This window comes from Tenrec ecaudatus, chromosome 14 (assembly GCF_050624435.1).
Source record: "Tenrec ecaudatus isolate mTenEca1 chromosome 14, mTenEca1.hap1, whole genome shotgun sequence".
In the NCBI taxonomy this organism is placed as follows: domain Eukaryota; kingdom Metazoa; phylum Chordata; class Mammalia; order Afrosoricida; family Tenrecidae; genus Tenrec; species Tenrec ecaudatus.
Genome location: NC_134543.1, coordinates 97,593,071 through 97,733,704, shown reverse-complemented (window position 1 = coordinate 97,733,704; position 140,634 = coordinate 97,593,071). Strand labels below are relative to the sequence as shown.

General features: G+C 51.6%; 5 protein-coding genes and 1 pseudogene across 5 annotated transcripts in view; all 6 read right to left on the bottom strand.

The window, feature by feature from the left end:
- The window catches only part of LOC142425475 (isovaleryl-CoA dehydrogenase, mitochondrial), a 15,361-nt gene extending 941 nt beyond the window's left edge, over positions 1-14,420 (bottom strand). The window contains exons 1-11 of the mRNA XM_075530728.1: positions 14,230-14,420; positions 11,239-11,328; positions 10,977-11,028; positions 7,256-7,425; positions 3,943-4,036; positions 3,478-3,614; positions 2,845-2,941; positions 1,409-1,502; positions 906-987; positions 171-275; positions 5-77 (exon numbers count right to left, since the gene is read on the bottom strand). Of these exons, the coding sequence (XP_075386843.1) occupies positions 5-77; positions 171-275; positions 906-987; positions 1,409-1,502; positions 2,845-2,941; positions 3,478-3,614; positions 3,943-4,036; positions 7,256-7,425; positions 10,977-11,028; positions 11,239-11,328; positions 14,230-14,382 (1,147 nt within the window). The 5' untranslated portion in view covers positions 14,383-14,420. The remainder of the gene's footprint in view (positions 1-4; positions 78-170; positions 276-905; positions 988-1,408; positions 1,503-2,844; positions 2,942-3,477; positions 3,615-3,942; positions 4,037-7,255; positions 7,426-10,976; positions 11,029-11,238; positions 11,329-14,229) is intronic.
- A 15,975-nt stretch (positions 14,421-30,395) lies between these two features.
- LOC142425815 (bromo adjacent homology domain-containing 1 protein-like) lies at positions 30,396-44,608 on the bottom strand. The gene has a single exon (XM_075531216.1). The coding sequence runs from the start codon at positions 35,790-35,792 to the stop codon at positions 34,308-34,310; it is 1,485 nt and encodes a 494-aa protein (XP_075387331.1). The 5' UTR covers positions 35,793-44,608; the 3' UTR covers positions 30,396-34,307.
- A 2,534-nt stretch (positions 44,609-47,142) lies between these two features.
- IVD (isovaleryl-CoA dehydrogenase) lies at positions 47,143-62,951 on the bottom strand. Its single transcript, XM_075531134.1, has 12 exons — positions 62,759-62,951; positions 59,775-59,864; positions 59,514-59,565; positions 55,783-55,952; positions 52,079-52,172; positions 51,614-51,750; positions 50,982-51,078; positions 49,541-49,634; positions 49,039-49,120; positions 48,303-48,407; positions 48,137-48,209; positions 47,143-47,857 (listed from the first exon to the last, which is right to left on the bottom strand). The coding sequence occupies exons 1-12, from the start codon at positions 62,909-62,911 to the stop codon at positions 47,724-47,726; spliced, it is 1,281 nt and encodes a 426-aa protein (XP_075387249.1). The 5' UTR covers positions 62,912-62,951; the 3' UTR covers positions 47,143-47,723.
- Positions 62,952-75,570: 12,619 nt separating this feature from the next.
- Positions 75,571-75,781, bottom strand: LOC142426721 (small ribosomal subunit protein eS28-like; annotated as a pseudogene).
- A 6,851-nt stretch (positions 75,782-82,632) lies between these two features.
- On the bottom strand, positions 82,633-92,486 carry KNSTRN (kinetochore localized astrin (SPAG5) binding protein). The gene is made up of 9 exons (XM_075531418.1): positions 92,278-92,486; positions 91,939-92,033; positions 88,718-88,850; positions 88,051-88,098; positions 87,219-87,324; positions 86,906-86,999; positions 84,966-85,021; positions 84,206-84,280; positions 82,633-83,268 (listed from the first exon to the last, which is right to left on the bottom strand). Exons 1-9 carry the CDS (start codon positions 92,484-92,486, stop codon positions 83,137-83,139), a joined length of 948 nt encoding a protein of 315 aa, XP_075387533.1. The 3' UTR covers positions 82,633-83,136.
- A 25,715-nt stretch (positions 92,487-118,201) lies between these two features.
- DISP2 (dispatched RND transporter family member 2) lies at positions 118,202-130,687 on the bottom strand. The gene is made up of 8 exons (XM_075530903.1): positions 130,578-130,687; positions 124,676-124,996; positions 124,356-124,385; positions 124,079-124,202; positions 123,720-123,835; positions 123,418-123,545; positions 123,026-123,123; positions 118,202-121,471 (listed from the first exon to the last, which is right to left on the bottom strand). The coding sequence occupies exons 1-8, from the start codon at positions 130,685-130,687 to the stop codon at positions 118,202-118,204; spliced, it is 4,197 nt and encodes a 1,398-aa protein (XP_075387018.1).
- Positions 130,688-140,634: the final 9,947 nt, after the last annotated feature.

Below are 140,634 nucleotides of genomic sequence, written 5' to 3'. Positions count from 1 at the left end.
TCACCGAAACACTGAATGCCATCCAGGGCCACCTGCGTGGCGCACTCGGCGGAGTAAAGGATCACGGCTGCGCAGTCCTAGGGTGGGGGTAGGGAAGTAGGCTGGAGGTCAGCAGCCCCGCCTGGACTGGGCAGTCGGCCAGCCGTGCCCTCTCTGCCCTCTGCCCTTACCTTGGGGGTGCAGTGACCCTCGTCGCAGGCCTTGGCAACATTGTAGACATACTGCCGACAGGCCATGAGCCGGGTGTACATGTCAGCCATCTTCGCCTGCATCAACTGGGCACAGGGAGGTGGGAGGGGTGTTATCGTGTCAATATACTGCAGCTGTTTAACTCTCTGAGCACACCACACCGCCTCATTAGAGCCACAGCCAGCTTCAGCGACCCACCACCCACCGTGGCTGGGGGTGGGACCTTTGTAGGCTGAGGTGGCAGGTGGCCCGGCTGGCAGCTAGGCCAGAGGGCTGCTGTTTCATGGTGGACTCTGAAGTGGTCCTCGCTGTCGCTGCAGAGCACTGTCCTGCGGGACCGCCCACCACAATCCTCATTTCCTGCCACGCTGCTCCCCCCAACTCTGCCTCACCTGGGCAGCACAAGCCCTTATACTAACGGAACCCCTAGTTACTCATCCCACCGAAAGGCGCCTCAGAAAAGAGGCCTGGCGACCCACTCCCAATGAGTCAGTGGAGGGGAGGAGGGCAGTTCAATGAGTCACTGAGTCCCCCCGCCAACCTTACAGGGTCTGCGAGTGCCATTAGTCCTGGTCCTTAACGAGTCTGAAGCCGGAGAGTAGCCCACCAGGGACGGGCAGCACACGCCCAGGACTTGGCCTGCATCCCCATCCATCGGCTGAGAGACTCTCAGCCCCATCGTGAGTGCAAGCCAACCCCAACAACACCCCTCTCACCTGGAAGTGGCCAATCTTCTGGCCAAAGGCTTCCCTCACGTGAAGGTAGGGGATCGTGTGGTCGAGGACGGCCTGCATGAGCCTGTCGGAGGAGACAGGCATGGGAAGGAGCCAGCTGACAGCAAAAGGCTGGTGCGGGAGGTCTGGGGGGGCGTCAGCTAGCTGAGGAATCAGAGCCCCGGGGAGGACACGCAACTAAGAGTGTAAGAAACTCGTCCTCCACTGCCCACTAGGGTCCCAACTGCCTGCCCTGTCCTCTTCCCCTGCCTCTTGAGACTGGGCGTGGGGTCGCAGGGCCTGTGCGGGGTGGGGGTGCAGCACTTAGACTAACGCAGGCACTGCACAGTGTTGCTCCCTAGGGCGCAGCTCCAGCACCGAGGGGGATTCTCTTCTGGGTGAAGAATGAAGGATGGAGCACCAGGCTGGGTGGTGGCTGCCTTGGGCCCCACGAGGTGGGGGAGGGGAGGGGAAGACTGCTGCTGCTCGGGCTGGCGCCCACTCACCCGATGGGCCCACCGGACAGCACCAGCCGCTCTAGGTCCAGTCCGCTCATCAGCACGTACACACCCTTACTCAGGTGGCCCAGGATGTTGAGCGCTGCGGGGCAAGGGCAGGTCAGGGGCTAGGGCTGTCCACACCCTCCGCCCCTTCATAAAAGGTCCCCGGCTTGGTACTGAAACACTGTGAACCTGACTTTCAACTAGGGTTCTGGGGATAGGAGATGATCAAATTGACCTCGTGTCAGGTCAGACACGTATCCTCCCACCAGAGGCCAGACCGGCCAACCGAGTGGTTCCATCTTCCCCTCCCCCTCCTGCACTGCGGGGAGGGGACACAGATGAAGCTGGTGTGGTCTGGAAGACACCATACCCCTCCTTAGTTCATTGCTCGTTTTCTTGTTAAACGTCGCCAGTGAACCATTGCTGTAATTGAGACACTCACTCTCTCACATCCTGCTCCTTCTGTGAGCTCCCGGGACACACATACACACACACACACACACACACACACGTCAGCCCTGCCCCGCCCAGCAGCCATGAGAGGTTCAGACTGAGCATCTGGGAGACATTTCTGTCTTGGGGCACATTTCCCATGAGCCAGTGCTGGCAGCCACCAGCTTGAGAAATTTGCTCCCCATGTCCATATAGCCATCACCTCTGTTCAGTGACCCAACATGTCAGCTGCCACCCTTCAAAGAACCCAGTGACCCGGCAGCTGGAGTGCTCTGGACGCAGATGGCCAGGGAAGTCGTCATGTAACCTCTGACAGCCATAAAACCGAACCAAACACACTGCCATCGAGTCAGGGTGAACCCTGGGGGTTTCTGAGACTTTAACTATTTATGAGAATAGAAAGCCCAGTCTTTCTCCCTCTGAGCTGCTGATGGCTTCAAACTGCCAACCACGTGGATCGCAGTCCAGCACGTAACTACTGCACCAGCAGGATCACAGTAATCAACTTGGATGGCGACAGCTAAGGCTCAGGTCAGAGACCTCCCTGTGGCCGGGATGCACTGGTCAGCGCATACACAGCAGGGGGTGAGGGGGGCACTTTAGCTCTTTGCATATATGTACACACAGAGTAAGCACGGGTTGTCCCACCAGGCTCAGGCTGTTCAGAGCCAATGTGATCTCCCCCAGGGCGAGTCTGTTCAGGACACAGGCCATTTGGTGCTGATGAGAAGCTGTCAGCCAGGACAAGGGGAGCTATGGGCAATCACGTAAGGACACAAAACTGCCCAGAATCCAACAGCCACCGAGCGCCCCCCCCCCCCCGACCTCCCTGCAGGTAAGGCATATTTCTGGGGATTGCAGACCAAGGGGGTGTCTCGCGGCCCATGTCGGAGGCCCGGAGCAGGCTTCAGCGGGTGGCGCCTTGGGTCTCAGTCCTCAGTGAAGGTGTGAGGTCAGCCCTGAGGCCCACTCTCAGACACACTCACCGGGAATCTTGCAGTTCTCAAAGACCAGCTCACAGGTGTTGGAGCCCCGCATCCCCAGCTTGTCCAGCTTCTGGGAGGTGCTGAAGCCAGGCATGCCCTTCACAGGAGACAAAAGGTGGTCCTGCTGACAGACGAGCCCTCCCAAGAGGGCCACGGAAGGAGAAGGCGCTAAAGGTGTCCGCCTTCCCATCAGGCCCCCGCTTGGCCGGCCTTCCCTGGACTCCGATTCCAGAACCTCTAGGCCCAGGAGCCCAGGCCAATCCCAATCCCACCACAGACCTTGACGACATTCGTTCAAATCTACCGGCCAGCGCCAGACTCGCGGCCTCCTACCTCTGTCACCTGCCTCAACACCCGCCACCCCTCACTATTGTGTCCTGTCTCCCTTTCCAGATTTCTTCTTCCACCCAGAAAACGGCCGCAGCCGCCCGTGATCTGAAAACCCAGCCTAAACCCCGAACACTTAAGTGTCCGTTCCTGTTCGCACTCCCTCTTACCAGGCTCTGGGGGTGGCCCCCGTCTTCTGTGGAGTCCTTAGACTCTGCCTTTGGCACCGCCCCTCCCTCAGGAAGCCTGGGGGGACACTCTGGGGACACCCCCACACACACAGTCTCAGGCACACAGCACACTCACCTTCTCCACGATGAAGGCGGTGATGCCGCGGGAAGCTGGCACGGCAGCCGGATCGGTCTTGGCGTACACGATCAGGACATCTGCGTCGGGGCCATTGGTGATCCAGAACTTGTTGCCATTCAGGATGTAATGATCCCCTGCAGGAGGCCGGGCAGGCTGCGGTTGGCTCAAGTGGGGCAGTCGGCCCTCCACTCCCAAGTGCTGCCCCTCTCATTGCCTCGGAGTCCACTCGGACGCAAGGGGGCTCAGAGGGCAGGGCAAGCTGCCCCTTGGACCCCCCCAGGCTGTAACCCTTAGAGAAGCAAAGTGCCAGGGCTCGCTCCCTCCGAGCGGCTGGGGGCTCCACAGCGCTGCCCTCTTGGGTAGCAGCTGGTGCTTCACCAAAATGGCACCAGAGCTATGTTGCTCTCAGGCCCGAGAAAGGCTGCCTGCACTTCAGCCCTTTCAGCGCCCGAGTGGCCTCACCTTTCTTTTCCGCTTTCAGCTTCATGGAGACGACGTCGGAGCCTGCATTGGGCTCACTCATGGCCAGCGCGCCGATGTACTCCCCACTTATCAGCTGTGGGAAAACCCCCAGAATCTTGTTAGGGCTTCAGGGTCCCCTAGGGCTCCTTGTCTCTCTGACCTGGGCATGGATTTAGTCCTAGATGTCGTCCTAGGAGAGGAGTTCCGCATCTACGGGCTGAAAATGACACTCCTTTGCAAGAGAAGTTACTCTTCCTTTCTCGTTTCTTAAAAATGCTTCCTGTAAGTGTAAGACCTAAAACTATAGAGCCCATCGAGGGAGGGATGGGCGCAGAGATCTCACCACCAGAGCAAAAAGATAACCCGTACACTATGCGGGTGGGTGTGTGGCATTGGCTCTGACATGGAGACTAGGACAAGGGCTTCATTTCTGAAATCTATGGAAACTTCACTACCTCGTCAATAAAAAGATTTCAATTAGAAATGGGCAAAAAACAGGAAGAGACACTGAGATGAGGAGGACATTCAGGTGGCCAACAAACAGGTGAAGAAATGCGTTTGTCTATCAGTTCATTGAGAAATGCAAACCAAACAGCAAAACATTATCTCATCCCAGCAGTCTTGGCAAAACTTCCAACAAGAGCAGGCCAGGGTGTGGAGAGACTAGAATTTATATGTGTATATATGTCTACATATGGTGGGGGGGGGGCTGGAAACTAGTACAACTGTACAACTGTGGTGCGTCCTTAAAAATTAGAAATGCCACATGACGCAACAATCCCACTCACCTGAGAGGGCTTCAACTCTGTGGCAGATGAACTGCCTGCCAACTTTTTTAAGTCCCCTCGTATGGCCCAGAGAACCGAGCCATGAGCAACGCTACTTACAAGAGCAAAATGATAGAAAGCACCTGAACGTCATCACGAGAAGAACAGAAAAGGAAGGTACACGCGTGCACTCCACCACGATAGAGGTTAGCAATGAATCCGTGACACCCCTCCGGGCCTGGCTAACGCTGGAGCACACGCTGCTGAGTGACATGTCATCACCAGGAGACAAACATTGCGAGAATACTAATGGAAGAAGGTGTATACACACACACAGACACACACAGCCACACACTCACACACACACACTCACACACACACTCACACACACTCACACTCACTCACTCAAATTCTTCCAGTATTGAGACCTGAAAGGCTACCATATACTTGCTGTTTTCATACTTTTTCAGATAGGTCTCAGTCCTGCTGACATAGTTCTGTCTTAGAGAATGTACTTTTGTCTTGTGATTAACCCTTATTGCTTTCTGAAGCAATGTTCAGTGACTTAAGTTTTCAACCTGGGGGAGTGACCATATCTTTTAGTCAAGAGCTTTCCTATAAATGTAGATTTTAATTTTCTCAATGGTGCTTTAAATTCTATTATCACTGACTAGATTCGCAATCATTATGATTGCCAAATGTCTCAAGGAGGGCGCTTAAATCATCTCTCAACCAGCTGCCGCTGCCTTCAAGTGAGCCAGGAGCATACGTACACTTCAGATAGTCAAAAGGATTTTGAACTTGCACTTCGCTCTAACTCCTAACCTAAGAATGATTAGTTCTTACAATGTGGCCTTGCTCAATACTTAAACCCTCACGAAGTGATCCCTGAAGATATGGGTGCCCCAGTGAAGGGTGGTGGAGAAGTCAGATGGTGCCAGGCTGGGGAGAGGGAACACTAGAACTGATAGTGATTTTACAACTCAGTTTAAAGGTGATATCACCATGGTGGGGGTGGGGTGGGTGCTTAGGCATAGAGGTGGTTGGTTATACATCACCAAATGCTCAATTGTATGATATGTGGATTATGTGCCTATAAAACTGCTGGAAAAATTTTAAAGATGGTGCCTGGCCACCAGAATGCATAGTGTCTGGGGTCTTAAAGCGTGGCTTAAAACAGGCAGCCATCTAAGTGAGGTGCTCCCTAAGACCACATGGAAGGAGCATACAAGCCTGTGAGAGCCAAGGACTATAAGTAATAAAATCCAGGAGCAGAAGAGGCAATTGTGTTAGAGCTTTAAATTTTGAGCACCTAGTTTGTAGAAGGCTATGAATTACAGTTCAAGGGGGGAAAAGGCCAAAGTCCATTTGCAGAGTCCCCGTGAGGATTAAGCCCCTACTGAATTCCCCTGGATCACTGAGGAGGGATGTGAATAGTCTTGCCTCAGATACAGTGCATTGGAAAGTTGATCACAGATAAGAGGTGAACATTTAACATGTTATCCCTTGTTTTTCCTCTTGACCCATTTTTAAGTGGCTCTGGATTCCAGTATCTGCTGGCTTCACTTGGATCGAGGTTCTGTGCTTCGTGTTGTGTGGTTCTCTGTATGCAATCCAGGGTGCGCAAATCTATAGACAGGAACTGACTCAGCTCCTTGCGGGGATGGCAGGGGAGGTTGCGGGGTAATGGGAGCTAGTAATGGTTAGAAGAGTGAAGGAAAGTCCTAAAGTCAATTGTGGGTGACTGTCCACCCCTCTGAAATATGTCTCTAACCCAGTCCATTGTATGACAAGTGAACGACATGCCCATCAGACTGCTGATAAACAGAGAGAAGCATTCTTGCATGGTTTCCCGGGCAGTTGGGGGGGGGGGCGTAAGTCTCTAACTGAAGGACAGACTACCTTGAGTGCAGGGGAAGGCAGTGTGAGGGGCTCCAAAGGTTCATGGGAAAATGGAATAAAAAGATAATGAATTTTTTCTGTGTACTTTTTGAAGCCTCTTCATATATTTGTACATAACCAAAGAGAAAGAGAGAGAGAGAAGGGCAAAGGAAGCTGGGGGTGTGGGTGGAATGTAAATTCTTCAAATGTTGTCCAGTGACCCCTGTGCCAGGGGTTTGGGTCGTAGTTTGAATTTTTTTTTTTAGTTTTAAGTCAAACTTGTTCATTTTGTAATTTTGAAGACCCATATTTATGAAATTTCTGTGATTTAATTAAATTATGGAGCCCCTAGATTTCTAAATTTGTTTCAAGAGAAGTAATACTTTAGCATCTCTTGGGTAAAAGTTTACCCAGTGTCAGGCTCCCATCTGGCCACTGTCCTTTAGCTCCATCTCCCTGTTTTGCCAATGTTTTCTCCGATTTTGAGCTGGTTGCTGGGGGTTCGTTTTCTATTTATTTATTTTTAACTGAACCCTTTCTCATCGTCGTTGGCTCTGGGCAGCAGGCTTCGGCCAGCCAGTCGGCTTGGCTCTCCCCCCAGGGAGGGTTCCCAGAGGCTGGCGGGCCGCCGTGGAGGAGCACGCAGTGCTCCCTCTGCTCCTCACCTTGGGGAGGTACTTCTCCTTCTGGGCTTCATTCCCATTGCGCACGAGTTGGTTGATGCAGAGGTTGGAGTGGGCACCGTAGCTGAGCCCCACTGCTGCCGATGCTCGGGATATCTCTTCCATCACCAGCACATGCTCCAGGTACCCCAGCCCAGAGCCGCCGTACTGAGCTGGGGTAGCGGGGGTGCAGCGGGGAGGAAAGAGCCGCAGAGATTAATTAAGAACCGAATCTTAGCAGAAAACAAATATCCACGCGACACCTATTCCAGAGTACTTTTAGCCAGGCCGGCAGCCAGGCGGAGATGACATGAACGCGGCTTACAAGACCGCAGAACAGGGTCCTAAACACCAGGGAGAGTTGTTGCGACCCGTCTTTATCCAGGACACAGCTCTGCACGCAGCAAGGTGCCCCTACTGTTCAGAAAGCTCTCAGCGCACAGTGGCAGGGGAGGAAGAGAAGGGGACCTGGGGCTTAACAGAGAAACACCACTAGGAGGAACCCCAAAGACTAGAACGGATGCAAAACAAAGGCCGGGTGTGAGCAAGGCAGAGAGGAGAGCTTTTCATAGCCTGAGCCTGGACTCAGAAACGCAGGCCTGCAGAAAGGGATAGGGGAGCCACATCCCAAGAGAACATCTCGGGGTGCGCTGTGCAGAGGCAGAAAGGAGTTTCAGGATTCCCCATAAACAGGTAAGCTTGTTCCTTGGCAGCTGGTCTGAAGGTTAATTGGCAATGGGACCCTGTACCTAACCCTTCATCCTCACAATCTGTATGGGTGGACCTGGCAAAGGCTCATGCTTACTGAGATGGGTGCCCGCCCTAGGCTCCAGGAAAGGTGGTCGGATGCCACACCTCCTGGGATGAAAGCCCATTCATAAACCCCAACACACACTGGCATCAGTTCCGTTCTGACGCACAGAAAGACCCTATAGGACAGAGCAGACCTGCCCCTGTGGGCTGGCATGCTTTATGGGTTCGTGGAGCAGAAACCCTCTTGGGCTGGTGGGTTTGAATTGCTGATCTTGTTTGTGGTTGTCAGCCCGGAACCTGACCCATGAAGCCACCAGGGCACTTTGAAAAGCACTCCCTGCCAAGGAGCCTGTCCTGACTCATGGCGGCCCTACAGGATGGAGTACAGCTGTCCCTGCCGGTTTCCAAGACAGCAAGCCCGCCCAGGAAGAGAAAGCTTCACCTTTCTCCCGGGAGCAGCTGTGGTTTCAAACTGTTGCCTCGTTGGCTAGCAGCCCGGTAGGTAACCCACTAGGCCACCAGGACACCCACAGGGGCTCAGAGCAGAAGCACCAGTTCTGCAAAACTGACGCTCAGCTACCTGTCTTTCCAAGTGGGCCCTGGAGAGGGTTTTCTGATTTCTAACCGTTTCCTCCTTACATTAACAACTGCCACCTGACCAGTGTGCTTTTCACAAGTTCCCTGCTAAGTTCAAGCACTGAACGCCTGGTAAAGGTACGGAAAACAGTCAGGTTAGTGAGGGCGGTCCAACCACAAGAGCCATGTGCTAAACGCCACTCAACTAAACTTCTGGTTCCCGAGCCACGGTGCATGGCGGGGGCGGGGGCGGGACCCGACCTGGCTGGGCCCCACGTTCGGATGAGCTCAGTTAATTGTGATCATGCACACAAGTTTCCAATTACCCACTCAACTCATGTGTGTGTCGCAAAGCTTTGAAAGGCTCGTGAGAAAGACAGCCGTTTGAGTTCCTTCAGTGTATATTACCCTTAGCAAGAACGGGCTCGAGCCCGAGAACCGCGAGGGCGCGTGTTGTTCCGTCCTCCAGTGGAACCACCACAGCGTCCCGAGCAAGGTGTAGGGTGAAGTGCTAACAGCACGCAACGTGCTCATGTTCACTGTTCTCAGCTGTTTACCTCTAGATTTCAATGTGATGACTTCTGGTCATGAAAGGCAATCAGAATGAAACTTGGGGTGGGGGTGGGGGAGAGGTCATGGACTTAGGTCACACCCGACTTAGCCAAGGAAAGCCTACTCTCACGACATACCTTTCTCAGACCAATTACAATCTTAGAAGCAATCTGCCATCCAAGTGGAGTCTCTGGGCGGTGTGAACAGTTCACATCCTCCAGCCGCTGACCCAAAGGTTGGAGGTTCGAGTCCATGTGGAGGCTCCTCAAAAGAAAGGCCTGGAGATCTACGTCTGAGCCTCTGCCATGAACACTCTGAGCACAGCTGGACGTTGGCGAACAGGGGCTGAAGGGCGTCGGGCTCCACCGACAGCTCCAGGTGATGAGGGTGTGAGGGGAGGCACATAAGTGTCCCCTCGCTCTGGTGCCCAGAGTGAACTTGGGCATCCAGTCCTGGGCTGGGAGGCCCGGCTTTCTCTCCTGACTGGGTACCTGGAGGCCAGGCCTGCAGTGGGTGTCTGCTTCAGATCAACCTCTAAACCGAGGCCCCCAGCGCCCTGCCTTTGCCCTTTTGGAAACACGGACTTAAGACCCACAGGGGGCTGACTTCCCCAACCCACCTCCGCCACTGCTGCCTAATGAGCTGCAGGTCCAAGCTGCAGGCCAAGGAAGGCCACAGCCTCATCTGAGTGGCCCTGTCCAGGAGCTGTGGAGGAGACAGAGCTCATGGAAGACAGTGACACTGGGTTGCTAGGACACGCCCTTCAGGCAAAGTTTTCCAGCCTCTCCAACAAATCCAACAGGCAGTATTCAGCAGCCGTGCATCTGGTTTGCTGTGATCCAAGTGAAGGATATAGATATAGGACATTTATCTGGCCCGCCGGGTGTTTTTGCCCCATTTGTTTTTTTACTTCAAAATAAGGTATGTGCAGTGTGCATAGGAATTTGTTAACAATTAAAAAAAACCAAAACTACAGTCTGGCCCTCCAACGGGTCTGAGGGACAGTGAACTGGCCCGTTTAAAAAGGTTGAGGACCCCTGCCTTATATGTCCTTGGGGCATGCAAGCCCCTTTAGTTACAAGGAACCACAAAGTGGGCTGTACCTTTATCCCTCGAGGCCCCTAAGTTCATTGGAGGAATCAGCTAACACCAGTGCTGGGGGCACGTGAGGGGGGCAGTGAGAACAACAGCAACGTGTCTGCCCCTAGAGATCTGCTGGCCAGAGAAATCAGCCATGTGCTTTTAAGAGGTAACTTTAAGGTTAGCACTATTATGGGAGGAATATTGTGGGGATTATTTTAGTTATGAGAATGTGATTGGGAGTCATCACTCACTCACAGGTGCAAAGGCCTCCCTCCACCCAGAATCCTGGCCTGCAGGCTTCCTAGAACATGAGATTAAAGAATTCATCGCATACACGCTCCTCCCGTGCCTCTGTTTCCCACAGGTCACTGTGAGATGGCACCAGCTTGGCGGCTGTGGGATTCTGAGTTTACTCTTCGGTGGTCTGACTGACAGTCAACGAGGGGGACACTGGGTTTCTGGGAGCCTGAGCTTCACTTCTCTTCCCTTCCCTGCTGCTTCTGGAAACCAGGCCCTCCCCTACAGAACTCTGCTTCTTCAGCCACTCTGGAGAATTTGTTCTGTCACCCTAGATACAATGTATCGAATTCTATCCTTTCGTAAGGTCCCCAGCCTCCATGAATCCAGACTTCTTGTTCAGCTGAGGGGTTCTGGGGCAAGAATGCAAATTCTCAGCCTCACGCAGCACCAGAACAGACCAATCAGCAGCCAGAGGGCCCCGCAGCAAAGTTCTCCACCTTAACTAAAGAACCATACTCACCAGGGGCTGTGATGCCCAAGACGCCCAGGTCCCCCAGCTGCTTCCAAAACTCCTGTTGACAGAGGTGAGATGTTAGAGGGCACCTGGCCGTGGCCTGGCCTACTTGGAGCAAAATGACTTAGCTGCTTCAGGGACAAGGGTTCTGTTCTCAGGAAGGGCTCCCCTTCCAAAGATTCAGCCCCTCAGGCCGCAAAGCCGTTCTTCAACAGTCAAGTGCCCACACACTGCCTCGCTGCTCCCAGACCTGGGCCTCGTGACTCACTCGAAGGTTCTTGAACTCGTTGTTCTGATCAATCTCCTGGGCTTTGGGGGCCAAGTGCTCCTGAAGGAACTTAACCATGGTTTGGCGAAGCTAGAAAGAAAGGGGTTGGTCAATGGCGCTAAAACCAGTACATTCTTGCCACGGAAACCTGCCCACCACCACCAGTGCCCACTAGGGGAAAGAGGTGGACTTCCTCTCTCCCCTTACAAAAAACAATTCAGCTTCTTCCCCTTGAAGGCATAAGAAAACAAGCTAAGCCTCTGGCCAGGCCCAGGAGACCCTGCATGAGCCCAGCCCTGGTGGCCTTCCAGCCTTGCCAGTACCTTTCGCACCTCCCCCTCTGCAGTCCAGCCTCTGCCTTTCATTGCTGGCAGTCGGATTCTTCTGCCCCAGAGCTGTTTGGATAAGGAGTCACCAAAGCCAAAGGAGACAATCCACAGCCAGGGCCCAGTTGTCAGCCTCGGTGCTCATTTGTTGGCCAGGAGCAGAGAGTGACTTACTGCTGTCGAGTGGTTCTGACCCAGGAAAGGCGCTGCCCTTTGCAAACATCTCTCCGGAGTTCGTTGCTTTAAGCGCTGGCCTTGCAAGTTACAGACCCATACTCACCCAACTGTGCCGCCAAGGGTGGCAGAAAGCAAAAGGATATAAAAGAGCACATAAGCTTTTTATAACGGGGTATTTAAAAAATGCTGTGAGGGAAATGTCACCATCTTTTCATTTCACTTTAAAGAGAAAAATCACTTTAGTGGGGGCTCATACAAGTCATCACAATCCATCCATCCATCCATCCATCGTGTCAAGCACATTTGCACATTTGTTGCCCTCATCATTCTCAAAATATTTGCTTTCTACTTGAGCCCTTGTAATCGGCTCATTTCCCCCCTCCATCACCGAACCCTTGATAATTTATAAACTGTTATTTTTTTGTCATGTCTTAACACTGCCTGACGTCTGTCTCCCTTACATCACTTTTCTGTTGTCTGTCCCCCAGGGAGAGGGTTATGTGTGTAGATCCTTGGGATCAATTTTCCCCTTCCACCCCACTTTTCTTCCACCTTCCTGGTATCACTACTCTCATTATTGACCCTGAGAGGTTTATGTGTTCCAGATTCCCTGTTTCTAGTTCTTCTATGTACCAGTGTACATCCTCTGATCTAGCTGGATTTGTAAGGTAGAATTGGGATCATGATGGTGTAGGGGTGAGGAAACATTACAGAATTGGAAGAAAGTTGTATGTTTCATCGTTGCTACACTGCACCCTGACTGGCTCGCTGCTCCCCAAGACCTTTGTGCAACGGGGTGTCCAGTTGCCTACAGATGGTCTTTGGGTCTCCACTCCGCACTCCCCCTTATTCACAATGATAGGATTTTTTGTTCTTTGATGCTTCATATCTGACCCATCGACACCTTGAGATCACGCAGGCTGGTGTGCTTCTTCTATGTGGGCTTTGTTGCTTCTGAACTAGGTGGCCTCTTGTTTACCTTCAAGCCTTTAAGACAGCAGACACTGTATCTATTGTTAACCAGGCACCATCAGCTTTCTTCGCCACATTTGGTTATGCAGCCATTTGTCTTCAATGATTGTGCCAGGAAGGTGAGCATCATGGATTCATTCCACTTCTTAAAACCGGCTCAGGTATGTACGCATTTTCCTGTTAGCTGGTGTGGACTTTAATCCCCTGATCAAAGGTGGACTAATGCAGGAGGCCTGGGTGGCTGAGAGGTGCAGAATTGGGCTGATAACTGCAAGGTCAACAGTTCGAAACCATGGCTGTCAGGTGGGAGAATGATGAGGCTTTCTACTCGGGTAATGAGTTACAGTATTGGAAACACAAAGGGGCAGTACCATCTTGACTTGCAGGGTTGCGGTGAGCAGCATCGACTCCATGGCAGTACCTTCGCAAAAGAGTTCCAGCCTCGGACACGCACGGTTGCAGTTCTACCCTGTCCTACAGGGTGGCTATGAGTCGGCATCGATTCCATGGCAGTGTTGTGGCCTTTTGAGTTAATTGAGGTGCAAGAAGGCCTGGTGGTACAATGATTAAAGTACTCTGTCGCAAGGTCTACAATTTGAATCTGCCAGCTGCTTGTCCATAGAAAGATAGGGCAGTCTGCTTGAGTAAAGAATCTAGCCTGGGAAACCCTATGGAGCAATTCTATTCTGTCCTGGGGGCCGCTGTGAGTTGGAATCGACTCAGCGACAGAGGTTTGGTTTTGGTCAAAAGCTCATGAAAGGCTCACATAACTAACGACTTAGGAATTCTTGGGCTGCCTACCCACTCTCCTGTGGGAGCAGAGCTCCCGCTTCAGGAAAGCCCCGGGACCAGTGAGTGCCATGAGCAAACACACATTTCATTGCCATTTCTTGTCACGCTCTGTGCTTCCATACAGTGGGCTAATGATAAACAGCAGGTCTTGGGTGCGTTTTGGAACCTTACCAGGGGTGTGAGCCAAAAGGGTTCCCTGGTGATCATGGTCAACCAGGTTTAGGAAACTGAACCGTAGCCAGTGAGTGTTCAGGTAGAAGGGGCTTTCATGCTGCTTAAAGACCCTTCTGCCACCTTCAGGAGTCCCTAGGTGGCCCAAATGGTTAAGTGCTCAATTACGAACTAATTCATCAAGCCCACTCCAAACGTGCCTCAGGAGAAAGCCCTGAGCGATCTGCCCCTGAAAGGTCACGCCCTTAAAGCCCTACGAAGCTGTTGTACGCTTCACACGCGGCCCTAACCTGAGTGGGTCCAGGCCAGACTGGCTGGGGTTGCCAGCGCCCGCGGCTACTGCCAGTCGGGTCCTCCGGGCACCACCCGTTCCCAGCAGCTTTCTTCGCTTATCTCGGCCCCACCCCGGCACCCACCAAGTCATGCTCCACACAGGCGGTTGAAGCCAGCGAGTGAGTCCCCGGGACGCCCGTCACGGCTGAGCCAAGCGAGGTCAGCCAGGCCGGAGTGGCCTAGGCAGGAGGCCTTCGGGGAGGAGGGTCCATCTCCCTACCTGCTTCTGTTCCTCGTTTAGCCCATTGATCGCATCGTCGACGGGCAGCACCGAGAGGGCCCGCTGGGAAGCGAGACGCGCGAGCGGAGCCACCAGGGGCCTGAGCCTCCACTTGGTGACCGAGGAGCCCAGACGCCAAGCCGCAGTCGCCATCTCCGCCCGGCAGCCAGAGCTGGAGCTACTCGCGAACCGCGACGGCACCAATCACTGGCTGCGCCGCGCGGGCCAACCCGGGAGGGGGGTGGGTCTCGAGCAGCCAATCAGCGCTCGCTGCTCGCGGAAGGCCGCCCTGCCATTGGCCGCCGCCCAAACCAATCGGGGGTCCGGGGGATCACCCCCTCCCCCGCCAGGGCCCCCGCAGCCCCCTGCCCTGCGGTGGGCGGTGTGTCCGGGAGCGGGCTCCGCGCGCCGCCTTCCGCGACTGGGTGCTCTCAGGGTAGAAAAGCAAGAGAAGTGCGTTTTCCTTTCGAATTCGAAATCTACTTTCCCTGCGTGGAGATAGCAGACAGAATCGACTCGATGGCAGCTTAGTCAGTCACCTGCTTGTCAACTTCAGAAGTCCATCTTCCAGAGGGGACAAAGCTTTAAGACCGAGCTCACTAAACCCAACCCCCTTCCCTTAAGGGGGATTCCCGAAACGACCCAGTGGAACTGCGCCCTAAGGTGGCCACGCTTGGGTTTTCAGGAAGCAAGCTGCCATGTCTTTCTTCCGCGGAGCAACCCGTCTGCAAACCCGCAAAGTGTCCTCACCGACCCCCAGCCCAGCGGAGCGCTTAACCCCGCGCCACTCCAAATCCAAGCTATCGAGTGGATCCCCACTCACAGCGACCCTGTGGGTCAGTGGGACAGTGAAACTTGCCCTATAGGGTTTGCGAGACCATAAACCTTTCTTTTAAAATCATTTTATTGCCCCAATAAAATGATTTAAAAAAAAAGAAAGAAAATGATTAGGGCATAGAATGTACGGATGTTCTTTATACAATTGATGTATGTATATGTATATGTATGGATTGTGATAAGAGTTGTATGAGCCCCTAATGTAAAAAAATAAATAAAATTTTAAAAAATCATTTTATTGCGGGATCGTACAACTAATCACCATCCATCATCCATTGTGTCAAGCACATTTGCACATTTGTTGCTGTCATCATTCTCAAAACATTTGCTTTCTTTTTTTTTTTCAACAAACAAACAGGAATAAACTGTTAATCTGTGAGCGGCAAGGAGCATGAGACACTTTCTTCAAAGGAGAAATCTTAGCAGACAAAGAGTCTCCCCGCAGAGACGTCTCAAGGGGTGACCGGGTGGGGAGGGCTCATGGGGTTGAGAGAAACATTCGGGGCCTACTGTCTGTTTCTTCCAGCGACCAGCACTGTGACCCGCGGCCAGTTAGTGTGCCTCTGTGTCCATATGTGTAATAAGGAAATCTCTAACACACACCCAGTGTTTGGCACCTCCCGATACCAGACACCCTCCGTTTGGCCTCGTTCATGTCTCGGCTGAAGATGGGCTTCACTGAGGCGCCGGCCGCCGCAGCGACCAGGCCTACACTGCTGGCCGCCATCTTGCTGAAGGCAAAACATTTGCTTTCTACTTGAGCCCTTGGCATCAGCTCCTCATCTTTCCCATCCCTCCTCGTTCCCCCTCCCTCATGAACCCTTGATAATTTATAAATTATTATTTTGTCATCTCTTACACTGTCTGACGTCTCCCTTCACCCACTTTTCTGTTGTGGGTCCCCCAGGGAGGAGATGACTTGTAGATACCTGTAATAGGTTCCTCCTTGCCACCCCGCCCTCTTTCGACTCTCCCGGTATTGCCACTCTCACCACTGTTCCTGAAGGGATCATCCCCCCTGGATTCCCTGTGTTTCCACTTCCTCTCTGTCCCAGTGTGCATGCTCTGGAGACTGTAGATCTTTCCGGAAGCAGACTGCCCCAGCGTTCTCCCCTGAGCTGCTGGTGGGTTTGATTTCAGACCTGGGGTTAGTGGCCTAGCCCTTTTACCCTGGGCTGCCTAAACGCCCCGTTTGGAAAGAAATGATCAAGTTCTGGGATAGCTAGGATTGGGAAAGTAGTGCTGATGCTAGTGTGCATGCTGACTGCAAATTAGCTAAATTAACTTTCTTATATAATGTGACCTGTGGATGCAGATTCTTTTTTTATGAAAAAAAGCTAGTTTAAGAATTGCTGTTTTTCTTAAAAAAAAAAAAAAAAAAGCTGGCTGCCTGGGTGGATTAGTTTGTTAGGTGCCCAAGGGAGGCGTGGCCTTGGGCAAATAGACCTGGTGTTTTCAAGTACTATAATTTGTTTAACCGTCTCCTTACATAGACACCTGAAATGCCAGCATGGCTGCATTGAAACTGCCTGGAATCGGCTTGCTGGGTGATTTATAATTCTGATATCGATAAATCTCCCTCCATATGAATGTATTAGTTTGCATTGGCACGGGCAATGTGAAGAGAGTGCTTGTTTTTCAGGAGCTTCACTAAATGGTTCCGATGCAGGTGTGTGGGTTTGTGCATTCCAGTAAGGAAGACTGGCATCTCGATGCAGCCGTAACTTCCATTTCTCCTCTAATAAGCTGGAGCTTCTTTTCATACATGTAAAAGCCTTTAATCACTTCTTTCCTGTGGCCAGATCATGTTCTACCCCCGTCCCCCCCGCCGCCTTTTTTCTATATGCTTGTTGGTCCTTTCTATCTACACCCAAATCTGCAGTAAAGGTATGGCTGTTTTGGAGTGGAACTGCATCGTCAAAGGACTGGGTCAGACAGCTAAGGGAGACCTTGAGCTTGTCTTGGAAAACAAAGAACACCCACAAGCTCACGCCATCAAACTGGTTCTGACTCCCAGGACGCTGTGGGACAGGCTAGAGCTGCCCCTGCGGGTTTCCAAGACGGTCAGTCTTGCCAGGAGTAGAAACTTGCATCTTTCTTGGAGTGGCTGGTAACTTCAAACTGCTGACCTTGTGGTTAGCTGTGGCAGTAGCCAGCCCCCACAACTAATCACGGGATCGGTAGGCACAATTGTATGGTTAGGAAATATAAACACTATAGAAAGCCATAGGGAAATGGAAAGATGGCAGAGAGAGAGTAAAATAAAGAAGTCAGACACATTTCATGGAAGCATGCTGGCCTCAGCTCCTCCTGGTGGTACATGTGGAGGTGGGGAAGATAAAGGCAGGAGAGAGCTCTCGTGAGGTTTCATTTCTAACCAAAGCTCATATATCTTTGGGGCCATGCAAGCCCTCTGATTACAGATAACAATGTATGTCATGAGAAGGGGTTGTAACATAGGCAATAAAAGCAATAGGAGGGGATGGCCTGTGGGTGTACAAACAGTTCAGGGAGGGAATAGGCGTACATATGTGGCAAGATGGGTGGACTCTAGACTCAATGTAGTGGCCTAACCTGTCATCCTTGAGTGGTCCCCGGCTTGCCTTCAGGCACTCCTTCAAGGGAACAATATCAGAAGGGAGTGGGCCCTACTTAGAGTGAGTCAGACTATACAGAGAATAAGCACTTACCTTTCGTTGACCTCCTAGTGTGCAGTCATTTACCATGTGTAACAAGCAGTGTCTTGGGTTTGGCATATATTGCGGGGAAACAACCTGGGAGAAATCTTGCTGTTTCCTACAATTCCCCCTTTTGCTTTATGTATCACATTCAAAAGAGCTACAGTGGCTACACAGTTATTCTTTATGCATTGAAAGCTGTCAAGGAGGGATCAGCCATCAAGCATCTAAGAACAAAAATCCTATCATTGAAAATGTGGGTGAGTGCAGAGTGGAGACGTAAAGCCCATTGGCAGTCAACTGGACACCCCTTATTGAAGGGCTGTATGGAGGAGATGAACCAATCAGGGTACAGGGAAGCAACGATGAAACATATAACTTTCCTCTAGTTCTTAAATGTTTCCTCCCCTCACTATCATGATCCCAATTCTACCTTGCAAATCTGGCTAGACCAGAGGATGTACACTGGTACAGAGAGCAATTGGAAATAGGGAATCCAGGACAGATGACTCCTTCAGGACCAGTGGTGAGACGGCGATGCCTGGATGGTGTAGAAAATGTGGGGTAGAAAGGGGAAACTGATTACAAGAATCTATGTGTGGCCTCCTTCCTGGGGGACAGCAGAGAAAAAGGCGGGGGGAGGTGTCTGACGGTGTAATTTATGACAAAATAATAATTCATGAATGATGAAGGGTTCATGAGTTAGGGGGCAGTGAGGAGGGAGGGGGAAATGAGCAGCAGATATTAAGGGCTCAAGGGCAAGGCAAATGTTTTGAGAATGATGATGGCAACAAATGTACATACGTTCGTGGCACAATGGATCAATGTATAGATTGTTATAAGAACTGTACGACTCCCCATGAAATGATTTTTAAAAAAAGAAACCTGTCAAGGCAAGTTTAATGACCAAAATAATGTAGCTAAGCCAAAAATTCAGGCTCATGGCAAATATTTGAATCCAGGCAATGGGAGATTGCCGCAGTCCAGCTGCAGCTAGGTCCAGGTGTCCCTCAAGGTGGGTCACGGCCTCGGCAAGTGGGAGACAGAAACCACAGGACTCAAAGGTTGCAGGTGAGTCTTCCAATTTTATTCATGCACAGCTTCAACTTATATGAACTCTTTCTTGGCTTAAAGCTTATGGCCTGAGGTCATACATCAAGAAATTCTTATTTCAGAAAACCATAACAAGTTACATAATCATATATCTTTACTCTTGATTAGATACACATCATGCTTCTTGGTTAAAAATTAGTACATCTTGAAACTAAAACTGTCTCAAGCACAAGGGTGATGGACGTAAACCTTTAACAATAACTGAGCACACTTTATCCAACTGGGGCGCATTGTCTAACTACGAAATCAATAAAGCATCGACGCATTTCAGACACAAAGATTACTTTCTGTCCCTTCTTAAGCTGTTCCTCTAGGGTTTTCATTTCTTGTTCTTTCTTTTCCACTAAGTTCTCATAAATTAAACTCCCAACAGTCTTTCTGTATCAAGGCATGAGTTGCCTCACAATAGGTAGCTTTGCTTCAGTGGACTTCAAACATCACGGAGGCCCTCCTCTTGCTAACCTTTCCATAAAACTTAACTACTAAAAAGAACTTGTACACCTTCTTTGTTAATCATTCTTATGCCACTTTAATTACAAGCCCCTGTGTAAGATAAATCAGGGCCAGCAATTCTATTTCTCTTTGGGTTATTTCCTGGAGGGGAAGCCATACTCTGCCCCGTATGCAGTAACCAATATAAGGAGGGGAAAACCGTGGGAAGAGGATTTTAAACTTATTTAGGGTCTTGCACAGAAGCTTCCACAGGAGCCTATGGGATTTCCGTGGGTTCCGTTGCAATACTCAGCCTGCTCAAGATCTACCATGAATTCCTTAAGGGGGGTTTCTGGCTTCCAGTTTCTAGTTTTATCATACAATAAACTTTGCACGCAATCAGGACATGGATCTTTCAAAGTCATAGGAAGGGGAGTAACGTCAACTTCTGGGGAATATTCCTCAGTTGACATCAGTTGTTTCCCAAAAGGGGAAGTGATCAAAATGATCAAGAACCAGAGAGCAGCTACAATGATCAACAATGATATCAGGCCAATAATTCCAAAGGGCTCACGGAAGGGACCTTCCTTGGTGGAGCCTTCTTTGAATGCTCTTCCTCCATGCGCTGACTTTGTCAAGGCCCGTGGTTGGCAGCGGTCTCGGCAGGGGATAAAATCCCTCCATGCCCATCTACTACCGGGGGAAGGTAGGAGAGGGATTGGATGCCGGCAGGAAGAGATAGACCAAATAGGAATGTTTGCTTCTATAGGGAGATAGAATCAACCACGTGCTCATTTTAAGGCAGCAAAGCTTTTAGGGGAGAATCTGTGGAAATGATAGACTACCGTAGGAAAATGTACTTGGACTCTATCTCCAACTACCGGAGTAGCAGGCTACCTACTGTAGATTCCCTCTGTACCAGGTAGGGAATAATCCCAGTCTTATTTCCCTCAGTGTTAGTATCCCGCATTTCTCTTTTTGTATTATGTTTAAGATTCAGTAGTGCCACAGAGGCAACATGGTCTCTTTTCACATCTCTCAGCTTCCTGTCGAAGCGACCCGAGACTGCGAGCATCAAAATCATGATGAACAACACAGTCCGACTGGAACTTAAGCTATGAGAAATGCTTTGAGCCCAAGCTCGGGGTCCAACCCTGCCATGCCATTCACCACTTAATCTTATCAAAGCCAGGAGGCGCCTCAAGTCGGTCTTGGAATGTACAGAAAATAACCTTCTTAAGCTGATCAACATCTCATGAAATGTTTCCCTTAAACTCTTGCAAATGTTTCCTAATCAAATCCCAATCATGCAATGTCTTATTATATGGGTAAGGGGTTATACAGAAGTCAGTTATATTCCAATCACATTTTAACCTTAATTGATGCTGTAAGTCCATGGTTTGATCTCCCAACCACTGGACAGTTTGCTGCAGCTCCGCTACTCCCCCTCCCCTCTAGTTCATCGTCCACCTTTGCCTGAGTGGCCCAGAGCTGATGCGAGTCCACTTGGCTCTTCTGCACGAAATGTTCCCTTTTGATGGACTCGTGCAGCGCTCCCCCAGCGACGGCAGCAGTGGTGGTCATGGCTAGAAGTCCGATTACAACTGCGATTACATTCCCACAAATCGGCGAGGCCTTTTCAGTATCTCGGACATTACTTGCATCATGAAGGATGATTCGGGACTGCTCTCCCACCTGCACTTCGTCTCCACCGGGATCCACACCCCATCCTGCTCTTTCGGATGAGGATGCTGTCTTTAAGAGAGGTTTACAGGCAGAGCATGGTTAATGCAAGTGAGCAATTTACAATTGTGTCTCCCTTCACCCACTTTTCTGTTGCCCATCCCTCAGGGAGAAGGTTATATGTAGATCCTTGTAATCAGTTCCTCCTTTCCACCCCACCCTCCTGGTATTGCCACTCTCACCACTGGTCCTGAAGGGATCATTCCCCCTTGGATCCCGTTTCCAGTTCCTATCTGTACCAGTGTACATCCGCTGGTCTAGCCGGATTTGTAAGTTGGAATTGGGGTAATGATAGTGGGGAGTGAAAGTATTTAGGGACTAGAGGATAGTGGTATTTTTCATAATGTTCCATGCTACTGGATTTTGTGGAGAATAACCTCTGACCTGCTTGCGTTGACCTCCTAGTGTGCAGTCATTTACCACATCCAGCAAGCAGTATCTTGGGTTTGGCATACGTTTTGGGGAGACAACTGAGGAGAAGTATTTCTGTTTCCCACAGATGGCCGCCGAACACATAGCCCACACCACCACTAGGGCACCTTTTCTGACATATAGAATTACATGGTGACAGACAACCCCTTCTTTTAAGTTTTAATGTTTTTGTCTTTTTTTTTAGGTTTTACACTTAAAAAAAATCATTTTATTGGAGACTCTTACAGCTCTTATAACAATCCACATATCAATTGTATCAATCACATTTGTGCATGTTGCCATCATCATTTTCAAAGCATTTTCTTTCTACTTAAGCCCTTGGAATCAGCTTCTCTTTTTTCCCTCCCTCCCTCGTGAACCTTTAATAAATTATAAATTATTATTTTCACATCTTATACCATCCATTGTCTCCCTTCACCTACGTTTCTGTTGTCCATGGTTATATGTTGAATCTTGCGATGGGTGTCCCCTCTCACCCTACCTTCCTCCTCTATCCTTATGGAATCACTCCTCCCATTACTATTCCAGAGGGTTTTATCCGTCCTGGATTATGTGTGTCGAGAGTTCTTATCTGTACCAGTGTACATGCTCTGGTCTAGCCGGATTTGTAAGGTAGAACTGGGGTCATGATAGTGGGGGTGGGGGTGGGGGGTGGAGGATAGAGTGAGGGGAGCATTAAAGAACTAGAGGAATGGTATGTGTTTCCTAGGTGCTATACCCTGGCTGATTTGTTCCTTCCTTGTGACCCTTCTGTGAAGGGCATGTCCAATTATCTACAGATAGGCTATGGAAAAAACTCAAGTGTATGAATGGGTTTTTTTAATTTTACAAAAAGGTGAAATGTTTATTGATGACAAACCTCATTCTGGACATCCGTCATCTTCTCGAACAGATGAAAATGTCAACTTGTAGTGCATTTGGAGTTCATTCCCCCATGTCACCCTGTTAATCAAGCTATTTAGCAATTTGATGACATAAAAGAGGTGAAGAAAAAAACAAGGCGTGTGCTGTCAACTATCCAACCAGATGAGTTTGAAAAATGTTTCCAAGAATGGAATCATAGCTTTGGAAAATGTACTGTCATGGAGAGTACTTTGAAGGTGATAAGGTTGTTTTGTAAGAAAATTTAAATACATAGCTGTGTTAGTCTAGGCAGACTAGAGAAACAAAATTCAAAAACATTCATATTTTTAAAACATTTTATTAGGGACTCGAACAACTCATCACAATCCATACATACAATTGTATAAAGCACATCTGTACATTATTTGCCCTTATCATTTTCAAAGCATTTGCTCTCCACCTAAGCACTTTGCATTAGGTCCTCTTTTTCCCCCTCCCTCATTGGCCCTTGATAATTTATAAATTATTATTTTGTCATATTTTTCCCTGTCTGACATCTCCCTTCACCCCCTTTTCTGTTGTCCATCCCCCAGGGAAGAGGTACATGTAGATCCTTGTAATTGGTTCCCTCTTTTAAACCCACTCTCCCAGTATCGCCACTCACATCCCTGGTCCTGAAGGTATCATCCACCCTGGATTCCCTGTGCCTCCAGCTCCTAACGGCACAAGTGTACATCCTCTGCTCTATCCAGACTTGCAAGGTAGAATTCAGATCATGATAGTTGGGGGGAGGGGTGGGGAGGGGAGGAAGCATTTAGGAACTGGAGGAAAGCTGTATTCTTCATCGGTGCTACATCGTCCCGACTGACTGATCTCCTCCCAAAGGCCCCTCGGCAAGGGGGATCTCCAGGGGCCGACAAAGGGGCTTTGGGTCTCCACTGTGCACTTCCCCCTTCATTCACTATGGTAAGATTTTTTTTTTTTCTGATGATGCCTGCTACCTGATCCCTTCAACACCTCGTGATCACACAGGCTGGTGTGCTTCTTCCATGTGGTCTTTGCTGCTTCAGAGCTAGATGGCCGCTTGTTTATCTTCAAGCCTTTAAGACCCCAGAGTATCTATTTTGATAGTCGGGCACCATCAGCGTTCTTCGTCACATTTACTTATGCACCCGTTTGTCCTCAGCAATCGTATCCTGGAGGTGTGTACCCAATGATATGATCTTTTGTTCTTTGATGCCTGATAACTGATCCCTTCGGAACCATGTGATCACACAGGCTGGTGTGTTCTTCCATGTGGGTTTTGTTGCTTCTGAGCTAGATGGCTGCTTATCTTCAAGCCTTTAAGACCCCAGACGATATCTCTTTTGATAGCTATCTTTGATAGCTTTCTTCACCACATTTGCTTGTTCACCTGCTTTGTCTTCAGTGGATGTGTCGGGAGGGTGAGCATCACAGAATGCCAATTTAATAGAAAAAAGTATTCTTGCATTGAGGGAGTACTTGAGTAGAGGCCCAATGTCCTTCCGCCACCTTAACACTAAACCTATAAATATAGGCACATAGAACAATTTCCCATCCTCACATATATTTGCATATGTACATGTCTTTGTCTAGACCTCTATAAATGCCCTTTGCCTCCTAGCTCTTTCCTCTATTTCCCTTGACTTTCCTCCTGTCCCGCTATCATGCTCTGTCCCCACTTGTTTCTGCTATACTTCATTACATTACCCTTGATCATTCCCTACCAGGCCTGCCACACCCACCACACCACCAATTTGGATCACTTGCTGTTCCCTTGTCCCTGGGTTTGTTAACACCATTTCCTTATCCCCTACCTCCCCCTATCCCATGTCCCCACGGAAATGTTGGTCCTGTTGTTTTTCCTCTAGATAGTTCATCCCGCTTATCTTATTTAGACAGACCTGCGGAGATAACATGCACAAAAACAAGACAGAGCAAAACCAAACAACAATATACAACAAAACAACATCAACAAACCACTGGCAAAGAACAAAACAAAACACAACAAAAAAGAAAAGCTTGTAGTTCGTTCAAGAATCATTTATAGGGCTTTAGGAGTGTTTTCCAGTCCAGGCTGTTGGGGTACCACGCCCTGGCCCAAAGTCCACCTTCAGCATTCCCTGGGGACCTTGCCGCTCCATTCCCTCGTTGTTCCGCTGCACTCCCCCAGTGCTATGCTTTGGTGTGGTGGGATCAGGTTGGGCGCAATACCCACACTGTTTCCGGTGCTGTTCCTTGCAGGGCCATGGGTCAGTGAGGGATGTCATATCTCACAGTGGGGCTGGCCATGTGGACCTCTCTGTGGACTGAGTGCTCTAATTGGGGTCATCGTCCTCAGGCCCTGGAGGGCCAGGATGTGATCCACTCTCTCCTACTTCCCCTTCATCTGCTCCTGTGTGCACTGATCAGATATGTCCCTCTCCCGCAGCTGCAGATTCAATGTCATGCTTTGAAATAAATTCTTCTGGGGGGAAGGGCAGGCATCCACTTAATATTTGGTACTGGGGCCAGCCTCCTAGACTGTAATGTTGCATTCACACCTTGAGGCACTGGGTTGAAGTCTGGTCCCTTTTTCCCTGTCGAGATATAAACAATACCTTCTCCTTCGGTGGGTTAGGGCTCCATGTCTCCGCTCCCCTTTTCTTCCTTATTCTCATCCTTCCATCCCCCCACTCCTCCCCAGTTGTCTACCATGTGCATCCCTGGATTTGATCTGGTCCCTGCCATACTACACGGTCCTCACCCCAAGAATGTTTGTATACAGCTTTTTCCCTATGCCCCTTTTGCATTTTAAAAAAATACCTCAACGGGCTCATGTTGTACTTGTCCTTTTGTGCCTGACTTACTTCACTTAGCATGATTTCCTCCAGTTCTTCCCATGCCGCTAGGTGCTTCATTTGTTCATCAGTGCTTTTTAGCGATGCATAGTACTCCATTGTGTGTATATATCACCGTTTTTTAATCCAATTATCAGTTAATGGAAATTTGGGTTGCTTCCAACTCCTTGCAATTGTGAACTGTGCCGCAACGAACATTGGAGTGCAGATGTCTGGCCTTGGTTTGTTTCTTGCCTATTCTGGGTATATGCCCAGTAGGGGTCTCGTCAGATTGATTTCCCTAGTGGCTATACATACTTCCAGGTCCAACAGCAGTGGATGAGAGTTCCTGTCTCCCCACAGCCCCTCCAACACTTGTTGCTTTCTGATTTTTTTAACTGGGCTACCTTTGAGGGTGTCAGGTGGTACCTCATTGTTGTTTAAATTTGCATTTCTCTTATGGCTAAATATCAGGAACATTTCCTCTTATATTTATTGACCATTTGGATTTCTGCCCCTGTGAAACTTGTTTAAGTCCTTTGCCCACCTCTCAAGTGGGCAATTAGTTTTTTTCTTTTTTGAAGCTAGCAGAATATTATAGATTTTAGTAATAAGGCCTTTGTCTGATGTGTCATTGCTAAAGATGTTTTCCCAGTCTGTGGACTCTCTTATGACTCTCTTGGTGAATTATTTTGATGTACACAGGTGTTTTATCTTCAGTATATCCCATTTGTCAATTTGTGCCTCCTCTGTTTGTGTCCTTCCCTGTTTCTGATAGCCTATGTATTCCCTGCACCAAAGTTCTCAAGTTGGTTCCAATTCCCTCATTGATGGCCCTAATAGTTTGGGGTTTAACCTGAAAGTCTGTGATACCTTGAGTTTATTCTTGTGTATGGAGTGAGATAAGGGTCTTGCTTCATTTTTCTGCAGGTAAATATCCATTTCTTCCAGCACACCCTGTTAAAGAGGGCATCTGCTTCCTATTTGATATTTTTTGGGCCCTTATCAAAGATCAGTTGTCTGTACGCTGATGTTTTTACTTCTGTGTTTTCAGTTCTTTTCCATTGGTCTGAGTATCTGTCATTATATCAATACCATGCGGTTTTGACAACTGTGGCTATATAGTATATGCTAAAGTCAGATAAAGCAAGCCCTCCTACTGTGTCCTTCTTGAGTAGTTCTCTGCTAATGCTGGGCTTCTTCCCTCTCCACTTAAGTTGGTAAGCAGTTTTTCCATTTCTTTGAAGAAATGTGAGGGTAATTGTATCGGGATTGCATTAAACTTATATAGTGCTTTTGGCAGAACTGACATCTTAACTATATTGAGACTTCCAATCTACGAGCATGGAATATTCTTCCATTTGTTGAGGTTGCTCTTGGTTTCTTGTAATAGTGTTCTATAGTTTGCCCTGTATAGATCTTTACTTTTTTTCAGTCAGGTATATCCCAGGATATTTCAATTTGTATTTGGCTATTGTGAAGGGTACCACCTTTTTATCTCTTCTTCTGTGGTCTTATCCAATGTGTATAACAGTACAATGGACTTCTGTTTGTTGATCTTGTATCCTGCCACTCTGCCAAATTCCTCTATTGCTTCCAGTACTCCCCTTGTGGAACTTTTGGGATTTTCCATATATAAAATCATATCATCTGCAAATAATGATAATTTCAAATCTTCCTTCCCCAGACGAATACCTTTGATGTCTCTTCTTTGCCTTATGCTGTTAGCTTAAACCTCCAGCACGATATTAAATAAGGGTGGAGACAAGGGGCATCCATGTCTGGTCCCCTTTTTCAGTGGGATTGTGTTAGTCTTTTCTCCATTAACTACCACGTTGGCTGTTGGTTTTTCATATGTAGCTTGTACTGTCTTGAGGAACTTTCCTTCCATTCCTATCTTCTCAAGTGTCTTAAACAGGAATTGGTGTTGGATGTTGTCAAATGCTTTTTCTGCATCTATCGATATTATCATGTGGTTCTTACAGTTTTTCATGTTAATGTAACAAATAATGCTAATGGTCTTTCGTATGTTGAACCATCCCTGCATCCCTGGTATGAATCCTACTTGGTCAGGGTGAATTATTTGTTTTATATACTTTTGTATTCTGTTGGCTAGTATTTTGTTAAGGATTTTTGCATCAATGTTCATTAGGGATATTGGTCTGTAGTTCTCGATTCTTGTGGGATCCTTGCCCGGTTTGGGTATCAGAGTTATACTAGCTTCATAGAAGGAGTTGTGTGGGATTGGTGTTAGTTCTTCCCTGAATGTTTGGTAGAATTCTCCAGTGAAGCCATCTGGTCCAGGGGATTATTTTGTTGTTAATCCCTTGATAACCTTTTCTATTTCTTCTATTGCTATGGGTCTGTTGAGATTCTTGACGTCCACCGAGGATAGTCTAAGGAGGGATTGTTTTTCCAAGAATTTGGCCATGTCTTCCAAATTGTTGAATTCATTGGAGTACAATCCTTCATAGTACTCCATAGTACATGAAATCCTTTTGATTTCATGATGGTCTGTTGTAATGACCCCTCTTTCATCCCGTATTCTTGCTATTGAAATTTGTTCCCTCCTTTCTTTAGTTAGGTTTGCCAGTGGTCTATCGATTCTGTTTATCCTTTCAAAGAACTAACGTTTAGCAGTATTAATTTTTCCCATAGTTTTCTTATTTTCCCTCTCCTGGATCTCAGCCCTGATTTTTATAATTTTTCTTTTGCTATTAGGAGGATTGTCCTGCTGACTCTGCTCTAGTTGTTGTAAATTTTGTGTCAGCATATCAATCAAGAGTCTCTTGAGTGTGCATTTATTGCTATGAAACATCCTCTGATGACTGCCTTTGCTGTGTCCCATAAGTTTTGGTATGTTGTGTGCTCATTTTCGTTGGTTTCTGGAATATTCCTAATTTCATCTCTGATCTGCGCCAGTACGCACTCCTTTTGCAGTAGAGAGAGTTATTCATCCTCCAATTGTTTGCTCTTGTTTTCTTTGTCTTCCTTTTGTTGATTTCCAGCCTTATGGCACAGTGGTCAGAGAAAAAGGTCTGAATTATTTCAATGTGCTTAAATTTATGTAGATTTTCCTTATGCCCCAGCATGTGGACTTGAAAAGAATGTGAAATTTTTTTTATTTGGATGAAAAGCTCTGTAAATATCAGGTCAAATTGTCTAATTGTGGTGTTTAGCTCTCTAGTCTCCTTGTTGACTTTCTTTCCGTGATCTATCTTTCTCAGAGTGGTGTGTTGAAGTCCCCCACTATAATTGTCTGTGATTTCTTTTTAAACAATTTATTGGGGCTCATACAATTCTTTTTTAAAAAATTTATTCATTTATTTATTTTTAACATTTTATTAGGGGCTCATAAAACTCTTATCACAGTCCATACATATACATACATCAATTTTATAAAGCACATCTGTACATTCTTTGCCCTAATCATTTTCCTTTTTTTTTTTAACAATTTATTGGGGCTCATACAATTCTTATCACAGTTCATACATATACATACATCAATTGTATAAAGCACATCCGTACAGTCTTTGCCCTAATCATTTTTTTCTCCTCTTTTCTTCTTTTACATTTTATTAGGGACTCATACAACTCTTACCACAATCCATACATATACATACATCAATTGTATAAAGCACATCCATACATTCCCTGCCCCAATCATTCTCAAGGCATTTGCTCTCCACTTAAGCCCCTTGCATCAGGTCTTCTTTTTTTTTCCCCCTCCCTCCCCTTTCCCCCCTCCCACATGTGCCCTTGGTAATTTATACATTGTTATTTTGTCAGATCTTGCCCTATCTGGAGTCTCCCTTCCCCCCTTCTCTGCTGTCCCTCTCCCGGGGAAGAGGTCACATGTGGATCCTTGTAATCAGTTCCCCCTTTCCAACCCACTCACCCTCCACTCTCCCAGCATCGTCCCTCACACCCTTGGTCCTGAAGGTATCATCCACCCTGGATTCCCTGTACCTCCAACCCTCATATGCACCAGTGTACAGTCTCTGTCCTATCCAGGCCTGCAAGGTAGAATTCGGATCATGGTAGTTGGGGGGAGGAAGCATCCAGGATCTGGGGGAAAGCTGTGTTCTTCATCGGTACTACCTCGCACCCTAATTAACCCATCTCCTCTCCTAAACCTCTCTATGAGGGGATCTCCATTGGTCGACACTTGGGCCTTGGGTCTCCACTCTGCACTTCCCCCTTCATTTAATATGGTATATACATACATATACATATACACATATATACACATACAAACACACACTTATATCGTTTGTTTGTTTTTTTGCATGATGCCTTATACCTGGTCCCTTGGCACCTCGTGATCGCACTGGCCGGTGTGCTTCTTCCATGTGGGCTTTTTTGCTTCTGAGCTAGATGGCCGCTTGTTCACCTTCAAGCCTTTAAGACCCCAGACACTATCTCTTTTGATAGCCGGGCACCATCAGCTTTCTTCACCACATTTGCTTATGCACCCATTTGTCTTCAGCGATCCTATCATGGAGGTGTGCAGTCAATGATATGATTTTTTGTTCTTTGATGCCTGGTAACTGATCCCTTTGGGACCACTCGATCACACAGGCTGGTGTGTTCTTCCATGTGGACTTTGTTGCTTCTGAGCTAGATGGCCGCTTGTTTATCTTCAAGCCTTTAAGACCCCAGTCACTATCTCTTTTGATAGCCGGGCACCATCAGCTTTCTTCACATTTACTTGTTCACCCACTTTGGCTCCAGCCGTGTGTCGGGAGAGTGAGCATCATAGAGTTCCAATTTAATAAAAGAAGGTATTCATGCATTGAGGGAGTGTTTGAGTAGAGGCCCAAGGTCCTTCCGCCACCTTAATACTTGACCTATAAATATAGACACATAGATCTATTTCCCCATCCTCCTATATATATTTGCATGTACATGTCTTTGTCTAGACCTCCATGAATGCCCTTTGACTCCTAGCTCTTTCCTCCATCTCCCTTGACTTTCCTCCTGCCCTACTACCATGCTTTGTCGCCACCTGGGCTAGAGTATACCTCTTCTCTAAGCAACCTTACCCTTGATCATTTCCCACCAGGCCTGCCACTCCCCCTTCTCTACCATTTGGGGTCCCATGTTTTTCCCTTGTCCCTGGGTTTGTTAACACCACTTCCTTAACCCCCCTACCCCCCCACCCCAAGTCCCCCCGGAACTGTCTGTCCCGTTGTTTTTCCTCCAGATAGTTCATCCAGCCTGTCCTATTCAGACAGACCTGTGGAGCCACTAACATGCACGAAAACAAGACAGAGGAAAAGAAAGCAACAGTATACAACCAGACAACAAAACAACAAAAACAAACCACTGACAAAGAACAGAACAAAACAGTTCACAAGAGAAAAGCTTGTAGTTCAGGGATCGTTTGCTGGCCCTTAGGAGCGTTTTCCAGTCCAGTCTGTTGGGGCACCACACCCTGGCCCCAAAGTCCACTTTCAGCATTCCCTGGGGACCTTGCCACTCCATTCCCTTGCTGTTCCGCTGCACTCGCCCAGTAATTTGCCTCGGTGTGGTGGGATCAGGTCAGGTGCAATTCCCACACTGTGTCTCCGGTGCTGTCCCCTGTATCGCCCTTATTAGTCACTGATTGGCATCATTTCTCATAGTGGGGCCAGCCATGTTGTTCTCTCTGTGGACTGGCTGTTCTACTCAGGAACATCATCCTCACGGCCTGGTGGGCCAGGCTGTGCTCCACTCTCTCCTCCTGCCCCTTCATCTTCTCCCGTGTGCTCTGATCAGATATGTTCATCTCCCAGAGCTGCAGAGTCAATGTCGTCCTTTGGAACACATTCTTTTCGGGGGAGGGGCAGAAATCCACTTAATTTATGGTGCTGGGGCCAGCCTCCCAGACCTCTACACTGGTTCCCTCCTCCACGCCGGGATATTGCATTCACGCCTTGCGATACTGGGTTGAAGTCTGGTCCCACTTTCCCTGTGGAGATATAAACAATACCCTCCCCTTGGGTGGATTAATGCCCCATGACCCCACTACCCTTTTCTTCCTTGTATTCATCCTTTTGTTTTCCTTTCCCCACCTCCTCCACCATTGTCTACCATGTACATCCCTGGTTTGGTCTGGATTTCTTTTTTAATCTTTTAGAGTGTTTGGTTGACGTATTCAGCCAGTCTCTGATTCGGGGAGTATATGTTTACAATGCTTAGTGGTTCTTCGCCTACCATTCCCTTGAGCATTATATAGTGTCCCTCCTTATGTCTTTTTATGGTTTGCACTTTGAGGTCAATTTTATCTGAGATTAGGATTGCAACCCCTGCTTCTTTTGTATTGCTGTTTGCTTGGTACGACCTTCTCCAGCCTTTGATTCTCAGCCTATTTTTGTCTGTAGCCTTGAGATGTATCTCCTGTAGGCAGCAGATTGATGGGTTGTGCTTTCTAAGCCAGTCTGCTAGTCTCAGTCTCTTAATGCCTGAGTTTATGCCATTTTTATTCAGGGTTATTATCTCCATCTGCGGACTCTGTGATGTCATCTTATACCTTTTGTGTTGGGAGTTTTCCTACTTTCCTTTCTCATTTGTGTGTTGTGCATGTGTGTGTGTATCAATCTTGACTTCTTTCCATCCTTAAGCCAATGCTATCTTGGGGTCTGTTTTCTCTTTGTTGCCCTCTGGGTGAGGTTGTTCTATGTGGCAGTCTCTTATTTATGCTTGGCGAGTGTTGTTCTTCTGCCCCACACTGGGTCGGCAAAGATCTTTTGTAAGGCTGGGTTTCTTCTAACATATTTTTGGGTTTTCCATTGTCTGGGAAGACTCTTACTTCTTGAACTATCTTGATCGATAATTTGGCTGGGTATTCTTGGATTTGCGTTGTTTTCCTTCAGTTTTTGGAATATGTTACTCCACTCTCTCCTCATCTTCATAGTTTCTACTGATAGGTCTGAGCATATTCTTATGTGGGAACCTTTATATCTGATTGCTTGTTTTTCCCTAACTGCTCTCATGATTTTCTCCTTTTCCTCAAAGTTGTATAATTTAACCATTATGTGCCTTGGTGACTTCTTCTCCCAGAGTGCAGAGATCTTGGCCACGTAAGGGTGGACGTCTTCCGGGGGCCTGACTTGAGGAGGACCGTGTCCCGCACACGGATCAGCTCTCCGTGTCATTCCACTGCCTGGTTGCTTTTGCGGATGGCCCGTTCCGGTTCCTCCTGGGCAATGAGCCAAAGACACAAATAGGCCGAGGGGCCACATTTGGTGTGAGGAGGGACAGCCGGAGGCAGCAGGGAAGAGGACCCTCAGCTCAGGCTGCCAAGCAAAGGCGGTTGGGAAAGCGCAAGGGCGCTTGCATGTTGCAGCCCACCCGGTGGAGAGAGAAGCGGGGCACGGGCAGCCTCTCTCCTGCCGTCGGCTCTCCTGCTCCATGTCCCCAGCACTGGGGTCTCTCAGGAGCTTAGTGGACAAATCTGCATCTGAGCTCAAAACGATCATTACTTCTTCCACTACAAAGCCTCAGTTTCCTCATCTGGAAATCGAGGATACTCATGAGACCCTGGGGCATGGTGCTCTGAGGGCACGCACGGGCTACAGTTTGGGGCTCCGAGGTGGGCGTCTGAAGATGGGGGACGGGCTCTGCTGCAGGTGGCACACTGGGCACAGGGCACCCCAAGAGGGGGTGAGCGGGTGAGGCTGGGTGGCCAGCTTCCAGGCGAGGAAATTCCAGCTGGCCCAGGGACCTGCAGCCTTCTGGGAAAGGACAGAGGGGTCAGGCTGGGCAGATAACGATAAGCCGTAACCTAGCATCGCCCGCCTTTTACCCGAGCCTGCTCCTGTCTTCCTTCTCAGTGTGAACCCAGAGCACTGAGGTGGTGGGTGGGGTCAGGGCCCTTTCAGATGACAGAAAGTTCTCTCAGAGCCATCCAGACCTGCCACCTTCTACATGCACGACTTGTTACGCCACTTGACCCCCCTCAGAGCCTTGCAATGGTAATAAACCAAAACTAAACCCACCCACCCGCCAGAGTGGAGGCCAGCTGGGAGCGACCCTGTGGGACAGAGCGGAACTGCTGCTGGCAGTTTTCCAGGCTGTAAATCTTTATAGCAGCACAAAGCCGAGCTTTCCCCCAGTGGCTGGTGGTTTCAAACCAGCGATCTTGTGCTTCGCACCGGACACGTAACCCATGACACAAGATCAGTAGTAGCTGCAGATGCCATATAGTTTACCAGGTGTTTTTTTCTCATCGCCATAGGAACTCATTTCATCCGTAGACCAATGCTGTGAGGTACGGACCACCATCACCTCTATTACACAGGTCATGCGGCTAAAGTCACATGACAAGGCCATACGGCTCGGGAAGTAGCAGAAGTGAGATTTCACCCCAGGCCGTCTGGCTCCAGTATCTGCACTCAATCATAGGCCACAGCACAGCACTGACCCCAAGGGTCAAGAGCTTCAAACGGAGCCTGGCCGTGTTTAGCACCGTGATTAGTAGGGTGAGGATGCCGGGGCTGTGGGTCCCGCCGGCTAGGCACCCAGAACTGGGCAGTGGGGCAAAAGAAGGGGGTGTTTTCATCTCTTAGAGTGCCAATTCGCATCAGAGCCTGAAATACCCAGTCTGGCCAGAGGCTACTCGTCTATAAAGTTGTTTTATAGACCCCTACAAGAGGCGCAGGGGGAGGGGAGAACCCTGGGAAGGCCGTGCCCCTTAGCTGCCCAGTGGCAGGAGAAGCTGCGGGCCACTCTGGCCAGAGTGGCTCTGGTCATCCCATTTCCACTCAGGAACCAGGGAGGAAGCTAGGCAGGGCAGGTGAGGACATTGGGGTGAGAGAGGCAACTGGCGTCTCACCAGCTAGGGTGAAGCCCCTCAGGGATGCTGGTCTCTCATTATGAAGGCAGACACCAAAGCCATCATCCACTCATAAGCAAGGGAATGCCAAGGGTGTAACGCTGCCTTATGGCAGCTGCCAGTGCCCTGGGGCAGGGCACAGCAAGCCTCTGGCCGGCAGACGGCCAGGCCAGGAGGAAGCAGCAACTGTGCTCAAGGAGGGCACAGGGACCATCACGGAACGGCTTGACAAAAATCCTTGGGATCCACGCCCAACTTGCTATTCAGTCTCAAAAGGAGTCACCAAGCAGGGAGGGAGGAGAGTTTTTCTGGGCACAGCCCCACTGCCACCTCAGTGTCACTTCACCGCCTGGCCAGGAAATCTCCAGAAACTTCCTCAGCAGAGAAGAGCTGAGCCTGGCCCCTTTCCTGGGAGTGCACCCTCGCAGAGCCTCCTGCCTCCCTGGTCAAACAACCAGGAGTTCCTGCCAAAGACCAAAAACACTCTCCCGAGGTGCCATGTCTCAGGGCACATCCTACACCCCAGGCAGACTCACCTGCTGTAAAAGGCATCTTGTAGGGAAAGCCGCCACAAGTAGTGCCAACATGGGGCAGTGGCAGGGGCAACACTCCACAGAGGCCGTAACTACTTGCTCCAGAGTCCTCGCTGGAGCAGTATCGAGAAGAGCCCCAGGGGGGGTGCTGTAAAGGGGTGCCCACTGGCACGGACCTTGGGGACAAGAGGAGCCCCTCACTTTGTGCCACCACTGGGGACAGCTTGCCTTCAGGTAGCATGGAACAGGAGGAGTAGGCCCCGCACTGCAGCCCATCGTGGCCACAGTATAGGTAGAAGCTACCGAGAGCAGTGAGCTCAGGCCCGCCACTGAAGTCGGCAGGGTTGCCAGGCATGGGTAGGGGGGACAGCTGGGGTGCAGGGAAAGAAGGCTGGTGCAGTTCCTGCTTGGGGGCAGGTGACTCTTCACCTGGGCGCCCAGGCTCCGGCTTCAGGGCTGCCTGCTCACCCATCAGCAGGGGTAGGCGGGGGTGCAGGCCCAAAGGGCTCTCTAGGGCCTTGCTCAGGGGCTGGTACAGTGGTTGGATGGAAGGCCCATTTGGGGTGGCAGATGGCTGCGGCCCTTCAGGGCACTCTTGCCAGCTAGGGGGGCCTGTGGCCTCTCCAGAGCTGGGTCCCTGACGAGCCTTGGGAAAGGTCTTGCCATTGTTGGCCTTGGCCCACTTTGGCCGTAGGGCCTTGGGTGCCAGGAGCTCAGCGGAGCGCCCATCTGCTTCAGGGTGGGCACGAGGTGGGCGCAGGGGCAGCTCCCGCTCTTGGCTCAACTTCAGAAAAGCGGCTGCGTTTAGGCTGGCCAGTCTCTTGGGAGCTGAGTCACCTTCCCGACGGGCACCTTCATCTGGTGCTGGCTCTGGGGACAGGTCTCGACTTCCTCCTCCGAGGTCACCTAGCCGGGGTCGCTTCTTGGAGGACCAGCTCCCAGTGGCCCGGTCTCGGTTCCGGTGGGGTTCTCCCCCTCGACTGCGGCGGGCGCACCCCAGGCTGCCGGTGGCCTCCCGATCCAGCAGCAGGTTGTTGAGGCTCTCCGCGTTGAGGGAGGCCAGGCGCCATTTGCGGGGCTGGGCTAGGCCACAGTCCTCACTGGATGGGGCTGGGCTGGGCGGCTTGGGCAGGTCAGGGGGCATCTCTTGGGCCTCGTCAGCGCTCACAGGACCTGCCACACTCTCCAGGCGGGTCAGCAGCACTTTGCAGGCCTTGGGCTTCTCAGGAACTAGTGATCGGGAGCTGGAGATGCAGTGAGCAGTGTGTCGGGTTGTCACGCCCACCACCGCCATTCCTGGGGGTCCCAGGCAGTTCCATAGAGCAGGAGCTCAGGGCAGGCGGCACTGGTCCCTGGTGGCAGTGACGAGAAAGGTGAAAAGCCAACTTGCCCCTCAGCTCCCTGTCCCAGGTCGAGGGCTGAGGGGTGAAGGGCTTAATTTACAACCCAGGGAGAGGGCAGGGGCAGAAAGAAACCGCAGTTCTGTGCTGGTGACAGGTAAGCTCCTCGGCTTCATCTGAAGAACAAGGGGCAGGCTTGCTGCTGGCTCCCTGGCTCCGCTTGACTGATTCTTCAGTGTAGGCACCCTGCCTGAGCAGGAGTCTCAGCCCCGGCAACCCCTGGAGAGAGCAGTGCCCACCTGGCCTCGATTGCTGGAGCACTCGCTCCTCTCTGCAATCTGGCTGAAAACCAGAAACACCTGGGCAGGAGGCAGGCCACACATCCAAAGGAAGTCGCCTAGCCCACTTGGACACAGACTTGTTTCACAGACTGCCCTCAGAGCTAGTGTCCATCTGAGATGCCAGAGCCCACCTCCTGGAGACACCAAGCTGCTATGTGGCTGGTCAGGCCACCTGATCATCATACTTCAGTGGGGGCTCTTGGGAGCCTAGAGGCAGGATCAGGCCTTGGGGAAGGCCCACCTGCAACCCACACTGGGTCTGGTGTGCTGGCCAGCTCAACCCAGCAGTCAAGTGCCATCTTCGCCTATCTTTTCCAATCTGGCCAGTCCCAGCAAGAGACTCCCAGAGACACGGGCCTAGGGAAGGCATCCTGAACTTCCTTTTTCTTAACCTTGGTGGCACAGCCACACATGCCACTTCCTAGGACTGTGGCTGACCACACATCCCTTGGAGAGAAGTTTTGACTTGGACAACACCCTGGTGCTGTACTGGTTATGAGTTGGGCTACAATCTGCATAGTTGGCAGTTAAAACTCACCACACTCCAAGGGAGAAAGACTGGGCTTTCTACTCCTGTAAACAGTTACTGTCTTGGAAACCCACAGGGGGTCATGTTGTATTAGGAATACAGGACTATCATAAGAGCAGCATTGGTAGAAACTCTCCTGATGGCTACAGAGTGCCACTGCCCTGGGTTGAGGTGAGGCCTTTCATCCAGGGAGAGGGCTGAGAGAGAGAGCTTGAGCCTGCAAGTCCACAGACGCTCCTGTCGGCAGGGACTCCGGGTCAAGGCACTGGGTGGAGCGCACTGGCCTAAGAGTCGGTTAACCTTCAGATCCCCCAAGTGGTGCGCGGCAAAAGCAGGTATCTACACTTGACCCAGGATTAGGGACTGCAGCACGAAAGCTATTCATTGCCAGGGGCAGGGACATTCAATCATCTTTCACCCCTGAAAAGGTGGTGATAGGTCAGATCAATTTGGGAATCTATACTTTAAAGGCGCATGTCCCTGCTCCAGGAGACCTGCCTTCGCAGAGGACAGCCCCTGTGCATCTGAGGAAAGCAGACCCGCAGATGCAGGCCCCATGACGCCAGGGCATGGCCACTGTGGGACACTCCCAGGCACCGTGCCAAGTGACCTGCGCCCACCACTCACCCACCATGTGTGCTGTTACTGTCCAACGTGGAGGGCAAGGCCCGCAATAGGCTGACGCTACGGTTCACTGTACGTGGGCTTCGCTAAGTGGTCTGCACCTCCCTGAGTTTTTGGCGCCCTTTCTACACAGCAAGACTGTTGTGAGGATCAAAGCAGCCACGAATGGGTGTGAAGCGCTTAGCAAAGTGCCTGCTATGCAGAAGGTGCTCAATATAAGTTTGTTCCTTTCCCATATTTGTCCAGTACCAAGCTAAGCTCGGAAGGAAGGCCCAACGACTAATGCATTGGAGCTTGAGATTGTAGGAAGACGGAAGGACAGTGTGTGACAGAGACCGATGGAACACTCAGGGAGCTCACGCCAAGCAGCCAGGGGAACTGTAGAATGGGAACCTCTGAGAAATTCATAAACATCGGGATTTAGGAAGGGGCACTCAGAAAAGTGGCAGTCTTGTGGTGGGAGACATGGTCTTTCCCGGCCCCGTCCCTGCTGGTTCTACACCAGGAGACTGGCCCTGGGATGAGCTTTGGGGCCAGCTTTCCTCAAACCCTCCTCCCCAGACCCGACACTGTGCAGGCAACTCTACTCCTGAAGGCAGGCCCCATGCTCCAAACAGCTCATGATTCAGGAGGAGGACAATTGTAATAGAGGCAGGCGGCATGAGGTTCAGCTGGGCCAGAGAGCTCCAGCTTCATGGCAGGAAAATCCTCAGGCGACTGACTGCAGAATTCTTTAGAAAAGACGGGGCAGGAGCTCGCCAACCTGCCCCGGAACCTGCCCCAGGAACCTGCCCCAGGAACCTGCCCCAGGAACCTGCCCCAGGAACCTGGCCCAGGAACCTGCCCCAGGAACCTGCCCCAGGAACCTGCCCCAGGAGTGTGCAAAGATATGTGCTAGTTCAAACACCAGGAAACCGGGGGCCAAACATGAAACAAAAAGGGAACACACTGTTGAATGGAAAACCCAATTGCTGTGAAACTTTCACGCAAATCACAACAAACAGATTGTTTAAAGGGAGAGTTTTGTGCTTGGCCTCCAGCACACAACCCCAGCCTGCTGAACCAATCACCCCATGAGGAGCCACAGCCAAGGTCAAGCCTCCCCACCACCCCACTAGCAGGGGCAGACCCCCGCAACTTTCGAGTGCCCCCACCTTCACGATGCCAGCTCTGTAGGGACAGGCGGGCTGAATGAATGAGCTGTCCACCTGGCCGGCCCCAAAGAACATTTCAACCCCCATGGACTCGGGAAGACAACCTCAGACGGCGCAACACTCCTCCGACCCTGGAGCACAAAGGAATTACGTCTTACTTCATTCAGGAAATATCTCGTTTTACACAACTTGCTTTCACTACCATCACTTTCATTTTCTTAACATACCTGCCCAGCTACGTCAGGGAGACACCTTCCCCTCGAACTGCTTGGCAAATGAGTGTGGGACGAGAAGCATGTTTGCACCCAGAAAACCACATCACAGACAGCAGGGTAAAATCAGCTGCAAAGACCCTGCCTTGGCGTTGGTAAGCTCTGAGCCCCACAAGCAGGCGTGGAAGGAAATTCTTGACGGGCAGAGGTTCTGCTTCACCAGAATGGCTGTCTGTCACCCTTCCCTGCAGCCAGCACCACTCAAAGCACACAACATTCACTCTCAATTATCCGCCCAGCAACTCTGAGGGTGCTGTGATCTCTTAAGGAGGAGAAAAACGGAAGTACAGAGAGGTAAAAGGGCACTGGCCTGGCTTCTACTGGGGGGAGAGCTGGGGCCACCCAGGTGTCTATCCCAAAACCCATACTCCCTGTTGCCTCCAGCCGGGGCCCACAGAACAGCTGCTGGATCAGAGCCCAACAGCCCAGAGTAGCTTTCACATTCAATTTTTGGTTTTGATGTTGCCTTAATTACTGACATTGTAGCACATTATTAGCTTTTATTCATTTTCCATCATAAAGGAACTTAGGATGTACACCAGTTTAGCTGGGTTAAGGGTGCCCACAGACTGACTGAGGCACATAAACATATTTAAATTTTTGTTTCCACCGAAAAGTTTGCTCAAAGGTCCCTATCTGTCCTGGAAGAGAAGCATGGAGATAGTACTTTTAAAAAATACACTTTGCCCAGATTTTAGTTAATCCAGAAAAAGTATCTGTCTGTACACTACCTCCACCAATCCAACCAGCCTCATCGTTCTCCAGTGGCAGAGAGGGGCTGCTGGTTCCCACCGGTCTTTCTGTCAACAGCCCCACGCTGACTGCACTATGCCACCCGGGCTTCCACACGTCCCCCCAATCCAGACCGACCTCCAACACATCGACTGTCATTCCTAGTGACCAGGCCGGACAGAGTAGCATTGTTCCACAGGGGTTCTACAGCTCTAAGTCTTTACAGAAGCAGACTGCCTCATCTTTCTCCCTCGAAGTGGCTGGTGAGTTTTGAACCACCGACCTTGCAATTGACAGGCGAATGCTTAATCCAGCATGCTGCCAGGCCCCTTCGGTTCCCTCTAAACCCATTCAGTCAACGGTAAACTACTTGATGCGGTAAGAATGGAGTTAGCTTTCAAGGCTCACAAAACTGAAGTTCCCCCAAAGCTTTCAGACCCAGCAGTCACTGGAGAAGGGCTTCCAGATGAGCCAGCCTTCTCCTCTGTGGGCAGGATGGTGACATAGGTGCACCCAGTGTAAGAAGCCCAAAAAAGCCCCGGGAGTGGGAGGAATGCAGCAGCGGTCGGCACCTCCCTGGGTCTCTGGGCTCAACATCACAGAAAAGCCTTATCCTGCCTTCCTGGCGGGTGGGGAGAACTGGACAGAAGCTACGTACCTTTCCCCAAAACCCACTGGCAAAGGAACCAACATGAGGAAAATGACTTAGACCCAAGTTCTTGGCACTGTTCCTGTTACCCGAGAAAAGTCACTTGTCAAGTTTCTCATTCAAGCAACTTGGTCATGGTGCCTTAAAAATAAGCCCCCAATTGAAGCTTCAGTAAGGCTGGGAGACTAACCGGCTCTTTTCTTCCTGATGGACTAGGCCTACAGAGGATCTCTAGGACAATGTTATTGTGTGAGCAGGGGGGGAAATGGAGGAATGGGATGGGACGCTGCTACCAAGTCAGGTAAATAACCACCGTTTCTCCCTGGGAAGATGGGATCTGAAGGGAACCCTCTCCAGGATACCAATCCTGCATGTGACCCTCCCACGTCCTCTGGTCCCATCTTCCAGAACAAGTGTCCTGGCTTCATGGAAGCCCAGGGCCAGGTGGTGCAGAGCACCGGGTAGAGTCCAGGCCTGCTGGCCCTGCAGGCTGCCTGCAAGCCTCTCTGCTGAGACTGCTGTTCTTCCTCCTCCTCCTCCTCCTCCCTCTTAGCCATTCCAGTGCCCATTAGTGGCAGTACCAGGAGGTGGGCTGAGGAAACATAAAGGAGCTGAAATTCAAACCAGTGCATTTTCCTCGACTTAGGTGCCTCCCATAAAACCAGGTGGATTTCATCATCCAGGACCCGCTTGCCCTGTCCTGGGGACGTTGAGCAGTCCGGCTCAAGAGGCAGGAGCCACAAAATCCCAGGGCGCCAGTTGTCAGGCTCTGGTGCTTCTAATCACCATCAGCTCTTGACTGGAGGCTGGGTTTTCTGTCTGTTCAGGGTTAACAGGCACTTCCAGCCAGAGCAGGCCTTGGGGACCTGCAGAGCAGGAGTCAGGGGGCTGCCCTCAGATCCAAAGCACTCGCTCCTTGCCCCTCGAAAGGCCAGCTTGTCCCCAGCCCAATGGCAAGTTCACAAAAGAAGGGAGCCTTGCCAAACTGCTAGCAAATTCCCATAAATAGTTGGGCTGGGGTAGTACCACTTATGTAAAATGCTTCCCCATTGAGAGATGCTGCCTTATTTACATTCTTCACAACCCATTCATAAAAAGGAGTCCCTTTAATGTCGGGGCTGTTCATATAATGCTCCATAAACCCAGCCGCTTCGGCTGGCAGTTTTAGTTCAACGCAGGCTACTTCTCACCTCCGGGGACTTGTTTCCCCTGAAGATTCCCCCCTCCTTAGTGACTCACCTTGCAACAGGGCACTGAGGCCAGATGCTGCCTCTGTGAAGCACAAGACAAAGAAGAACTGATGAAATGAAAGCACAGACGTCCTCCTGGCTGTTGGGACAGAGATGTGAGAGGAGTGAAAGAAACGAAAGGACAATCCCTAAAGAACTCCAGCTGGAGAGATGCATGCTGGGAGTTGGGGCAGTTTCTTCCAGGTTTACAAAAATGATGGTTGGGGATGTCACCTGCTTCGCCAGAGAGCGAGGAAATTTTTTTTTAATCTATAGTAAAAATTAAGAGGAGGGTGCTTTCTGCTTTTTCATTTGCATCGTGGGTGAATAAACAAATAAGGCTTGCCCCTGCTTCCTGATAGCAGTATTCTTCTTGATAGAATCATTCTAAGAGGAATACAGTTTAGTTGGGGTGAAGAAACTCGTCCCCATAAAGGGAGGCAGGGCAGGCAGCAAAAACTACTTGAGCAGCTCAGGAGCCCAGGCAAGCAGGAGAAGCATTCTGAGGTAACTTTCCTCTTGCTACAGTAGAAGCAGGAGAGAAGTAGTAGGGTGGGCTTTTTTTTTAATTGACAGGGGAGCGGTCTGCATTGCCATGGAAACTATAAGGGGTGGCCTTCCCACTTAGAAGGGAAATGCTGGTCCATTAATCATCAAACTGGGGCACAAAAGGGAGGTTTGGGGGAAATGGGGTGGATGCACAAATTCTTTTTCACTGCTGCAAACCAGACACCAGTTCTCGCTCCCATTCCCTGCATGGACCAGGGTTGCAGGTAAATAAAACACAGAAGTTCTGTGGGTGCTGGACTCCCAGCATTTCTTTCCACTGGGTCCAGTGTGGGGCTGATCAGGGCCTCGCATGTCAGGGATGCCCCACCACGTTAGCACCCTCCTCGAGAACCAGCTCCGGAAGCCCCATCCACAAGGCCAGGCTTCTTCCATTCTCAGAACTGTGCTTTCTCCCTCCGCATTTACACACCGGAATGAGGAGAGATAAAAACATATGGATTCATTTAGCATGGACAACAAGGAAAATTGCACAAGAGCAGCAAAGTCGGGTGGAGAGAAGGGACTGGTGCAGGAGGAGGAAAACAGAATCACAGGCTTTCCCCATCCATGTCATCTACATGGTGTCCTAGGAGTACTCCACAGGGCGGGATCCCACCAGCCCTGTGACAATTCTTCATTTCCCCCACCCCAACCCTTCCAGGTGAGGATGCCTTTATGCTCACTTTGATAGAACAGGCTGGGAACCTCAAGAGGCTTCTCCTCCATTCCCACCCCAACTCTGCAGCCAACTGCACTTACTCATTCAACAAAAACCACGTGCCCTCCATGAGAGGGGTACTGGAATAGCCACCACAAAAGAACCCGGCACTCATACTGCCCTTGTCTTTCGGAAAACTTCTGACCTACAAACCCCCTCAAAAGATGATCGGTATGCTCTATAATCCAGGGTCGAAGGCTCAGAGGCAGGACACCAGCCTGGAGTGGCCTGAGCTACACTGTGCGAAAGCCTGGGCCCTGAAAGGCAAGGAGGATTCAGGCAGGAGGAGAAGGCAAGGGAGTCCTCTTGAGGGGACCAAAGATGCAGAAAGAGAAATGTGTGGGGAACGGCAAGGGGAGGGCCTTATGGTCCGAGTGCGGAGGGTCTTGAGAGCCAGCCTTACCTTCCAAGGAAAGGGGAGCTATTGCAAGGGTGGGACTCTGGGCATGAGGTGCTTTAGGAAGAACTATGTGCACAGGCTGAATCAAAAGGGCTCAAGGGAGTGGGCAGAAAAGGGAGGCTGTAAGAGCACAGGCCTGACATGGGGAGCAGCTAGAGACAGGGAACAAAGGTGGGTACCCAAAAGAGAGAACTTTATCACTCGCTGTGCTCTCTGCAGCAAAACTTCCCAACACTCTGACTACTGGGAGCACCCTGGCAGGGACTGCAGCTGCTGGAGGTCCTTCTGGTGGGCACCAAAGCAAGTCGCTGCTCTGAAATCATGTATCTTGTCACCCCACAGGAGGCACCGGGACCTTGGGATTTTAGGAGTTCTCTGGATCTTAGACATGCAATTAAATTCTCTGAGAACAAATTTTACTCTCAAGCGTGAGATAATATCTCCCTTCCTCACAAGCCTCAACTCCACCCAGGCTGAGATCTAGACCCTCCAGGGGAGAGGGGTGGCCATGGATAACCTCCATGCCCACATCACCCCTTTGCAAAGCTGACAGGCCGCTTTCCCAGGCTAGAATTACAGTTAACCACAGGTGGAAGAGGGCGCTTGAAGACGGTACTCCAACCTGGATTCTCAGCAAAAGTCCGCATTCTAAACAGACCGAGATTACCCGTCTTTTGGTCCCAACTATGCCATTTGGTGTGAAGTCACATGAGGGGGATAGGGATACAGGAATTCTGTGTGCAAGCGTTTTCACAAATGGGAAAACAGTAGCCATCTTAGAGCTGGGCACTGGCGGGGCTGGAGACATTTACAACTTAAGGTCGTGATTGTTAAGTGTCTTCCAGGCGGCCAAGGGCAGTGGTTGTCCTTCCAGAACATGTGAGTCCCTCTGGACCCCTTCTTGAGGTAAGACATGGAAATGAGGGGAGAGGAAACCTCTCAGGTAACACAAAGGAAAAGGCCCAGGAAATCTTTTTGTAATCATTAAATTCCTGTTGGGTTTATAAACTCAGCTTTTCATGATCCTAGTGGATCCCTCCCTTGGCTAAAGAGAAGTGCTCAAGGCAGCTGTGAATGGACGGCTGAAGCACATTTGAGAGGTGTCCCCAGACCCAATCCAGCTCATTTTCTGCACTCATAAGGCTGCTCAAGGTGGGAGACAGGGATGTCCCAGGCAGGGAAAAACCTCTCTGTCTTAAGCCTACTCTGACGACAGGAAACTCCCAATGCAGCAGACAGGCTCTCAAGCAGCGCCTCTCGGGTCCCACAACCTCACCACCACCGGCCAGGACCCACCGCGATTCCACCATCACCCCTGCCCCTCCGCCTTGGCCGGGTCGACCCCACTCTTCTACAACAGCAAGGCGAAGTGTGGACGAAGCCATGAGCCAGTGCCGCAGCTCCTCCCGGCGGGAGCCTCGGCCCCCGCAGTCCCCGGGGCAGAGTCCGGGCCCGTCACCCGCCCCTGGGGTGGGTGGCTCGAACTCGCTCCCCTCCCGGACGCCACCACCTGCGTCCGCTCCGGCGCCGCCTTTGTCCGGCGCTGAACCGCCGAGCGGGCCGAGAGGGTAGACCTCACCCGGCACCCGGCCCCTAGCCCCCAGGAGCGGTGACAGAGCCTGCAGGCTGAGACCAGGCCGGCTGCGAGCACGGGGTCCTGCTGTCACTTGGAGGAGGTCTGACAACTTCGATCCCCCCCTCCACCCGCCCGCCCCACCTCAGACTCGGCCGCCGCCCGGCACGGTCCCTGCTGGGCCTCCCGCGGCCCACACCCCGCTTCTCGAACCGGTCCCCTTCCGTCTTCGGCGCCTCCTTCCTTGCAGCCCGATCAGGTCCGGGCCACACTACCCCTACCCCCGGCGCGGTCCCGTCCTCTGCCCCCCGCCCCCCGCAATAACAGGCGAGCTCCCCGCGCAGAGGGCGGCCCCCCACCTCACCCAGAGCCGGTGATCCCGAGGCGCCACCCCCGGCCGCGGGCCCCTTGCCTTGGGGACCACGATGGGGGAGGGGGCGCGGCGGGGCGGAGGGGGCCTCGTCGTCAGCACAGTACACTCGGCAGCGAGCCGGCTCCGCGGTGGGGAAACGACCTGCGTCCTCCCGCTCTCCGAGGCCGGGACGCCCGCGCCGCCGCCGCCGCCCGGCCAAGCTGCCACCCTGCGGCCGCCACCTACCCCGCCCCCGGCCTGCGAAGCAGGCGGCCCCCGGGGCTGTCACCTCGAGGCGCGCCGCGCTCCCCGATGGCGGGACCGTGGCGCCGGACCCGGGGGAGGGAGGCGGAGCAAGCGGGCGGGCGGCCGCACCTGCTTCGCGTCGTCCGTCCGTCCGTCCGTCCCTTCCCGGGCTGGCGGGGGCGGCGGTGAGGCGCGCTTGGTGGGGCGCGCTGACGGGCGGTCGGTCGTCTCCCCCTTCGCTCGCCTGTCTCCCTTGCTCGCTCGCTCGCTCCCTCCCTCCCGCTCCTCCCCCCCCCCACCCCGGTCCCCAGCTCACCGGGACGGGCGGCGCGGACGGCGCGGTTCTGGGCGCCCGAAGGCCCCGGCCGGGCTGGAATCCGGCGGCTGGAACCCCCCGGGGGCGCTCAATTCCCGGGCTCCACGCTGCTGCGTCAGCGCCTCCTCCTGGGGGCCGGGGCCGGGCGGGCGGAGCGGGGGCCGCGTCCGGGCGGGGCCGTCGGAGGGGCGGGAGCGCCTGGCCGGGGCGGGCGAACGGCGGGGGCCGGACGGGCGGGGCAGGCAGCCGGACGGGCAAGCGGCGGGGGCCGGGCTCCGGGATCCGCTACGCCGCTCGCGGTTCCCCCACAAACTCCCCGAGAGCGGAGCCTCCGCCGCCCTCCTTCCTGCTTCCTCGTCCGCAGCCAATCAGCGGTTCGCCCCTCGGCCAGCTCCGCCAATCAGCCGCCCCGTCCTGCGCTGGCCCCGCCAGCCAATCAGGCCCTCGGCTCCCCCTCCCGGTCTCCGACCAATCAGAACCCTGGGTCTGTCGTCCAGACGCAGGGGGCAGCACGAGGCGGCCGGGGGAGGCGGCGCGGTGCGAGAGGTGGGGAGGTGCGAATCTTGAAAAACATTCTAATGAGCTAAAGGAATTCACCACAAAACCAGGAGGCGGCCCCAGGAAGCTCGTGGTAAAATGGGATTATCTCATGACAAGCTGAAGTCCCATCCCTTTATGGAGGGTCCCAGGAAAGAGACAAGCCAGTCAGGGAGCAGTGTAGCAATGACGATGAAACATACAACTTTCCTCTACTTCCTAAATGCTTCCTCCCCACCACTATCATGACTCCAATTCCACCTTACAAATCTGGCTAGACCGGAGGATGTACACTGGTACAGATGGAACTGGAAACAGAGAATCCAGGACAGATGATCCCTTCAGAACCAGTGATGAGAGTGGTGATACCAGAAGGGTGGAGGGAGGGTGGGATAGAAAGGGGGAACTGATTTCAAGGATCTACATATAACCTCCTCCTGGGGGATGGACACCAGAAAAGTGGAAGAAGGAAGAAGTCGGACATGGCAAGATATGAGAAAATAATTTACAAAAAATAAAATAAAAATTTACAAATTATCAAGGGTTCATGAGGGAGAGGGAAGTGGAGAGAGGGGAAATATGAGGAGCTAATGGCAGGGGCTTAAATGGAGAACAAATGTTTTGAGGATGATGAGGGCCATGAATGTACAAATGTGCATTCTATAATTGATGTATGTATGGATTGTGATAAGAATTGTAGGAGCCTCTCATAAAATGAATTAAATAAAGAGAAAAGTTGAAGTCCCTGGTATCCATGGTAAATTGCCAACTATAGAAAACATGTATTTGAAGCAGATTACTCAGACAGTATTTAGGTACCTGTTGTCCTCAGGTTGTTTCGAACTCACCCTGGAGGACAGAGTAGAACCCAGAAGCAGACTGACCCATCTCTTTCCCATGGGTGGGTTTTAACCTGAGTGCTTCACCGCTGAGCCACCAGGCCTCTTCCAACAGAGGTGGGAAGCTATTCAGGGAAGTAGGGGAGTGTGGTCACCCCACAAAGGGTGTTGTTTCCTTCGGGATAATGTTTCCGAGGGCCATGGGGCTTCTAAGACACTCAGACTGCTCTCTTCACAGATGAGCGTGCTGGACGCACAAGGTTTTATTCCGTTGTTTTCTTTACACTGTGTAAATATCCATGTTAAATGTGTACTGTGCATTTCACACAAGAAACTAAAGGATGGGGTGTGCCCGGGTTCTGTCCCCTTTCTCTGTCCTCGCCGCTCTGGTCACCTGCTAGCAGGTGAGGGACCAGGGCTCTAGTCACTGTTTCTTTTTCTCCTTTCTGAGGGTCCCCAAAGGGATGTGGAGGTGGGCCTAGTCTCTGCATCTGGGCCCGGCTTCTCTAGGCTGGCAGGGCCAGGCGAGGCTGACTGATCCTGCAGTTTCTGCCAATGTTGGGGATTAGGCCAGCTCTGGAGGAGGTGGTATCAGGCCCAGAAGGGGCCTAGCACGGGCGCAGACACACCCAAACCTATCCCAACCATTCCCAGAAAGCCATGCTTCCTGCTGAGTCCGCTTGAAGCAGCTGTGTGTTTTTCTTGGCTGATCAGGGCGGTGGTCTGCAGGGCTGCTTTGCGCAGGGTGGGAGAGCTGCCAGGTCTCCAAGTCCAAAGAAAGGCCTCCAGGTGCTGAGGAAGGGCCCGGAGGGCAGGGCCCGGGGGCTAGCGGAAGTCAGCATTGAAGGCCCTGCCGATGATCAGCCGCCTGACCTCAGTGGTCCCAGCCCCAATCTCGTAGAGCTTGGCATCTCGCAGAAAGCGGCCCATGGGGAAGTCATTGATGTAGCCGTTGCCACCTGCAGCCGGGGTGCAGGCAGAGAAAATTGAACAGGAGCAGTGGGGGCGGGGAAAGGAAGCAGGGGCAGCCAGCCAGGGACACCAAAACAAAACAAACAAAACTGCAGCAGCTGGCAGCAAGGGGCCCAAGGAATACCTGAGGAGGGGGTGGGGGACAAGGGGTCCTGTCCTACTCAGTGGGGCAGGACAGAAGGTGCCTAAAGGCTCCTACTCAGCTATAGCTGCATCCCATGATTGGTGCCCACACAGCGGGGCAGGGTGGGCACAGGGCTACTCACCGAAACACTGAATGCCATCCAGGGCCACCTGCATGGCGCACTCGCCGGAGAAAAGAGCCAGGGCTGCGCAGTCCTAGGGTGGGGGTAGGGAAGTAGGCTGGAGGTCAGCAGCCCTGCCTGGGATGGGCAGCCGGCCAGCCGTGCCCTCTCTGCCCTCTGCCCTTACCTTGGGGGTGCAGTGGCCCTCGTCGCAGGCCTTGGCAACATTGTAGACATACTGCCGACAGGCCATGAGCCGGGTGTACATGTCAGCCATCTTCGCCTGCATCAACTGGGCACAGGGAGGTGGGAGGGGTGTTATCGTGTCAATATACTGCAGCTGTTTTCCTCTCTGAGCACACCACACCCCCTCATTAGAGCCACAGCCAGCTTCAGCGACCCACCACCCACTGTGGCTGGGGGTGGGACCTTTGTAGGCTGAGGTGGCAGGTGGTCCGGCTGGCAGCTAGGCCAGAGGGCTGCTGTTTCACTGTGGACTCTGAAGTGGTCCTCGCTCTCGCTGCAGGGCACTGTCCTGTGGGACCACCCACCAAAATCCTCATTTCCTGGCACGCTGCTCCCCCCAACTCTGCCTCACCTGGGCAGCACAAGCCCTTATACTAATGGAACCCCTGGTGACTCAAGCCCACCTAAAGGCGCCTCAGAAGAGAGGCCTGGCGACCCACTCCCAATGAGTCAGTGGAGGGGGGGAGGGCAGTTCAATGAGTCACTGAGTCCCCCCGCCAACCTTACAGGGTCTGCGAGTGCCATTAGTCCTGGTCTTTAACGAGTCTGAAGCCGGAGAGTGGCCCACCAGGGACGGACAGCACACGCCCAGGGCTTGGCCTGCATCCCCATCCATCGGCTGAGAGACTCTCAGCCCCATTGTGAGTGCAAGCCAACCCCAACAACACCCCTCTCACCTGGAAGTGGCCAATCTTCTGGCCAAAGGCTTCCCTCATGTGAAGGTAGGGGATGGTGTGGTCGAGGACGGCCTGCATGAGCCTGTCGGAGGAGACAGGCATGGGAAGGAGCCAGCTGACAGCAAAAGGCTGCTGCGGGAGGTCTGGGGGGCGTCAGCTAGCTGAGGAATCAGAGCCCCGGGGAGGACACGCAACTCAGAGTGTAAGAAACTCGTCCTCCACTGCCCACTAGGGTCCCAACTGCCTGCCCTGTCCTCTTCCCCTGCCTCTTGAGACTGGGCGTGGGGTCGCAGGGCCTGTGCGGGGTGGGGGGGCAGAGCTTAGACTAACGCAGGCACTGCACAGTGTTGCTCCCTAGGGCGCAGCTCCAGCACCGAGGGGGATTCTCTTCTGGGTGAAGAATGAAGGATGGAGCACCAGGCTGGGTGGTGGCTGCCTTGGGCCCCACGAGGTGGGGGAGGGGAGGGGAAGACTGCTGCTGCTCGGGCTGGCGCCCACTCACCCGATGGGCCCACCGGACAGCACCAGCCGCTCCAGGTCCAGCCCGCTCATCAGCACGTACACACCCTTACTCAGGTGGCCCAGGATGTTGAGCGCTGCGGGGCAAGGGCAGGTCAGGGGCTAGGGCTGTCCACACCCTCCGCCCCTTCATAAAAGGTCCCCGGCTTGGTACTGAAACACTGTGAACCTGACTTTCAACTAGGGTTCTGGGGATAGGAGATGATCAAATTGACCTCGTGTCAGGTCAGACACGTATCCTCCCACCAGAGGCCAGACCGGCCAACCGAGTGGTTCCATCTTCCCCTCCCGCTCCTGCACTGCGGGGAGGGGACACAGATGAAGCTGGTGTGGTCTGGAAGACACCATACCCCTCCTTAGTTCATTGCTCGTTTTCTTGTTAAACGTCGCCAGTGAACCATTGCTGTAATTGAGACACTCACTCTCTCACATCCTGCTCCTTCTGTGAGCTCCCGGGACACACACACACACACACACACACACACACACACACACACGTCAGCCCTGCCCCGCCCAGCAGCCATGAGAGGTTCAGACTGAGCATCTGGGAGACATTTCTGTCTTGGGGCACATTTCCCATGAGCCAGTGCTGGCAGCCACCAGCTTGAGAAATTTGCTCCCCATGTCCACATAGCCATCACCTCTGTTCAGTGACCCAACATGTCAGCTGCCACCCTTCAAAGAACCCAGTTACCCGGCAGCTGGAGTGCTCTGGACGCAGATGGCCAGGGAAGTCGTCGTGTAACCTCTGACAGCCATAAAACCGAACCAAACACACTGCCATCGAGTCAGGTGAACCCTGGGGGTTTCTGAGACTTTAACTATTTATGACAGTAGAAAGCCCAGTCTTTCTCCCTCTGAGCTGCTGATGGCTTCAAACTGCCAACCACGTGGATCGCAGTCCAGCACGTAACTACTGCACCAGCAGGATCACAGTAATCAACTTGGATGGCGACAGCTAAGGCTCAGGTCAGAGACCTCCCTGTGGCCGGGATGCACTGGTCAGCGCATACACAGCAGGGGGTGAGGGGGGCACTTTAGCTCTTTGCATATATGTACGCACAGAGTAAGCACGGGTTGTCCCACCAGGCTCAGGCTGTTCAGAGCCAATGTGATCTCCCCCAGGGTGAGTCTGTTCAGGACACAGGCCATTTGGTGCTGATGAGAAGCTATCAGCCAGGACAAGGGGAGCTGTGGGCAATCACGTAAGGACACAAAACTGCCAGGAATCCAACAGCCACAGAGCACCCCACCCTCGCGAGACCTCCCTGCAGCTAGGCATATTTCTAGTGATTGCAGACCAAGGGGGTGTCTCGCGGCCCATGTCGGAGGCCCGGAGCAGGCTTCAGCGGGTGGCGCCTTGGGTCTCAGTCCTCAGTGAAGGTGTGAGGTCAGCCCTCAGGCCCACTCTCAGACACACTCACCGGGAATCTTGCAGTTCTCAAAGACCAGCTCACAGGTGTTGGAGCCCCGCATCCCCAGCTTGTCCAGCTTCTGGGAGGTGCTGAAGCCAGGCATGCCCTTCACAGGAGACAAAGGTGGTCCTGCTGACAGACGAGCCCTCCCAAGAGGGCCACGGAAGGAGAAGGCGCTAAAGGTGTCCGCCTTCCCATCAGGCCCCCGCTTGGCCGGCCTTCCCTGGACTCCGATTCCAGAACCTCTAGGCCCAGGAGCCCAGGCCAATCCCAATCCCACCACAGACCTTGACGACATTCGTTCAAATCTACCGGCCAGCGCCAGACTCGCGGCCTCCTACCTCTGTCACCTGCCTCAACACCCGCCACCCCTCACTATTGTGTCCTGTCTCCCTTTCCAGATTTCTTCTTCCACCCAGAAAACGGCCGCAGCCGCCCGTGATCTGAAAACCCAGCCTAAACCCCGAACACTTAAGTGTCCGTTCCTGTTCGCACTCCCTCTTACCAGGCTCTGGGGGTGGCCCCCGTCTTCTGTGGAGTCCTTAGACTCTGCCTTCGGCACCGCCCCTCCCTCAGGAAGCCTGGGGGGACACTCTGGGGACACCCCCACACACACAGTCTCAGGCACACAGCACACTCACCTTCTCCACGATGAAGGCGGTGATGCCGCGGGAAGCTGGCACGGCAGCGGGATCGGTCTTGGCGTACACGATCAGGACGTCTGCGTCGGGGCCATTGGTGATCCAGAACTTGTTGCCATTCAGGATGTAATGATCCCCTGCAGGAGGCCGGGCAGGCTGCGGTTGGCTCAAGTGGGGCAGTCGGCCCTCCACTCCCAAGTGGTGCCCCTCTCATTGCCTCGGAGTCCACTCGGACGCAAGGGGGCTCAGAGGGCAGGGCAAGCTGCCCCTTGGACCCCCCCAGGCTGTAACCCTTAGAGAAGCAGAGTGCCAGGGCTTGCTCCCTCCGAGCGGCTGGGGGCTCCACAGCGCTGCCCTCTTGGGTAGCAGCTGGTGCTTCACCAAGACGGCACCAGAGCTATGTTGCTCTCAGGCCCGAGAAAGGCTGCCTGCACTTCAGCCCTTTCAGCGCCCGAGTGGCCTCACCTTTCTTTTCCGCTTTCAGCTTCATGGAGACGACGTCGGAGCCTGCATTGGGCTCACTCATGGCCAGCGCGCCGATGTACTCCCCACTTATCAGCTGTGGGAAAACCCCCAGAATCTTGTTAGGGCTTCAGGGTCCCCTAGGGCTCCTTGTCTCTCTGACCTGGGCATGGATTTAGTCCTAGATGTCGTCCTAGGAGAGGAGTTCCGCATCTACGGGCTGAAAATGACACTCCTTTGCAAGAGAAGTTACTCTTCCTTTCTCGTTTCTTAAAAATGCTCCCTGTAAGTGTAAGACCTAAAACTATAGAGCCCATCGAGGGAGCGATGGGTGCAGAGATCTCACCACCAGAGCCAAAAGATAACCCGTACACTACGCTGGGGGGGTGTGTGGCATTGGCTCTGACATGGAGACTAGGACAAGGGCTTCATTTCTGAAATCTATGGAAACTTCACCACCTCGTCAACAAAAAGATTTCATTTAAAAATGGGCAAAAAACAGGAAGAGACATTGAGATGAGGAGGACATTCAGGTGGCCAACAAGCAGGTGAAGAAATGCGTTTGTCTATCAGTTCGTTGAGAAATGCAAACCAAACAGCAAAACATTATCTCATCCCAGCAGTCTTGGCAAAACTTCCAACAAGAGCAGGCCAGGGTGTAGAGAGACTAGAATTTATATGTATATATATGTCTACATATGGTGTGGGGTGGTGCTGGAAACTAGTACAACTGTGGTGCGTCCTTAAAAATTAGAAATACCACATGATGCAACAATCCCACTCACCTATGAGAGGGCTTCAACTCTGTGGCAGATGAACTGCCTGCCAGCTTTTTAAAGTCCCCTCGTATGGCCCAGAGAACCGAGCCATGAGCAACGCTACTTACAAGAGCAAAATGATAGAAAGCACCTGAACGTTATCACGAGAAGAACAGAAAAGGAAGGTACACGCGTGCACTCCACCACGATAGAGGTTAGCAATGAATCCGTGACACCCCTCCGGGCCTGGCTAACGCTGGAGCACACGCTGCTGAGTGACATGTCATCACCAGGAGACAAACATTGCGAGAATACTAATGGAAGAAGGTGTATACACACAGACACACACACACACACACTCACACAGACACACACACACTCACACACACAAACACACACACACACTCACAGACACACACACACACTCACACATACACACACACACTCACACACACAGACACACACACACTCACAGACACACACACTCACACACACAGACACACACACTCTCACACACACACTCAGACACACACACACTCACACACACAGACACACACACAGACACACACACTCACACACAGACACACACACACAGACACACACACACACAGACACACACACACACAGACACACACACACTCACACACACAGACACACACACAGACACACACACACTCACACACACAGACACACACACACAGACACACTCACACACACAGATACACACACACACAGACACACTCACACACACAGACACACACACAGACACACACACACACACAGACACACACACAGACACTCACTCAAATTCTTCCAGTATTGAGACCTGAAAGGCTACCATATACTTGCTGTTTTCATACTTTTTCAGATAGGTCTCAGTCCTGCTGACATAGTTCTGTCTTAGGGAATGTATTTTTGTCTTGTGATTAACCCTTAATGCTTTCTGAAGCAATGTTCAGTGACTTAAGTTTTCAACCTGGGGGAGTGGCCATATCTTTTAGTCAAGAGCTTTCCTATAAATGTAGATTTTAATTTTCTCAATGGTGCTTTAAATTCTATTATCACTGACTAGATTCGCAATCATTATGATTGCCAAGTGTCTCAAGGAGGGCGCTTAAATCATCTCTCAACCAGCTGCCGCTGCCTTCAAGTGAGCCAGGAGCATACGTACACTTCAGATAGTCAAAAGGATTTTGAACTTGCACTTCGCTCTAACTCCTAACCTAAGAATGATTAGTTCTTACAATGTGGCCTTGCTCAATACTTAAACCCTCACGAAGTGATCCCTGAAGATATGGGTGCCCCAGTGAAGGGTGGTGGAGAAGTCAGATGGTGCCAGGCTGGGGAGAGGGAACACTAGAACTGATAGTGATTTTATAACTCAGTTTAAAGGTGATATCACTATGATGTGGGTGGGAAGGGTGCTTATGCATAGAGGTGGTTGGTTATACATCACCAAATGCTCAATTGTATGATATGTGGATTATGTGCCCATCAAACTGCTGGAAAAATTTTAAAGATGGTGCCTGGCCACCAGAATGCATAGTGTCTGGGGTCTTAAAGCGTGGCTTAAAACAGGCAGCCATCTAAGTGAGGTGCTCCCTAAGACCACATGGAAGGAGCATACAAGCCTGTGAGAGCCAAGGACTATAAGTAATAAAATCCAGGAGCAGAAGAGGCAATTGTGTTAGAGCTTTAAATTTTGAGCACCTAGTTTGTAGAAGGCTATGAATTACAGTTCAAGGGGGGAAAAGGCCAAAGTCCATTTGCAGAGTCCCCGTGAGGATTAAGCCCCTACTGAATTCCCCTGGATCACTGAGGAGGGATGTAAATAGTCTTGCCTCAGATACAGTGCATTGGAAAGTTGATCACAGATAAGAGGTGAACATTTAACATGTTAGCCCTTGTTTTTCCTCTTGACCCATTTTTAAGTGGTTCTGGTTTCCAGTATCTTCTGGCTTCACTTGGATCGAGGTTCTGTGCTTCGTGTTGTATGGTTCTCTGTATGCAATCCAGGGTGCACAAATCTATAGACAGGAACTGACTCAGCTCCTTGCGGGGATGGCAGGGGAGGTTGCGGGGTAATGGGAGCTAGTAATGGTTAGAAGAGTGAAGGAAAGTCCTAAAGTCAATTGTGGGTGACTGTCCACCCCTCTGAAATATGTCTCTAACCCAGTCCATTGTATGACAAGTGAACTACGTGCCCATCAGACTGCTGATAAACAGAGAGAAGCATTCTTGCATGGTTTCCCGGGTAGTTGGGGGGGGGGGGGGCGTAAGTCTCTAACTGAAGGACAGACAGACTACCTTGAGTGCAGGGGAAGGCAGTGTGAGGGGCTCCAAAGGTTCATGGGAAAATGGAATAAAAAGATAATGAATTTTTTCTATGTACTTTTTGAAGCCTCTTCATATATTTGTACATAACCAAAGAGAGAGAGAGAGAGAGAAGGGCAAAGGAAGCTGGGGGTGTGGGTGGAATGTAAATTCTTCAAATGTTGTCCAGTGACCCCTGTGCCAGGGGTTTGGGTCCTAGTTTGAATTTTTTTTAGTTTTAAGTCAAACTTGTTCATTTTGTAATTTTGAAGACCAATATTTATGAAATTTCTGTGATTTAATTAAATTATGGAGCCCCTAGATTTCTAAATTTGTTTCAAGAGAAGTAATACTTTAGCGTCTCTTGGGTAAAAGTTTACCCAGTGAGTCAGGCTCCCATCTGGCCACTGTCCTTTAGCTCCATCTCCCTGTTGTGCCAATGTTTTCTCCGATTTTGAGCTGGTTGTTGGGGGTTCGTTTTCTATTTATTTATTTTTAACTGAACCCTTTCTCATCGTCGTTGGCTCTGGGCAGCAGGCTTCGGCCAGCCAGTCGGCTTGGCTCTCCCCCCAGGGAGGTTCCCAGAGGCTGGCGGGCCGCCGTGGAGGAGCACGCAGTTCCCCCTCTGCTCCTCACCTTGGGGAGGTACTTCTCCTTCTGGGCTTCATTCCCATTGCGCACGAGTTGGTTGATGCAGAGGTTGGAGTGGGCACCGTAGCTGAGCCCCACTGCTGCCGATGCTCGGGATATCTCTTCCATCACCAGCACATGCTCCAGGTACCCCAGCCCAGAGCCGCCGTACTGAGCTGGGGTAGCGGGGGTGCAGCGGGGAGGAAAGAGCCGCAGAGATTAATTTGGAACACTTAAGAACCGAATCTTAGCAGAAAACAAATATCCACGCGACACCTATTCCAGAGTACTTGTAGCCAGGCCGGCAGCCAGGCGGAGATGACATGAACGCGGCTTACAAGACCGCAGAACAGGGTCCTAAACACCAGGGAGAGTTGTTGCGACCCGTCTTTATCCAGGACACAGCTCTGCACGCAGCAAGGTGCCCCTACTGTTCAGAAAGCTCTCAGCGCACAGTGGCAGGGGAGGAAGAGAAGGGGACCTGGGGCTTAACAGAGAAACACCACTAGGAGGAACCCCAAAGACTAGAATGGATGCAAAACAAAGGCCGGGTGTGAGCAAGGCAAAGAGGAGAGCTTTTCATAGCCTGAGCCTGGACTCAGAAACGCAGGCCTGCTGAAAGGGATAGGGGAGCCACATCCCAAGAGAACATCTCGGGGTGCGCTGTGCAGAGGCAGAAAGGAGTTTCAGGACTCCCCATAAACAGGTAAGCTTGTTCCCTGGCAGCTGGCCTGAAGGTTAATTGGCAAGGGGACCCTGTACCTAACCCTTCATCCTCACAATCTGTATGGGTGAACCTGGCAAAGGCTCATGCTTTCTGAGATGGGTGCCAGCCCTAGGCTCCAGGAAAGGTGGTCGGATGCCACACCTCCTGGGATGAAAGCCCATTCATAAACCCCAACACACACTGGCATCAGTTCCGTTCTGACGCACAGAAAGACCCTATAGGACAGAGCAGACCTGCCCCTGTGGGCTGGCATGCTTTATGGGTTCGTGGAGCAGAAACCCTCCTGGGGCTGGTGGGTTGGAATTGCTGATCTTGTTTGTGGTTGTCAGCCCGGAACCTGACCCATGAAACCACCAGGGCACTTTGAAAAGCACTCCCTGCCAAGGAGCCTGTCCTGGCTCATGGCGGCCCTACAGGATGGAGTACAGCTGTCCCTGCCGGTTTCCAAGACAGCAAGCCCGCCCAGGAAGAGAAAGCTTCACCTTTCTCCCGGTAGCAGCTGTGGTTTCAAACTGTTGCCTCGTTAGCTAGCAGCCCGGTAGGTAACCCACTAGGCCACCAGGACACCCACAGGGGCTCAGAGCAGAAGCACCAGTTCTACAAAACAGACGCTCAGCTACTTGTCTTTCCAAGTGGGCCCTGGAGAGGGTTTTCTGTTTTCTAACCGTTTCCTCCTTACATTAACAACTGCCACCTGACCAGTGTGCTTTTCACAAGTTCCCTGCTAAGTTCAAGCACTGAACGCCTGCTAAAGGTATGGAAAATAGTCAGGGTAGTGAGGGCTGTCCAACCACAAGAGCCACGTGCTGAACGCCACTCAACTAAAGGTCTGGTTCCCGAGCCACGGTGCAGAGTGGGACCCGCCCTGGCTGGGCCCCACGTTCGGATGAGCTCAGTTAATTGTGATCATGCACACAAGTTTCCAATTACCCACTCAACTCATGTGTGTGTCGCAAAGCTTTGAAAGGCTCGTGAGAAAGACAGCCGTTTGAGTTCCTTCAGTGTATATTACCCTTAGCAAGAACGGGCTCGAGCCCGAGAACCGCGAGGGCGCGTGTCGTTCCGTCCTCAAGTGGAACCACCACAGCGTCCCGAGCAAGGTGTAGGGTGAAGTGCTAACAGCACGCAACGTGCTCATGTTCACTGTTCTCAGCTGTTTATCTCTAGAAGTTCAATGTGATGACTTCTGGTCATGAAAGGCAATCAGAATGAAACTTTGGGTGGGGGTGGGGGAGAGGTCATGGACTTAGGTCAGACCCGACTTAGCCAAGGAAAGCCTACTCTCACGACATACCTTTCTCAGACCAATTACAATCTTAGAAGCAATCTGCCATCCAAGTGGAGTCTCTGGGCGGTGTGAACAGTTCACATCCTCAGCCGCTGACTCAAAGGTTGGAGGTTCGAGTCCATGTGGAGGCTCCTCAAAAGAAAGGCCTGGAGATCTACGTCTGAACCTCTGCCATGAACACTCTGAGCACAGCTGGACGCTGGCGAACAGGGGCTGAAGGGCGTCGGGCTCCACCGACAGCTCCAGGTGATGAGGGTGTGAGGGGAGGCACATAAGTGTCCCCTTGCTCTGGTGCCCAGAGTGAACTTGGGCATCCAGTCCTGGGCTGGGAGGCCCGGCTTTCTCTCCTGACTGGGTACCTGGAGGCCAGGCCTGCAGTGGGTGTCTGCTTCAGATCAACCTCTAAACCGAGGCCCCCAGCGCCCTGCCTTTGCCCTTTTGGAAACACGGACTTAAGACCCACAGGGGGCCGACTTCCCCACCCCACCTCCGCCACTGCTGCCTAATGAGCTGCGGGTCCTAGCTGCAGGCCAAGGAAGGCCACAGCCTCATCTGAGTGGCCCTGTCCAGGAGCTGTGGAGGAGACAGAGCTCATGGAAGACAGTGACACTGGGTTGCTAGGACACGCCCTTCAGGCAAAGTTTTCCAGTCTCTCCAACAAATCCAACAGGCAGTATTCAGCAGCCGTGCAGTCTGGTTTGCTATGATCCAAGTGAAGGATATAGATATAGGACATTTATCTGGCCCGCCAGATGTTTTTGCCCCATTTGTTTTTTCACTTCAAAATAAGGTATGTGCAGTGTGCATAGGAATTTGTTAACATTAAAAAAAAAAAAACAACTGTAGCCTGGCCCTCCAACGGGTCTGAGGGACAGTGAACTGGCCCCTATTTAAAAAGGTTGAGGACCCCTGCCTTTATGTCCTTGGGGCATGCAAGCCCCTTTAGTTACAAGGAACCACAAAGTTAACAAAGTGGGCTGTACCTTTAACCCTCGAGGCCCCTAAGTTAATTGGAGGAATCAGCTAACACCAGTGCTGGGGGCACGTGAGGGGGGCAGTGAGAACAACAGCAACGTGTCTGCCCCTAGAGATCTGCTGGCCAGAGAAATCAGCCATGTGCTTTTAAGAGGTAACTTTAAGGTTAGCACTATTATGGGAGGAATATTGTGGGGATTATTTTACTTATGAGAATGTGATTGGGAGTCATCACTCACTCACAGGTGCAAAGGCCTCCCTCCACCCAGAATCCTGGCCTGCAGGCTTCCTAGAACATGAGATTAAAGAATTCATCGCATACACGCTCCTCCGTGCCTCTGTTTCCCACAGGTCACTGTGAGATGGCACCAGCTTGGCGGCTGTGGGATTCTGAGTTTACTCTTCGGTGGTCTGACTGACAGTCAACGAGGGGGACACTGGGTTTCTGGGAGCCTGAGCTTCGCTTCTCTTCCCTTCCCTGCTGCTTCTGGAAACCAGGCCCTCCCCTACAGAACTCTGCTTCTTCAGCCCCTCTGGAGAATTTGTTCTGTCACCCTAGATACAATGTATCGAATTCTATCCTTTCGTAAGGTCCCCAGCCTCCATGAATCCAGACTTCTTGTTCAGCCGAGGGGTTCTGGGGCAAGAATGCAAATTCTCAGCCTCACGCAGCACCAGAACAGACCAATCAGCAGCCAGAGGGCCCCGCAGCAAAGTTCTCCACCTTAACTAAAGAACCATACTCACCAGGGGCTGTGATGCCCAAGACGCCCAGGTCCCCCAGCTGCTTCCAAAACTCCTGTTGACAGAGGTGAGATGTTAGAGGGCACCTGGCCGTGGCCTGGCCTACTTGGAGCAAAATGACTTAGCTGCTTCAGGGACAAGGGTTCTGTTCTCAGGAAGGGCTCCCCTTCCAAAGATTCAGCCCCTCAGGCCACAAAGCCGTTCTTCAACAGTCAAGTGCCCACACACTGCCTCGCTGCTCCCAGACCTGGGCCTCGGACTCACTCGAAGGTTCTTGAACTCGTTGTTCTGATCAATCTCCTGGGCTTTGGGGGCCAAGTGCTCCTGAAGGAACTTAACCATGGTTTGGCGAAGCTAGAAAGAGAAGGGTTGGTCAATGGCACTAAAACCAGTACATTCTTGCCACGGAAACCTGCCCACAACCACCAGTGCCCACTAGGGGAAAGAGGTGGTCTTCCTCTCTCCCCTTACAAAAAACAATTCAGCTTCTTCCCCTTGAAGGCATAAGAAAACAAGCTAAGCCTCTGGCCAGGCCCAGGAGACCCTGCATGAGCCCAGGCCTGGTGGCCTTCCAGCCTTGCCAGTACCTTTCGCACCTCCCCCTCTGCAGTCCAGCCTCTGCCTTTCATTGCTGGCAGTCGGATTCTTCTGCCCCAGAGCTGTTTGGATAAGGAGTCACCAAAGCCAAAGGAGACAATCCACAGCCAGGGCCCAGTTGTCAGCCTCGGTGCTCATTTGTTGGCCAGGAGCAGAGAGTGACTTACTGCTGTCGAGTGGTTCTGACCCAGGAAAGGCGCTGCCCTTTGCAAACATCTCTCCGGAGTTCGTTGCTTTAAGCGCTGGCCTTGCAAGTTACAGACCCATACTCACCCAACTGTGCCGCCAAGGGTGGCAGAAAGCAAAAGGATATAAAAGAGCACATAAGCTTTTTATAACTGGGGGTATTTAAAAAATGCTGTGAGGGAAATGTCACCATCTTTTCCTTTCACTTTAAAGAGAAAAATCACTTTAGTGGGGGCTCATAGAAGTCATCACAATCCATCCATCCATCCATCATGTCAAGCACATTTGCACATTTGTTGCCCTCATCATTCTCAAAATATTTGCTTTCTACTTGAGCCCTTGTAATCGGCTCATTTTCCCCCTCCATCACTGAACCCTTGATAATTTATAAACTGTTATTATATTGTCATGTCTTAACACTGTCTGACGTCTGTCTCCCTTACACCACTTTTCTGTGGTCTGTCCCCCAGGGAGAGGGTTATGTGTGTAGATCCTTGGGATCAATTTTCCCCTTCCACCCCACTTTCCTTCCACCTTCCTGGTATCGCTACTCTCATTATTGACCCTGAGAGATTTATGTGTTCCAGATTCCCTGTGTTTCTAGTTCTTCTATGTACCAGTGTACATCCTCGGATCTAGCTGGATTTGTAATGTAGAATTGGGATCATGATGGTGTGGGGGGTGAGGAAACATTACAGAATTGGAAGAATATTGTATGTTTGATCGTTGCTACACTGCACCCTGACTGGCTCGCTGCTCCCCAAGACCTTTGTGCAACGGGGTGTCCAGTTGCCTACAGATGGTCTTTGGGTCTCCACTCCGCACTCCCCCTTATTCACAATGATAGGATTTTTTGTTCTTTGATGCTTCATATCTGACCCATCGACACCTTGAGATCACGCAAGCTGGTGTGCTTCTTCTATGTGGGCTTTGTTGCTTCTGAACTAGGTGGCCTCTTGTTTACCTTCAAGCCATCAGACACTGTATCTGTTGTTAACCAGGCACCATCAGCTTTCTTGGCCACATTTGGTTATGCAGCCATTTGTCTTCAATGATTGTGCCAGGAAGGTGAGCATCATGGATTCATTCCACTTCTTAAAACCGGCTCAGGTATGTACGCATTTTCCTGTTAGCTGGTGTGGACTTTAATCCCCTGATCAAAGGTGGACTAATGCAGGAGGCCTGGGTGGCTGAGAGGTGCAGAATTGGGCTGATAACTGCAAGGTCAACAGTTCGAAACCATGGTTGTCAGGTGGGAGAATGATGAGGCTTTCTACTCGGGTAATGAGTTACAGTATTGGAAACACAAAGGGGCAGTACCATCTTGACTTGCAGGGTTGCGGTGAGCAGCATCGACTCCATGGCAGTACCTTCGCAAAAGAGTTCCAGCCTCGGACACGCACGGTTGCAGTTCTACCCTGTCCTACAGGGTGGCTATAAGTTGGCATCGATTCCATGGCAGTGTTGTGGCCTTTTGAGTTAATTGAGGTGCAAGAAGGCCTGGTGGTACAATGATTAAAGTACTCTGTCGCAAGGTCTACAATTTGAATCTGCCAGCTGCCTGTCCATAGAAAGATAGGGCAGTCTGCTTGAGTAAAGAATCTAGCCTGGGAAACCCTATGGAGCAATTCTATTCTGTCCTGGGGGCCGCTGTGAGTTGGAATCGACTCAGCGACAGAGGTTTGGTTTTGGTCAAAAGCTCATGAAAGGCTCACATAACTAACGACTTAGGAATTCTTGGGCTGCCTACCCACTCTCCTGTGGGAGCAGAGCTCCCGCTTCAGGAAAGCCCCGGGACCAGTGAGTGCCATGAGCAAACACACATTTCATTGCCATTTCTTGTCACGCTCTGTGCTTCCATACAGTGGGCTAATGATAAACAGCAGGTCTTGGGTGCGTTTTGGAACCTTACCAGGGGTGTGAGCCAAAAGGGTTCCCTGGTGATCATGGTCAACCAGGTTTAGGAAACTGAACCGTAGCCAGTGAGTGTTCAGGTAGAAGGGGCTTTCATGCTGCTTAAAGACCCTTCTGCCACCTTCAGGAGTCCCTAGGTGGCCCAAATGGTTAAGTGCTCAATTACGAACTAATTCATCAAGCCCACTCCAAACGTGCCTCAGGAGAAAGCCCTGAGCGATCTGCCCCTGAAAGGTCACGCCCTTAAAGCCCTACGAAGCTGTTGTACGCTTCACACGCGGCCCTAACCTGAGTGGGTCCGGGCCAGACTGGCTGGGGTTGCCAGCGCCCGCGGCTACTGCCAGTCGGGTCCTCCGGGCACCACCCGTTCCCAGCAGCTTTCTTCGCTTATCTCGGCCCCACCCCGGCACCCACCAAGTCATGCTCCACACAGGCGGTTGAAGCCAGCGAGTGAGTCCCCGGGACGCCCGTCACGGCTGAGCCAGGCGAGGTCAGCCAGGCCGGAGTGGCCTAGGCAGGAGGCCTTCGGGGAGGAGGGTCCATCTCCCTACCTGCTTCTGTTCCTCGTTTAGCCCATTGATCGCATCGTCGACGGGCAGCACCGAGAGGGCCCGCTGGGAAGCGAGACGCGCGAGCGGAGCCACCAGGGGCCTGAGCCTCCACTTGGTGACCGAGGAGCCCAGACGCCAAGCCGCAGTCGCCATCTCTGCCTGGCTGCCAGAGCTGGAGCTACTCGCGAACCGCGACGGCTCTAATCACCGGCTGCGCGGGCCAACCCGGGAGTGGGATGGGTCTCGAGCAGCCAATCAGCGCTCGCTGCTCGCGGAAGGCCGCCCTGCCATTGGCCGCCGCCCAAACCAATCGGGGGTCCGGGGGATCACCCCCTCCCCCGCCAGGGCCCCCGCAGCCCCCTGCCCCGCGGTGGGCGGTGTGTCCGGGATCGGGCTCCGCGCGCCGCCTTCCGCGACTGGGTGCTCTCAGGGTAGAAAAGCAAGAGAAGTGCGTTTTCCTTTCGAATTGGAAATCTATTTTCCCTGCGTGGAGATAGCAGACAGAATCGACTCGATGGCAGCTTAGTCAGTCACCTGCTTGTCAACTTCAGAAGTCCATCTTCCAGAGGGGACAAAGCTTTAAGACCGAGCTCACTAAACCCAACCCCCTTCCCTTAAGGGGGATTCCCGAAACGACCCAGTGGAACTGCGCCCTAAGGTGGCCACGCTTGGGTTTTCAGGAAGCAAGCTGCCACGTCTTTCTTCCGCGGAGCAACCCGTCTGCAAACCCGCAAAGTGTCCTCACCGACCCCCAGCCCAGCGGAGCGCTTAACCCCGCGCCACTCCAAATCCAAGCTATCGAGTGGATCCCCACTCACAGCGACCCTGTGGGTCAGTGGGACAGTGAAACTTGCCCTATAGGGTTTGCGAGACCATAAACCTTTCTTTTAAAATCATTTTATTGGGGGATCGTACAACTAACTAATCACCATCCATCCATCATCCATTGTGTCAAGCACACTTGCACATTTGTTGCCTTCATCATTCTCAAAACATTTGCTTTCTACTTGAGCCCTTGGCATCAGTTCCTCATCTTTCCCCTCTCTCATGAACCTTTGATAATTTATAAATTATTATTTTGTCATCTCTTACACTGTCTGACGTCTCCCTTCACCCACTCTTCTGTTGTGGGTTCCCCCAGGGAGGAGATGACTTGTAGATACCTGTAATAGGTTCCTCCTTGCCACCCTGCCCTCTTTCGACTCTCCCGGTATTGCCACTCTCACCACTGTTCCTGAAGGGATCATCCCCCCTGGATTCCCTGTGTTTCCACTTCCTCTCTGTCCCAGTGTGCATGCTCTGGAGACTGTAGATCTTTCCGGAAGCAGACTGCCCCAGCGTTCTCCCCTGAGCTGCTGGTGGGTTCGATTTCAGACCTGGGGTTAGTGGCCTAGCCCTTTTACCCTGGGCTGCCTAAACGCCCCGTTTGGAAAGAAATGATCAAGTTCTGGGATAGCTAGGATTGGGAAAGTAGTGCTGATGCTAGTGTGCATGCTGACTGCAAATTAGCTAAATTAACTTTCTTATATAATGTGACCTGTGGATGCAGATTCTTTTTTTATGAAAAAAGCTAGTTTAAGAGTTGCTGTTTTTCTTAAAAAAAAAAAAAAAAGCTGGCTGCCTGGGTGGATTAATTTGTTAGGTGCCCAACGGAGGCGTGGCCTTGGGCGAATAGACCTGGCGTTTTCAAGTACTATAATTTGTTTAACCGTCTCCTTACATAGACACCTGAAATGCCAGCATGGCTGCATTGAAACTGCCTGGAATCGGCTTGCTGGGTGATTTATAATTCTGATATCGATAAATCTCCCTCCATATGAATGTATTAGTTTGCGTTGGCACGGGCAATGTGAAGAGCGTGCTTGTTTTTCAGGAGCTTCACCAAATGGTCCCGATGCAGGTGTGTGGGTTTGTGCATTCCAGTAAGGAAGACTGGCATCTCGATGCAGCCGTAACTTCCATTTCTCCTCTAATAAGCTGGAGCTTCTTTTCATACATGTAAAAGCCTTTAATCACTTCTTTCCTGTGGCCAGATCATGTTCTACCCCCGTCCCCCCCGCCGCCTTTTTTCTATATACTTGTTGGTCCTTTCTATCTACACCCAAATCTGCACTAAAGGTATGGCTGTTTTGGAGTGGAACTGCATCGTCAAAGGACTGGGTCAGACAGCTAAGGGAGACCTTGAGCTTGTCTTGGAAAAACAAAATACACCCACAAGCTCACGCCGTCAAACTGGTTCTGACTCCCAGGACTCTATAGGACAGGCTAGAGCTGCCCCTGCGGGTTTCCAAGACAGTCAGTCTTTCCAGGAGAAGAAACTTGCATCTTTCTTGGAGTGGCTGGTGACTTCAAACTGCTGACCTTGTGGTTAGCTGTGGCGGTAGCCAGCCCCCACAACTAATCATGGGATCGGTAGGCACAATTGTATGGTTAAGAAATATAAACACTATAGAAAGCCATAGGGAAATGGAAAGATGGCAGAGAGAGAGAGTAAAATAAAGAAGTCAGACATATTTCATGGTAGCATGCTCGCCTCAGCTCCTCCTGGTGGTACATGTGGAGGTGGGGAAGAAAAAGGCAGGAGAGGTGGGTGAACAAGTAAATGTGGTGGAGAAAGCTGATGGTGCCCGGCTATCAAAAGAGATAGTGACTGGTGTCTTAAAGGCTTGAAGAAAAACAAGTGGCCATCTAGCTCAGAAGCAACAAAGCCCACCTGGAAGACCACACCAACCTGTGTGATCACGTGGTCCCGAAGGGATCAGTTATCAGGCATCAAAGAACAAAAAATCATATCATTGGCTGCACACCTCCATGATACGATCGCCAAAGACAAACGGGTGCATAGCAAATGTGGCAAAGAAAGCTGATGGTGCCCAGCTATCGAAAGAGATTGTGTCTGGGGTCTTAAAGGCTTGAAGGTGAACAAGCGGCCATCTAGCTCAGAAGCAATAAAGCCCACATGCAAGAAGCACACCAGCCGGTGAGATCATAAGGTGCCAAAGGGACCAGGTATAAGGCATCATGCAAAAAAAAAAAAAAAGAATATATATATATGTATATATGTATACCATAGTGAATGAAGGGGGAAGTGCAGTGTGGAGACCCTAGGCCCAAATGTTGACCACTGGAGATCCCCTCATAGAGAGGTTTAGGAGAGGAGATGGGTCAGTCAGGGTGCGAGGTAGTACCAATGAAGAACACAGCTTTCCCCCAGATCCTGGATGCTTCCTCCCCCCAACTACCATGATCCGAATGCTACCTTGCAGGACTGGATAGGGCAGAGGTTGTACACTGGTGCATATGGGAGCTGGAGGCACAGGGAACCCAGGGTGGACGATACCTTCAGGACCAGGAGTGTGAGGGGCGATGCTGGGAGAGTGGAGGGAGGATGGTTTGGAAAGGGGGAACCGATTACAAGGATCCACATGTGACCTTCTCCCAGGGAGATGGACGGCAGAGAAGGGGGGGGAAGGGAGACTCCGGATAGGGCAAGATATGACAAAATAACAATCTGTGGATTATCAAGGGCTCATGAGGGAGGGGGGAGCGGGGAGGGAGGGGGGAAAAAAAGAGGACCTGATGCGTAGGGCTTAAGTGGAGAGCAAATGCTTTGAGAGAGATTAGGGCAAAGAATGTATGGATGTGCTTTATACAATTGATGTATGTATATGTATGGATTGTGATAAGAGGTGTATGAGCCCCTAATAAAATGCAAAAAAAAAAAAAAAAAAAAGGAGAGAGCTCTCGTGAGGTTTTATTTCTAACCAAAGCTTATATATCTTTGGGGCCATGCAAGCCCTCTGATTACAGATAACAATGTATGTCATGAGAAGGGGTTGTAACACAAGCAATACAAGCAATAGGAGGGGATGGCCTATGGGTGTACAAACAGTAGTTCAGGGAGGGAATAGGGGTACATATGTGGCAAGATGGGTGGACTCTAGACTCAATGTGGTGGCCTAACCTGTCATCCTTGAGTGGTCCCCGGCTTGCCTTCAGGCACTCCTTCAAGGGAACAATATCAGAAGGGAGTGGGCCCTACTTAGAGTGAGTCAGACTATACAGAGAATAGGCTCTTACCTTTCGTTGACCTCCTAGTGTGCAGTCAATTACCATGTGTAACAAGCAGTGTCTTGGGTTTGGCATATATTTTGGGGAGACAACCTGGGAGAAATCTTGCTGTTTCCTCCAATTCCCCCTTTTGTTTTATGTATCACATTCAAAAGAGCTACAGTGGCTACACAGTTATTCTTTATGCATTGAAAGCTGTCAAGGAGGGATCAGGTATGAAGCATCCAGGAACAAAAATCCTATCATTGAAAATGTGGGTGAGTGCAGAGTGGAGACGCAAAGCCCATTGGCAGTCAACTGGACACCCCTTACTGAAGGGCTGTGTGGAGGAGACGAGCCAGTCAGGGTTCAGGGAAGCAACGATGAAACATATAACTTTCCTCTAGTTCTTAAATGTTTCCTCCCCTCACTATCATGATCCCAATTCTACCTTGCAAATCTGGCTAGACCAGAGGATGTACACTGGTACAGAGAGCAACTGGAAACAGGGACCCAGGACAGATGACTCCTTCAGGACCAGTGGTGAGAGTGGCGATGCCTGGATGGTGTAGAAAATGTGGGGTAGAAAGGGGAAACTGATTACAAGAATCTATGTGTGGCCTCCTCCCTGGGGGACAGCAGTGATAAAGGCGGGGGGAGGCGTCAGACAGTGTATTATATGACAAAATAATAATTCATGAATGATGAAGGGTTCATGAGTTAGGGGGCAGTGAGGAGGGAGGGGGAAAATGAGCAGCAGATATTAAGGGCTCAAGGGCAAGGCAAATGTTTTGAGAATGATGATGGCAACAAATGTACATACGTTCGTGGCACAATGGATCAATGTATAGATTGTTATAAGAACTGTACGACTCCCCATGAAATGATTTTTAAAAAAAGAAACCTGTCAAGGCAAGTTTAATGACCAAAATAATGTAGCTAAGCCAAAAATTCAGGCTCATGGCAAATATTTGAATCCAGGCAATGGGGGATTGCCGCAGTCCAGCTGCAGCAAGGTCCAGGGGTCCCTCAAGGTGGGTCACGGCCTCGGCAAGTGGGAGACAGAAACCACAGGACTCAAAGGTTGCAGGTGACTCTTCCAATTTTATTCATGCACAGCTTCAACTTATATGAACTTTTTCTTGGCTTAAAGCTTATGGCCTGAGGTCATACATCAAGAAATTCTCTGTACCGTAACAAGTTACATAATCATATATCTTTACTCTTGATTAGATACACATCATGCTTCTTGGTTAAAAATTAGTACATCTTGAAACTAAAACTGTCTCAAGCACAAGGGTGATGGACGTAAACCTTTAACAATAACTGAGCACACTTTATCCAACTGGGGCGCATTGTTCTAACTACGAAATCAATAAAGCATCGATGCATTTCAGACACAAAGACTACTTTCTGTTCCTTCTTAAGCTGTTCCTCTAGGGTTTTCATTTCTTGTTCTTTCTTGTCCACTAAGTTCTCATAAATTAAACTCCCAACAGCCTTTCTGTACCAAGGCATGAGTTGCCTCACAATAGGTAGCTTTGCTTCAGTGGACTTCAAACATCACGGAGGCCCTCCTCTTGCTAACCTTTCCGTAAAACTTAACTACTAAAAGGAACTTGTACACCTTCTTTGTTAATCATTCTTATGCCACTTTAATTACAAGCCCCTGTGTAAGATAAATCAGGGCCAGCAATTCTATTTCTCTTTGGGTTATTTCCTGGAGGGGAAGCCATACTCTGCCCCGTATGCAGTAACCAATATAAGGAGGGGAAAACCGTGGGAAGAGGATGATAAACTTATTTAGGGTCTTGCACAGAAGCTTTCACAGGAGCCTATGGGATTTCCGTGGGTTCCGTTGCAATACTCAGCCTGCTCCAGATCTACCATGAATTCCTTAAGGGGGGTTTCTGGCTTCCAGTTTCTAGTTTTATCATACAATAAACTTTGCACGCAATCAGGACATGGATCTTTCAAAGTCATAGGAAGGGGAGTAACGTCAACTTCTGGGGAATATTCCTCAGTTGACATCAGTTGTTTCCCAAAAGGGGAAGTGATCAAAATGATCAAGAACCAGAGAGCAGCTACAATGATCAACAATGATATCAGGCCAATAATTCCAAAGGGCTCACGGAAGGGACCTTCCTTGGTGGAGCCTTCTTTGAATGCTCTTCCTCCATGCGCTGACTTTGTCAAGGCCCGTGGTTGGCAGCGGTCTCGGCAGGGGATAAAATCCCTCCATGCCCATCTACTACCGGGGGAAGGTAGGAGAGGGATTGGATGCCGGCAGGAAGAGATAGACCAAATAGGAATGCTTGCTTCTATAGGGAGATAGAATCAACCACGTGCTCATTTTAAGGCAGCAAAGCTTTTAGGGGAGAATCTGTGGAAATGATAGACTACTGTAGGAAAATGTACTTGGACTCTATCTCCAACTACCGGAGTGGCAGGCTACCTACTGTAGATTCCCTCCGTACCAGGTAGGGAATAATCCCAGTCTTATTTCCCTCAGTGTTAGTATCCCGCATTTCTCTTTTTGTATTATGTTTAAGATTCAGTAGTGCCACAGAGGCAACGTGGTCTCTTTTCACATCTCTCAGCTTCCTGTCGAAGCTACCTGAGACTGCGAGCATCAAAATCATGATGAACAACACAGTCCGACTGGAACTTAAGCTATGGGAAATGCTTTGAGCCCAAGCTCGGGGGTCCAACCCTGCCATGCCATTCAGCACTTAATCATATCAAAGCCAGGAGGCGCCTCAAGTCGGTCTTGGAATGTACAGAAAATAACCTTCTTAAGCTGATCAACATCTCATGAAATGTTTCCCTTAAACTCTTGCAAATGTTTCCTAATCAAATCCCAATCATGCAATGTCTTATTATATGGGTAAGGGGTTATACAGAAGTCAGTTATATTCCAATCACATTTTAACCTTAATTGATGCTGTAAGTCCATGGTTTGATCTCCCAACCACTGGACAGTTTGCTGCAGCTCCGCTACTCCCCCTCCCCCCTAGTTCATCGTCCACCTTTGCCTGAGTGGCCCAGAGCTGATGCGAGTCCACTTGGCTCTTCTGCACGAAATGTTCCCTTTTGATGGACTCGTGCAGCGCTCCCCCAGCGACGGCAGCAGTGGTGGTCATGGCTAGAAGTCCGATTACAACTGCGATTACATTCCCACAAATCGGCGAGGCCTTTTCAGTATCTCGGACATTACTTGCATCATGAAGGATGATTCGGGACTGCTCTCCCACCTGCGCTTCGTCTCCACCGGGATCCACACCCCATCCTGCTCTTTCGGATGAGGATGCTGTCTTTAGAAAGGTTTACAGGCAGAGCATGGTTAATGCAAGTGAGCAATGTACAATGATGGAAAGTGGCACTGGGAGCAGTTTCATAAGGCAGCTTTACACATGAGACTATATATCGAGTCTAATTCTTATGAAAAGCCAGACTGCCTGGTGCCAGCGAAGCTTCCTGTGTAGCCTGTTAATGTCTTAGTGGCAAGTGGTAAGTTCCACAGGTCCCATTGTTCCGGTCCCCTCACAGGTTTCAGAAATCTGGGTGGGGAGGTACAAGGCCTCCCTCATGCCAGGCCATCAACTTTGACCTTGGGGTGGCAATGCCATTAGGGATCTTGTGCCACTCACAATTACTGACATAATTACATTGAGGTGGTGTTGGATTCCTCTGAGCAATTACTTAGAAACTTCCCGTGGGGGGCCCTAATCAATAATAGTTACATTGTCATTTCTTACCACCTTCCCATGTGGCCCCTGACCTTTGAGCCATTTGAGTCTGTCTGCAATGTTATTTTGGTCACTCATAACTTAACGGTTTCTATATCTCCTCTGCCTTCCATCGGAGTGGAGTTTTCATATTCTGCAAATGCTTCGCCCATCATCATAGAGAAGCCATAGCTGGTTTCATTAAAGGCCAGCCAGTTATTCCATGCCTGAGAGTTCACGGCTAAGCAGCTGGGTCTGGCGCCCACATATAAAGGTAGAGTTTCAAAAACCCAGAGTGAAACTAAAGCTTCTGTCCTCTTCATCGGGGTGTCTGGCTATTCCATTTCCCCAAAGCCCTGGGGTCCATACTGAATCATTTACAAACACGACAGGGCCAGCCTTGGTCCACTCCATGATTTCTAGTAGAGGGGGACGGGGGGCATAAGTCCAATAAGCGTGATTGGCACATACCTCGGTGGAGATGACTGGCATGACAGTAAGCATTACCAGGAGGACACTCTCCTGGGTGACGGGCCTGCCAGCGTCAGCTAGCTCTGCTTGTGCCTGCTGGTTCAGAGCTTTTATCTGTCACCAGTCAGGGGGGGTGAATTGTAGAGGGTTTGATCCTACGATGTCTCTTACTTATGGAGAGGGCCCTCATCTCCTTGACTGGGACCGTCAGGATCCGAGTGGCTCGGTGGGTCCTTTCTGTTCCTTTACCCTCTCAATCCCCGGGTGGACTCTTCTAAGACGGAATACGTCTTTTTTCTCTGTCATCTGGAAGAATGTAAGCATACCCCGTCATTCTTCCACCAGATTTCCTCCGGACTGGCTTCAGCTTTCTCTGTGGGGGTAGAAAAATGTTTCTTGGCTCCAGTTATGTTGGAATCTTTTGGAAGTGAGAAAAAATTTGAAGTCAATAGGGCCAAATGGAGTGCATTGTGTGCTGTCTTGCCTTTTGTTTCCCCCTTCTGTTTAGGCAGTCGAGTTTTTCGTGTGCCATGTGCCCGTTCAATGAGGGCTTGGCCTTGGGGGGTGTAAGGGATCCCTGTTATGTGATGGATGTTCCAATCTTTGCAGAGCGTTCCAATGTTCCAGTCTTTGCAGAAATTGCTAGAGTAGGCAGGGCCATTGCCTGTCTTTAAGTGTGTAGGAGTGCCCGTCACAGCGAAACAGGCTAGCAAGTGGCTGATGACATATTTTGTGGACTCACCAGCCATGGCTGATGCCCATAAAAATCCTGAGAAGGTGTCTGTGAGCATGCACAGCTCCTAGGCGTCCAATGAATGTATGTGAGTGATGTCCATTTGCCAGATTGCGTTTGACTGGTCACCACATGGGTTAACTCCGTCAGGTTCTTCTCTGAGTGAGGCGTGCCAGCAGTGAGGACAATTATCTCACAATCTGCCTGAGCTGTGCCCATGTCAGTTGATATTGATCCCCAAGGCTGGCCGCATTATTGTGCAATCTTTGATGTTCTGCCTGTGGAAGCTCTAGAGTAGTGAATGCCTCTTGTGTTAGCAGGTCTGCATTGACATTTCCCAGGGAAACTGGCTCTGGTAGCTGTGTGTGGGCTCTTGTGTGTCCTATGAAGAAAGGGTGAGAGTGTGTTCTTACTTGATTCTGCAGAGTCAGGGATAACTTACCAATGTCAGAGTGTGGATCTACCTTCAACTTCACTGTCTCAATGCAAGAACACACTTACACTGTCTAGGCAGTCACTGATTATGTTGATAGGCTGCTTCATATCTTTAAATAAGAAAATGATATCAAATATCTCTCTTTTCTGAGCAGAGGTGTAACAGGTTTAGAAGGAATGAGAGGAGGGACCCCAGTAGGCTGCCATGCCATTACGGGGGCCGTCTGTGAAGTAAGTAGGGGCTCCTTCAGTTGGCTTATGTGAGAACACCTTGCTGAGGATCCACGGGGTTCACTGTAAAAAAACCCAACGTTTTCCTGGAGGATAGTGACAATCTAACTTTTCCCCAAACTCAGCCAAAGTTATTTGGAAGTCTGTGGCAACTTCTAGAAGGTTCCTCACTTGAGTGGGAGTGTAAGCTGAATTATGACAGACGGATCACAACCACTCAATTGTCGGCAGCCCAGTCTGCCCTTGGAAATTAGCTGTGCTATTTGCTCCCAATAAGGCCAGATGACTAGGGCCTGTGTTTCCCAAATGTCTCCACTCGAAAGGCTTATCAACCTGTGTTGGGGTCTCGTCCAGCGAGACTCTCACGTGGTGACCCGGAGGGGCAACGAACCTGGATGGAAAAAAGACACAGAGATGTGGGGCAAGACAAGTGCTGATCAAGCCCGTTTATTTTGCCAAAACTCGTGGTATATAATTACAACAGAGAAGGAAGTGGGAGGCACATTTTTTACTGTGTAACAACCGATCGGCTACATGTTCCCAATAAGGTACAAAGGGTGCGCAACAGTACTCAAAGACGTCCGTGGTGACGTCCGTATGCAAACTAAGGCTTACCAGGTGAACTGATCACTATGTTCCTAATATGGTATATCTGCAGTTCAATGGGGCTCAGTACTTTGACTAATGGCAACAAGGTCAGTTATCGCAACTGCCCATGCTACAGTAGCTTGGAATGTGGGGGCGAAGTTGGGCAGGAAACAAAGCCTTGCTGTTAGAAAGCGGCCAAGTTTCTGCTACGTGTCTGAGGCAAAGGTCTTAATGGCTATCGGGTCCCAACAGGTCCTCCTTTTTTGTTTTATGTATTTAGAAAATGAGAGATACCCTTAGGGAGTTGTGCCTGTCTTAGGTTGCCAGGTGCGGCTCTGACCCTTACCCGTCTTCGGCTTTTGTGAACGCATCTTATCCACCTTGGGTGGAGGCGAACCAGGGCCTGTCTTAGGTTGGTGTCAGGGGCACCCACTCTTTCCCGTCATTGGCTATCCAACTCATCTCATAAGGGCGGAGGGTCTTACCGGTAACGCATACTCATCGTCAGATACCGAGCCACCCCGACTAATCATCTCAAGGCGATGGTAATGGACCTGTATGGGCTTGGCCTGGATGGCCTCTATTTGTTGTTTGATAAAAGACGTAAGTTTGTTAAAGATGACGGACCCCAATGAAATTACAACAAGCAAAACAATTACCGACCCTATAAAGGGGGCAAGAATCGAAAATAACTGCGAAGACCACCAATTCATTGAGTTGAGTGAATTTGGAGGCGGGCGTCCGAAATTAAGTAGTTCCCTGCTGATCTTATTAAGATTGTTTACCCGCTCCTCAACTAATCCAGATTCATTAATATAGTAACATTCTTCTTGTAAAAACAGACAAGTACCCCCCTTTTCGGCTGTAATAAGGTCCAGTGCGAGCCGATTTTGCAAAACAACTTGAGCTAAAGAGTTGATTTGTCGTTGGAGAGACGCCAGAGATTGTGCAGAGTCATCCAGAGCTTCTTGAAGGCGGGCGGCCAGATCGTTGGTGGTGGTGATAGAATGTCCAACTGCTCCTCCTCCAAAACCAACACCGGCGACAGAAGCATTCAAATATTTTGTGATTTGTTTAATCTGTGAAAACACACACAAAAAACGGATCTCTCAGGGGGTTGACTCCTCCCTGGAGGGCATTACTTCAGGTTTATGGTCCATTTGTCTGACCAGTCTTTCTGGTAACCATCTTGCTGCATTGTGCTCTTGAGAATAGACACAAACAGAGTCTCTTCCCCAGATAAGTACTGGGTCCGGTCCGTGCCATGAATTGTTTATAAGGTCTTTGCATTTTGCCATGGCAAACTGTGAGTTAGATTTAGGGTGCCAAAACCGATTTGCAGCTGATTTTCCTGAATCATCAAGGCGTAAGAAATTGAGTATAAATAAGGCATGATTAAGAAGGTTCCGGGGGGTGCCTTTCGGAGGATACCATTGTCCTGTTTTTATTTTTCAATAGTACATTTTAATGTTAAGTTTGATCTTTCCACTACCCCCTGGCCTTGGGGGTTGTACGGGATGCCAGTGACATGCTTTATAAAGAGTTTGCAACAAAATTCTTGAAAGGCTGCAGATGTGTAACCAGGGCCATTGTCTGTTTTTATTTGCTTAGGGGCCCCAAGTATAGAGAAACAGTGTAAAAGGTGAGCTATATCATGTTTGGTGGCCTCTCCTGTTTGGAGGGAAGCCACTATGAATCCACTCAAGGTGTCCACGCACACGTGAACATATTTTAAATTACCAAACTCAGAAAGATGGGTTACATCCATTTGTCAGATATCATTTGGCACCAACCCTTTAGGGTTGACTCCCAAGTGCGGTACCGGGAGATGGGTTACACAGTTGGAGCATTGTTTTACTATTTGTCGAGCTTGTTCCCTGGTTATTTTATACATTAGGCGTAAAGTTCTAGCATTAATATGATGTAAGGAATGGGCGGCGCGAGCCTTTTCAACATTATCTGTGGAGGCAAAGGCGACAAAGCAGGTGGCCGCATCAACAACCCCGTTGCCTTGGGATAAGGCTCCTCAATTTCCCCCTCCCTCCCAGCTCCCTCCTCCCTCATGAACCATTGATAATTTATAAATTATTATTTTGTTATATCTTACATTGTCCGACGTCTCCCTTCACCCACTTTTCTGTTGTCCGTCCCCCAGGAAGAAGGTTATATGTACATCCTTGTCATCGGTTCCTCCTTTCCACCCCACCCTCCCTCCACCCTTCCGGTATCATCACTCTCACCACTAGTCCTGAAGGGATCATTCCCCTTGGGTTCCCTGTGTTTCCACTTCCTATCTGTACCAGTGTACATCCGCTGGTCCAGCCGGATTTGTAAGGTGGAATTGGGATCATGATAATGGTGTTGAGGAAGCATTTAGGAACTAGAGGAAAGCGGTATTTTTCATAATGTTCCATGCTACTGGATTTTGTGGAGTGGGGACAAGGGGCATCCTTATCTGGTCCCTTTTTTCAGTGGGATTGTTAGTCTTTTTTTTTTTTACAATATAAACACTTTATTGAACAGTCACAGCTCATCCCTGTGGGTCAAGTGGTCAGCCAGACATCCGAGACCCGGCCTCAGCACAACCTCCGGGCTTCTCGCTCTGACTCCAACAGGGTGAGCACGTCGCCCTCGCGCACGGGGCCTTTCACATTGCGGATGGTGGAGCGGATTCTGTCGTCCATGAACTCCACGCGCACCTGCGTGCACTGTCCCTGGGAGCCGGTCCAGCCCCAGCACTTTGGTGACTCTCGCCAGCTTTATGGGCTGCACGCGGCTGGTGTTCATGATGGCGACACAGTGGCGGTTGGGCGGAGGCGGGATTGTGTTAGTCTTTTCTCTATTGACTATGACTTTGGCTGTTGGTTTTTCATATATAGCTTGTACTGTCTTGAGGAACTTTCCTTCCATTCCTATCTTCGCTAGTGTCTTAAACAGGAATTGGTGTTGGATGTTGTCAAATGCTTTTTCTGCATCTATCGATATTATCATGTGGTTCTTACAGTTTTTCATGTTAATGTGACAAATAATGCTAATGGTCTTTCGTATGTTGAACCATCCCTGCATCCCTGGTATGAATCCTACTTGGTCAGGGTGAATTATTTGTTTTATATACTTTTGTATTCTGTTGGCTAGTATTTTGTTAAGGATTTTTGCATCAATGTTCATTAGGGATATCGGTCTGTAGTTCTCGATTCTTGTGGGATCCTTGCCCGGTTTGGGTATCAGAGTTATACTAGCTTCATAGAAGGAGTTCGGGAGTTTGCCATCTTTTCTATGTTCTGGAAGGGGTTGCGTAGGATTGGTGTTAGTTCTTCCCTGAATGTTTGGTAGAATTCTCCAGTGAAGCCATCTGGTCCAGGGGATTATTTTGTTGTTAATCCCTTGATAACCTTTTCTATTTCTTCTATTGCTATGGGTCTGTTGAGATTCTTGACGTCCACCGAGGATAGTCTAAGGAGGGATTGTTTTTCCAAGAATTTGGCCATGTCTTCCAAATTGTTGAATTCATTGGAGTACAATCCTTCATAGTACTCCATAGTACATGAAATCCTTTTGATTTCATTATGGTCTGTTGTAATGACCCCTCTTTCATCCCGTATTCTTGCTATTGAAATTTGTTCCCTCCTTTCTTTAGTTAGGTTTGCCAGTGGTCTATCGATTCTGTTTATCCTTTCAAAGAACCAACGTTTAGCAGTATTAATTTTTCCCATAGTTTTCTTATTTTCCCTCTCCTGGATCTCAGCCCTGATTTTTATAATTTTTCTTTTGCTATTAGGAGGATTGTCCTGCTGACTCTGCTCTAGTTGTTGTAAATTTTGTGTCAGCATATCAATCAAGAGTCTCTTGAGTGTGCTTTTATTGCTATGAAACTTCCTCTGATGACTGCCTTTGCTGTGTCCCATAAGTTTTGGTACGTTGTGTGCTCATTTTCATTGGTTTCTAGAAATTTCCTAATTTCATCTCTGATCTGCACCAGTACACACTGCTTTTGCAGTAGAGTTATTCATCCTCCAATTGTTTGCTCTTGTTTTCTTTGTCTTCCTTTTGTTGATTTCCAGCATTATGGCACAGTGGTCAGAGAGAGAGGTCTGAATTATTTTAATATGCTTAAATCTATGTAGATTTGCCTTATGCCCCAGCATGTGGTCTATCTTCAAATATGTGCTATGTGGACTTGAAAAGAATGTGAAAATATTTTTATTTGGATGAAAAGCTCTGTAAATATCTATCAGGTCAAATTGTCTAATTGTGGTGTTTAGCTCTCTAGCCTCCTTGTTGACTTTCTTTCCCTGTGATCTATCTTTCTCAGAGTGGTGTGTTGAAGTCCCCCACTATAATTGTCGAGTCTGTGATTTCTTTTTTAATCTTTTGGAGTGTTTGGTTGACGTATTCAGCCAGTCTCTGATTCGGGGAGTATATGTTTACAATGCTCAGTGGTTCTTCGCCTACCATTCCCTTGAGCATTATATAGTGTCCCTCCTTATGTCTTTTTATGGTTTGCACTTTGAGGTCAATTTTATCTGAGATTAGGATTGCAACCCCTGCTTCTTTTGTATTGCTGTTTGCTTGGTACGACCTTCTCCAGCCTTTGATTCTCAGCCTATTTTTGTCTGTAGCCTTGAGATGTGTCTCCTGTAGGCAGTAAATTGATGGGTTGTGCTTTCTAAGCCAGTCTGCTAGTCTCAGTCTCTTAATGCCTGAGTTCAGACCATTGATATTCAGGGTTATTATCTCCATCTGAGGACTCTGTGATGTCATCTTATACCTTTTGTGTTGGGAGTTTTCCTACTTTCCTTTCTCATTCGTGTGTTGTGCATGTGTGTATGTATCATTCTTGACTTCTTTCCATCCTTAAGCCAATGCTATCTTGGAGTCTGTTTTCTCTTTGCTGCCCTCTGGGTGAGGTTGTTCTATGTGGCAGTCTCTTTATTATGCTTGGCGAGTGTTGTTCTTCTGCCCACACTGGTTTGGCAAGGATCTTTTGTAGGGCTAGGTTTCTTGTAACATATTCTTTGAGTTTTTCCTTGTCTGGGAAGACTCTTACTTTTCCATCTATTTTGATCGATAATTTGGCTGCGTAGAGTATTCTTGGATTTGCGTTGTTTTCCTTCAGTTTTTTGGAATATGTTACTCCACTCTCTCCTCATCTTCATAGTTTCTGCTGATAGGTCTGAGCATATTCTTATGTGGGAACCTTTATATCTGATTGCTTGTTTTTCCCTAACTGCTTTCATGATTTTCTCCTTTTCATCAAAGTTGGATAGTTTAACTATTATGTGCCTTAGTGACTTCTTGGGGTTCAATCTTGCTGGTGTTCTTTCAGCCTCCTGAATGGTTGTATGGTTTTCTTTCATTAAGCTGGGGAAGTTTTCCTCCAAGAATTCTCTCACTATTGTTGCAGCTGACTGGGGGGTGGGGGGAGTGGGAGGGAATTGTGGCTGTGTTGAGACCAAGCCCCGCTACAGGCTCCAAATGGTCTCGGTTCCGGAAGATACAATGGCTGGGCTCCAAATGGTCCTGGCTCCAGCAGAGACAGTGGCAGGGCCAAGCCCCAGCCAACTTCCACCGAGGTAAGCCAGAAGCCCCCAGCCCCTCAAAACCTTGTGGGTCTGTGCCTACTTATCTTTATGATGCTCCTCCTGCGATCCAGCAGTGTTGAATTTCCCTCTAAGCAACTCTCCTGGGCTGGATTTTGCCGAGTCACTCTGGTATGTGTCACTCCGTCGCCATCTTCCCAGAAGTCCAACACTCATATTTTATGAGAGGATTCTATATAAAGAGTAATTGTACATTAAGCATCCCAACCCAGTCCAGTCCTAGCCCATAAGTCCGACATTAGCCTATTATGTCCAACATTGATCTACAAAGTCCTCAAACACAGGCAATGGCGCCAAATGTAGGAAAGCCGAATCAAATCAGTGAGCGTGTAAGCATCTCAGTGCTGGAAGGGGTTTCCACGCGGCTTCTGCAGCACGCAGGGCTGCATCAGGGTGGGTCCATGTGGCTTCTCCTCAGAGAAGTCTTGTAGGAAGTGAGCCTTGCCAGCTGAGGCAGAGAACTAGCAGTTAAGGCAGACACACATTGTTGCAACCATCAGAGAACAAGAGCAAGACAGGCGAGGCTCGCCAAGCCATTTCTCTCTCTGCCCTTCAATCAATCCCACATGTTTATCGGCCAGGTTGGCACAATAAACCTTAACTATCACAAGAGCTTGGGAAAAAACAATCCATTTTATGGAGGGGGGGTGGGGAAGGGGTATACCCTCTCATACTTTTTCTTTTCTAGATGCCTTGGACATTGCTGCTCAGCTTTTACTTCACCATGTCTTCTGTTTGCTCAGAATCTCTCCTCGTTCGGGCCTGGTTTACCCTGACATCCCCCCCCCCCCCACACACACACCTCTCCTGATACTCCATTTCATCTTTTCTTTCTTGTCTTTTAAATGAACTTTTTCTTTCTTCTCTCATGATATTCTTGATGTCATCCCCTAAAGCTTTGGTCTATTATTAGTGTTCAATTGATCAAATCTGCTCTTCAGGTGGCATATACTTAAAGCTGTATTTTGGCTGTAATGAATATTTTCCATCACTTCCACGTGAACTCATAGCTGAACAATGGATGATGTGTTCCACAATTACAGGCACATAGTGCTTTTGCCCTCTAGGCGCTGAAGACAGTCACTCCCCTTATCTGTCCCTGGCACTGGTGTTGGGTTACTTTTGCAATGTATTCAGGGACCTTTAGTTAGGGTACAGTCCACTTTATTATGTGCTTACCTGTAGTAGGGGAACTTGCACGCCCCCTACATAAGCCTTGATTGGATATAGATATGCTCTCTGCTCGTGGCCTTGACTCCTGAAGTCATGATTGCCAAGGTGAGCCCTTGCATATTTTATCTTGTCTGATGTCTAATTTATTCCTCAATTACACAGCTGCCCCTTGGACCCACTGGAGGGGTGGGGGCAGGTACCCCACAGTGACCCTGCTGTTATTTGAAATAGCGTCCAGCATTATAGTGGCATACAAGACATCACAATAGACAAGCAATGAATGCAGGTATGTGTTGCTTAACATCCATTTGGAGAGTATCCAACTACATACAAGGGGTAACCCCTCCAAAACCAGAAGCATGCTGGGCGTAACAGAGCCTTCACACTATGTATTTTTCCTGCTAGGCAAGCATCAAACAACGTGTTCTGTGTTAGTGTATCCAGTGGCATCACCTAAGACGGTTCTCTGGCCACAATGAATTTTTTCATAAAAGCAATTTCACTCGAACATCATTTAGCATAATGGCCAACTTAAGAAAACAGTATACAGCTGTTTATTTGTTTTCTGCTCGGGGAAAAATGCCACAGAAAGTGTTGTGATGTTGAACACAGCTTACAAGGGCAATGCTAGGGGAAAAACAAGTGTACAAGTGATTTTCTAGTTTCAAAAAAGGCAAAATGCTAATTGATGACAATCCCTATTCTGGATGTCCATCAACTTCCTGAAGAGACCAAACTGTTGTAGTGCATTTGGAGTTTCTTACCCAGGCCAGACTGCTAAAACTATTGAGAGGTTCTGAAAAGATAACTAACAGGGGTGACAAAAAAGGCCTGATTTGTGGCAGATGGGGACTGGTTTGGCTACTATGACAACGCACCTGCTCACAGTCATCTCAGTGCGCCAGTTTTGGGCAAAAACCAGCATGCCTCTCTTCCCCCATGCACCTGACCTCAATCCATATGACTTTTTGTTTACATGCATGAAGAGGGACATGAAAGAACAGGGTTTTGATGACATAGAAGAGGAGGAAAAACAAAAAACGAGGTGGTCAGTCCTCCAAACATGAGTTTGAAAAATGTTTCCAAGATTGGAATGGCAGATTTGACAAACGTATTGTGTAATTAATGTAGAATACTTTGAAGGCGATAAGGTTGTTTTGTAAAAAAAACAACTTACATAGCTTTGAAAAAAATAATCGTTTTGGTTTTTTGGGGGGGTACACCTTCATATACATGTGGTCCCATAAGGGGGGGGGGAGGTACTGTGTTGGTTCCGAGGGAAAGTCCCTGTCTCCTTTCACTATGTGGGGCTGGTGTGCCAGCTTTTCCACCTGTATTCCCTGGAGAGCTTCATGTTTCGGCCTCAATCTCCCCCTGGGCCTCGGAGGTTCTCAGCATAGGGACTCTGGGTCCAAAGGACACACCCAATCCCGGTTTTTTTCTTGGTAGTAGGGGAGCCCTTTCTCAGGTAGCTTCCCTCACCTTTTATTTCTGTCTTATATGATAAAAGGTGATGCAGGTTTCACCACAGGGAAAAATACCTATCAGGGTTTTAACCGGAGCTAGAGCATTGCACACCACCCTAATGACGTCAGATCAAGGGGGGGACTACAGCATTGTAACCAGCAAACCACTGACCCAGGCGGCTTGATAGAAGTGTGTGCTAGTGGACAGTAACCAGTGTCTCAGTACACCCTATTCTCTTAATCTTGTCTTCCAGCTTTTACACCAAGGTCATATTCATTTTCCTCTAACTTTTATCATGACTTTTCCTGCTGAGAATCTGCCAGTGATTCCCTATTACCCGTGTCTGTGGTTTCCAGACTAAGTCAATGCTCCGTCTCACAGGGCAAACTCACAGGAATATTTTAGATTTGTGAGAAAATTACAGTAATATTCAACATCTGTCAGCCGCAATGAAAATTATTAGCTCAAAGTAGGTCAGTGTCAACATTAGATTATGTGGCTAATTCAGTCTTTCGAGGTGAAACAGTAGTGATAGCTGTTCAGTCTGATTCCAAGGTTTTTGAGAAGTTAAGCAGTCCCTGATGTTCTATTAGTAAATACTTGAATTTTCTTTAAAAGTTTTAACATAATTCACACATCTTATTCTCAAGAGTTCAACCATATTCAAGATTTATGTAATCACCACTATCATCAACCTGAGGACATTTCTTCTTCCTTGTACTATTAGCTCCCATTCCTGTTGACCTTCCCAGACATGACCCTAGGAAACCATCAATCCGGTGGCTGTCTCTATAGATTTAGAGGCTGGAGTTCATATGGCAGAAACACATCCAATGGATGGTCGGTCGCTTGAGGGCAAACAATTCTAGCCTTTTGAGCCAGAGTGGAGATGCTCCTTGGCTTGATGGGAAAGTAACAAAGATGAAGGATAATGGGCAGAAAGAAGAGAAAATGGAGAAGAGCAGAAAATGGTGGCCAAAGTTCAAGTCCGTCTGGCTTGACTAAGAAATCAAACATGGCCGTGGACTTCACTTGACTAAAGGCCCCAGGGCCTCGGCCAGGGCAGGATTTAGCAGGCAAAGCACACTACAAACAGAGTTGCACGCTTCATGCTGCGGGGACAGGCGGAGTCAGGCATCTACTGCTCACACTCCGGATCCTGGAAGATGGAGGCCAGTCACAGAGAGGAATCAAAACATTGTGTTCAGCCTTGAACTTGTCAACTTTTAGTTCACTAGTTCACTAGTGTCCCAGTGGGCATATTTAGGTTAAAATGCTTTTTTTTTCATTCCTCACTGTTACATTCAGAATGTTTTAAAATTTTTACAAGTCGTGCCTTTAAAAAATATTTTCAAATAATAAAAAAAAAGCGACTTCAATTTACAGCTCCAAGGCATATTGTTTCAGGTGTCATTACTGTACCTTCACCTCATTTATTAAGTCAAACCATTTCAAGCTCCTTCAAGCTCGTAAATTCACAATGAGGCATGGAAGCCCGACCAGGAGGGAGGAGAGTGTTCTGGGGAGAAGGGGACAGACAGCAGGACTCCTTCCTCCGTGGTGTCGCTTATGGAGCACCCGTGCTCCACTGTACAACTGTGTTCTTCCTGAAAATGTGAGTGTGATCATGCAAAGCCTCTGGCTGTGGCTGCTTTAGTCTCCCGAGGTGAATGGAGGGCTGTTCCGGGCCAGGAGGTCCATCCGTGCCTCCAGCCCCTTCGATCTAGCTCTGACCAAGCTGTTGGGAACCCCCGCTTCCAGGAGGAATGGCCACTCCAGCATAAACCTGTCCTTAATCCTACGCAGACGCTCTTTTCCTTCAGGGGATGGTGAGTCCCAGGTCGTGGCGAAGCACACGTCCTGAGGGGCTTCCCCGGAGGGAGCCCTGGGCCTTCATTCTGATCACATCTCTAAAAGCTGCTCCATTTCCTCAAGGGCGGTTGTAAAATCGTTCACTTTGTTGTTACATATGCTTTGCTGTTCCAGGAATCGGATCCTTTCTTCTTCCTTTGTCTTGAGTTTTACCTTTAAGGCCTGCATGGAAAGACATGAAAACACACCCACTGAGAAGCCGAACAGAACTCGATATCACACGACAACAGTTTCCATTCCACTCAGGAAACCATGGAAACAGTTCTTGTTTGCCTCTGCTGCTCTTTCAGAGAAAGGCGGGCCTTCTGCTCCTGTAACTAGTGACCAGTCCCGGACACTCGGCGGCAGTTCTAGCCTGTGCTATGGGGTCGCTGAGTCAGCATCGCCTTGATGGTGGTGAGAGAGATGCTGCTCTTGGGAACTGCGTCTCTATCTCTAGATTCCTAAACGTAACCCGGAGCAATACACTCTGACATGATTCAGCAGTCTGACGGCTCATTCAAGTCGTCCAGACCCACTGCCTGCTCCCTTGACCATGAGCCAGTGGCAGTGTGAGCGAGAAAGACCTGCAGTCTACTCACTGTCCCATGGAAGTGAGCTGGGCTGAGCTCTCGGTACTGCTGCGTGGACTGCTTTGCTGCTGTCTGCCCTTTCTGTCAACCTACCCTGATATACAGGGATTGTCCCATGTGTCCTGGCTGTTTCTCTAGAGAAGCCTGCCGAGCGCACCGTGTCCAGGTCCCAGCGCTCCGTTCGGAGTAAGTAATCTAGGCTGCCATACATTGCCTTATGGATGCCCTGGAAATGCCAACAACTCTGAGAGAGCCCCTGGACAGAAAAAGGAACTTCATGGAGCAATAGGTGAATCCACATGCATTCTGGGATGTAGTGAACAACATCGCCCCAATGTTGACTGGGTTTGGACAAATAGAGCACAGTCATATCAGAGGTTAATATTGGGAGAGTTGAATTCTCTGTACACTGAAACCCCAAAGTCAACAGTCACAAATAAACAGAAAGAGCGAGCCTTCCAGAAATCCACGCACTGCAGTAGCAAGCAGGTCACTGTGCCTCAGCGTGCTGGCTGCCGCTCTCTTACCTGTAACTCCTCCATCTGCTTCCTGGCTGTCTCATTAAACAGCTTCAGCTCATCTTGCAATGTTTCCAACAGCAACTACGGGCAAAGCACAATGCAACACAGTCCAATGAACAAATCCTGACGGGGATGTGGCACTCGTGTGAGTCTCTTCGTGCACAATGACAGCTGAAGCCGCGGACCCCCTGCTGAGCACCTTGGTGGCAGCGTGGCCCCTGCGGGGCTGCTGCGAAGCACAAGGAAACCCACCAGCCGCTCTCTGGGCGAGAGATGAAGCTGTGGTAGAGACGGAGTCTTGGCAACCCCGAGTCGAGTTGCTATGAGCTGGAACTGACTTGATACGAGGGGCTGGTCTTTTAAGCCCCTTCAACTAATTTACTGAACATGCACGCAGGCACTCAGTCAGCCCAGAGGTGCAGACAGACGGCGCATGACGATGAGGTGGGACCCCAGAGGTCAAAAGACAGAATCTCACAGAAGCCAAGAACCCAAGTTTACCTCAGGTTGGCCGAGGACTCGGGGAGGAATTTGGAGAAGTGCAGCCGCGCCCGTGCGGCCTAGACTCATTCCTGTCTCTCAGCCCAAAGCCAACTTCCAAGTGAAATAGGCGCTCTTGAGAATCCCAGCCCCTCAACTCTCTCCCTCTCTCATGGAGGACCACGGCCTGCTCCTTGCGGGGAACTGAGCTCAGAGCAGGGGCCTTCGAAGACTGACCGCCCTGCTCCGGCCCCTTGCCCCCCACCAGCCGCTCCTTTGCCCTCACCACAGAGTCTGTGTGATCCGGACTGGATTCCTGCTGCGGCCTCAGGGCCTCGCTCCCTGAAAGCAGAGATGCAGGACAATCAGCCGCGCGAGGAGAGCTCGCCTTCCACAAACCCCCTCCCCGCACGCGCCCAGGCAGGCACCTTCCCGAGGAGCACTGCAGCGGGCACCCGGTGCCCTCCCGCAGTCTCACTGTGCCAGGGCCACGCCGGCTTGCTCTGGGCAGGCTTGGATATAAACAAAAATGCCTTCTACTTTCTTCTTACCTTCGAGGAAATGCACTGTAATTTCTCCAAAGGAAATGTATGCTAGACGTTTTATTATTGTTATTACTGCCATTAGGTGAAAGTAACACAAACAGAAAACAAACTCACTGACACCCAGTCAATCCCGACTCACAGCGACCGGCAGTAGAACTGCCCACTTGGGTCTCGAGGGCTGAAAGTCTTCCTGGGAGCCCAGTCTTCTCTTGCTTTTGAGAAGCAGCTGGCAGGTGCATGGTGAGTAGTTCAAACCGCTAACCTCGAGTTAGCAGTCCAACTTGTAACCCGCTCTTCCACCCGGGCTCCTTAAAGACCTGCACACGTACACAGACGTACACTGTCGCCTCGTTATCAGTCCCTCTCCTGGAGGCCTTCCACTTTTTCATCGGCCCTCTCGTTTACCACGCATGAGCTCCTGCTCCAGGCACTGGTTTGTCCTAATAACATGTCCAAAGTACACACTGAAGTCTCACATTGTTGCTTCTAAGGCTGGATCATCTATCAATCTATACATGGATATATAATGTGTGTATATATCTTCTGCTTCCATAAACATTAGGATCCAAGTGAAAATGAGATTCTTGATAACGATGATCAAGATGCTGCTTACTGGTCGAGCTGGAAGGGCTTTGTTTATGTGGACGTGTAGTCCATTCGGAAGGCTGTGGTCCTTGAGCTTCCTCAGCAGTGCTTTGATTTTAGCGAGCCAGATGCGTCATCTGCACACGGCAGTTCTTAAACGTCTTCTTCCTGCTGCTCCATTTTTCCTCATATAGTCCAGCTTCTCCATTATTTCTCCAGCACACACTGAGTAAGCACGGTGCAAGGAGACAATCCTTAGGCGTGCCGTCCCTGGCCCGAGACCAGGCAGGATCCCTTTAAGGGCAGCCAGGGTGGCAAAGTGAGCTATGAGTTGGGCCGAGAACCAGAAGGTCACCAGTTGGAAACCACCAGCTGCTCTGCAGGAGGAAGATGAGGCTTTCTCCTCCTGCAGAGTTCCTGTCTCAGAAACCCACATGGGCGGTTCTACCCTGTCTACATGGTCGCTGCGAGTCGGCACCCACTTGACGGCAGTGTTCGTTTCTGAGTAGCCCTTGTTCTCTTAGATGTACTTCTTAGTCTGGAATTCCTTTTTTCGCAACATTATCCACAACTTATTATGATCTAGTCAAATGCATCTGCCTGGTCAATAAAGCACAAGTAAACATTTTCCTGGTCTGGGTTAACTGTATCATTCAAAGTCAACACTGCTTTATGTAAAGGGGGCTGGGTCCCCTCTCTCTGGCTCTGCTACGGACTCTGCTCTCCAGGAGCAGGGGCAGATCAGGGGTTACATTTCAGCACAGGGATGCTGATGGTTAGCCAGGTTTTAGGAACCCTTGAAATGGCATCATGTCACCCTCTTCCCACTGGGCAGAGTTGGCAGGGTGCTCTGTTTGAAATGCCATACCTGTTGGGCCCACATGGATGGCATTGTGTTCAGAAAAGCAGAGCTAAATCACTCTCTCTAGAACTCCCTAGAATTCTACTAGAGACACCCAGCAGCCCATGAGGGAGAAAGCAGCATATGAAACGTTTAGGGCTTTGATAGGCCCCTTGCCCCAGCGGACTGCCAGATGCTGGCCAGTCACCAGTCCGGATCCCTCTCAGGCAGGCACACAGTGTCTCGGTCTCTCACCTGGGCTGATGCCCTTGCTCTCCAAAATGGCCAAACAATTGTCCTGAAACTTCTCCAGCAGCTCCACCTTCTGAGTCAGGTCTTTCAGCTCTCCCTGTTGGGGTGCCAGGCAGACAGGTCAGGCCTCCTTCCCCTTGGGGTAGTCATTGTTTCCCTGGCCCCCAGGCAGCCACAGCACAAGCCTGGTGTCCTTTATTTCTGGCCTAGTGGACCCTGGGCATTACCCAATGGCTCCTGCCCAGGGGACATCCCCAAGCTACTGCGTGCATTGTCCTGGTGGCAGCTGAGGGCAGGGGGCTGGTATGTCTCTTACCTGAGTTTCAGTCAGTTTCAGGTGCAGCTGCTTGTTGACTGACTCTAAGAGCTGGTTCTTGTCCTTGAGCTCCTCTTCTGGTTTCTGCTTAATCAATGGCTTGTAGCTGTAGTGACAATTGTAGGTTACCTGAAGGGTCAAGGCCAGGGGCTGTGGAGTTACACACACAGGGGTTTGAACCCTGGCTTCATCACGCGACCGTCAGGGGCTTGCAAGTCCGTGCAGCTTCCTCATTTCCTGAATTAGGGCAACACCCATGGCTCACAGTATTAATTAGGAAAAACAGATGCAACAATGCATCTCCAATCTCAGCAGAGCAGGCATGCTGAGTGCTTAATAAGTAACAACCTTGGGTGGTGGAATCAGCTCAGAGGCCGACTATTCATTGAGACTGGCAGCCTGAATCCACCCAGAAGAGCTGCGGAAGAACGGCCTGGCCATCTACTTCCTGAAGAGCACAGCTTGGAAAACCGTGGAGCAGTTCCACATTGTACCCACGGGGTCACCAAGAGTTGGAATGCCCTGAAGGAAATTTCACCCACCCCAACCCCTCTGAGCCATGAACCCACAGCGAAGGCCCCCACTGCTGCTAGTGGGCCAATTTTCCATCAGCACTGGTCCTGGCAGGGTGTCCAGTAAGCTCATGCCTGGTTCGCAAGACAGCAGCATCACTGATTCTTGCTCAGAGAGGTTCTCAAACCTGCAGCCTCACTCATAAGAAGCTCACCCAAGTTTCCAGGAGTGATTCCAATGTACAATCCCAGTCCAGTAAGGACAGACACACCCCACCCCACGACGACAGCCAGTTTCCTGTCCCCGGATGCTGACTCACCTCTTCCTGCTGTTCTTCCTAATGGCAGTGTCTGCAGCTCTCATCTGCCTGGAGAGGCAAAAGCAAAGCAATGAAGCAGCAAGCCCCGCTATGCGTGAGGAACAAAGCAGAACAAGAAGCCGTGTTTCTGTGTCTGAGGTCAGACGCTAAGAAAACAGCACACAAGTGGGTGCCCGGAGGGTCTGTGCAGACTTGTGCTTTATCACAGACTGAGGAGACAGGCCACTTTCCTGACCACCAAACCCACCAACCCGGCAGACCTGCGTCTGCCCAGGAAGGCGTGGTCACCTCAGGCCAACCTTACTCACATGGGAAATGAGAGCTGTGCTGGGGACGGACTCTCCCCCTCTGGAGCAAGACTAGACTAGACTCAGACCAAAAGCCTCGGTTAAAAACGAGGTCCCACATCCCATCCGTGTCGTTCCCAGCGGGTGCTTGCGCACGGTCCTGCCGCTGGTACACTCTCTGGTCTTTGCGATGTCTCGTCGGCAGAGCAGCGTGGAGGAGCCTGAGCATCGACTCAGTGGTGCCGCTCTGCTCGACGTCACGGATTACAGGCTGACCCTTAGCAGGTGGCTCAGGCTGCTGGAAACCCTACTCCCGCCTTCTCGGCACTGAGAAATTTCTAGCAAGATGTCCTACCTGGAGACCAATGATCGGCTCTTACCCATTCTCTCGCCGTGCTTTGATGACTCTTGTCATCTCGGCCTCCGCACCGGCCGCATGAAGCAGTTTGGTAGGGTCCACCTCTTTGGTCTTCACGGGCAGCAGACTTTTAGATGTAACTCGAGACTGTCTGTCTGTAGAGGGAGACAAGAATATGAAGGCGCAGGGAGCAGGACCCCACAGCTGCAACCTCACAACAGCGGTCTGTTCCTCGCTGTCTTAACCCAGTGGTTCTCCAGCTTCCACCTGCCGCGGCCCTGTCAGGTGGTGGTGACCCCCAACCCTAAAATCATTTTCGTTGCTACTTCATCACTGTCATTTTGCTACTGTGATGAATCCGGCAGCCCCTGTGAAAGGGTCATTTTACCCCCCAATGGGGTCGCGACCCACAGGTTGAGAAACGCTGTCCTAACCCTTCTGGCCAAGCTGTCTTGAAGATTAGTTCAGAAGAGAGACTTCGGGATGAACTGCAGATGTGGCTGTTGGGTGCCACGGAGCCGGGCCCTGTCGCCCAGTCCCGTGCCTTCCTCGCAGTCACCGTTCTGTTGAGCTCATTGTGGCAGCCATGAAGGCAGACAGAAACCAAAAGGCCTTTTTTAAAAGTGACAGTGCAGACGGAGTGAGCAGAGGAGAGATGCGAATGTGGAGTTGAAGAGGGCAGACGAATGACTGAAGGGGAGGAAGTGTGGAGGTCAGCAGGGCAAACCGCTGCAGTGCAGTGACCGACGTGGCATGGCTCTTCCAGCCCGACCTCCCTAACCTCCCCCCCAATGGCTGGCTGGGCCCAAGCAATAGGGCGGACAGACTGTGGGACTGGCCAGTTTTGCGGTCCAAGCCATCCCAGAAGCAGGAACAGGGGTCTCACTGCCCTCAAGAGCCAGGAGCAGAGCGGGGAGGGAGGGGAAAAAGAGGAGCTGATACCAAGGCATCAGATAGAAATGAAATGTTTAGAAAGAGATGATAACAACATTTGTACAAATACGCTTGATACAATTGATGAAATGAATGTTATAAGAGCTTTAAGAGCCCCGATAAAATTATTTAAGAGGAAAAAAAAAAGAAGCCAGGAGCAGAGCATTTCTGGGCAGAACCTCTTCAACCCTCTCCAGGTCTTTGCCCTTTAACCTTGCCCCGCTGATGAGGGTGACACGTAACCTAAGTAGTTTCAAACGTGCAGCTGGTTGCCAGCATTTTGCCTTGTTTGGGAGAGGTGGGGTGGGAGTTTCCTTTTGGGCATGTGTTACCTCTTTAAACCTTAGTGTTTTGAGTGGGTAACATAATGCATGTTTTTTACAAAGCTAGAAAAATAGCCAACACAGGCCAATTGGAAAAATGTGGATTTATATTCCTGCTGTCTCTTAGTCATTCTAACACCAGCCACCGACATGTGCCCGGCCTGATCTCATCACTCAAACCCAGCTCACTACAAGTTAGGATTCTGTCCTTCCAGCCCTGGCCACATAGGCGCTCACTAATTTTTTCTACTAGCTTACACTCACCCTCAACCACCCCTAGTTTAGTAATTTAGAATGGGAAAATTTTACACACACACACACACAACAACAAAACAACTCACTGCTGTTGATTGTGACTCATAACCCTGGAGGGCAGGCTTAGGCCCCTACCCTGCTGCCCCTTTGGGTGTCCAGGTCTTTATGGGAGTAGAGGGCCTCATTTCCCCCAGGGAGTGTCTGGTAGTTCAAACAGCGGACATTGTGATCAGTAGCTCAGTGCATTGTCCACTCTACCATATGACCCTAAGCAGGGGACGAGGTTAAAGGGCAAAGACATGAACACTTTATCTTGTTTGGGGAAAGCTGGTCAGTCCTCACTGTACAAAGGGCAACTGAGATCTTAAGAAAGAATGGCGTTTGGCTCCAGTTCCTCCCACAGCTCTGAGGCAACAGAACGTGTGACCCTTTGGAGAAAAGCCCATTTGCCCCACAGATCAGACCTTTTTCTGGAGCTCATCAACGCGCTGTGATCACGCATCTGGGGAGGGGTCACTCACAGCTGGGCACAATCTCTGGGTTCCCTAGTGGCTGAAGTTTATTCAGCGCTACCAGATGGCTGACAATTCCAGATCCTACACAACGGCTGTCCATGGACCACAAGTAAGGTGGTCTTTTATACACGCCTCCGCAAGCAGTCTCATATACACTGGTTAGTCTGACCCCTCTCTATTTCACTTGAACAGGTACTCCCCCAAATATATGTTAGACTTAGGACACTGCTTGCAAGCTAATGGTAAATGATTGCCAAGTATACTCCCTGAAGGCAGTCAGCTGCCAGACCACTGCAGGTCCCACCACAAGTCCCACCCTGCTGTTAAGGACAATGGGTTACCTCTCCCTAAAGTCTGGTCCCTGTAGGTGGGGACCCTACTGATAATGGTTTCTATGGAGATTCAGAGACCAGGTCAAAGCTGCTCAGTGACAAAGTTAGGCTGCCATCCTGAATCTAGGATCCGCCCATCTTGTCACATGTATACCCCCAATCCCTCCTCTTCCTATTGCATATATATCCCTAGACCACCCCCTCTCATTGCTGTATAACCTATACTGCAACCCCTTCCTGTGACGTATGCCTTTACCTGTAATTAGTGAGCTTGCACACCCCGCAAAGATATGTAAGCCTTGGTTAGCAGTAACGATTCTCCTTGGCCTCTCTCCACTGGCTCATCCTCCTCATTCCCCTGTTCCCTTTCCCCTTGTCTTCCTTAGCCTCCCCCTCTCTCCTGCCCCCAGTCTCCCTCCAAGTGTGGCTGAGGTGAGCATGCTACTATGAATTGTGACTGACTCCATAATTTCAATCTCTCATGTTCTCTCTGTCTTTATTATAATCTTTACATATATTTTAACCGTACAGTTGCGCCTCTCGAATCCCCGATTAGTTGTGGGGGGCTGGCCTTTCCCACACACTAAACCAATACTATATGAGACACACAGAAGGTGTCAATGTTGGGGGAAGAGAGACCTGGCCCAAACAATAAATACTCTCCCCGTTAATTGTCTCGAATCTAACGGGGAATGGTGCACAGGATAGGCTTTTGAGGTCAGCGGGGCAGGTCTAACGTTTCACCAGGAACCTAGCAAGCCTTGTTCGCAGGGCAGGATGCTAAGGAGAGGAAGGAACGCTCCCCCCCCCCGGCCCGTGCCTCCCGGCCCCGCTACTCCAGGCTCATCTGCAGCGAGTGGACCGCGTCTGGAGTCGGACACCCACCTGCGGGCAAGGCGCCATTCAGCACCGAGGGGGGCTGCAGCGCGTACACTGTCTTCACCACGCTGGTCATGGTGACGAGGTGGTACGGCGGGGCTCTGGCGGAGGCAAGGGGGCGGTTAAGTAACGCTGGGCGGCGGGGCGCACCGGCCTCCCGCCCACCCGGCCGCCCCGGCGGGCAGCTGGCGATCCCGGCTGGTGCGGGGCTCGGGGAGGGCGCGGCCTGGCCGGCCGAGCAGCCTTCTCTGGGAGGGTCTGTACACTTGCACTTGGCCCCAAAGCCCCGACGCGATCTGAAATGACCTCCGGTCCAGCCCAGGCCCCGTCCCCGGAGCACCGCACCCAGGAGCTCGCTGCTCCCACGGGCAGTCCGCCTCGATCTCTTTCAAAAGACGCTCCGAAGCAACGGCCGCGCAGCCGATCGCGTCCGCCGCCTCCGTTTCAAACGGGAACTTCCGGTGGCCGGGCGTGCGTGCGTGCGTCCTGCGTCCTGCAGGCTGCCATGTTGTACGGAAGGCGCTGTCCCGGGGGAGCGCTTTAGGAGTTGCCATTCCGTACGGTCAGGTCAATGGAGGCGGGAGCCTGCGGTTCCCGGCCACTGGTGTTGGAGCCCGCAGGTCTCGGCGGGGTGCACTTTGCAGGTCTGAGTGGAGCTAATGGGGCGCCCGCGTCCGACCCTGACCTTGGGACGCACACGAGGTCCGTGCTGTCATAATCCTCCTCATTATTGGTCCGTGATTGTTAGGCACATCGCACTGTGCCCGACTGCCCCGAGCCCAGGTCTTTGGCCCGCACAGAGCTGCCCGTGGCGAGGAGGAGAATGGCAGATAAAACACTGGCCCTACCTTTGATAGCACTGATCCCCTATGAAGGAGAGATTCAAAACAGCCTCTAATAAGCAGGGTAGAGTTCTCAGAGACTTCAAGTTTGCCCTGGTCATGCACACCTTCACTCAAGTGCGTCCCACAGAAACAGGTCCATGGAACAGATATGCTACTGAGTTTTTACGGAGGACCTCGAGCATGCCAATGTAAAAGCCAGCCAGTTTCCTATGTTCAGACTCTCCTTTTGATACTAATAAACTGGACACTGCTCAGGAAAAAAAGGATTTAGGGCCCTTACTGTGAAACCATATAGATCATAGCCTTCTGCAAGCCTCAAACTTACTGCCGTCAAGCAGATTCTGACTCATGTTTGGTTTCCATGCTGTATATTAATTCATTTCATTCCACAAATATTTACTGAATACCTGCTTGTGGGAAACTAACCCAGGGAAATATGGCGGGGAATACATCCCCTAACTTGTGACAGGGAATCTGGAAAGCTGGTATTCCATGGTAGGAAAGCCACCTGTTTGGTAAGTTAGAGAGGTTAAGTCCAAGTACATTATCCTGCTTTAAATATCGTTCCCATGGATTCTCCCCTAACAGCTATGCTGCCTTAAAGTGCGCACATGATTGATTTGATCTCCGCACAGAAGCAGACATCCTCTTGCTCTCTCCTCCAGCTGTGTCACCCGGACCTCTCATACCTTCCCCCAATGCAGGTATGAGGTTTCCTCACCTGTGAGCTCAGGGATCTTAAGATCCCACCCACCTTGTGACACATGTAACTATTGACTACGCATGTCTTATGGCTGCCTATAAATATCCCAAGACAGTAAAAATTTCCTCTCTCCTCTCCCACCTCCACATGGACCATCAAGAGGGACTGGGTTGAGCACGCTACTATGTGTCTGACTCCTTTATTTTATTCTCTCTCCTATCTTTCCTGTCCTCTGTGACTTGACTATGATCTTTATATTATAATCATACAACTGGGCCTACTGACCCTTCGGTTGTTAGAGGCTGGTTTCCTCTGACACCTGCTGCATTGCTATTGAACACACAGCCTTCGGTATGGATATGACTCAAGTTGTGGGGGAAAGGCCAGCCCCCCACAACCAATCATGGGTTTGATAGGTGCAATTGTACGGCATATATATATAAAATAAAGTCATAGAGAGCATGAGATAGAGGAGAGATTGAAATAATGGAGTCAGACACATTTCATGGTAGCATGCTTACCTCTCCCTCACTTGGTGGTCCACGTGGAGATGGGAGACTGGAGGACAAGAGAGAGGGGGAGGGGATGGAGGACAAGGGGAAAGGGAATAGGGGAGCGAGGACTGGGGAGAGGAAGGGGAGCCGATGAGAAAGGAAGGGGATGGGGGAGACAACAGGAAGAGAGGGGAATGGGAACTTTATTGCTAACCTAGGGGGGTGTGACTACAGGTAACCATATGTCACAGGAAGGGGCAGTACAGTAGGCACACACATCATAGGAAGGGGATGTCTGATAGGCATGAGCATGACAGGAAGGGGATGAGCTAGGGGTGTGCATGTGACAAAATTGGCGGACCCTAGACTAACCTTGGTCACCTTTGGGTGGGCTTGACCTCCCTGGGCTCTCCTTCAGGGAAACAATTTACTACTATCTTTATCAGAAGGGAGTGGGCCCTACTTGTTGTGAGATAAACAGTGGTGTCTGCTTGCTCTGGATGGCTGATAATCTTTAGGGAGAATAACCCCTGACATACTTCTGTTGACCTCCAAGTGTATAGTCATCTGCCACATATAGGAAGCAGCTAAGTTTGGCATATATTTGGGGGAGACAACCTGGGAGAAATCTTTCTGTTTCCCACACAATGTAAAGAAGGCCCAAATCCTCATGAGTGGACCGATAGGCGGTATCATGATAAATGAGGGAAAGGTTGAAGTGCCAAGGATTCTGTCTTGCTTGGATTCACAATTAATGCTCGTGGAAGCAGCAATCAAGCGATCAAAAGACACATTGCATTAGGTCAGTCTGCTGCACACAACCTCTATTGAGTGTTGAAAAGCAAGGATGTTTGTCAGGGGAGCCAGCCCCTAACAAATCATCACAGACCCAGTAGGTGCAATTGTATAGCAGTAATAAGTAAATATTATAGTAAAGTCGTAGGTAATAAGAGAAATAGGAGAGTAAAATGAAAGAGTCAGACACATTTCATGGTAGCATGCTCAACTCAGCTCCTCTTGGTGGTACAGGGGAGAGAGATTTATTGTTAACTAAGGCTTATATATCTTTGGAGGTATGCAAGTCCCCTAATTACAGGTAAAGACCTATGTCACAGGAAAGGATTGAACCATAGGCAATACAGTAATGAGAGGAGGACGATCTAGGGGTATACATGCAATAGGAAGGGGAGGGATTGGGGGCACACATGTGACAAAAAGGCAGATCCTAGATTCAGGATGGCAGCCTAACTTTGGATGTCACTGAGCAGGTTTCACCTGCTCTCTGGCTCTCCATGGAAACAATTACTATCCTTCTCAGTAGGGTGCCAGCCCACCTACAGTGGACCACACTGATGGCTGAATGCCTTCAGGGAGGATATCTCTAAGCATCTGACCTCCCACCATGAGCTGGCAACCAGCCTGGAAAGTTTGGCATATCTTTCGGGGAGACAAAGCTGGGGAAAAGTCTTTTTATATCCCACAAAAGATTATAGTAAAGAGAGAGAAGAGAAGGTAAAATAAAGGAGTCAGACATTTCATAGTAGCATGCTCACCTCCTGGGGGGTCATGATGTCACCAACCAGATCCTTGCGCAGCACAGGCTGAGGAGAGGAGAAGAGAGAGGAGAGGGAGCGAGGAAGGACAGGAAGAAAGGAGACAGGGCTGGAGAGAGAATGATTTATTTCTAACTGTGAGGCAGACTAGCGCAGGGCTAAGAAATGTCCATTAACGCATGCCCAGAGAGCCAAGCACCAGAACAAGGAGTGGCGCACTGCACATGCTCAGAGGCTCAGGTTTCCCGCCGGTAAAGTAAGCATGGGTGGGAGCTAAACCTGGATTGGCCTACCTAGGCCACCTGGATTGGCCCACCTAGGCCAGGTGAATTCAATTCAGCCAATGGGGTCGATCAGGGGTCATCCATGCCTCCCCGTGGAATCCTTGAAAAGGCAGGAGCCCAGAGTCGAGACACCCTTTTCTGCATGATGCTGAGCAGCCTCAGCCAGGCTGCATGGTCGGGAGGAGTCCTATGGATGCCGTGTAAAACCTGAAACTTCTAACTCTCATCAAACTCACTTGGATCACGAACCAGGCTTCGGCGTGAATTCTTTCTCGTTCGGAGCCAAGGACCGAGGTGCAACTCTAGCTCCAGAGCGATCTAACATAACCAAGGCTTTATATGTCTTCTGGGGACATGATTACAGAAAAGGACATACGTCGCAGGCACTGATTGTACAATAGGGGGACGATCTAGGGGTGTACATGGTATAGGAAGAGGAGGGAATAAGGGTACACATGTGACAGGATGGGTGGATCCTAGATTCATGATGGGGCCTAACCTTGGATGCCACTGAGCAGGTTTGACCTGTTCTGAGCTCTCCAGGGAAACAATCACTCTCCTAACAATAGGGAGTGAGTCCACCTATGGTGGAGCAGACCTTAGTCGGATTGCTCTGGATGGTGATGGCTTCAGGCAAATAACTGTAACCATAGTTGCAAGCAGTGTCCTAGTTCTGACATATATTTGGGGGAGACGAGCTGGGGAACAGCCTTTTGATATCCCACAGATGTCACTTTGAGGATTAAGGTGTGTCACACTCACGCCATGGTATTTTCAATGGCCTTACATGTGTGTGGAAGTCGGACGTTGAATAAGGAAGACGAAGAAGAATCGATGCATTTGGGTTGCGGTGCTGGCAAAGAATACTAAAAATATCACCTGCTGCTAACATGGCAAACCAGTCAGAGGCAAGGATGGCACGACTTTGTCTGGCCCACTTTGGCCGTATTGGTAAGGAGCGACCAGTCCCTAGAGAAGGACATCGAGCTCCGTAAAGTGGAGGGGCAGCGAACAAAGAAGAAGGCTGTCAACGAGATGGATTGACACGGTAGCTACCAAGGTGGACTCCGGCATAGGAACAGTTGTGCTGCTGGTGCAGGACTGTGCAGCGTTTCATCCTGTGGTGCCTGGGTCGGAACCAACTCAATGGCAACTAACAAGGACGACTACCCTAAGTGGGTGATGGGACAGCAAAAGTCAAAGATCATCGTACATTTCCCCCTGTTTGACTTTATAGTCCGGTGCGGGAAATGACAAACAAATGTCGGCACAAATAAATAAATATCGGTCTCTATTTACCATCCATGCTATGACTGTGAAGGAAATGGATACGATATTTTGAGAGCTAATAGCAGGAGAACTTAGTTTAAATTAAGAGTCAGAGAAGACCTGTCTGAGGTAATGTTAGAAAGGATTCGAGGGAGGTGAAATCAACGTTAAGATGGGCCAGGGGGAGAAATGCAGATGCCAGGGCAAGACTAAGCTTTTCTCCTTGTTGTTCAGTCTCATGCAGTCCGTTCTGTCTGGTCACTATGCACAGCAGAAGAAAGCAACGTGGTCTAGTGTCATCCTGACCATCGTTGCTAGGGTAGAGACCATTTTGCAATCACTATGGCAACCCATCTCATTGAGGGCCTCCTCTTTTTCTCTGACTCTCTCCTTCGGCAAGCATGGTGGCCATCTCCAGGGACCAAGCCCTCCTGATAACGTGCCCAAAGCATGTGTGACCATGGCTCATCATCCTGGCTTCTAAGGAACATTCTGGTTGTACTTCTTCCTTTTTTTTAAGAACAGTTTTATTTTTAATTTTAATCATCTTACTGGGGACTCATACAGCTCTTATCACGATTCATCCATTCATCCATCCATTGTGTCAAGCACATGTGTACATATGTTGCCATCACCATTTCCAAAACATTTTCTTTCTACTTGAGCCCTTGGCATCAGCTCATTTCCTCCTTTCCCCACTCCCCTTCCTTTATGAACCCTGCCTCCCTTATGAACACTTAATAATTTATATCTTTTTTTCATGTTTTACACTGACTGATGTCTCCCTTCACCCACTTTTCTGTTGTCCGTCCCCCAGGGAGGGGGTTGTATGTAGCACATTGTGATAGGTTCTCTCTTTCTTCCTCCACCTTCCCCTTCCCCTCCTGGTATGGCTACTCTCATTATTGGTCCTGAGAGGTTGATCTGTTCTGGATTCCCTGTGTTTCCAGATCTTATTTTTACCCATGTACATGCTCTGGTCTAGCCTGATTTGTGAGGTAGAACTGGGGTCAATATAGTCGGGGTAGGAAAGGAGGAAGCATTAAAGAACTAGAGGAAAGTTGTATGTTTCATCGGTGCTATACTGCACCCTGACTGGCTAGTGTCATCCCCTTCCATAAGGGGATGTCCAATTGTCTATAGATGGGCTTTGGGTCTCCACTCTGCAATCCCCCTCATTCAAATTGATATGATTTTTTGTTCTGGGTCTTTGATGCCTGATACCTGATCCCACTGATACCTCATGATCACACAGACTGGTGTGCTTTTTCCGTGTGGGCTTTGTTGCTTCTGAGCTAGATGGCCGCTTGTTTATCTTCAAGCCTTTAAGACCCCAGATGCTATATCTTTTGATAGCCGGACACCATAAGCTTTCTTCACCACATTTGCTTATGCACCTGCTTTATCTTCAGCGATTGTGTTGTGTCCTAGAAAACCAGCCTCTAACAACCCAGGGGTCCATAGGTGTAATTGCAAAGTTATAATATATAAAGGTCATAGTAAAGTCATAGAAGATAGGAGAGAGGATAAAATAAAGGAGTCAGACACATTTCGTGGTAGCATACTCACCTCAGCCCCTCTTGGTGGCCCACATAGAGCTGAGAGAAGAGAGGGAGTCTTTACTGTCTTGGGACATTTATAGGTAGCCATAAGACATGCATATTCAGTAGTTACACACGTCACAACTGAATTCACAGGTGAGGAAACCTAAAGACTCCATTGGAGGAAGGTATGAAGGGGAATGGGTGCTGCCACGGGAGGAGATAACAAGAATGTCTGCTTCTCTAGGGAGGTAGAATGTCTTTCCTATTGTGGAATATTAGCTTTCCGGATTCCCTCTGTTATAAGTTAGGGAATACAGTCCTAGTCATAGTTCCCTCAGTGTTAATTTCCCACAGTGTTGGGAAGTTGAGCATCACAGAATGCTGGGTTATTAGAACAAAGTGTTCTTGCGTTAAGGGAGTACTTGAGTAGAGTCCCAATGTCCATCTGCTACCTTATACTTAACATAGAAACATATGTACATAGATCTATTTCCCAATTATATATAAATATATTTACATATGTACATGCCTGTATTTAGACCTCTATAAGTGCCCTTTGCCTCCTAGTTCTTTCCTCTATTTCATTTTACTTTCCTCTTGTCCCACCATCATGCTCAGTCTTCATTTGGGTTTCAGTAATTCCTCTCAGCTACATTGCCCTTGATCAAGCCCCACCAGGCATCCTATGCCCATCTCACCATCGATTTTAGATCACTTGTTTCCTTGTTGCTGGGTTGAAGAACAATTTTATTGACACAATTCATATACCAGATCATTTGATAGTTTAAAAATAGTTTCTTAAATTGTGCAATTTTCTCCACAATATATTTTTAAACATTTTCTTCATTCTTATACCATTATTATTAGCTCATCATTTTTACCCAACCTTCCCTGCCACAACCCTAAAAGACTATTAATCTAGTCACTGTGTAGATTTATCCATCCTGGGTTTCATGTAGGGAAAATAATATGAAAGAAAAACAATTAATAACAACAACAACAAAATAAAACACAGAAAAACCTCAATCCAAAAGAAAGCAAAAAATTGAACAAAAAAAAAACAGGATAAATTTTAAAACAAAAAAAAAACAAATGGGAGAAACCGAAGGGAAGAAGGAAGTAACAGGCACTAAAGGAGTCCAAGAAAGCCCTGTGGAGTAGTGAGTGACATGCTGGGCTGTTAACAGCAAAGTCTACAGTTCAAGTCCAACAGCTAATCCAAAGTAGAAAGATGAGGCTTCTCACACCTGTAAAGGTTTACAATCTCAAGGGAGAAAAAGAATGTTTGGAAACTGACTGTGGTAGCAATTGTACAATTCTGCTTGATGTGACTGAACTATGGAACGATATGACATATGTATTAACTCTCCATTAATAATAAATTATATTAAAACAAAAAAAAAAGAAAGCAAAAAATAATAAAAATAGAATAGCTTGAAAATGGGTCAAAAGGGAGAACAAATAAGATGTTGAACTTTATGGAGCCTACAATGGAATCTAACAATGGTGAGGATGGCTCAGGCCTGAGCAGTGTGTCATTGGGTCACTATGAATTGGAACCAGCTCAGCAACACCTTACTGTGGGGGACCAGCCTCCCCACAACCAAATGGGTCCAAGGGCTGGTTGAGGAGTAAATTAAAGAGACATCAGATAAGACATGCAAGGGCTGTTAGGTAGCTCCCATAGGGACTGGTATGTCCATTACGCATGCTCAGATATCTGAACTTCCAGCCAGGAAGGGGTGGTACAACTAGGTGGGCGTTACACCTGGATTGACCCATCTAGGCCAGGTGAATTTGATTCAGCCAATGGGGTCCACCAGTATTGTCGACCACACCTCCTAACAGGGCCCCTGGAAAAGCCAGGGGTTTTGCTCGGGCTCTCTCTTTCCCAGCAGCTGCTACACAGTGTAGCACAGCCAGGCTGCGGTCTGGAGCGACCAGGTCGCAGTCCCGTGACTGTGCCATGGACTCTGTCTGGCTTGTGTTCCATTTACTGTAGGACCTGAAACCGGTACTATTCGCTATAAACCCACTGGATCATAAACCAGGCTTTGGCGTGAATTCTTTCTCCCATGGAGCCAAGGACCGAGATCTAACAGGCTCGCCTCTTCCATGGCAACCAGAACCAAAATGAGGAAGTAATGCATTCTCTAACAGCCTTATGCAATCTGGGGCATGCAAGCTACAGTAAGCACACACATAACAGGAAGGGGTTGTATCAGAGACATCCACCTAACACGAGGGGGACAAGCTTGGGGTACACGTGCAACAGGAAGGGGGAGATACTAGAGCAGTGGTTCTTAACCTTCCTAAGGCCACGACCCTTTAATACAGATCCTCGTGTTGTGGTGACCCTACATGTGGGCGGACCCGCCTGGAAACGGATAGAGGAGCAGTGTCTAGGTTCCTAAGACCATAGGAAATGTGGTCTTAGGCGACCCCTGTGAAAGGGTCGTTCAACCCCCAGGTTGAGAACCACTGTAACTAGAGGCATACCTGCGACAGGAAGGTGCACATGTAACAAGATGGGTGGATTCTAGAGTCAAGATGGCAGCCTAACCTTGGTTGTCCCTGAGCCAACTTGACCTTAAGTGGCCCTGAGCTCTTCTCCTGCAGAACAATCTATGACCTTTATCAGAAGGGAGAGGGTCATGCTTAGGGTTAAATGGCCTGACTGCTTTCGATGGCAGACAACCTTCCGGCCGATAGTCTTCGAGCAGTTTGCCTTCCAGATCACAGTGTGCAACCACATGCTTGCAAGTAGCACCTGGAGACTGGCATTATCATCAGGGGGATAACTTTCACTTAGGAGGACGTGACTGGAACGAATCTCCAACCCATGAGTGGAGGCCTCCCCCCACGGAAGCCCTGCCCCCCCAGACACCTTAACATAGGAGCATAGAGAATTTGTCCGAAGACACTCTCTTACAACCACACAAATGTCCCCGTTGGAGGAGTGCTGGTGGCGTAGTGTCCACTCCCTGGGCCAGGAACCACAAGGTCAGCAGCCAGTCTGGGGAAGAAAGCTGAGGCACTGAAGATTCCCAGCCTCGGAAACCCAGAGACAGGTGCACTCCCCTCTACAGGGTGGCCGTGAGTCAGAGTTCGCTATCTGCAGTCACCCACTTTCCAGTTCACCCTGTCTGAGGGAAAGACGAGTCACATCCCTGGTTGTGGTAATTTCATGTCAACTTGACACATCAGTGTAGGGGTGGAGTCCAGCCTGTCCAGTAGGTCACAGCTTGATGACGCCTCCTTATGGGTGTGGCCTTCTCATGAGGATTCTGGAAACATCTTCTCTCTCTGCTTCACCTTCCTGTGGATGAGCCACTTCCAGGCACACCGGTGGCAGCCAGAGCCCTGGAGATGAGTCCACCGCCATTGATCTCCATGACTTTGCACCCGCTGGCCAGTGATCTTCCTGCATTCTGCATCATTGCATGCAGCTGCGTGAGTGTGAAGAGCGAGTTATGGACTAGTATCAGACTTATGGACTTGATCTGGCCTGTAACATTTTCTTAATATACAATCACTCTTTGATATAAAGCTCTTTCTTACACATATATGAGTCTCTGGATTGATTTCTCTAGTCAACCAGGCCAAATGCACTGGTCAATAGCCCAGAAGAATTCATCCACAGCCTTCTGCAAACCGGAGACACAGAATTTAAGCTCTAATACAATTCCATCCTCTGATCTTGGAGTTTATTATATACACTTCTTGAATCACACAGGCTGGTGTGCTGCTTCTATGAAGATTTAGTTGATACCTCACTTAGGTGGCTTCTTGTTTTAAGCCAGGCTTTAAGTCCCCAGTTGCTACTTTTACTGATAACTGGGCACCATCTAATTGCTTCACACTTTGCTAGAACACCAGTATCTTCAGGGGTCACTTGATGCGTTAGTCCGGGTTGACTAGAGAAACAAATTCATGGACACTCGGACCGTCAGCGTGCCTCTGCAGTTCAGCAGCCAAGAACACCCGCCTCCTTGGAACAAGAGTGCTGGCTGTCAGACGCTGCGACCTAAATCCATCTTTGAACCTGACCGCTGACCAGCAGAGGGAAAAGCTTTGTCCTGCAGCAGAGTGTGTGTGAAAATGGATTATGACCAGGATGCTCACCCCCTCCCCAAGGGAGGGGCAGCCCAGCCCTTTGGGGACTTGCCTGGGTACACCCTGAGTAGAATTTGGACTAATAGGGTTTGCATGGTCCTGAGTTACACCGTGACTGTCTTGGTCTCGTGAGCTTCTCTTGTTTCAGACGTAACCAATGTGTCTCTATCAATCTTATTGCTTCTTTCCTCCCCTAGAACACAGTTAAGTGCAATGTGCTGCACTGGGCTGGTTTGCGTGCTGCTGCGAGGCGGGAAGAGCTGTCGTCGGTGTTGAAAATGCCCAGCACGAACATCAGTGGTGGGACAGGTTTCAGCGGGCCTTCTGGACCAAGTCAAACTACGAAGAAACAGAGGAGCGCTTCTAACCCTTAGGAATAGGGGTGGAGGAATTCAAGCCCTGCTGTTGCATGAGATCACCCTGAAGACGTGTAGAGGGAGCCTTAGAGCCGAAGACGGGTACACACAGTATTTAGAAGTTGCAAATTGCAATGATAAGAAGGTGCCTGCCAAGGAATCTGAGAAAGAGGTGCCAAAGAGGTGGGAAGAACACAAAGTAAGGTGGTGTCCCTGAAGCCAAGAAGGAGAGAATGGTGGTAAACTGTTGAAAGCAATTGGAAGGACAAGCAAGATCAGGATTGAAAAGTGTCCATCTAATTTCAAACATAGAAGTCATTGACAAGTACTACAAGAGAAATTCTGGTAGGAGTGGTTGGAGGCAAAGTTACTGATGGGGTAAAAATTCACCCGAGGGAGAAGGCAGTAAAGATGGCAGGCACAGACTGCCAAGCTTGAATGGGGTAGAACCATGGAGAAGTAATTGGAGATGGATGTGGTGGTCCACTGAGCCCTAGTGGTGCAGAGGTTAAGGGCTCAGTCACTAGCCCATCAGTTACTATCAGCACTCCACAGGAGAGAGGTGCAGCAGTCTGCTTCCATAAAGATTTACAGTCTTGGAAAGGGGGAGGTTCGAGTCTGTCCTATAGGACCAGGTTGCTGCTGTGGGCAGGATGTGAGGATGGGCTCAACAGCTTGAGGAACATCAGGGGTCGATCTAAGTCTGGGAAGAAGGGTGAGGAAGATGAGATCTAGAGGCATCAAATCTTCACATCCTTTTGTTCATGTACTTCTGTGATGTGTGTGTGTGTGTGTGTGTATCATGTAGCAAGGTGGGTGTGGTGGGAAGGGCAGTTGCTATAAATGAGTTCAAGAAGGAAGAGAGTGTTTTGGAATAGATTGTGGTAGCAGTTGCACAACATTGCTTAATGAGATGGCTCTGTGGAAGGATAGAATGTCTGTCGTAGCTCTAAATAAAATGGTTTGGGGAAAACAAAACAAAACTGATGCAGCCTCAGTCTTAGTTGATGCCGACATTTTTCTTCATAATTTAAGTAGTTGCAAAGGACATGTTTTTTCTTGTCCTATATTGGTTTTTTTTAGGGTGTATGTATATACGTGTATGTGGTAAAAATAAATATAACAAAACACTTGCTATGCCAACATGTTTTACATGCAATTCAGTGTCATGAATTCTGTTCATTGTGTTGTATAACCACCTTACTGTCCATTTCCAAGTGTCTCCACTCCTCTGATCACAAAGCTGATCGAGAACTGCCAGCCATTCAAGCCGGATTCAGAAAAGGATGTGGCAGGAGGGGTGTCGTTGTCCATGGCAAATGGAGCTTGACTGCAAACCAGAGAGATGGTGCCTGTGTGCCATTGGCTATTCAATGGCATTCTACTCCGTGGAGCATAACCAATTATATCTAACCCTGAAAAGAATGAGGACTCTAGAACAAAGGTAATCGACAGAAAAAGGAAGGCTACGCGTCAAGGTTGCAGCCTTTCATGATATTTATTCAACCTGTATACTGATCACATCAACCTGAGAAGGAGAACTAGGTGGCATCACGACTGGAGGGAGACGGGCCCTAGGAAGGTGATATAACCTTGCTTGCAGAAAGTGACAAGAACTTGAAGCACTTATTGATGAAAATCAAAGTCTACAGTCATCAGTATAACTTACATCTCAACTCTGAAGGAAACAAAATCCTCACAACTGGACAAATAAGCAACTTGAAATGGAGAAACAATTGAAGCTGTCAAAGATTTCACGTTACTTGAATCCATATGTGATAAGTGTGCCAACTTGGCTCCTGTAGGCAGAGTTTAGCCTCTCAATCAGGTCACAGCCTTACTGGAAGGTGACTGAGATAAATGGATTTCTGAGGCAGGCCTCCCTCTCTCTTTCTCCCTGGAGGCAGGCTACATTCTCTCTCTCTCTCTCTCTCTCTGCTTTCACCTTCTTGTTGACAAGCCCTGTGGAGACTTGCTAAGTCCTGCCAGAGCCCTCTCTGCTTCGCCTTCTTGTTGAGGAGCCATGTGGAGACCCATGCCAGCACTGAGATGCTTCCACCACCATTGGATTCACAGGACTTTCCACCCACCAGCCTGTGATCTTCCTGCATTTTGTATCACTGCATGGGACTGTGTGAGTGTGAAGAGGGATTTGTGAACTAGGATTGGACTTATGGACTTGATGTGGGCTGTTTTCTCAATATACAATTGCTCTTTGATATAAAGCTCTCTCGTACACACGAGTGTCCCTGGATTTGTTTCTCTAGTCAACCTGGCCTGACACACCATAATCAACATCTATGGAAGCAGCAGTTGAAAATCAAAGGACATATTGCACTGGGCAAATTACTGTAAAAGATCTATCCATGTAAAGTCTTAAAGAGCAAAGACCTAGAATAAGCAAAGCCTATTTCAAAAGAACGAAGTAGAAGACGTTTTACTTCATGATATCAAAACCTAGTCAAAATAGCCTCACCCCAAAAACTCACTGCCCTCAAGTTTCTTCTGACTCACAGCAACTGTATAGGACAAGGTAAACTTGCTCTGTACATGACTATCCTTCGTTCAGGGAGTAGAAAGCCTCATCGTTCCCCTGCTCTACACTGGGGCGTTAAAACTGCCGAGCTTGTGCTTTAGCAGCCGTGTTCAAAGTAGCCTGGTGCAGGCACAACGACAAACACCTAGACCAAGGGAACAAAACGGAAGTAAGTTAATCCACTTACAGGCAGATAAGCTTTGGCAAAGGGCTGAAACACGTAGTGAGAGTGAGGGTTTTTGTCAGCTTGGCCGGGCCAGGATTCTCCCAGGATGTGATCGAACAGTGTGCTCAGCTCCAGGATGGGCTCTTCTGGGAAGCAGCCACGCTGGTGGGAAGAACAGGGGAGAGTACCACGTCCTTAATTGGGTCAGAGCCTTGGTACAATTGAGGAGGGTTTCATTTGGAGCGTGATCTACTCTTAACCCAGCAGCTAGTTCATTGACGCTGCATCTGGATCCTGCTTCTCTGTCAGGGACCCCCTGTGACAATACTATCAATACTGGAGTCACCAGGGGACTGTCAACCTCTGATTCATCCAGCTCACCTCCAATTGAGCTGTTCCCCCACCAGCAGGTGGTCTTCCTGCTTTGCCTTCCCGCTTTCTGTTGTTAAGCTCCTGCGGGCTAAAAGCGGTGTGAGAAGCTCAGACTTGAACCGGACTGGACTTCTGCATGCCGTCCTCGGTGTGAGCCACTTCTGGGTAGAAATCTCTTTCCAAACCCGTGCACCCAGGAGTGTCACTGGCCTTGCTTCTCGAGAGACCCTACCCTAGCACCCATGCGAAATTAGGAAGAGAGGGTCTCTTTAACAAATGTTGCTGGCAAAATTGAATATTCATTTTCATACACAGGGCCCACATCTCACACCATCTACAAAAACAGATTCCAGGTAGCACAAAGACTTGCTCAAGATGGATCAAATACTTAAATGTTAGAACCCAGCACTATAAATTCACCAACCAATTAAACATTCCAGACAAACTTCGAGCCCATGCCACACGGCATAGTCTCTCAAGCAGAGCTGAAAACACACTAAACAGCAGAAGACGAATTAGACAATCAGGACCTCCAAATAGTAGACATTTATAGGCTTTAAAAGCAAGCCTGGTAGTGCGGTGGGTTCTGTGTTGTGTGGCGAATCATAATCAGTTCAAAACAACCAGTCACTTCATGGGAAAAGCTGAGGCTTCGGCTTCTGTGAAGATGCACAGTCTCAGTGGCCACAAGGGCAGTTCTGCTCGGTTCTTTAAGGCACCATGAGTGGGGACTGGCTTGGTGGCAGTGTTAGGCAGATAGGCAGGGATGGGATGTCCATTGACGCATGCCCAGAAAGCCAAGCACAAGAACAAAGGGCAGCGCACTGCACATGCTCAGAGGCCCAGGTTTCCCTGCGGTGGGCATAAGTGGGTGCTAATCCTGGGTCGGCCCACCTGGGCCAGGTGAATTCAATTCAGCCAATGGGGTCAATCTGGGGTCGTCCACCACTCCTCCCCATGGAATCCTTGAAAAGGCAGGAGCCAGGGGGAGAGAGAGAACTTTGGAGAAGAACTTGGGAGTGATCTAACAGAGAGTCATGGGAAAAGAGATTTTTGCGTGACGCCGAGCAGTCTCTGCCAGGCTGCATGGTCGGGAGGAGTCCTATGGGTGTCACGTAAAACCTGGAACCTCTTCTAACTCTCATTAAACTCACTTGGATCACGAGCCAGGCTTCGGCGTGAATTCTTTTTCGTGTGGATTCTTTCTCGTGTGGAGCCAAGGACCGAGGTGCAACTCTATCCCCAGAGAGATCTAACAGCAGTGAGTTTGATTGATTGATTGATTGATTGATTGATGGATGCATCAAAAGAGTGAAAAGAGAAGCTATAGGCAGAGGGGAAATTTTCAGCAATGACACTTCAGACAAGGGCCTAATCCATAAAAATAAGGAGTGGGGGAGACAAACGAGTTGAAAACAGGCAGAGGACATGAATAATCACAAAAGAAGACATTGGGCGACCAATTAACGAGAAGAAATCTGCCCTAGATTATTAGTCATTAGTACCAAATCAAAACAACCATGAGCTAGAACTCACTCCAGCAGTAACAGCCAAGCTAAAGAACAACAACAACAGGCACATCATCTGTGGGATCCGGCCCCATATCCGGATGGGTCCTAAAGGGACGGTTATGTAACTGAAGGGAAAGAAATGAAGAGAGAGACGAATGCTTTGGGTGTTCACCTCCGCCATGGCGTCAGGAACCAGGTCTGAGCAGGGAGAGAGGAAACGTATTCTTACATCAACTAATACAGTCTTGAGCATGCAAGCCCCCCTAATTACAGGTGACCAGCTATGTAATAAGGTGGGCAGTACCTTAACCCAGAGGTCCCTGATTTCACTGGGGGAGTAACCCAACAGCAGTGCTGGGGGTAGGTAAGGGGGAGTGACGGTCCCCTGAGCAGACAGGACAATTGCAACATATCTGGCCTACATAAAGCTGCTGGCCAAATGGCGATCAGCCATGTGCTTGTGATGGGAAACTTGAAGGTAGCACGATGATGGGAGGATATGATGGGGATTAATCTTAGTTATGAGAATGTGTTTGGGACTCCTCTTTAACTCACAGGCCTTCTGGGTGGAAGGCTTCCCTCTACCCAGAACCCTGGCCTCCCGGGCTTCTTAAATAAGAGAATAAAGTTTGTCCTCATACATTCTCTTTCCAGTCCTCAGTTTCCCTCAGAAAACAAACGCTGGCAAAGCTGTGGAGAGACTAGAGCCCTCTGCACTGCTGGTGGGACCGGAAAAGGTGCATCCCTGAGGATGGCGGCACGGTGCTCTTTCAAAAGGTTGGGACTAGAAGTGTCATGTGAACCACCAATCCCTTCACGTGGAATAGTCTCTTTGAGAAATGTGAGCTGTAGCCGGAATCGATATGTGCATGCCCATGTTCTGACAGTACTTTCCACAGTAGTGTCAGATGGAAACTAGCTAAATGCCCGTCGCTGGAAAACTGCTCAGACTACGGGGCATCCCCGCAGTAGAACACTCCGCAACTTTAGAGGATGGCGATGAATCTGTGAAGCAGCTTGCAGCGCGGATGAACCTGGAGGACATTCCGTTGCACGAAATTAGTCCATCACAAAAGAACAAACATTATGTGAGATCACTCTTGTAAAAAGTCGAGAACGGGTTTCACATTAGGGGGAAAAAAAGCATGCAAGACAAAGCAAAAAGTGTCACTTGACAACCAACGTGTACTTGACCCGCACCTGGTATTTTTAATCCCCTCCTCTGCAGGCGAAAGCTGAATGGGGAATAAAGACCGAGGAAGAATTTGATGCGTTTGCATTACGGTATTGACCAAGACTATCCAATATACCATGGATTGCCAGATGAATAATCAAACCTGTCTTACAAAACAGAACAGCCAGAAGCCAAGGTGGCAATCCTAACATATTTTGGATATATTATCAGGACAGATTAGCCCAGAAAAAGGACGTTGTGCTTATAAAGTTAAAAAGGTTAGCACAAAAGTAGACCCTCAATGATTGTTTGTTGATCCAGTGGCCGCCACAGTGGCCTCACACATGGCGGGGACTGGGAGGAGGGTACAGGACTGGGAGGAGGGTGCAGGACTGGGAGGAGGGTGCAGGACTGGGAGGAGGGTGCAGGGCTGGGAGGAGGGTGCAGGGCTGGGAGGAGGGTGCAGGACTGGGAGGAGGGTACAGAACTGGGAGGAGGGTGCAGGATTGGGTGTGTTTCATTGGGCTGTGAGTGACGTCCTTGAGTCAGGACTGACTCCCACTGTGTGAGTCTGGGTGGACTAGAGAAACAAATTCATAGACACTTACACATGTATACGAAAGAGCTTTATATCAAAGAGTAATTAAGAAAACAACCCCCCCCAAAAAAAAACAAAGCAAAAAATAATAAAAAAGAAAACTTCCCAGCCCAGTCCAGATCAAGGCCATAAGTCCGATATTAGCTCATTTGTCCAATACCAGTCTATAAATTCCTCTTCAGACTCACACAACACATGCAATGACGCCAAATGCAAGATGATCACAGGCCAGTGGGTGGAAAGTCTTGTGGATCCAGTGGTGGTGTAGGAGCATTTCAGCGCTGGTGTGGATCTCCACATGGCTCCTCCAGCTCCATCAGTGCAGCTCCATGTGGCTTGTCAACAGGAATGTCACAGTAAGTGTGGGTCTGGCCTCCAGTGAGCTATTTATCTCCATGAAGGTCATCAAGCTGCGACCTCATTGACAGGCTAAACACCACTTCCCTCTTAATAGCCTCAAGTTGACACCAGATTGTATAACTACCACAACCACTAGCAATAGCAGTAACAGAAGCTTAGTACCCTTCCCCTGCTCCTGGAACGACTAATAAATGTGCGTCTCTACATTCACCAAGTTTAAATTGTTCGTACAAGTGGGGTCATGTCATATTTACCCTCTTATGCCTGATACAGCTTTTAAATGAAAAAATATATTGCTCATTGTTGAGAATATACACAGCAGAACATAAACCAATTCAACAGTGTCTACAGGTACAATGACATCTTTGTCCTCAGCCTCTCTTCCAAGATGTTCCTCCCCAGAGGTAGGTAGTTCTTAAGAGAGTCTAATGATCAAGGCAGACTTCTGCTACTTAAGCTAAACTGTGATTTGAGTTTATGAAGCCTTTGGAGATAGATATTTGTGGTTCCAGGTTTAAAGATCATCTTGGGTGATAGTTTCAGGGGTTCATGGTCCCAGAAAGTGTGGATTCCATGAGAGTTTGGAATTCTGTTCTGCAGCTCCATGTTTTGATGCAGATTCTTCTGTAGAATCTTTGATCGAAATGTGCAGTCACAATGAATAGCCAGGCACCATCTCCTTCTGAAAGGAGCGCCGATGGGAGAGGGGTGATGTGGTGATGTTGAACGGAGCTCTGCACGGTGGGCCATTCGAAACTACCAGCAGCTTCTCCTCAGGAGAAAGACGGGTCTTCCTACTCCTGTGAACAGTTCGGATTTAGAAAGCCACAGGGGGCCCCTTGGAGTCCGCATTGACTTGATGGCAGCGAGTCTCGCCTTATTGCTTTTACATGATTTTGTCTCTTGAGGTTTCAGATCAGATCATTTCTGTTTATAAATAGTCAAGTGCAATACATTTTCCTTCTGTCATGTCTAAATTGCGATTAATCCCACCCAATGTATTTTTAATCTCAAACATTCTATATTTTTATTATTATGTGGCTTTGCTCCCATGCCTCTTAAAAAAATTTTTTTTAATTTGTACTTGTGAGTTTGGTGAAGGTTGACCGAGCAGGTCAGTTTTCCGTTCCACAATTCCTACACAGTCTGTCCCGGTAACTGACTGCAAGCCCGACAGTGTAGCTCCTCCACTCGCTCTACGTCCTCCCTGCATACAAGATCTTTCCTGTCTCTACCTGGTGGATATTTTAATACATTTGTAATGAGGACTTTAGTATCTCTGTCTGTTAAATCTAATACAGGTGTCAGTTTTGAGTTGGGTTTGATGATGTCCCCTCGTAGTGGCTCAAGTTTTTCTGCTTTTCGCATGACTGGTAATTATGTGTTGTGGTTGTTGGATCGCAGAGATTGGATTATATTTTGTTGGGTGCTGCATAATTTTCTCTTTCTATAAATATTCTTCAGCTTTGTTCGGGGATTCCGTGAGGTTACTTAGGAACATTTCATCCCTTAGAGCCTTGCTTTGAAGGTTTGTTAGGTCGGTCTCCCTAGAGCTAATTAATTCTCGCTCGGGAAGCCAGAGTCCTTGTAACTCTGATCAGTGCCCTATACATGACGAGGGCTTCTCGTCCAGCCGACGGGAACGGGCACTGTTCCCGCAGCCAGGTGAGCACCATCGAGTGTTCCCTCGAATTAATTTCCCTCAGTGTCCCACACTCCTGGGTTAATCAAGGCTCTGCCGAGCACCCCAGGGAGGCGGCAGACCTTGGGAAGTTACCTCAAGCATCTTCCTCCTCTGTCAGTTTGCGCTCCTCAGAGGGCAGGTGGCCTTGGTTGCCCTCAATGCTCAGCTGTGTCCTCAGTCACGGATGAGTCCGTAGGCCTCTGCCTGGGTCCCTTGTTCCTACAGCACACCCTGGACACTCTCCCGGCAAGGACACCGCGGCCATCATGGGGCTCACTTCACTCAGGTCCTGTCTCTCAGGGATTACTGTCCTTTGCTGCCGAAATGTCCAGTGTCCTAAACACCATTGTTGCATATATATATATGTATATATATACACATTGTTGCATATATATGTATATATACACATTGTTGCATATATATACACACATACACTGATTGACTGTCGGCAAATGGAAAAGTTGAGGCTGAGACAGAAGAACAGGTGAACTTACCGTAATCTTTCTTCCCAAACCAAACCAAACCACTGCCATTGAGTCGACTGTGACTCAGAACAACCTCATTGGACGGGGAGAACTGCCCTATCAGGTCCCCAGGCTGTCCATCTTTACCGGAGCAGACAGTCACAGCTCCACCCCCCACCCCCTGCCAATCACTTAACCACAGAGCCACCAAGGCTCCGCAGACTTGAGTCCATCCGTATGCGGAGAGCGACTGTGAAGGGTGAGGACATGGAGTCTCTTGAAGGCCTCTCTGTCCATTGACCTCCCAGTTTCCATGCGCCTGCGGGCAAATGCAAGCCCTCCTTTGAAGGCCTCTGGCTGCAGGGTGGGTGAAGCTGTTCTGGATCCAACTGTGTCCTGCCCCTCGAATCTGGGATCCTAGCGCCTGTGTGAATGTACTCCCATTGGGGAATAGGGTTTCCTTTCCTATGTTAATGAGGCCATATGCAAATTGTGTCCTAAACCTAATCACTTCTGACAGAGACACAAGCAAACTCAGAGGGGGCAGCGGGGGGAGATGTCACCCTGCTGAAGATCACCAAGGTGCCCAGGAATGCTGGACAGACAGGAATCTTCTCCCACCGCCCACAGAGAGACAGTCCTTCCCTAGATCTGGGCTCAGAATGCAGAGTTTGGATTTTCTTTTTATTAGAGGTCGGGCAAAAAGTTTACAGAACATATTGCTTTCCACGTAACAATTTATACACATTTGGTTCGGAGACCCTGGACATTTGTGACCTGTAAATAGCAGCACTCATTCCCGTCCACCCCGGTTCTCCGCTCCCATTCACCCTTCTTCCCGACCCCTTCCTGCCTCCTTAGCTTGGTATTGAGTAAATGCTGTCTGGAGCAACGCCTGCCTGCCAAGCTGTATCATTCACTCTATAAGCCTGTTGATTGTTTGGCTCAAAAGAGATGCCTGGGGTGGGGTGCAGGTCCACGCTTGAAGAGGGTCTAAGGGCCATCAGCTCGAGGGTTCCACTAGACTGCCTTTTTCATGTTTTTGAACTTTGTTCTACATCCCTCCTCCAGCCCCATCCCACCACACACACACACACACACACACACACACACACACACACACACACTGTCCAGGGCTTTCTACTGTGATCCTGACCAGAGCTGTTGGTAGTGGTAGCTGGGCACCATCTAGTCCTTCTGGTCTCAGGAGAGTGGAGGCTGAGGCTCATTGGCCCTTTAATCCCCAGGACTAATAGTGTCCTTGAGTCTTTGGTTTCTTCACGCTGGATCTCTCTGGACAAGGAAGATCGATAGTTGCATCCTAGATGACTGCTTGGAAGCTTTTAAGTCCCCAGTCGCTACCCACTGAAGTAGAATGTAGAGCACGGTCTTTGCCACTGACCGTGTTGTCCCCAAGACTGGGGTCCTAAATCCCCAGGCCCAGCGAGTCGTTCCTCCAAGGTGTTTGGGAATAGGTAGCAGGGTTTCAAGACTTTGCCCTCCGCGGACACTACCTTATCCTCGGACAGTTACTGCAAATACAAATACCCGTGTAGACGTAGCCTCCACCAAGCCTGAATCCTGTTTATACGGGTGTGCTCCTCTGTGACTCTCCACATCCGTTCAGCTTGCATTTCCACCCGAGTACCCACTCAGGAATGTTGATCCTGATATTACTGCAGGCCTGTGTGTGCCACAACATTTACCGCTGTCGTCTGTGATTCTTGGGCACTTTCCAGAGGTGTCCTTTGCATGTTGTACTGCCCCCCGCCTCATTGTCTATTACCCTTCTCTTCACGCCAGCTAGGTACCTTGGGGGGATAGTGGTGAGGGGCTGGGCTGCTATCCACAAGGTCAGCTGTTCGAAACCACCCGCTGCTCCTCAGGAGAAAGATGAGGCTTTCTGTTCCCGTAGAGTTACCGTCTCAGAAACCCACAGGGGCAGATCTATCCAGCCTGCCCTAAGGGTCTCCATGACTCAGAATTGACCGGACGGTACATTTCTGTTCTTTAAAACCACTTCCTTATGGCACTTTTGTCTCCGGAGCACCAGAGAGCAAGAGAATTAATCGAGGGGCCATTTTAGCGCCTGTCGTTGTAAGAGAAGGGCTAGGGAGGGACGCGGGCAGGAGCAGGCTGGGAAGCTGGCGATTTGATAAGGAAATTCACGTCTGGTGGTCCACCTGTGCCGAGCAGAGCTGCTCCGCGGGGTGTCCAAACCACCAATCGCTCCCCTCGTAAGTAGACTGTCCTCATTTGTGCCGAGTCCCTGGGCAGGGGGACATCAGTGAGGGAGGTGGAGAAAATAGGAACGTGTCGTGACAAAGAATGGAAACTAGCAACTCAAGTGGAGACGAGATCGACAGGGCTGAGTTTGGTGTGACTGTGTAGGCACGAGAAAGCCCTGGATTGACAGTTGTGAATTTGGTAAAAGGCTCATCTTTTCCCCGTGTTGAGGGATGATGTATGTAATCACCCAGAGGCCGGCTGATAGTGAGAAGTTTATCAAAGTCCATCCAGGGCTCCAGCACACATTGGCTTCGGACCGCCCAGCCTTTGCAGTGGTGCACAGCGGCTTCCTTTTGTTTCCCATGATCCTCGTGAAGTGAGCTCCAATGTCTTCGTTTAAGCACCCATCCCTCCCGACCTCAAGTCAGAGTCGCCCTGTGAGGGTGAGGCATCTGTGTGGTCCCCTGCTTCCAAGCCGATGGGATGCGGATGCACAGCAGGGGTGCCAGAATGCTTGTCCTGGTCCATGTGTCTATTCAAAGGAGGGGAGGTGACCAGAGACACTCTGAGCAAGGCGTGAGCGCTGTAAACCAAGTGATCCTCCTCTCCAGTACCCCTCATCTGCCTCCCAGTTCTGTCTAGCACTGGGGCGGCGGGGTCAGCTTCCGTTATAACTGTCCCATGAGACATCTCTTAGAGAACCAGGCTCAAACAGGGAGATTCCCCGATTGCTCTGTGATGGGGTATGCTGTGTGCCAATAAGATCTAAGATTCTGCCAGTCAAATCCCTCTCTGTGTTACCCTGAAAGCTCAGGAAGGGCCACTGTCATGACAGAATGGGGTTTCCCATAGTAACAGATGCCACCTCGGCATCTGTGTTAAATCCACAGCACGCTCCTTGTACCCCGAGTGTGGCACAAACAGGAGGAAGACCCCCAAGTCCCGAATGCATATTAACCACAGTTCTCTTTGAAAATGTCCCCGTGGAGAGACACCATTTCTTGAATGTGCCAGGGTACGTGCAGGTGCCTCAACGCTCCTTCCCTTACCTGTCGCATGCGTCTAAAGCTCTCTCCACGGATGTCCAGGGACGACGGCCATGGTAACCAACCATCTAGTAATCAAGTGAGTGGATCTGCTGAGACTCGGAGGAGATTGAAAATGCTTGAAGGCTGGTATTCACAAATCAGAACGCACGGGGTGTGCTGGATTTCCTACACTGGGGCGGGCTGCCTGCGATTGGTTTGGACGACTCTAGACCTGCTAGCTGTTGGGCAGCATGAGCATTAAGGTCCTATTGTCCTTTTACTGCGTCCGCCCACTCCCCTGGTCCCAGTGACAGGGCGCATAGGTTCAGTCAGTGAGTCGGTTGCTCTGGTTCACATGCCCTCCGGTGGGACTGTGTGGCCAGGGTCTCTTAAGAATGGGATCCAGGATGTACCCAAGTACGATCCTAAACCCCTGGGGCCCACTCCACCCACCTCCTCCACACTCCCTCATGTTCGAAGTCTGTGAAGCTCTGGTCCCGGTCACCATTTGTAAGACACACCAAAACAGGGTATCAGGTCCTTTTTTTGCTCCAGGAGCCTGCTGCCTTGCCACGGCAGAGGGCAGAAAACCCTTGCTGGGCTGCTGAGAAGCAACTCCAATGCAGATCGGACTCCTGAGAGCAGGCAGGACTTCAGCTCCCACCCAGGAGAAGGGGCTCACCTGGTCCTTCCTCTGGCTCTGACTGGGTGATAACACTCATCCAGGGTGCAGAGAAGCCAGGACTCTGAAAGGCTGAACTCCACTTGCACAGGGGGGGCCAGGTCTCAGCAGACCCTCAGGGCACATGTCCAAGAGGGAGGAGAGCCTCATCTCAGCTGCCCCTTCCGGCTTCAGGGATTAGAACGGATTTGATTTTTCTCTCTCGCAAAGGAGCCAACGTAGCCTGCCATTCCTGCCCACAGTCTACCAACTCTTCCACAACATGTTTTCTGCTCTACTTCCCATGGACTGCTTGGGGAGGGGGGAGGGAGGGAGGTCCACACCATCAAGGGGGTCGGGGAATCCTCTGCTTTGCCCCAGATCTGTCACATCTGGCCCTGGGGAGAAAGACAACACCGACCCTTCCCTCCTCGGAAAGGCATCTGTACAATAAGAGGCTGGATCCATGAGTTCTCACACCGCTCCCGGCATTGCCAGGACCCTGTGGGGTTCCTTAGCACCCCCTAAGATGCTGCAATAGAGCGAGGCTGGGCTGGCTCTGAATGCCCTGGCTCGACTTTGGCCAGAGCAGCTGTTTTGAAAACCTGTTCTACACCTGTGTTTCCACCAAAAGGGTCTTTAAAGAAAAGAGCCCCGAGGCCACCAAGTTTGAAAGCTGCTGGGCTCGATGATCTCACAAATCCCTCCCAGTATAAGATTCGTGGTCTTCTGAAGCCAAGTTCAAGTCACCCCTCCTCCAGGAAGCCTTCCGGGCTGCCCAGCCCCGGGTCTCTGAGTACCAGCATTCCCGATGATGCCCTCAATGTGTGCATCACAGCACCCGTGTGGACCCCAGCACGCCTTCGTGAGCTGTCTCCAGAGTGATGGGCGCTGTCTCTTTGAAGTACTTGATGCAAACGAGGTGCTGCCACGTGTCATGCCTCTCACACGGAGACAGCATCTGACCGAGCTTCTTGGCTTGGTTGGGGAATCAGAGCCAGCTTTCGACCTCCCATACCCCCAGCTCCCTCCCCCAGGCAGACCTGTCCTTAGGAAGCCAGGGACTCCGACCTAGGAAGTGGCTTTGGACACACTTTCAAAAAGAGCAGGCCAGAGTTTCTGCACCCTCAGCGGCCCTGCGAGCCGCTCCTGTGGCCACGGAGGCCTGCCCTGACCCTGCAGACCTGGAAGCCCATCAGGATACCTGTGGCGGCAGAAGTGGGAAGCCTTAGCACAGAGCCATGTGGGTGGAGCAACTCTGGAGTTGGCATAGGATCTGGCTCTCTCTGGAAACAGAGGTCCAGCGGGTGGGGCAGGCATAACTCAAGGGCAACCGAGCAGGCAGGCTGGTTGGAGGTGAAGGACGAAGAGAGCCTCAGGGCACTGTCCCTGAGGTGGGTGGCTAGGAGTAGACTAGGAGGTTCAGTGGTAGGATGACTCAGGAAACCCACTCTGCCACTCTTAGGTCAATCACTTTACGTTCGTCTCAACGCTTTTACCAGTAAATTGGGGACCCCAGACCCTGTCAATGGCAGGTGACTGACAGCTCCCACACTGAAGGCGCAGGTGACAAGGAGACACGGGTGTGGTGTGTTCTGTAAACAGGAAGGTGAATGGGTGTCAAGGGTTACTGTCTTTTCTCTTTCCTTTTTTAGGCCCTGGAGTGCACCTGCTTCAGAAGAGGGACCATCTGCGGTATGGGGAAGCTCCTTCTTCCTGCCTGGCCTTGAGGAATAGCTGGCCGGTCTGGTGAGTAAGGGGAGTAGAGGCTGTTTGGAACAGAGATGCTGGCCCAGAGATGGTCCCTGAAGAGAGACCAGCATCCTGATAAAGAGCCCAGGAGAGAGGCCCAGAGAGATGAAGACCCGGGTGACTCCTGTGAGGGATCGGCGGGCTCATCAGGTCAGTGATGCATCCTGACAGCACTGCACGGACCTGATCTGCAGTCCCGCTGGACTGCCCGCCACTGGGGAGGGGACGGGGTCAGCCTCCCTGAGACCTGGAGCCACACATCTGGCCTTCCCCCTTCCTGAAGGTCAATCAATCTTGGCTGGGCTGGGGAGGAAGAAGGGCCAGCCTTCAGCAGGTCCCAAGGAGAGACTGATGTCCCCTTCGAAGACCCTCCCTCTGGAGTCTTCGGAATGTAAGTGGTAAGCAGCTGCTCAGGCCAAGCCCGGAACACCCGGGCGGGCTAAACGTCAGGGGAGAGTGAGACCTCTCCAGGTGACTTGGGCAAACAGTTTTAGGCACCAGCCTACAATTGCCCCACCCCACCATCCTCAACAGAGTTCTGCACCCTGGTCCAGCCTCAGTGGGCCTCCCTTAGCTGCTGTAGCCCGAAGTGTGGGTGCTGGGCCTGCGTAGCCAAACATCAGGCAGGTCTGGCTGGCTGTTGGGCAACACGACTGGGCTGCCGTCGCCCGGCCCCGGTCCTCCTCGGCCCTTCCAGGATGAGCTGCTCTGGTGGGAGGCAGGCACTGACGGGTCGTACACGGTCTCCTTGAGCGCCAGCCAGAGTGTGTCCCGCTTCCCGTTTAGCTGGCCCCGCTGTGGTCCCGGCTGCCCAGTTTCATCCAGGTCCTCTGGGGAGGCACCCACTGAGTCTGCCACACGGGCACTGGGCTCAGAGGTGCTGAGGCAGGTCTCATCAGAGACGCTGAGCCCCTCCAGGGTGCTGGCTGAGGAGCAGAGGCAGTCTGGGGGCTCTGTAGCCTTCGGCTTGGGGGAGTGGGACGGGGCTTCTGGCGAGACCGGCAGTGGCTTGGCCTTCGACCCCTGGGAGGCTTGCGAGGCCCGGGGCTGGGGGCTGGTGCCAGCCTGCTTATAGGGAGAGGAGGTCTGCAGGGCTGGGCACTGGGTGAAGACTGCCTGGTGGTCCAGGAGCAGCCCCCGCAGGGAGGCAGGGGCAGGTGCAGGCCGGGGATAGCAGGGGCCATCGTGCAGCTGCAGATCCTCAGAGAGGACCGAGGGCCGATGGGACAGCTTGCTGGTGGCTGTGCTGGTGTCGAAACTGGGGCTGCGGCGCCGGGCCAGGGGCTGTAGTTCATACTGCTCAGAGCCTGCCCCTGGCGCCCCTCCCACTGGCCCTGGACGAGAGTGGCCTGCCTTCTCCCCCCTGGGCTCTCCACTGCCGGCATCCCAGGGCAGGTGGGCACAGGGCCAAAGGATCTGGCCGCAGTTCTTCTCTGGCCCAAAGAAACAGCAGAGAGACTGGAAGAAGAAGCTGGCGAAGCCACAGCTGACGCACTTGACCATCATGAGGACGATGCCCAGCTTGCGGTAGAGCAGCACTGTGGCGGGCAGCATGAGCACCCCCGCCACAAACAGGGCTGCAGCCCCCACCGCCGTGGCACAGCTGGTCTGGCGCAGCGAGAAGGCCACGCGGCTCAGGCGGTCTGGGTGCGGGCACAGGTGGTAGGAGATACAGTAGTTGACAGTCAAGTCTACGGAGAGGCCCACGGAGGCGGAGAGAAAGAGGGCCTCGGCAGTGTTGAGCTGCCACTCCAGAAGAACCAGGAGCCCCACGGTGAGTAGGACGGTGCCTGCCACAGCGGCCACTGAGAACAGGCTGAGCGGAACGTTCCAGGTCCCCAGCAGCAGAGCGGCGAAGGCCAGCGCCAGCGCCAGGCCCAGCACCACTGCAGGCTCGGTGCTCAGGCTGTGCTGCAGGCTGTACAACTCCAGCCGGCTGGTGAACCAACCCTGGCGGAGGCCCGCGGGGGCTGCGCCCAGCTCCGCCGCCAGCCAGTGGCTGACCTCGGTGTAGAAGCGGTGGGCCTGGTTGTAGTCGGTGCTGTACTGGAAGTTGGTCTGGAACTGCAGCACCAGCGACGCCAGGCTGCCATGGGCATCGAAGCGGGGGCCCAGGTCCCGGGTGCCATCAGGGCCCTGCTCCAGGGCCATTGTCTTCAGACAGTGCAGGAAGAGCTGGGGGGCCCAGGGGAAGGCCGCCGCGTGGCCACAGCAGAGGCCAGGCCCCAGGCGCGCGCAGTGGGGGCTCGCCATCCAGCCCTGGAGGGCCTCCACGAGGCACAGCGTGGGCCGGCCCTCCGGCTGGGCGCCAAAGAAGCTTTGGTTCCGGGCCTGGTGGCAGAGGGCCAGCAGCCAACGCTGGGCCTCGGGGCTGCTGGCCGAGAAGTCAGGGTCGCTCACTAGGGAGCTATTGCTGCGGGGGTCCAGGGGATCCCCAGTGTCCACGGGCAGGACGCCCCATACCAACACCACGGGCATGTGGCCGCCCTCGCCCTGGGGCAGCCGCTCGAACAGAAACTGCTGCCGGTACTCGGCGTCGAAGCGCTCGAAGGGGTGGCTGGGCCGGAAGACCTGGCCTCGGGGCGGCGGCAGCGTGGGCAGCCGCAGGCGGGGGCTGACGCCGGCGATGTAGGCACCCCCGGCCGCCAGCGCGGCGAACCAGCAGATCCAGATGTAGCGAAACTTGATGACCCCGCACGGCAGCAGGCGCTGGAAGAGCAGGCGGGAGGTGCCCGCGGCCGCCCGGCGAAGCCCGCGGAGCCGCCGGTGCAGCGCCAGCGCCAGCCGCCGGGGAGCGCTGCGGCCCCACGCGCCCTGCGCCCGGGGCGCACAGCCGCGCGCCAGGTAGCGCTCGTGGAGCACGGCGGCCGAGGGCAGCCAGGCGAGCGTGAGCACCAGGTGCGCCAGCACGGCCGTGCCCATGTAGAGGGCGAAGCAGCGCACGGCCGGGAGGCGGCTCAGGTAGCTGGCGTAGAAGGCCGCGCCCGTGGTGAGGCCCGAGACGAGCAGCAGGTACCCGAAGTGGTGCATGGTGCGGCCCACGCGCTGTGCCAGCCCTCCCGAGGGCAGCTGGCTCTTGCTCAGGCGCCACAGGTCAAAGAAGATGAGCGTGTGGTTTGCGCAGACGCTGCTGAGCAGGACCAGGGCGGCAAGGTTGACGAAAGGGAAGTAGGCCACGCGGAAGGCCACGCGGTAGAGGAAGAAAGCCACGAGCAGGGCGCCCAGCACCCCCAGCAGCACCACGAGCGTGAGGAAGAGGGAGCGCAGGTAGAGGGCGATGCTGAGGAAAATGGCAGCCAGGGCCAGCACAGGGTACACCGTGTCGTGGGCTAGGTAGTGCCGCAGCAGCTCCTGCTTGAGGCCCAGGTCCATGCCTGTGATGGAGGTATAATTATCGGAGAGCCCCCAGGGGGCGGCCAGGCGATCCAGGTAAATGCCCATCATGGACGCGCCCTTTGGGGTGGGCAGGAAAAGCAGGCTGTACTTGAGAGAGGGCACCTGGTAGTCAGCCGTCTGGGGGCTCAAGAAGTCACGGTCCAGCAGAAAGTGCAGGAGTTGGTAGACAGCGCTGCTGCTGGAACACTTGGTGGGAACTTGGGCACAGCTCGGGGGCTTGTCTCTCCCGGGGCCCAGGCAGGAGGGCACCAGGGTGCCACGGTGATAGTAAAGGGCACAGGCTCGCAGCAGGGCCAGTGTGCGGGCCGTGTCCGCCTGCGTGGTGTCCAGGCAGGAGGAGCGGTTGGAGAGCACAGCTACATAGTTGCCCAGGGACCAGCTGGGGCAGCACTCATCTGCCGCTGTGCGCTGGCACAGGGCCTCAAAGCCGGCATGGGAGCGGATCTGTAGGGTACACAGAGCAGGAGGAAGCTCAGCGGCCGCTCGGGAGCGCACAGTCCCCCAGCCCTGCCAGATGGAGGCCCTTGCATCTCCTCCCAGGCTGTGGGGCAGAGGCACAGGGGTAGCTGAGCAGCCCAGCATGGCGTGTGAGGTAGGCAGTGGGGTGGGAGAACAAAGGAGTCACAAGGGCTGAGGACAGAACATTGTGGCCCCGAGAAGGTTTAAGCAGCCCAGAAGACAGAGGTAGGAGGCAGGGTAAGCAACTTGTCCCCTAGCTAAGCACAGCCTTGGGGGTGCTTATAAGAAGCAGCCATCCGAGGAGGCCTGCCCGAAGGACCCCTGCTGGGCTCATGCGCTGCTCAAGCCAGCCAGGGACAGGGAGCTACAGACGAAATAGATCCAGGGGCTCCGGGAGCTAGAAGCAAGCAGTGGGAAATGTGGAGGCCAGGATATCCCAGGATCAGGATCGCTGTCAAGTCCTGGTCCCCAACCTCTCTGCCTACTGGGCTGCCTTCCCAGAGCTACGGCTGCGTCTTTCCCAGCCCTCACACCCCTTTGCTTCTCCTGCTGACATCCCAAGAGCTGGCAGAGAGCAGGGAACAGGGGCCCTGCTGTCCGGCCCGGGCCTGAGTAGATAACTACCATCTGGCCGCACATCGCCACGCATGGATTTGGTTGCTGCTAGCTGCCCAAGTCGGGCCGTGACTCATGGTGACCTTATGTGCGATAGAGTAGAACTGTGCCCGAGGGTTTTCAGCAGACCACAGGCCTTTTCCCTCTGGGGCCATTGGGTGGATTTGAACTACCAATCTTCAGGTTGGCAGCTGATCACAAACAGCGTGTGCCACGCAGGCTCCTGTGTCTCGATCTCTTTTACATGGAGGCACACAATATGTAAATTCTGTATCTTTAAATTGTCGCATCGTTCCTCTGAGGGAGGTACCCTTAGTACTCCCACGTCAGGAACACAAAGACCAGGCACTGAGAGATTAAAAGACTCGCCTGATGCCACCCGGCTAGGAAGAGTGAGAGCTGGCATCGGATGCGGGCATCTGACAGAGTGCCCGCTCTTAGCCGGTGTCTCCCGGTACTTCAGTGTTCAAGTGCAGGGCAGAGGCGGCGGCGGCGTGTTTCTCACACGGTTTTGTTGTTTAACAGTAAACCTTTCCTTGAATGTTGACGTGTTTGGTTCTCCCCTTAGCTCAATTGGGTTGTCACTGCGTGGTTGGTGGGGGCCGGGGCTTGAAGCCCCTAGTCTTGGCCCCCTGGGCCAGGGAGCCTCAGCAGGTCTGCAGGCTCCTTTGAGAAGCTTTTGAAAACTCCGGGCTGCTGGCCGCCTGCCTTCTCTGCCGGCTCTGGCACCCGTGCCCTTCTGGAAACAGCTGACTCCTCCTTTCCCACCCCAACCGGGAGCTTCTCAGCGGCGGGGCTGGTGCCATTGCTAAGCAGGGAATACTCCCCCCCTCCCCCCCCCCCCCCCGCCCACTGCCGCAGGCCTGGCTCAGCTTCGTTTCCTTGGGGTCAGTCTAGTAGCCCTGGTCTCTCCGGCCAGCTCACCTGGTCCTGCTCCATGCGACACATAGAATGGATGGCGTGCAGGTTCCACAGGCTGCCCTCCGAGGTGGACATGAACACCAGCTGTGCGTAGCTCTTCTCTGTAACACACAAACACCCCATCCCCACCCCCCAGAGCTCAGCCTGCAGCCCCCAGCCCTGGGTCCACCCAAGGGAAGATGCATACTCAGGCCAGAAACCTGGCCTTGGTTCTGGATTCCCCAAACTCCGCCCCCACCCACTCCCACCCTCACGCCCCACCCCCTCAGTTTAAACCACCTTCCCGTCGGGAGCATCTAAGACATGTGCCTGGCAGCTGCAGTCCCACCTCCAGCCGGCCCTCTCTTAGCAAGCAGGTTGGGGGCTGGCCAGGAAGTAGCCGGGCTGCAGCTTACCAGGGGGGCCGCAGAAGAAACTCTCCTGCCTTCTGTCCTCCAGGGGCTCGACCATCCGCCGAGGCCGGACCATGCCCTGCGGGGCAGTGCCCCCGGGTGCGGGGCTCAGCGTGCCCTGGGAGTTGGAGCTGAGGTAGAGAGAATCTCTGAGCCTCAGTGGAGGCCAGAAACACCCCCCAGGGGGCTCCTGCAAGCAAGACTGACTGCCTTTGTGGGGCGGGGAGTGTCACCCGATGGCCCCTCCCTGGGGACCTCGACTTTCCTTCCTTTCCTGCCCGCAGGGACAAGGCAGACCCTGGCACCTGTTCAGCTCCAGGTCTGGGACAAAGGAAAGCAGCTTCGTGGGGCCTGTGAGGGCCTGCAGTGCTCGCCAGACCATAAGCTTGCGCCCGACGTCCGTGTCCCGAGGCTCGAAGCCCTGCAGGGAGGCGGGCAGAGAAGGGCTGGGGGGCAGGTGCGGAGCTTGCCCTCAGTTTTGCCTTTGGGCTGCCTGGCTCAGGGAGGGGCCAGCTCATTCCCCTGGTCGTGAATATGACCTCCATCTTCCCTCCCCCCACCCCCAGCTCCCTCCGGAGGGTGAGAGCCCACCACTGCCACTCCACCCCACACACACCCTGCAGCTCCAGGCCTGGGGGTCCCCGCCCTCCCCTGGGCCCCTCACCAGCAGGGGCTTGGAGAAGTCGGGCAGCTGGCCCCCTAGCAGGCCAGCCAGGGTGCAGAAGAGGACGGCAGCCAGACAGAGCAGCAGCATGGCCCCCGGCCACTCGGCAATCAGCTGGGAGTAGCTGGAAGGAAGGAGGCGCCCTCCTGAGTAGGTGCTGGGTGTGGTAGCAGGTGGCTGGATAAGCTTAGCAACCACCAAGTAGGAAGGGAAGCGAAGAGAAGGCCAGGAGGGGCTGAGCACCCCCACCCCCACCCCCCAGGAAGGCCAGGCCTACCTCTTTGGCATCCGGAAGGCCTGTTCCTGCCTGTGGAAGGGAAGAACAGAGGCTTGCTTGCCGCCATCCTCTTGCAGGGGAGCGTAGAGTTAGGAGAGGAGACAGAGAGGCCGAGGGACAGGCAGCACTGACCCACTCCTGCCCTTTCCCATTTTCTGCTCCAGCCCTCACTTCCTTGGCCGTGCGGGCTGCCTCCTCCATCAGGCAGAGAACATCCCAAAGAAGGGGCCCAGAGCCCTGGGGCGACCCCACTTTTAAACCCCACCCCACCTTCCAGAGGCAGCTGCAGGCCTCTGCGCCTCCCTCCCCTCCCCGCCTACCTGACGCTGACCACGTGGTGCTGCACAGACTGTGGCTTCCAGGCTCCATCTCTCTGTGAGGGGGCGGGGGATGGGCTGAGGCTGGAGCACAGAGCTGCCCGGTCCCCGAGCCCTGGCAGGGAACTGCCCCCCCGGAATTCTTGTGGTGCCTGGGGGTAGGTGAAGTGGGTGGGGGCCAAGGGACTGGATGGGTTCACAGGCTGGAGGGTGTTGGCTGCTGGGGGCGGTCCTGAAGAACTGGGGGGGTCCTCCAGGGGACAGCTGTGGAGGGAGCAGCTTCTCTCCGGGCTTGCCTCAGGGGCCACAGCCTTGGCCTGGGACCTAGGGAGAGAGGAGGCAGGGACTCTCAGCCGGCTTGGCATGGCGGAGCGGCCCCTTCTAGCCCAGACAAAGGGTTGTACCATTGGAGGCCAGAAGGGTGGGGGCACTTATTCACTCTGTCAGCAACAGACTTTTAAACATTACTGAGAGCCTGCTATATGCCAGGCATGGGCTAGATACGGAAAAGCGTGTCTAGCATCTTTTTTATTTGTATTTTTCCCCCAGCGAGTTGTTGTGAATTAGGTAGGGTTTACATTTCAGACCGTCAATTCTGCATTCAACAGTTCAACCCATAAATTAACCTCTACCCCCTATGCCCGCACATAGAATCTTATTCGGACTAGGAGGGGGCTTCGGAAAGTTTGTGGGAAAATGGAATGAAAAGATGATGGAACTTTTCCACGAATTGTTTGGAAGTCTTCTTGCCTCTGATCTAAGGAGAACCCCGGCAATGCGGGGGTTATGCATTGGGCTGCTAACCATAAGATCAGCAGTGTGAAACCACCAGTCAGTCATTCCGGGGGAGAAAGAAGCGGCTTTCTACTCCCGTACAGAGTTACAGTCTCGGAACCCCACAGGGGCAGTTCTACCTGTGCTGTCCCGGGTTGCCATGAGTCAGTACCGCCTCGAGGGCGGTGAGTTTAGTTTGGGATATGATCTTACTCCTTTCAAAACTCTACTGTGGGGATAGTTTCATTTCGTTGACTCCAAAGCTGAAGAAGAGCTGGTACTTGAACCCGGTTCTGGCCTGCAGGCCTACGTTCCTTAGCTGCCCAGCCTCTTGTCATTGACTGAACACTGGCTGCACACTCGGGCCTGCTGTATGGTTCTCAGGTGCCCTCGCTTCGTTCCAACTCATAGGGACTTTCCAGGCACCAGAAGGTAGCACTGCTGGGCCCTGCACATCGCGTTGGGGCTGGAGCCTGTGGACTTTCTCCTCCCTCAAAGGGGCTGCTCCGCCCCCAGGTTACCTGCCCTCACCTCACTGCTTGAGGAGCCTCCCCAGCTCACCCTCTCATCAGCTGGACCCCTGGCCCTGCTTTTGCCTTCTTCATAGTGCCGACCACACTGGGCATTTGCCCCCAGGGATGCTGGTCAGAGCGGGACAGCCCTTTCCCCACCAGGTCTCATAGGCTTCTCCCCTTGGGCTGGGTGCCTGGCTGTTTTCTATCACGGATCCTCCTGAACACCCAGAGAGCTACCCTTTATGGACAGGCTTCTGCCTGTCCCGGGTCTCAAAGCGTTTACTGTGTTATAGATGTTTCGGCTCGGACTCCATTCCCCCAGTCTTTATTATGGTCCTGAGGCCTTGCCGGGGCAGGGGATGTTCTAAACCTAGTCTCATTTCTAGGTTTTTAAAAAGAGCAGGGTAAACACAAAAAGACAGAGGAATGAGGGAGTCGGACCATACAGACGGGCACACCCACAGCCCACCACGGTGGCAGCTGCCAGAAGCTGACATAGACAAGGGAGGGCCTGCCTCCTCCTGGGCCACTTCCTGAATCTGGACCTCTAGCCTTCTGAAAGCACACACGTTCTGTTCTTCGAAGCTACCCGCCTGTGTCTGCTGCAGTAGCGCCTGGTAGCTGAGACCATCCAGCTGCCACGTGACCCTGGCCTCTGATGGAGTGAGGGCTCTGAGAGAGGGCCCCCTGCTCCACTAGCCCATCTCTGTGTGCCCAGTGCCCGAGCAGGACACATCTACAGAGGTGGCCAGGAATGATTGGAGGGTGAACACTGCCTGGCCTGCTGCGCCGGCTGCTCACAGTGGTACTGGGGTGACTGAGGTCCAGCGCTTGCCTTGTGCTCAGGAGGCCGGCTCCTAGATGGCCACCATCCAATGTGCCCTGGGCTGTCAAAGAGGAAGTCTCAGGTCTGAGGCCTTTAGAGCAGGATCTGGAGCCCAACCTGGTGGAGATGGTCAGGAACATATTGTAGGGACCAGGAGGACAGGACTGCCCTCTCCCCGAGCCCTCGTCCTGGCCTACGTGTGATGCAGGTGGGGGATGTGTATGGTGTGGGAGCAGAGTGGACTCCTGAGAAACCTGCTGGGGGCTGGGGCTGGAGTCAGCACTATGTTCCTCTCCCAAGATCCCTCCCACTTTGGGGGCAGCCTGGGGGTGGTCTGCTCAATGCCGGGCTTGCCAGATGGAGTGCCAGGTCCACCAGGGTGGAAGAAGGCAGCCTAGAGCTGAGTGGCTGGAGGATGCCCAGAGGGAATCAGGGTTGGGCAACAGTGGCTGAGCCTGCCTTTTCCCTGCCCCCTGGCCCGGGATGCCCAGCCTATGCCCAGCTGACTGGAGCTTATGCGGGATACCTTGCCTCTGCTGAGCCAAGCCTGGCTTCCAATCCTGCCTGCTGCACTGCCGAAGGGACTGCAGGGCCGGTTGGAGGCCTAGCTACCGTAGCTGATGTATGTGGCTCATGGCTCAGGAAGACTGGGTTCTGCCTAGAGGCCAAACAGAGAAGCTGGGCAGAAGAGGCAAGCTCTCCTCTTTCTCCAGGAGGATGGCAGGCTGGCACAGCAGTCTGGGGAGGAAGGCCCCTCATTTTAAGGGTGAAACAAGGACCCAGTGAAGGAGGCTTCTAACCTACAATTCTCGGAAGTCTAGCATCCTTGTCTGTTGAGGGAGGATATGAGGCTCATGCCTACCATCTCAAAGTGTGGAATGGGGTTTAACTGGATAGCCAGTGCAAGATGCCTGGTACAGAGCCTGGCATGGAGGAGAAACTTGCTTTCCTGCCCCTTCCAACCTCTGTGCTGCAGGGAACCTGTACTTCAGGAAGTATATTTATTGGGGTTTCTTTAAGGAACACAAAGAGTAGCTCTGTTTTAAAACTCCCAATCCCCAGAGACTCTCATTGCCTTGTATAATTATAAATGGTTTCCTTTTTGTTAACTAAAGTCGCACGAGAAAGTCGATCTCATGATTGCACCACTGTGCTTTTTACTAAGGGAACAATCTGGAGGGAATTGGACCAAAGCTGGTCTCTGGACAGCAGTGTTCTATGGACTTCAGGTGACCCACAATGGCAGGCAATGAAAGAAGCAACCGGGCTTCTGGCAGATAAGAGACCCTGCAGGCCAATCCACAGGGGCCAAAGAAAAGCTGATGAAAGGCCTGGGGATGTGTCTAAGTGGAGCCATGGACTTCCCTTAAGACTCTGTATTCCACAGCTTTTCAGTACCGTCTGCGTGCCCGCCACTGTGCTTGCTCTGGGCTGTGCCCATTGGCCTCCCTGTTTAGGGCCCAGCCAGGCATCCATGGGTCAGGAGGGTGGGCAGTTGAGGTGGCAGTAAAAGCCCTGTTGCAGCTGCGCGTGGCCTTTGAGCACTGGACTGGCCCGAGGAGCCAGGCCCCTGGCTGAGGGTGTCAGTGTTTTCACACATGGGAAGCCGGCCCTCCCTGGAGAGTCAACCAGCCTTTCTTGATTTGCGTTCTACCCAGGGGGTGGTTCCAGCCTCCACCATTGGTTTGCTTCCATGGAGTGCCACCAGGAGGCACCTCAAATCCCTTTTCTATCCCGGGCATCCCCTGCCCCGGATATCCCCTTCCTTGACTGTGCCTGTCATTGTCAGGGTGGCTGAGTTTGAAATCCCCTCTCCTCCATTCTAACTGCTATATACGTGGCCCTCTTGCTCAACTCTGCTAAGATAAAGACTCTTGCTGCCCTTGATGTTCAGGAGACCCGTGATAACCCGAGCTAAGCACTCCAGCTCTCACCTCCCAAGGCTGTGTTCCTTCCCACACCAGTTCCTTAGACCTTCCTGGGATATGCAACGTCCTGGGCTGCCTGCTTGGGCCTGCTGGCCTGTAAGCCAAGTGATTGGGGCAGGCAGAGGTGGGGGGCGGGGCATGGAAAGTGGTGACACAGGCCTCGCACAAGAGACCAACGTCACAGCAGCCAGAGCTTGACTGACAGAGTCCCTGTAAAGGTAAACGTACAAGTGCATCAACCATGCCCCCAAGCCTGCAGACACATGGCCACATGGACTTCCATGTGAACTCCAGAGTGGCTATGACCAATGGATGGGGCAGCAGGTCACTCCATTGGGGGTAGGGGTAGGAGGAGAAAGTAATTTTATAAACAACGAATGAAATATTTCAAGTATGTGGGTGGTCTTATTCACTACAAATCCTTCCCCAGAAGGTGCTACTTGGCCGATCAGGGCTTGTTTGTGCTCTTGAATGTAGTTCAGTCAAGTAGCCCCGGGCCTGACTGCTGTGCAGGGTCTTCTCTGGGAAAGTGCAGTGAGGAGCCGAAGGTCCCCGGGCATCACTAACAGCAGTTCCGATGCCCAAAATGCCCTCTCAGGGCAGGACAAGTGAGCACACTAGGCCAGGCTAACCCTTGGCAAGGCAGTAAATGATGGCCAAGGCCCTTCAAGAGATGCTCCTGGCCCTGAGGTCCTATCCCGTCACACCTCCTTCCCTGCTCTCCTTGACAGCTCCCTGCTCCAGGGAGCCGTCACCAGGTATCTTGTCCCTGCCTCACAGAAGGCCCTGTGCCTTTCCACTGCATAGTGGCTAAATCTATCAGGCGGGTGTGTGAACAGCAGAGGGAGGCACCTCCTCACCTGTGGGCGCTTCCCTGGGAAGTACAGAAGGCACCCTTCAACGCGGCAGTCTGGAGACAATGTGCCCACTTCCACGTTTGCCTCGGAAAGAATGCCTTTTATTTTCAGTGCAGACCACAGAGAGAGGCAAGGCTGTGTCTGGGAATGGATTCTGGGGGCGGTAGCCACCCGACAGGACACAGAAACTACGCCATATTGCTACCTGACTGGGCCCTTCCCCTCACACATGGCGGAGGAAGGGAAAGGCGAGGCACAGGATCTGGCCCAAAGTAGGAAGGTGTCCCTTTGGCCACACCAGCCCTGGGCCCCTTGATGAGGAGGGATGGCTTGCAGGCTCGAGCTTCCAGGCCTGCCCTCTCCCGCGGCTCCCAAGAGCACAGAGCGCTGAATGCCTGCGGCTGCCCGCAGGGACTCCGGGTCCACACGTGCACAGCTGGTGCGGAGCTTAATTAAGCGGGTGACGGACCCGATGGTGCCCAACAAAGGCAATCCCTGACGCGGCGTGGCGACTACCCTCCCAAGACACCTGTCTTCAGTGACTGTGGTACACGTTACATGCGCACCTTCGGCCACCCTGACACGCTCATCCGGTCCGGAACTGAGGGTGCTGTGGGCTGGGGCTCATGGGGACAGACAGGGCCTGGAGAAGGGTCTAGCGGGTGAGGGGGTGGGCAGCTCTCTGGAGACTGGAGGGGAGGGGGGCCCAGGCTGAGCAGGAAAGGTAGACACAGTGGGTGGGGCAGGCCCCCCGGCTCCCCCCCCCACGCCCCCCCCCCCGGCAGCGAGCGCTGTGACACGGACACTAGGGGGTGTCAGGGAGCGGGGGAAACTGACCCGGCAGGGTTAGGGCGTGGCGAGGGGGCGCACCGCGAGCGCAGAGGCCCGGGGAGGGACTTTGGGTGGGGCTGGTTGATGAGTGGGGCGGCATATGGCGGCTCCTGGGGCTACCTGGGGCTGGGTGCTGGCACCGCGAGCTTGGCGCTGTGGAGCAGTCTGCATTACCTGTCTGCGGAGCTGCCGTCTGGGTCCGAGGACTCCCCGTCGGGCCGCAGCTCTCCTTCCGGACCCGGGTCCGGCGCCGCCGGACCGCTGCTGCTGCTACCTGCATCCATGCCCGGGGGCGGCGCCGCTGTCCGGGAGCTGGTGCTGAAGCCGCGGCGGCGGCGGGCTTCTGCGCATGCGCCACCGCCAGGCGGGCCCGTCGGTGGGCGGGGTGGAAAAGGAGCCCAGCCAATAGGCGCGCGGCCGGGGGCGAGGCCACAGACTCCCCGCCACGCCGCCTCCCTGCACCCGGGCGCCGGGTCCTAGGACCCCCTGCTGGGTGCGGAGAACCCGTCCGCCTGGGGCAAGGCTGAGAGCTGCTGCGGGGCATGCTAGAATCTCACTCACCTCCCAGAAAGGAACTGGGGAGCATGATCCCAGGCCTCACATTTCCAGATCGCAGACTCCGGGTCAGGAAGATGGGTCGGCTGTAGGTGGCCTATTCTCTCGGGTTGGCTCAGAGTCCCCTCTCCGACCGCTGGGGCTGGGCACCTCTTCAGTTTGGGCTTTTCTTTACACTCACCTGGGCCTGAGCCCCTCAAACACAGATCCTTGACTCTAGTCTTCAAATGCGGGCTATGGGGGGAGGTGGAGAAGGGGAGGGAGACCATCAGAGGACCCCCAGCCCCAGCTCACTGCCCTTGTCCGGGAACAGCTGTGGAGTTGGGGCCAGAGCAGTTGAGCAGAGCTGGCAGGAAGACTGTCCTAAACGGCACCACCGCAAAGGCAGTGCCCTGAGTCTGACTCATGCAGCGGGTCTCGGTGGTGGAGTTAGGATGAGCTTGTTGCACATGGCCGGCTGCACATGCAGCGAGGAGGCCTTCGCTGAAGGAATGGGGCTGGTGAGAGTCCATTTTGAGTATTGGCAGGGACCGTGGGGGTAAGAGTGGGGAACCTTAGAGGTGAGGGCTCCGTGAGCCTGCCCTGTGGGGTTTGCAGTCCACCCGGAGAGACAAAAGGCCATTCCCTAAGTAGGTGCTGTCTGGGCAGGGTGTGGTGAGGTCCATGCGATGGTTGATGTGAGCTGCAGAGAAAGGGGACAGTGCAGAGGGAGGACCTCACGTTTCCTCATGGGCCTTGGAGATGGCTTCAGGTGATGTGGAAACTAGGGTGGGCTTTGAAAGTTAGGAGTTAGGAGAATGGGAAGGCATTCCATTGGGAGGAGAAGGAGGCTGTGTAAAGTTAAGGGATACACAAAGAAAGATGAGCCCCCACAATCAAACAAGTCCAAGGGGCGGTTGTGTAATTGAGGGGTAAAATTAAAGAGACATCATATAAGATAAGGCATGCAATTGTTCACCTCTTGGATGGCCATGATCTCAGCTGCCAGGTCCGTGCAGAGAGAGAGCTTATATACATTTCAGGGACATGCAAGCCCCCCCTGAATACAGGTAACCACATATGTAACAGGAAGGGGCTTACCATAGGCATGCAAGCAACAGGAAGAGGACGAGCTAGGGGTGTTCCCTCAATAGGAAGTGGAGGCACTGGGGGTACACATGTGTCAAGATGGGGGGACTCTAAAGTCAAGATGGCAGTCTAACCTTGACCCTCCTTGAATTGGCTTGACCTTGTCTCTGGGCTCTCCTTCAGGGGAATAATCCACTATCCTTATCAGAAGGGAGTGGGCCCTACTTAGGGTGGGACAGACTATAGAGCAGTGGTTCTCAACCTGTGGGTCTGGACCCCTTTGGGGGGTCGAACGACCCTTTCACAGGGGTCGCCTAAGACCATCAGAAAACATATTTCTGATGGTCTTAGGAACCGAGATCCTGCTCCTCTGTCTCCAGGCGGGTTTGCCCACATGCGGATACGCCCATCTACGAACATTCAGCATGAAGACTATTACCCATGCTACACCATGCTTCAAGACAAAATTTCATTTATTTGTCAGAAATAAATATTTCATAATACATAATTACATATTGTTTTTGTGATTAATCACTATGCTTGAATGATGTTCAATTTGTAACAATGAAAGTACATCCTACATATCAGATATTTACTTGACAATTCATAACAGTAGCAAAATGACAGTGATGAAGTAGCACCAAAAATAATTTTCTGGTTGGGGGTCACCACCACATGAGGAACTGTATGAAAGGGTTGCGGCATGAGGAAGGTTGAGAACCACTGCTATAGTGTCTGACTACTCTAGATGACTGATAACCCTCAGGGAGACAACCCCTAAGCAGCTGACCTCCAAGTGTACAGACATTGACCATGTATTAGTGAGCAGCATCTTAGGTTTGGCCTATAATATGGGGGACAATCTGGGGACAACTTTTCGGTATCCCACACCCTCTGAACAGTAGGGAGCCAGTGAAAGGGGATGAGGGGTAGAGAAAGCATCGGAATGCAACCCTTAAAGGCCCAGCAGAGCTGAGTGAATCAGATGGAATTAAGGTGGCAGGGGTCCCCCGTGAGGCCCTTTGATGGAAAAGGGTGGGACGTACAAGGAAAGGACGGGGAGGGTGACGTTCTCCAACAGATGCAGTGACTCCACAGGGCTTCTGAGAAAGCTGGGCTGGGCCTCCATTTTCACAGCTGAGGAACTGAGCAACCACCTGGGTCCCTGAGTGCTAGGCTGGACAGGAAGGAAGACTGGCTCTTTTAAGAATAGGGAATGGCCTTCAGGAAGCTGTTTATTGGGAAGAGGAGGTTCCTGGTCAGGTTCTGTAGTAGGTCAGGAGGGGAATCCACCTGCCTCCTTATCTGTGTCCTGTTTCTTCTGCTTCCTCAGTGACCCCTAGGACAGCACCCAGGGCCATGGCGAGAGAGGAAATCACAGTGACCAGGAGGGTGACATCTATGGCCAAGACTGGCGGGGGGAGGGGAGCAGGGTGTCCTTTCTCTTGCTGGTGCTGAGAGGTCTGGCCAGGGTCATGTCCCCCACCATGGCACAGTGCCTGTGGAAAGTCAAATGAGCAATGTCCAAGTCAGAGGTCAATGCCAATCTGAACAGAAATCACTCCTCCCATTCCTCAGAGAGGACAAAAGACTAGTGGGCTCCAGCAGGGGGTTGTGGTGGAGAGCGGAGTGGCAGGGACTACGGCTAGCCTTGGGCCTGATGCCTTGCTGAAGCTGGAGCAGACAAGAAAGGCACCTAGATTTATTGGGCCTCTGACTCTCACCCCCTGGACTTCCGGGTTACTCGTTGAGCTGCTAGCAGCAAGGTCAACAGTTTGAAACCACCAGCCACTCTGAGGGAGAAGGTTGAGGCTTGCTACTCCTGTAAAGAGGGGCTGTTAGGTAGCCAGCATAGGGACTGGGGCGTCCATTGCGCATGCTCAGAGGTTCGAGCTTCTGGCCAGGAGGGATTCGTACAACTAGGTGGGTGTTACACCTGGATTGGCCTATCTAAGCCAGGTGAATTTGATTCGGCCAGTGAGGTCGACCAGTATTGTCGGCCACACCTCCTAACAGGGCCCCTGAAGAGGCCAGAGGTTTTGCTCTGGCGCTTTCTCTCCCAGCGGCTACACAGTGTAGCACAGCCAGGCTGTGGTCCCGCAACTGTGCCGCGGGCTCTGTCTGGCTTGTGTTCCATTTACTGTGAACCCGAAACTGCTATTATTCTCTCTAAAGCCACTTGGGTCACAAACCAGGCTTTGGCGTGAAGTCTTTCTCGCTCGGAGCCAGGGACCGCGATCTAACTCTCCCCTGAGAGGTCTAACAGTACAGTGTCAGAAACTCACAGGGGCACTTCCACCCTCTCCTATAGGGTCGCTGTGAGTTGACATTGACACGACGCCCCCAAGGGGTTATTTTAGAGGCAGAATGATCACCCTCTTCCTTCCCTCACCCAGGAGCCCCTGTACCGCCATTCTCCAGATGTTGCCACGCTAGGAACTGTGGACGCCTGTATCTAAGTGAGGGTGCGGCTGGGGGGGTGGTGATGCTGATGAGGAGGTCACGCCAGGCAGAGAGAGACAGGATGCAGTAGGGGGTGGGGGAGATGCAAGAGCTGAGGGTGAGGAGGTGCCAAGGTGTGTGTGTGTGTGTGTGTGTGTGTGTACATGCTGCGTGCTGCATTTACATGCAAACAGCTCTTGATGACTGTGTACTTCTGCATGGGTGGTGTGCCCAGGCCCGCTGTGTGTGCAGATACACACATGGCGGTGAGTGTACATGGCTGTGTGTACAGGAGAATGGGAGTGTGTGGGAGCCCAGGCCGGCCCGGCCCTGAGCAGGTGCCAGACTCAAGAAACCAGGAAGAACAGAAGGGAGAACCTCGGCTTCCTTGTCTGAGGCAGAAATGACCTAGGGAAAACCCCAAAGACACTTTTTAATCTTGGGGGCACCGTTCCTGCGGTCTGAAGCCCAGAAAGGCTGGGTTGCTTCTTGACACAAGCTCTGGAAGAGGAGGCAGCCCCTCACCTCTTGTGCCAGAGCACTAGGGTCCCGGGGAAGCCGGGATGGAGGTGGGCTTCCACCTTAGACCTTGGCTTCCTCCTCACACCTGGGCTGCCTCCTTAGGTGGGAGAGGGGTGAGGAAGAGGCTGATCTGTACTCCAGGGTGGAGGCCCTCCTGGCCCCATTAGGCCCCAGCCAGACCCAGAAAGACACTCTCCACCCTGCTTGTACCTCATCCTCAGTTCCTGTGGTGGGGGCTCTGAGCTGCCTGGGCAGGGGGAGGATCCCTGAGAGGAAGCAGGGTGGGGGACAGAGCTCCACAGTGTGGTTGAGGTTTGGGAACCAGCCAGTCGCCAGCGAGGCTGTGGGGGTAGCCAGGAAGGCAGCGCAGCACAGAACAGGTGGAGAAGCAGCGGGAGAGAGGATGGGCTGCTGGGCCCGGAGGGGGTGGGAGGGAAGGAGAGAGACAGATGGGAAAACAGAGTCGAGTTGGCCAAGGAGAGGCTGCAGCCGGCAGGGGTGGGTGCGTGGTGGCGTCCCACCCCAGGGGCTGCCGCCTGAACCTGCTCCTGGCTTTTCCTCCAGCGGCAGCACCGGTTGGTGGCTTCTCCCCGGAGGTCACGGCAAGGGAGGAAAGGGGGAAAGGACTGCCTGTGGGGAAGGAGGAGAAAGAAGCCAGTGGGGTCGATTGGGTCTGCAGTGCGAAACCTGTTTCTCACTGACACTCATTCGGTGCCCACACCCCATCACAACAAGCTCTGCCCACAGTGCCTTCATCCGAGCACTCAACAGTACCTCCATATTCAAAGGCATGTCCCAGTGTGCCAGAGAGCTGGCTGAATCCTTCAGGGGTGGAGGTGGGGGTCGAGGGGGGTGTTTTGTACCCTGCTCTGTCAGGTGTCTGCCCTCCCCACTCCCCCTAAACTCCATGACCCTGAAGAAGACACTCCTCCCTGTCCAGGCAGGATCCCCTGCCCCCCGCCCCAGACTTCCCACCAGCCTGATCTCAGCCCAACCTCTAATCAGTCCCTCAAAGCGGTTGGTTGGCTCTTGGCCACTGCTCATGGCTTCCAGCCACTTGGCTCTCCCTCCAGCTCCGTCTGCTCTCCCTTTCTGCGGGAAGCCTGCTTGGACCCAGCTTAGAGAGCGTCCTCTGGCCTGACCAGCTGCTGGTCCCTGGGCTCATTCAGCACTCCCCAGGCCTACGTGTTCTGATGCCTGCTGGTTAGGACTTGCCGATTTGATGAGGTGGGGGGTGGGGAGGGTTTGGGAGGGCCTATGATGTGGCTGCCAGGAGCTGGATGCTGGGTATCAGACCAGCCGTGCCTCTGTGGCCTCACTGTGAGTGTGGCCTCGTATGCAGGACGGGAGAAGTAGCTGCCTGCTTTACTCTGGACGTTGGCGATTCGGTGAGATGAAAGGCATGCGAGCTTACCTCTTAAATTGTAAAGCGGTTGACAAAATGCAAGTGTAACGACCTGGTTTCTCATTGGCTCGCTCTCTTCTCTCTCTCTCTCCCCCCTTCCCCAGCCCCACCACCACACACACAAAGTGCTAGTTGTCCCTGTCTTCACCATTCACCTTCTCCAGGTCTTCCACCTCCTGGCTCTGAAGCTACACCTGACTGTCGATAAGGACCCAGGAGCACCTGCGGTTGACCAGGTTTAGTGTCTCGTCATCAAAATCTCCGTCTCTTCTCCTCTAGCCTCTCCAAGGGATCGAAGGAACCAGAGCGCTCCAGCCCCAGAGCTTGGAAGCCAGTGTGGCGCTGGTGCCTGGTAGGCGTGGGTGCTGAATGGACACAGCTGGTTCACCCGACCCGCTGACAGGGTGGGTGGTCTCAAACACCAGACATCTGTCCTGACCCTCATCTGCCACCTGACACCCAGATTCACCCCCAGCCCACAGTGCTACAGCAACTCATTTGCCCTTGGAAAGGTGCCAGATGAGGCTAGCCCTGGCAGTGGGGACCTCAGCAGCCCCATCCAGTGGCAGCAGAGCTCACTGGTTGTGGGGGGAGGTCAGATGCTAGCAGGCATCTCCCCCGAGGGGCGACTGCAGTGGACCCAGGCCAGCTGTTAAGGACAATGGACAGACCTACAGTAATCTATTTGGTTCCTGTAGGTGGGGTTTACAGCCTCCTGATCATGGTGCCTATGGAGACCCAGAGAACAGGTCAAACTTAAGCTGCCATCCTAAATCTAAGATCCTCCGATCTTGTCACATGTATACTCCCATCCCTCCTCTTCCTATTGACTGTGTGTCCCTAGTCCACCCCTCTCATTGCTGTATGACCTATAGTGCAACCCCTTCCTGGGCCGCATGTCTGCCTGTAATCAGTGACCTTGCACGCCCCAACAGGTAGATAGGCCTGGGTTAGCAATCGAGATAGCTCTTCCTCTCTCTCCCCTCCTCCTCTCTCGCTGGTCTCTCTCCCCTCTCTCCTCAGCTCCCTCTCCCCTGTTTCCCTCTCCCCTTGCCCTCCTTCCCTTCCCCCTCTCTCCACGTGGACCATCTAGCGGTGCTGAGGTGAGCATGCTACCATGAAATGTGTCTGACCCCATTATTGCAATATTTCCTCTATCTCTCATGCTCTCGATGATTATATATATGTATATATATCATCAACCATACAGTTGTGCTTACTGAACCCGTGATGAGTGATGTGGGGCTGGCTCCCCCAACTCAAACCGCAACTGGTGACTGGCCCCAGTGGGTCAGACCCCAAGTGTTCCACTCCCTCCCAGTCCTGGCAGGAGGATCAGAAACAGGCAGTCAGGTCTCCTGAAGTCTTTCCACTCTCTTGGGGCCAATGACCGTAGGGTCTCCTGGGTTCTCAGAACCCTCTCCTTCCGACTCCCACCGACCCTCTCAGCCTGGGCACACTAACCGCCCAGGCCTCCTCCTCCTGTCTCTGAACAAGAAGTTGTAGGGACGGGGCACCTTGACTGCAGGTGTTGGCATGCTTGCGGTTGGCATTCAATTTGCCCTGAGTAGACACATGGCACACAGTCTGTTCATTTCCCCTGGACCCACAAATCAGGATGAAATAGTTGACATTCGGGCTTTCTGTGATGCCCATGGCTGGTGAACATACACACACAATGTTCACACACACCCCTAATGCTCCTTGTAAGGGCATCTAGAGCTCCCCCTTTTTCTTGGCTTCTACTTGTGCCACACTGTGCAGCTGTGGCCACCTCTGAGCTATGCCCACAGGCCTGCCCTGTAGTGGGGGTGGGGTGGGAAGAGCCCCATGGGGCTGGACTTGAGGGAAGGCGTGGCCAATGAAAACCTTAAACCAGGCCGGGTCCTGGTGAGGAGAAGGAGCAGGAGCCACAGGCCTGGAGTGAGAGCTGGTTCTCTCTCCCCCCCCCCCCCACCCCACCACACACAAGGGCACAGATCAGGGTAGAGTGTCTGAGTGGCTGGAGCCAGCGGCTGTGGAAAAGGACCTGCTGCGGAACTCCCGCCTGGGCGCAGCAGAGGCTGTACACTCAGTGATGACTCAGGGACAGGGCAGAGGAACAAGGCTGCCAGGAGCGGGGGTGGGGTACAGCACTCAGACCCTGTTGGGTTCCACAGGGACTCACAGTGCCATACACACACAAGGGCACAGGCTCACCATGGACACATACATACCTACTCTGCAAGGACACACCTCCAGACACAACACCCCTAGCCCCACCCATGTGGCAGAGATCCTCCCGCCCCCTGCCCGTAGGAAGCAGGGCCAGGTCCTTGCCTGTGACGCAGAGCAGGGGTCGAAGGACTTCCTGCTCCATGCACAGGGATGTTTGCGTCACCTAGGGAGGGCCAGGTTGGTGAAGGTGCCCAGGGCCACGGACAGAGGTTGCTGGGGTATAGGTGAATACTCCATGGGACAAAGAAGAGCTGAACACAGTGTGTGTGTGTGTGTGTGTGTGTGTGTGTGTGTGTGTGTGTGTGTGTGTAGGGGGGAGGAAAGAGCGATGGATGATGGGGTTAGGGTGTAGACTAGATTTGCCGGGTAATGAGACACCATGACCCAGCGGTTCTCAATCTTCCTCATGCCACGGCCCTGTCATGCAGTCCCTCATGTTGTGGCCCCCAACCATACATGATTGTCGGTGCTACTTCATCACTGTCATTTTGCTACTGTAATGAATCGGGCGACCCCGTGAAAGGAGTCATGACCCACAGGTTGAGATCGACTGCATAAAACCAAGAAGGGGTGGGGTGGCCGGAGGGAGGGGGAGGAACCTCAGCAGGGCCGTGGAGCATGGGGCCCAGCCCTCTGCAGCGGTGGGGCTGTTCGTGGCTGCTGGTGGCCGTCGGCCGTGGGCGCAAGCAGCTCCGCTGGCTTCGAGCTTCAAGTTCACCCAGCCTGAGCAAACCCACTGCTGAGTCCACTAATCCCACAAGGCAGAGAGGGCTGGCCCCTCCTCCCACCGGGCCCAAGAGGAGGAGGAGGAATAGGAGAAGGGGGAGGATGAAATGGCGCCTGAGAGAATCTTTGTCATGGGTGCCACTGTTCCAGCCCAGGGAGCTGGCCTCCGTAGAAGTCAGAAAGGGGGCTTTGGGGGGCAGAACTAGAGACGCTTGCAGGGAGGTTTGGGAGACAGACTGCCAGATTGCTCAGTCAGCCCCAGAAGGCTGGCTCCTATCGCCCCCCTCTGGCCATAGCTGCCTGCCCCCCAGCCCTTGCTGTGTGTGTGTGTGTGTGTGTGTGTGTGCGTGCGTGCGCGTGCGCGCGCACTGCCTTGTCTCCCCACACCCTTTCTTCGCACACCACCTGCTCACACTGGATCAGTGCGCCTCAGACTCGGGGTTGGAAGCCGTGCTCCCTTTTGTGTCCCCAGGGACCGGCCCAGTGTGGGCGTGTAAGGTTTCTTGAGTGGGTACCACCTCGGTTCTTGGCTTTGCACGGTGAAAGAATTCACGCTGAATCACATTTTGTAATCCAAGTGGGTTTTGATGAAGGACGGGACAAGTTGCAGGTTTCAGTCTCAGAGGGGTTCACAACTGGACGCAAGCCCCTCATGGAAAAGAACAGCATGGGCGGAGCTGGCGGAGGGGGGGGATCCCAGCGATCAAGGGGTTGAGGGAGCAAGGGACTGGAGGGCGCGGGGGGGGGGGGGGGTGGTTCAGGGGGGTGCGTGCGAAGGCAAGAGCACTGGGGTAAGAAAGAGTGTCCCAGAGCATGCTCCCTGCCTTGAACCTAGCCCACCCCCTGGCTGGGGAAGGCGTGGGTGAAGGAAGGTATTGACTGACCCCATTGTCTGGATTGAACCCACCTCAATGAGGTCGTGAGCCTGGGCCTAGCTTGGACCACCCAGGTGTACCTCTCACTTGGCTGAGGATGAGCATGCTCAGTTTGGGGTCTTCATAGGTGTCTAAGGGTTGCCTGATTTCTTCCCAATCTGCTCTGTGGGGGCCTTCGCAGGCATGGGAGGGACACCCCGTCCCTAAATCTCACTGCCTAACCGGGGCACAGAGCCTGTGCCCAGGAAATAGTTGGTGAATGAACGGGGATTTGGAACGAAGGTATTGTTCAATGAGAACTGGTCTCCATCTCCCCGGATTTCTATTTCTGGGGCTTATTTTTTTCCTCCTCACTCTTTTTAGGCATTAAAAAAACAAAATTATTTCTTCCTGACAAAAGCCCCAGACATTCTTTCGTGGT

Bases quoted from the DNA above. Each gene is read 5' to 3' on its own strand.
- DISP2 (XM_075530903.1), bottom strand. From the start codon at position 130,687: ATGGATGCAGGTAGCAGCAGCAGCGGTCCGGCGGCGCCGGACCCGGGT. The intron at 124,386-124,675 runs GTAGGCGGGGAG...TCCCTTCCACAG, and splicing joins CACCACGTGGTCAGCGTCAG to GCAGGAACAGGCCTTCCGGA. The intron at 123,836-124,078 runs GTGAGGGGCCCA...GCCTCCCTGCAG, and splicing joins ACTTCTCCAAGCCCCTGCTG to GGCTTCGAGCCTCGGGACAC.
- IVD (XM_075531134.1), bottom strand. From the start codon at position 62,911: ATGGCGACTGCGGCTTGGCGTCTGGGCTCCTCGGTCACCAAGTGGAGG. The intron at 49,635-50,981 runs GTGAGTGTGTCT...CTTGCCCCGCAG, and splicing joins TGAGAACTGCAAGATTCCCG to CGCTCAACATCCTGGGCCAC. The intron at 48,408-49,038 runs GTGAGAGGGGTG...CCCTGTGCCCAG, and splicing joins AGAAGATTGGCCACTTCCAG to TTGATGCAGGCGAAGATGGC.
- LOC142425815 (XM_075531216.1), bottom strand. From the start codon at position 35,792: ATGGCGGTGGTGGGCGTGACAACCCGACACACTGCTCACTGCATCTCC.
- KNSTRN (XM_075531418.1), bottom strand. From the start codon at position 92,486: ATGGCAACTCCTAAAGCGCTCCCCCGGGACAGCGCCTTCCGTACAACA. The intron at 88,099-88,717 runs GTAAGAGCCGAT...TTGCCTCTCCAG, and splicing joins AAAGCACGGCGAGAGAATGG to GCAGATGAGAGCTGCAGACA. The intron at 87,000-87,218 runs GTAAGAGACATA...GCACCCCAACAG, and splicing joins TGAAACTGACTGAAACTCAG to GGAGAGCTGAAAGACCTGAC.